Below are 142,715 nucleotides of genomic sequence, written 5' to 3'. Positions count from 1 at the left end.
CAGCTCATCTGGAAAGGGACCACCAGTAAGTATCTTTCCACTCCTGGGATGGCCTCATCTGCTTTCCCCAACCCTTTCCACTATTCTTTTTGCTGATTTGCTAGCAGCTGCATCCTGTACCCTGATGAGAGGCCTCAGGACAATGGGAAGGGGAAGGATTGGGTGGTAGGAAAGAGGCCAAGCTCCAAGCTAAACAATGGTTTCTCTCCTGGTGGGTCCCAGGCAGCCGGAAACAGCAACTGGTTCCCAGCATTATTGTGGGCAGGGGTGAGAGCTGCCCCCGCTGGGATTCTCCTTCTATTCTGGGCACAGCCTCCTTTGAGTTGCTGCCAGTTTTGGTGTCTTGGCTGTGTAATAGCCTCAGTTTCCCCATCTATTAACTGTGTCTTAGACCCCAGAACAGGACCCAGTGCTGAGAGGACCTCAGGGACTATTTGCTGAATTAAATTATTAGAGGAGTAGATGAAATCCTAGAGTTTTCAGTCCTTGTCCTTCTTTTTTGGTTCCTTTATCCATCTAGCCATCCATCCAGCAATTCTGCTCTGAGGGAGCCCCTGCAGCCTGCTGCCTGAAGCTCTGGAGTACATGCCCAGCCCTGCAAGAGTTCCCAGGAAGGAGGAAATGGCCCTGGGGGCAAATGCCACAAAAGAAGTCTATACTGGGGGGGGGGGGGGCAGCAAGTGTGGAGTGACTGGGTTTATTTTTAGGATGAGAACAATAATCCTGAGAGGAAAGAACCTGCATTGTGGTCTCCAGTGCACCTGCCCCCCATCCCTGGGGCTTGAGCTGAACAAGGGGCTGCGAGTAGCCCCAGGAGGCCTGGACTAGCACAGCTGGGGTCCGGTCTCACCCTTTCCACCCACTAGCTGTGTGATCTTAGGCAAGTTGCTTTTCCTCTCTGAGCCTGTTTCCTCATCAATAAATTGGAACTAACAAAACTTACCTCCTGACAGTGCCTGTGGTAAGGATTAAATTTAAATGGTATGCATTAACAGGCTTCAAGGGAATTGCTAAGTGCAATAAGTGAACAGGGAGACCAAGAAACAGACCTCTGAGAAATCCCATTTGAACCATGAAACTTAAATAGCACACAGGCTGGGAGAGAAGGTGATGGGATCATGAAAGGAGGGCGCTTTGTGTGTGTGTGTGTGTGTGTGTGTATGTGTGTGTGTGTTTATGCTTCCTCAATAGAGGCAGGATGTTTATGGATGAAGGAGTAAATGATGGGAGATGCTGAGCCAGCAAAGCCATGTGACAGGACAGTCTAGGAGAGGCTTCCTGCCCCACCCCCCAGGGTTCTTTTGGGGGAATAGCACTAACTCCCAGCGAGAGCGAGTGTCTCCGCCTAAGGCTGAAGGTCCAGGTCCATCTGAGACCAAACCCTGCTTAGAGAAGCAGGCGGGAGACAGTAAAGACATGCGTGGCCCTGCGCTGCCCTCTGCTGGTGTCCTGAAAACTGCACTTTTAAGATGGGAAGAATTTCCATTTACGCAAATGGTAATTCTCTCTCCTGACCAGCCCCGTGTTGGGAGATGGGAACTCATAAATAGACGAAATCACATCCTGCTAGTCAAGAACTCCTGATGTGTGTGTGTGTGTGTGTGTGTGTGTGTGTGTGTGTAAGAGAGAGACAGACACACGCAGTGAGAAAGAGAGGGAGAGAGAAACAGATAGGTAAACAATAAAAGTGTATCAGCACCATGATACAAGATGCAGAAAGGGTAGAAATGTCATTAAGGAAAGTTTTTGAAAAGAGGTGATTTTTCATCTATCCATCCATCCATTATGTATTTGTTGAGTTCTTAATGTCTTATAAAAACTAGTCTTTGTGCTTGAGCTACAACTGGTAACAGAATACACAAAAATCCCTGCCTTCATGGAGCTTACAGTCTAATGAAGGGAAATAATGCAAAAATAAGACAGGTAAATATATATAGTGTTGCAAGGTGGTACTAAAAGGGAAAAATGGAAAAAAAAAGGAAAAATGAAGCAGGAAAAGAGGACAGGGAGCATCGTTGGAGTGATTGCAACTTTTGAAGTAACACCTGCATATGGACCTAAGGGAAATAAATTTTCACTTCTGAATATGATTGAGTAAGTTGTAAAGGACTTTCTCTCCTGCATAAATAACTATAAGACTGGACAAATATATGAAACAATTGTTCAGACATTGGACAATGCTAGCACAGGACCATGATTCCCTGAAAGAAAGAAAGCAAACAAGGAGAGTCTAATGATCACCCTAGCTCTATGACTGAAGGCAATTTCTGGCAGACCCGGGGGAGGAAACTCAAGTAGAGTGTGAGGGTAGAATATCTGAGAGGAAGAAGCCACTCAGAAAAGAGCTCCAGAAAGCTATGTAGGAGTCTTCCTTGACTCTTTGTCTAATTCCTAAGTTGTACACGCACAGGCTGAAACTCCATGAAGATGGGCAGATCATAACTACTGGAGAGGTATAGCTGAGCCAGGCTGGGAAACATTCAAATTCTGGCTGGCTACAGGGGAGAGAACTTGCTGAGCACCTGGGCATTCAGTAGAGACCTCAAAAGGATCATGTAGTAGGCTAACATAGCCTCAAAGTAAGGGCTACTCTAAGGCTACTTTAATAAAGCTTAAAAAAGGATAAAACTGATCCACAAGTAACTTAAGTGCCTGTCCAAACAACAACAACAAAAAACTTCAACATTCTTTTAACATCCTTTAAAGGAAGGAAACAAAATTCAGACCTTCCACAATGGAACATTCACAATATCTAACATTCAATAAAAGTGATTAGAAATGAAAGGACACAGGAAAGTATGACCTATAACCAGGAAAGAAATTAATCTATAGAAATAGACCCAGAAACAACAAAGATGATGGAATTAACAGACATAGACTTTGAAGTAGCTAATGTAAATATATATACATTTATAAAGATATATATATCTCTATCTATCTATCTATCTATCTATCTATCTATCTATCTATCTATCGAGAGATTTAAGTGAAAACATGAATGTATGAGGAAAGAAGTGGAAGTTGCCAAATGGAACTTTAAGAGTTTACAAGTATAATATCTGAACTAAATTATATTGTATAACTTAAAAACTAGATTAGATAAGGAAGAAGAAAACATCAGTGATCTTGAAGACACAGCAATAAAAAAATCCAAACCATAGCAGAGAAAGAAAAAAAAATACTTGACTTTAAAAAGTGAATAGAGCCTCATTACTGGTGGAAAACTGCAAGTGATATAATAAATATGTAACCAGGGCCTCAGGAGTGTAGGGGCAAAAAAATATTTGAAGAAATAGGAGCCAAACTTTTTTAAAATATGAAGGCTATAAACAATAGACCCAAGAAATTCAGTAAACTCTAGCAGGATAACCACGCCAAGGTACACCATAACAAATTTACTAAAAACCTAGTTAAAGAGAAAATGTTTGAGGCAGACAGAAAATAAGACATATATACAGGAGAATAAAGATAAGAATTATCATCGATTTCTCACTAGGAACAATGCAAGCTAAAAGACAAAGAGATAATCTCTTTTACAAACAGAAAGAGCAGGAAAAAAGATGCCAATCTTTTTATACATCAGTGAAAATACTCTACACAAGTGAAGGGAAGTGAAGACATTTTCAGACAAACAAAAAGTGAGAGAATTCATACAGTTTTTCACTATAAAAATGCTAAAAGAAATTGTAAAATAATACCAGCTGAAAATTTGGACCTTTACAAAGGAACAAAGAGCACCAGGAATGTTAAATATAGAAATTTTTTCTTAGTTAAAAAAATTTAAATTGACTGTTTAATGCAAAAATAACAATGTATTATGATGTTTATAACATATGTAGAAGTAAAATGTGTGACAACAAAGGATAGGAAGAAGACAGAAGCATATTATTACGTTTCTTTCAATATGAATTAAGCAGCATAATATTATTTGATTGTGGTAAGTTACTATTAAAAGATGTGTGGCTAACAGGCTAATGGTGGAAATATGATGAAATAATAAAACAAACAAAAACTCTACTGAAAGGAAGGCAGGAAAAGAGAACAAAGGGCACTAAAATTTGAGAGTTGTGGCTAATACTATATAGAAGAAAATTTATAATTTAAATTCTTATGTTAGAAAAGAAAAAAGGTTAGAAGTTAATTATATAAATGTCTACCTTAACATACTAGGAAAAGAAAGGCAAATTAAATTTAAAATAAATAGAAGAAAAGAAATAATAAAGATAGGAATGGAAATCATTTAATAGAAAACAAACAATAGAAAAAAATTAAACCAAAGGCTGGTTCTTTGAAAATATCAATAAAATGAGATCTATCTATAGTTAGACTGGTCAAGAGAAAAGAGAGAACATAGCTACACATCTTTTAGATATGGAGAGGATAATAAGGTAATATTTTGAAAGACTTCATGTCAATAAGTTTGACAATTTAGATAAAATGAACGAATTTCTTGAAAAGTACAAACTACAGGGACACCTGGGTGGCTCAGCAGTTGAGCGTCTGCCTTTGGCTCAGGACATGATCCTGGATTCCCGAGATCAGATCCCTCACTGGTCTCCTCGCGGGGAGCCTGCTTCTCCATCTGCCTATGTCTCTGCCTCTCTCTCTCTTATGAATAAACAAACAAACAAACAAACAAATAAATAAATCTTAAAAAAAGTAAAGTACAAACTACAAGGCTTACTCAAGAAAAAAGGAATGTCCTGAGTAGCCTTCTATCATAAAAGAAATGAAATTTATAATTAAAATCTCTTTCCTCTCTCCCTGCCAAAGAATAATAAAGAAGAAAATCCAGACCTAAATAAACTAGTGTAATTTACCATATTATACAGTAAGTAGAGAAAAGCTGTACAATTATCATAATACATGCAAAAAAAAGTATTCACTGTTCTTAAGAAAAACTCTGAAAGAAAATTAAGAGTAGAAGAGAAGTTTCTTAATGTGATAAAGGGCATCTATGAAAAACCTATGGCTAATATAGTTAATGATGAAAGATGGAATACTTTTACTATCAGATTAGGGAGAAGTCAAGGATACCTGCTCTCATTGCTTCTACTTAATATTGTACTAAGGTCCTAGTCAGTGCTATAAGCAAAGAGGAAAAAAAAAGACAAGGAAGGAACATAGTTAGACATAAAAAAGTAAAACTTTTTTATACACGTGATATGATCATAGCCTATAAATAAGAAATCATAGGGGATCTACAAAAGAACTATTAGAGATAATTATTACTTTAGCAAAGTCACAAGATAAAAGGTCACAGTTGTAGGGTTTTTAAAAAGATTTTATTTATTTATTTATTTATTTATTTATTTATTTATTTATTTATTCATGAAAGACAGAGAGAGAGAGAGAGAGAGGCAGAGACACAGGCAGAGGGAGAAGCAGGCTCCATGCAGGGAGTCCAAAGTGGGACTCGATCCTGGGACTCCAGGATCACGCCCTGAGCCGATGGCAGACGCTCAACTACTGAGTCACCCATGCATCCCACAATTGTAGTTTTAAAAGAGATTTTATTTATTTCAGAGAGAGAGAGAGAGAGCACAAGTAGGGGGAGGAGCAGAGAGAGAGAGATGCAGATTTCCCTCTGAGCAGGGATCCTGGCCTGGGGCTCCATTCCAGGACTCCAAGATCATGACCTGAGTGGAAGGCAGCTGCCTAACTGACTGAGCCACCCAGGTGCCCTGATAATTGTATTTTTATATACTAGGAACAAACAATTAGAAAATATAACTAAAAAATCCAACAATACAATACATGGAATATTTATAAATGAGTCTAACAAGTTATGTGTAAAATCTGTACACTAAAACCACAAATTATTGCTGAAACCAAAATAAGACCTAAATAAATTAAGACATGAACCATGTTCAGTGGTTGAAAGATAATACTGTTACTATGTCAGTTTTCCTCAAATTGAGTATAGATTCAGTGCAGACTTAAGCAAAATGCCAGCAGCCTTTTTTTTTTTTTTTTTTTGGTAGAAATTGATGAGCTGATTCTAAAATATACATGGAAATGCAAAGAACCTGGAATAGCCGAAAACTTTTTGAAGGCAAAGTTGAAAGATTTACACTATTGATTCTAAGACAATAGAATGCAGCAGTAACAGAGACCTGGGGGAGAAGTGAGAATGAGCCATGTGAAAATCTGGGGATAAAGTATTCAAGCAGAGAGATGAGAAAGTGCAAAAGCTGTAAGGTAGGAGCATGTGTGTCACCTTTGAGGAACAGTGAAAGATACTGCTATGGCTACAGCAGAATTATCCATGCAAGAGTAGCAGGAGATGAGATCAGACAGGCAGTAGGAGGCTAGATAACTCAGGGCTGGGTAGGCTGTTGAGAAGACTATAAATTTTACTTTAAGTGAATTAGGGAGCCATTAGAAGATTTTGATAAAAGAAATTGTATGTTCCCACTTAATGTTTTAACTGGATCACTCCAGGTAACATGATCAGAATAGAATGAAAGGGGCAAGGGCAGAAACAGGGAGTCAGTTTAGAGGCTACTACAATAATACAGAGGTCATGGTGATTTGGGTCAAGGTGGAGGTAGGGAGAAATGATTGATTTATGGACACATTTTGCAGGTAGAACTGACTAAATTTGTTGATAGATTAGCTATGGGAAATGAATGGGGGGAAAAAGGGGGGGGGGAATTTAAGGCCCGAGAAACTGGAAGACAAAGTTGCTAATTACTGCAGTGAGGAAGATGGTGGGAGGAGTCATTTTGTGAGAATGGCATGAAGTGTTTTGTTAGAGATGTTTATTGGATGTCCAAGTGGAACTATCAAGTAGTTAGTTGGAGTTATGAATCTGAAGTCCATGGTAGAGGTCTAGGTTAGATATGTTTAAAGCCATGGGATGGGATAAGATTACTAATAGGGTGAGTAGAAATAGAAGGAGAAAATGTCCAAGAACAGAGTCTTAAGGATTTTCCAACATGTAGAGCTTGGAGGATGGGGGGGGGGGGGTCATCAGAGAAGTAGGAGGAAAAGCTTTGTCATGAACAAAGTAGGAGCAGGGGTGACTAATCATGTCAGAAATATAGGCAGGAGAAATCATAAAGGACTTTGAATGCCAGGCTAGGAAGTTTCTAGAGTCATAGTCAGATTCAAGATGTAGAAATATCACTCTGGTAGCACTGAGGGGATGAAATGGAGGTTAGGGTGGTGTGAGCCTACAGGCAGAAAGACCAGGGAGGAGACAAGAGAAATCATGAAGCCATTATATCAGGAAAGATAAGGGATGATGGTTTCTTGATCTTGGATCTTCCAGTCAGTGGACTCCTCCAGCCTGAAGTGTCAGAGTCTTCAGGGATTTGTCTGCCAAAGATTTCAGCTAGGTCTTCCAGGCTTGGCCTGCACTCTGACAAGAAATTTATTGCTGAGGCCTCTGTCCGTGGTGCTGATTTGTTAGTCTCCCTCCAACCTCCTCTTTTTTTGTGTGTGTGGTTAATTTAATTTAATTTTTATTTTTTTTAATTTTTAATTTTTTTTTATTTTATTGAAGCTCAATCTGCCAACATATAGTGTAACACCCAGTGTTCATCCCGTCAAGTGCCCTCCTCAGTGCCTGTCACCCAGTTACCCCATCCCCCCCGCCCGCCTCCTCTTACACTACCCTTTGCTCATTTCCCAGAGTTAGGAGTCTCTCATGTTTTGTCACATGGCTCAGAGGCCTTGGGTTCTGATAAAAGATGATTTGGAATTGTGTGCCTGATTCTACCTCTGCTCAGATCCCTCAGGTCATAGCTGCTTTGATGAAGTCTTGCTGGCCAAACAGATTGAGAAAAACTTATACCTAGGGAATGGAGGACCCTGACCCAGTCATATTCCTAGGTCCTACCTCACCCCTTGTGGTTGAGGCTATTGGAGGTGGGTTAAAACCTTCATAGTTTTTAAGTCTCATTTCTCACAGTAGCCTAGTTCCCACTCATATTTTTATTCCATGCAGATATTTTTAGCAACCAGTAGACCCAAACGTTCTGATTTGTTGACTTTGCATGTTAATTTTTCCTGAAAAGTCCTTTTATACCTCCTTCACCTGGGTAAATCCTAAGTGTTCTTCAGGTGTACTTGATTCTGGAAATCCTTCCCCAATCCCTCCCAGGTTGCTTAGGTTTCTCTTTCTCTTCTTCTTCCTCTTCTTCTTTTTAAAAGATTTATTTATTTATTTATTTGAGAGAGAGAGAGAGAGAATCTCAAGTAGACTTCCCACTGAGCATGGACCTCAACACGGGGCTCAATCTCACAATCCTGAGATTATGACCTGAGCGGAAATGGAGTCGGTTGCTTAACTGACTGAATCACCCAGGTGCCCCCTCTTCTTTTTCTTAATTGACATCAGTCATACATAACTGATTTATCTATAATCTTGGCTCATAACATTGTCATCATTAGTCCTTGCACAGATCCCCACTCCGCTCTCCCTCTTTCCTTCTTTTCTCTTTCTCCTTCTCACCTTTCCCTCTCTTTATATGTATGCACACACACATACACACACCATGTTTTTTTAGTTTTAGTTGTTTTTGAAATTTATAAAAAGAGTATCATGCTGTATGCAGTCTGAGACTTGCTTTTTACTTTCAATGCAAATGTTACTATGATTCATCCAAATTTTAATATGGACCATAGTTCATTCAATTTTGCTGCTATACATATTCCTTTATGTAAATGCTATATCACAATTTATTTATCCATTTTCCTGTCAATGGACATTGGAGTTGTTTCCATTATTTTGCTATTACAAACAATACTGCTAAAAATATTATTATATATACCTCTTGGTGCATGTCTCCTTTTATACACTCACACTTATACATACATATCTTGAGGAGGAATTTCTGGGTTGTAGAGTTTATGGCAATCCAACTTTTTAAGATAATACTAAATTGTTTTTCAAAATGTTTGTGCCAATCGACACTTCCACTCCTAGTATATATTCAATGTATAGTAGAATGGTTGACTCACATTCTCTCTAAGATTTGTTATTGTTAGACTTCTTAATCTTTGTAAATTGAGGGGGAATAATTGGGATTTCATTTAGTCTTTATTTTCATTTATCCAATTATGAATGAAATTGAACATATGTTTATTGAAGGTATGGTTTCCTTTTCTGTAAAGTGCCCAATCATGACTTTTGTTCTTTTTCTATTGTTTTTCCCTCTCTGAATGATTTGAGGCATTTTATAGGTTCTTGATATAAATCCTTTGTTGGTTATCTGTTACAATTATTTTCCCCCAGTTTGTAAATTATTGCTTCTTTTTCTTTCAAATGTCTTTTAATGTTCAGAAGTAATTATTTTAACATAGTTCAGTTTATTATTCTTTTTCTTTCTATCTCTTTTTTTGTAAATTGTTTAAGAAATGATTTCCTACGTCAAAGTTATAAAAATATTAACCTGCATTTTATATTAAATGCTTTGAAGTTTTACATTTTCCATTTTGGTCCTTAGTCCATTTTGAGTGGATTTTTTTTATATGTATGGGGAAATATGGATCCAATTCCACATTTTTCATTTCTGTCATGTTATATGATAGGTATGCTTTGGGATTGTCTATTCTAAACCATATTGGCTAATATAAACATCCTACTGTCTTAATTACTTTTGTTACATAATATGTTCTGATAACTGGTAGGACACATCCTTCCTCCCTATTCTTCTTGGAAATATCTAGGATATTGTTGGCCCTTACAATCAGCTTATTAAGTTTAGTTTTTTTTAAAGATTTTATTTATTTATTCATGAGAGACAGCTGGGCTGCCTAAGTTTAATTTTTAACGAGCCCTGTGATATTTTGATTGGGGTTCCATTGAATCTATAGTAATCATATTAAAGTATTCCTATTTAGAAAGATGGGTAAATACTGTCTCCATTACGTAGATCTTTTTTAAAAAAAAATTTATTTATTCATTCATGAGAGACAGAGAGAGAGAGAGGCAGAGACACAGACAGAGGGAGAAGCAGGCTCCATGGGAGCCCAACGTAGGACTTGATCCCAGGTCCCCAGGATCAGGTCCTGGACTGAAGGCGGCGCTAAACCACTGAGCCACTTGGGCTGCCCCTACCTAGATCCTTTAAAATAGCTCTTATAGGGGCAGCTCAGGTGGCTCAGTGGTTTACTGCTGCCATCTTCAGCCCAGGGCCTGATCCTGGAGACCAGGGATCAAGTCCCATGTCAGGCTCCCTGCATGGAGCCTGCTTCTCCTTCTGCCTCTTTCTCTGTCTCTCATGAATAAGTAAATAAAATCTTACAAAAAAAGTTTGTTTTAAAAACAAATAGCTCTTATAAGGTTTTTTTTTCCAACTTTTTATTCTGGAACAATGTCAGGGTTATATAAAATATCAACAAGAGTAGTAAATTAGCAGCTGTGTAACCTTGCAACATTTACTTTAGCTCTCTATATTTACATAAGTTTTAATATGTTCTTTTATTCTGAACCGCTTGAGAGTAGCTTACATTCAAATTAGGAATTTTTACTCCCAAATATTTCCACATATAACTCTCAAGTATAAGGACATTCTTCTGTATGAGCACAATATAATGATCACATTTAGAAAATTAACACTAGTACATTATTATTCTTGAATATACAGTCCATATTAAAAAATTCTGATTGTTCTCTTTTTTTTATTGGAGTTCAATTTGTCAACATATAGCATATCACCCAGGGGTCATCCTGTCAAGCGCCCCTCTCAGTACCCGACACCCAGTCACCCCAACCCCCTGCCCACCTTCCTCTCCACTACCCCTTGTTCGTTTCCCAGGGTTAGGTGTCTCTCATGTTCTGTCTCCCTCACTGATATTTCCCACTAATCTTCTCTCCTTTCCCCTTTATTCTCTTTCACTATTTTTTATATTCCCCAAATGAATGAGATCATATAATATTTGTCCTTTTCCGATTGACTTATTTCACTCAGCATAATATCCTCCAGTTTCATTCATGTCAAAGCAAATGGTGGGTATTTGTCATTTCTAATGGCTGAGTAATATTCCTTTTTAAAAAATAATAAATTTATTTTTTATTGGTGTTCAATTTGCCAACATACAGAATAACACCCAGGGCTCATCCCGTCAAGTGCCCCCCTCAGTGCCCGCCACCTAGTCACCCCCACTCCCCGCCCTCCTCCCCTTCCACCACCCCTAGTTCATTTCCCAGAGTTAGGAGTCTTCCATGTTCTCTCTCCCTTTCTGATATTTCCCACACATTTCTTCTCCCTTCCCCTCTATTCCCTTTCACTATTATTTGTATTCCCCAAATGAATGAGACCATATAATGTTTGTCCTTCTCCGATTGACTTATTTCACTCAGCATAATACCCTCCAGTTCCATCCACGTCGAAGCAAATGGTGGGTATTTGTCGTTTCTAGTGGCTGAGTAATATTCCATTGTATACATTCACCACATCTTCTTTATCCATTCATCTTTCGATGGACACCAAGGCTCCTTCCACAGTTTGGCTATTGTGGACATTGCTGCTGTAAACATCGGGGTGCAGGTGTCCCAGCGTTTCATTGCATCTGTATCTTTGGGGTAAATCCCCAGCAGTGCAATTGCTGGGTCGTAGGGCAGATCTATTTTTAACTCTTTGAGGAACCTCCACACAGTTTTCCAGAGTGGTTGCACCAGTTCCCATTCCCACCAACAGTGCAGGAGGGTTCCCCTTTCTCCTCTCCAACATTTGTGGTTTCCTGCCTTGTTAATTTTCCCCATTCTCACTGGCGTGAGGTGGGATCTCACTGTGGTTCTGATTTGTATTTCCCTGATGGCAAGTGATGCAGAGCATTTTCTCATGTGCTTGTTGGCCATGTCTATGTCTTCCTCTGTGAGATTTCTGTTCATGTCTTTTGCCCATTTCATGATTGGATTGTTTGTTTCTTTGCTGTTGAGTTTAATAAGTTCTTTATAGATCTTGGAAACTAGCCCTTTATCTGATAGGTCATTTTTCAAATATCTTCACCCATTCTGTAGGTTGTCTTTTAGTTTTGTTGACTGTTTCTTTTGCTGTGCAAAAGCTTCTTATCTTGATGAAGTCCCAATAATTCATTTTTGCTTTTGTTTCTCTTGTCTTCATAGATGTATCTTGCAAGAAGTTGCTGTGGCCCAGTTCAAAAAGGGTGTTACCTGTGTTCTCTTCTAGGATTTGGATAGATTCTTGTTCACATTTAGATCTTTATCCATTTTGAGTATATCTTTGTTTCTGGTGTAAGAGAATGGTCTAGTTTCATTCTTCTGCATGTGGCTGTCCAGTGTTCCCAGCACCATTTATTGAAGAGACTGTCTTTTTTTCCAGTGGATTGTCTTTCTTGCTTTGTCGAATATTAGTTGACCATAGAGTTGAGGATCCATTTCTGGATTCTCTATTCTGTTCCATTGATCTATGTGTCTGTTTTTGTGCCAGTTCCACACTGTCTTGATGACCACAGCTTTGTAGTACAACCTGAAATCTGGCATTGTGATGCCCCCAGCTCTGGTTTTCTCTTTTAATATTCCCCTGGCTATTCAGGGTCTTTTTTGATTCCACACAAATCTTAAGATGATTTGTTCCAACTCTGTGAAGAAAGCCCATGGTATTTTGATAGGGATTGCATTAAACGTGTAAATTGCCCTGGGTAGCATTGACATTTTCACAATATTAAATCTTCCAATTCATGAGCATGGAATATTTTTCCATCTCTTTGTTTCTTCCTCAATTTCTTTCAGAAGTGTTCTGTAGTTTTTAAGGTATAGTTTTGAGGGTATCCTTTACCTCTTTGGTTAGGTTTAATCCTAGGTATCTTATGCTTTTGGGTGCAATTGTAAATGGGATTGACTCCTTAATTTCTCTTTCTTCAGTCTCATTGTTAGTGTATAGAAATAGCACTGACTTCTGGGCATTGATTTTGTATCCTGCCACACTGCCGAATTGCTCTATGAGTTCTAGCAATCTTGGGGTGGAGTCTTTTGGGTTTTCTATGTACAGTATCATGTCATCTGCAAGGGGGAGAGTTTGACTTCTTTGCCAATTTGAATGCCTTTTATTTCTTTATGTTGCCTGATTGCTGAGGCTAGGACTTCCAGTACTATGTTGAATAGCATTGGTGAGAGTGGATATCCCTGTCCTGTTCCTGATCTTAGGGGAAAGGCTCCTAGTGTTTCCCCATTGAGAATGAAATTTGCTGTGGGCTTTTCATAGATAGCTTTTAAGATGCTGAGGAATGTTCCCTCTATCCCTACACTCTGAAGAGTTTTGATCAGGAATGGGTGCTGTATTTTGTCAAATGCTTTCTCTGCATCTGTTGAGAGGATCATATGGTTCTTGTTTTTTCTCTTGTTGATATGATCTACCACATTGATTGCTTTATGAGTGTTTAACCAGCCTTGCATCCCGGGGATAAATCCCACTTGATCATGGTGAATAATTGCTCTCTCAATGTGTTTTGTAGCCAACTTTTTTTTTTAAATGACAGTTTTCAGCCTGTCACTGACCTATGTGAATTTTATCTTTCATGATATTTGAAAATATAGGCTAGTTGTTTTGCAAAAATATCCTTCAATTTAGATTAAAATGATTGTGCTGACGTACACTTTTGCCAGCAATTTTTTGTATGATTGTTTCCTCATGCTTAGACTCAAGTTAACCATTTTTGGCCAGACTACTGTGTCACTAAGTTTCACATCTCAGGATACACAATGCTATTTGTGTATTTGTTGGTAACATTAGATTTAATTACTTGGTGGAGGATGTATCTCTCAATAATGTATTGTGGTTTTTTTGTATATAGATCTTATACAACTTCTAGTTATAATTTTGCCTAAGTCCTTTATGATTTTGTTCCCCTTTCTTAAATATTATTTTCTTTTTTTAAAAAAAACATTGTTTTCTATGGCATTTGTTTGTTGATGGTGTATAGAAATGCAATGATCTCTGTGTATTGACATTATATCCAGTTGCCTTGCCATGCTTACCTAATAATCCTAATAATTTGTGGATTTTTTGTTTTGTTTCTTTTATGAAGACAATTATATTACCTGTACATAGTAACAGCTTTATTTCTCCCTTTTCAATTGTTTGTACCTGAATGTCTCTTTTACTTATCAGGGCTGCAGTTTTGCCTTTGTGCTCTCAGCCCTATGCTTCCCTCACTCTTGGCACTGATAGATTGTATTAGTATTGCCCAATCACTTCTCTGTCTCCTTTATTAGCCTCAGAATTCTTTAAGGACATAGATCGATTTGTCTCTGAATCCATGGTACTCAAACAAGTCTTGTCCTGGAGTGAATATTTGAGAATAATAACCATAGTAGAGCACTGTGCTATGTATTTTACACAAATTTATTTATTTATTTATTTATTTAAAGATTTTATTTATTCATTTGAAAGATTGAGCACTAGCACACGAGCAGGCAGGGGTGGGGAAGGGTAGAGGGAGAAGCAGGCTCCCCACTGAACAAGGAGCCTTACACACATGGAGCTTGACATGGAGCTCAATCCCAAGACCCTGAGATCACGACCTGAGCATAAGATAGATACTTAACTGACTGAGCCATTCAGGTACCCCATAAATAATTTTATTTAATACTCCCAATACACTACAAGATGAGTACAATTATTTTCTACATTTTTATCATTTTTAAAAAACATTTTATTTATTTATTCATGAGAGACACACACAGAGAGGCAGAGAAACAGGCAGAGGGAGAAGCAGGCTCCATGCAGGGAGCCTGATGTGGGACTTGATCCTAGTACCCTGGGATCATGACCTGAGCCAAAGGCAGAGGCTCAACCACTGAGCCACCTAGGTCCTCCTATTTTCTACATTTTTAAATGAGAAAAGTGAGACTCAGAGAGGTTAAGCAACTTACCAAAGGCCGCATAGTCAGAAAAAGGTGAGCTTAGATTTGAACTCAGGTCTAATTCCTGATACTTTCCTCTTAATCACTATTGTTTATAGCTTCCCCAGTGAATTAATGAGCAAATGGGTAGGAAGAAGGATTGGGGTGCCTCCTTCCATGTCCAGGGGTTTTGGAAGGTCTCTTGGGATCTGTGTTTCTTTGGAAAGTTTTGAGCACTGAGGCTTATTGGTTCTAGGTCACCTTTGGAAGCCCTAGTGGTCTCCCCAATAAAATAGTGAAACCCATCTTACATTCTAGAGTCCCTCCAGCTGTCCATGGGAGCAGAAATATGTTAGCGGTTGAGGATCTAGCAGGGATATTATAGGGGCTGCTATCCTGGGACAACTCTTACCAATTCAAGCCATTCAAGAGATGGGCTAAGGCTTTTCTTTTTTTTTTTTTTATTAATTTTTAAGATTCTATTTATTTATTAATGAGACACACACACACATACAGAGAGAGAGAGAGAGAGAGAGAGGCAGAGAAATAGGCAGAGGGAGAACCAGGCTCCATGCAGGGAGCCCGACGTGGGACTCGATCCCGGGTCTCCAGGAGAGATCCTGGGCTGAAGGCGGTGCTAAACCGCTGAGGGCTAAGGCTTTTCCATTGTCCCAAAGGATGGCCAGATAACTCTGATTTCTCATGGATCATGGGGTCATCATGTATCCTGGTTGTCCCCAGCTTTGGCAGCAGATGGCCTGTAAGTGTTCAGCCTAGGAATTTCCTGGGGGCAGTCCCTTAAGGGCCCATTCTTAGCTTTTAGGCTTCCTGCTGGAAAGCTCAGTTGAAGCTGCCTTCTCAGTCTCAGGCTGTGCAGCTTTTGCAGGCCTGGGAGTAGCCAGACCTAAGATTCAGGGACTTATGTTGGTGAACATGGTCTAAACCCCCCCCCCCCTTTTTTTTAAGTATTCAAATAAGTCTCAATTTTAATAAGATCCTCTACATACACATTTGCTACTAAAAATTGAAATAGCACATCAAAAAAATTACAATTTCTGAAAACCAGAAAAATCTACCTTATGCACACCCTCCCCTAATTATACTCTAACCAAACCACCCCAAGTATTCTGTGTATTCCTTCTGCACAAGTTACTTGGCTTCCGATTTTTTGATGTTAGATTTTATATTAATGACTTTAGGCTTCTCAAACACTTAGGCACACTCAAAACCTAGTAGTGCTTCCTTAGGTCAAATTGAAAAGTGGACATAAACTGACACCATTCAAATGCAAACTACAGGAACTGAAGTCATTCAAACGCAAACTGATCAGGGGCGAGAGGAATTATTCTATTATCTTCAGTAGCATCTGTGTTATATTGCTATGGAAAAACATCTATGTCTTATACAGAAGTCCTGAAATATTGTTGGGGGAGATAATTATGTCTCAAATCTAAGCAACATACTTCTTGCAATTACACATGAGTGTTATGGTTAGCACTGAGCTCCCTAGAAGCCAAGGCATAAAGGGAATCACAACAGATATCAGCATTTCATTTCACGAAATCAACTGAGTCTCATAAGATGTTAATAAGTGTACCTTTAGTAAACAGCTCCTTAGTCAAATAAACTGAGAAACATGGCATATACTACAGTGCACATCCTGTTTGAAAATTTTAGTAGCATTAAACATTGAAGGCTCTGAGACCTCTTGAAACAAAATCAAATTCTTTTTGTGCACAGTTTCCCAAATTTAATTTATCATGGAGTCCCTTTCTCATGGAAAATTTATTAATATCTTGTAAAGAATCAGTTTGAGTTGCTCAGTTTGGAAAATGGTCATTTATATAGTTTTCCTCATCAGGCAAAAAAATTTTTTTCTTGATGTTAAATTCTAAAGTATTGCCAAGTTAAAAAAATGTTGGCATATGGGTGGCTCAGTCAGTTAAACATCTGACTCTTGGTTTCAGCTCAGATCATGATCTTGGGGTCATGAGATTGAGCCCCGTATTGGGCTCTGTGCTGGAGTCTGCTTGAGATTCTTTTCCTCCCCTTTTCACTCCCCCTCTGCTCCTTCCCCCACTAATGCTCTCTCTCAAATAAATACATACATAAAATCTTAAAAAAAGAAGGTAGGGCCGAGTATATGTCTGTTTCCCTGCCAATTTGTCCTTGTCTGTCTGTCTGGAACTTTCCCCCTGTGATTCTTTGTCAGTATCCGTACCTCAAAAGTGTCTACAGATTTAGGCATCCAGAATGCATTTCTTGGGTGATCTAACAAGGTCACTGAGGTGAAGTCAAAACAAAACTTTGGATATGAGGGTATCTTCCTTGAGAGTTGGTCCAAGAATTCCAGTGAGAGAGTAGTACAAAGTACAGTAAGGTCTTGAGATCCTTACCCAAGTATGAGCTGGGTTTATACTCAGAGGCAGCCGTGATTTTGCCAGTTGACTCTGGTGACCTCTTTCTACATTTCCTTGTTCACTGCTTTGGGGGAGATGGACTTGAGGAGTAGGAAGAAGGATCATGCCAAGAGATGCAAGAGTTGGAAACCTGTAGGTCATCCTGGATTTGGCTTTAACCTCTGCCCTTTCAGGGCTGAACTAACTAACTGACCTTGACTTGTCTAGACACGCACAGTCTCCAACCTACCGTATTGATACCTGCCTGAAGCATGGCTGTCTCTCCCAGCAGACTGGAGCTCCTCATAGGCAGGGTCAGCTTCTTACATCTTCCTGGGACCCCCAGCACCCAGCATGGTGGGCAAGGGGCATCAGAAGGTGTTGACCATTAATGTTTGTGGGATAGCTTGTGTTTTATAGAACATCTACGGATATAACCTTATTTGTGGTTCACAGAAAATCTGTGAAACCTGGCAGGGAATATTACCTCATTTTGTAGCCAAGGAAACAGGCTCAGAGAGGTTGAAGGGATGTATCCAATTTCACAGTGCTGGGCAGTCTATATATTGCACTGCATCTGTCACCTCTGGAGGTGATACCACACTGAGGCTGGTGTCCTCCCACAGGGGATGCTCCGTGCAAAGGGATTCCTACTCTGGATGGGAGACCGAAAACTCTGTATTAGCATCCTACTATTCTCTCAGTGGAGTCTGCCCCTTTTGGCCGGCAGAGGGAAGCACAGAAATACTGGATTTTCTAAAGCCCGGACCGGTTTGGGTTCGGCCTCACTTTACATGACTAGAACCTCTGCCTGAGTTCTAGGCAAATAGTAATGACTGCTACTTACTGAATACCTGCGATGTGCCATAAAATTATTATGGGATGAGCAGTGGGTATTATTACTATGTTTTGGTAAATCGAACTCCAATAAAAAACATACAAAAATATTATTCTTATCATTTCTAATCCTTAAATCAATTATGCATAGAAGGGATGACCATTTCCATTTTCCAGATAGGGAAACTGGTTCAGAAATTAAGTCCCTTGCCTGAGGCCACGAAGTTCGTAAGTGGGTTGTGAAGCAGGTCTGCTGTCTCCAGAGGATTAGTGCGTCTCTTTTAGCAGGCCCAGGACAAATGCCTGTTGAATGACAGAACATAAAGACTCCTAACTCTGGGAAATGAACTAGGGGTGGTGGAAGGGGGGGGTGGGGGGTGAATGGGTGACGGGCACTGAGGGGGGCACTTGACAGGATGAGCACTGGGTGTTATTCTGTATGTTGGCAAATTGAACACCAATAAGAAATAAATTTATTATTAAAAAAAAAGTATTGTTAAATGAAGTCAAGGAAGGATCCTCCTCCCTCCCAGCCATCCTGCTGTTCCAAGTCAACATCACACAGGGCTGAGCGCATATCCCCAGATCGCTGCCTCCCCTGCCAGATTCTGTTACTGCTCTGCGTATTCCATGGTGCTTTCCTCTCTCTTTCTTTTCTTTCTGAAGCTGGCCCTAATCCTTCTAAAATGGACAAACTGTCAGCTTTTTATCTGTGCAGGAAAAGCTGGGTTCTTCCCTTCTGTGCATTTCCTTCCAGTCAGTCTCCTTCACTGCTCACACAGAGCACCTCACTTCTGGTCACCAAATGTGTAGAGGTTTCTCTTCACATCAAGCTCCCACCCAGTGGGGTGTCCTACAATTTTAGCCAATTCTAACACTATCTGCCTGGAAATAGCCCACAGGTTAAGGGCTCAGTTGTGTAAGTCTCCCTGCCCCCAGACCCCAGTCACAAGTCCAGTTTGTCACCTGTGCTTCTGACCAATTGGCTATATATAGATCGAAAGTTACAATGACCCCCTTCGTGGGTTCAATTGGTTTGCTAACTTGGCTCACAAGCTCAGAAAAGCCGTTGAATTATGTTTATTAATTTATTATAAAAGAATATGATGACATCCAGGTGAAGAGGAACATAGAGCAAGGTCTGAAAGGGTTCTGAGCTTAAGAGTTTTTGTCTTCCTGGTATGGATATATTCACCTACCTGGAAGCTCTCTGAGCCCTGGAAGCTCTCTGAGCCCAATACTATTGGAATTTTATGGAGGCTTTATCTTGTAGACGTGATGGATAATTAACTCCACTTACAGCCCTCCACCCTTCTCAAGAGAATAGGAGGCAAGGCTGAAAATTCTAAGTTCCCAATTATGGCTTTGTTTTTCTGGTAATTAGCCCTCATCCAGGTGCCATCCAGGATCTGCCCAGAGTTGCCTGGTTAGAACAAAAGACACTCCTATCATCCAGTGAATTACAAGGGTTTCAGGAGCCCTGTGTCAGAAACCAGAGTCAAACAACAGATGAGAACAAAAGAGGCTCCCATTGCTCCTATTACTTAGATTTTACTAGAAGTGTTAAGGAGCTCTATGCCAGGAACCAAAGGACATAGTCATACATATATTTCTTATCATAAATCACAATATCACATCATCTTTCCATCTGAAGATGGGCTTGGAAAAAGGTGCTTGGGGCTAGAATCTGGGGCACTGAACAAGGCTGGATCCTGCCCACTGGCCTCATCAATTGTCCTGGCCTTGCTGCTGCTCATCCTGCATTCGGGCTCAATAGCTCCTGCCCTGGTATTAGCCTCCACCATCTCTTGTCAGGCTTCCCCACTGATCTCCCACTCTCCAGGCCTTTCCACCTCCTTGCACGGATCCTCACATCATAGCCAGAGTGCACCCTGCTGGCAATGCCTCATTTCCCTTCAAGTCTTCCAGAGCTCCCCATGGTCTCCAGGGTAAAGTTCCAATTTCTCCGACTTCTGCAAAGCTGGGCATGATTTGGGCCTGGCCTGCCTCTCCAGGCTCTTCCGTCAGTGCCCCATCCTCTAACTAGTGCAATCTCAATCTCAATCTGACAGCTGGTCCCCCACCTTCTGACCAATTGGCTATATATAGATCGAAAGTTACAATGACCCCCTTCGTGGGTTCAATTGATTTGCTAACTTGGCTTTGGTGCCCCACCTCTGTGGCTTTGGTCATCCCTGTTACTTCCTCTGCTAGGGAATGCTTGTTTTTCTTTCCAGACTCAGTTCTAGTGACCTCTGCCTGGGAAGGCTCCTGTGACCTCTCTCTGCCCCGCAGCTAGAACAAATTCTTCCCCTCCCAGGGTTCCACCCTGAAAATACCTGACTGCTTAATTTGTTCTGTGTCTTCCTCTTCCACTCACCCCAGTGGCAATGTCTGAGATAGCTGTGTCCCCAGCCTTCAGCACTGAGTCCAGCACGCAGTAGTACCTTAGTGGGTGTCTGTTGAATGTATGAACTTGACCTCAGATGGCGTCCCCGCTCAGGTCTGTAGCTTTAGGTTTCTCTGCTCCAATCTCTTCTGAGGTTTTGGGAAAACTGTGCCATGTGGTATGAAGAAAGAGCTGGCTTCAGTGTCCCTTCTGGGCAGGCTCCCCCTTCCTCAGGCACAATAAGGGCACATCCCCCACACCCCAACTCCTTCCCACACCTCCCACACCCACCATGGTGACAGGCAGATCCTATCTTTGAGTTCTACCTTGGTGTAAACTTGGAGGCACATTTCCTTCTTCCTTCTCCCCAACCACTCCCCCCCCCGAAATTCCACCCACAGTCTTTCTTTCTTTCTTTCTTTCTTTCTTTCTTTCTTTATTTATTTCTTTCAAGATTTTATTTATTTATTCATGAGAGACACACACAGAGAGAGAGGCAGAGACACAGGCAGAGAGAGAAGCAGGCTCCCTGCAAGGAGCCCGATGTCAGACTCGATCCCAGGACTCCAGGATCATGTCCTGGGCAGGAAGGCAGGCTCTCAACAGCTGAGCCACCCAGGTGTCCCTGCCCACAGTCTTTATGAAGTCTCTGTGCAGCTCCTGGCCTCCACATTACTCATCGCCTGTTGTCGCTTATCAGGAGAGAGGACAAGGGAGAAGGTGAGCCTAAAGATGGGAGAGGGCAAAGTGGAGAGGTGGAGTAGCATGTACATATTGTGTTCTAGGGCTTCCTCTTCTGGGTGAAGTGGCAAGCACTGAGTAAGCAGAAATAATTTCTCCTCATCGGCACTCGGCACTTGTGGCAGGGAAGGAGGTGAACGATTCACTGTCAAGATCCTTTGCATCTCCCCTGGGGAGGGTCCTCAGAGGCAACGGAGGGGGGGGGGCTGGCAAGCCCCAGGCTTTTTCTTCTTCTTCTTTTTTTTTTTTTTTCTTTTGGCAGAACCTGATTCATATTTTCTGCCCTTGTCTTGTCCTCTCCTACTCACAGACATGTTTGCACTGCATATGGTCTGTTTGTTTTATTATTAGACACTAACCATGTTGTGGAGGGATTAATTTTGCAATCCAGCTCTGCTGATTTTAACTGCCTGGTTTAGTTTGGGAGTTTTGATCACTGGAGGAACCATCACCCACCCCTGGGTGTGTCCAGAAGATGTGAGACTGTGGTTAGTCCCAGAGTCAATTCCAGATGCTCATTCTCGTGTCTGAAAGTGTTGTACCCTCTCTTGTAGCAATGCTCCTTTGAACATCATGCATTTTGCATGTTTATCAGATTTGAAGCAAGCATATGCCCCATGGAAGCTGAAACCCTGAGCCATTCCAGTTGTCCTGGGATGCTCATTCACCCACACAGTCCAATGCCCAGGGCAGAGGGCAGGGAATGAATGTACTGTCTGCTGCTGAGGGTGTCATTCAGGCAAACTGGTGTCCCTGCCCTTGGTTCCTTAAAGTCCTCTAGCCTCTTAGGTCATTCTGCCCTTTGCTATCAAATAGAATAATCTAAGACCCATTTCTGACCCCCTCACAACCAATATTTTCAGAGATTCCCAGGGTCTTGTGTTTCTCCTGGTGACCTTTTTTTTTTTTTTAATTTTTATTTATTTATGATAGAGAGAGAGAGAGAGAGAGAGAGAGAGAGGCAGAGACATAGGCAGAGGGAGAAGCAGGCTCCATGCACCGGGAGCCTGACGTGGGATTCGATCCCGGGTCTCCAGGATCGTGCCCTGGGCCAAAGGCAGGCGCTAAACCGCTGCGCCACCCAGGGATCCCCGACCTTTTGGTTTTTGTGGTGGTTTTAAGCATGTCTGCAATTCTGTGATATTCTTCCCATCAAAAAGTTGCATCTAATCTCCTCTCCTAGAGTATGGGATGACCTCAGTGATGTGTTTTTAAAAAACAGAATGAGGCGGAAGTGATGCAGCCGGATTCCTGAGTGTAGACCGTACATGATGATAGAGCTTCTGTCAAACTCTCTCTGCTTGTGGAACTCAGCTGCCATGCTGGGAGGGAGCCCAGGCCACATGTGTGAGGCCGTGTGTGTGTGTGTGTGTGTGTGTGTGTGTGTGTGTGTGTGTTCTAGTCAAAAGCCTCCGCTGACATCCCAGGTGACATAGGAGTGGCATGTGAGTGCATGCGAGTGAGGGAGCCTTCGAGAAGACCCCCGCCCCAGCCACTGGCTGGCTGCACCCACTCTATGTCCTGGCGGTGGGGGGGGGTCCTCTTTCTGCTCAGGTTCCACACACGCCTTTGCCCCTCCTTCATCCTCACAAAGCAACACCAATGTAAGGCTAGTGTCTGCAGCGGGTAAGATTGATGATTTGGGGCCGGGAGGGGAGCTGCAGGAAAGACTAGACAAGTGGGAACCCAAATTTGAGAGTTAGACTCACGCCAGTGGAGGTTCGCAGGCACTTGGTGTCGCAGGGGATTTCTGCTGGCCCCGGGCTGTCATCTGGGCCTCTCTCCCTCCACCCTCAGTCCTCCTATCTCTCCTTAGCCCCAATGAGTCCTGTTTTCCTAGCCAGAGCCACCCAGCAGCTAGATTCTTAGTCCATAAATGGGAGGGCTGCCAGAAATGAAATTTTACTTCTCTACTTTTAAACTCTTGCTCGTCTTCCGATGCCCGCCCTCCAGGCAGCAGAAACATGTTCCAGTGACTTCGGGGTTTCCTCCTTCTTTCTGCCAGGTGCGTGTCGAGGTCTAGGAGTCATGGCAGTGGTGGGGAGTCTGGGGCTTGGGGTGCTTGATCTTGGGGGCATGTCCTGAGCTGTATGTGCTTGAGAGGGTGGCCAGGTCTTCCCTTATTCCCAACCACAAGCCTCTCCAGCTCCATCTCCCTCCCGGTCGCCCCGTGCCGCCCCCCACCCTGGGGTGCACAGAATACACTCATTTGCTCCCATGCTGCGGGGCTAAGAGCCAGGAGCCCAGAAGCACCATGCCACCCCCCTCTTTGCCACCTTTCCAAAGCAACGCTTGGCTTTGCCGCTTTCCTTCTTTTCTCTCCTGAGTTCCCACACTGACAACACAAGGACCTTTGTGTTTCCCAGGGACTCACCAGAGTCTCGTCTCTTCCTCACCCAGCCTTTTCTCTCCCTGCTGCCTTCCTTCAGCTCAGTTCTAGTCTCCCCTGCTGGAAAGTGGCTCCGATCACGTGTTTCTTCAGATCTACTGTTTTTATGTTCTAGAGCTGATGCTCCAATCCTACAGGGCTTAGGCTTTTGAAGTTCAAAACCTGGGTGCTTTTTTTTTTTCCAATTAAAGTTCTCAGCGTTTGAATTCCCAAATCGAGAATTTAACTCTGATCGCAAAAGCCCAGGCCTAGCCCTTTCCTAACTGCAAGGGGAGGGGAGACAGCAGAGCTCCGGGAAGGAAACTTCTCACGAAGCCACTTAAACTTGTCCACTCAGCTCACATCTAATGCCTGGCTGGGGCATCTCATCAAAAGTGCCCTCCTTAGGGCCCTTCTCCAACCAGAACATTTTCCCCCTAAGAACAGCTCTACCTTCTTCTTAAGCCCAATTGGCCCAGATTGCAGATGACTTTTAAGTCCCCTCTCCTGTTATATAATTACAAAACTGTGTAAACAGAGCTGTGGTAGACTCAGCACTAGGGACCTTGTGGCAGAGATCGGGGAAAATCAGGTTGCAGTTGTCACTTCCTGGAGGAAGTGACATTTGAACTAGGAGAGCATTCCAGGCAGAGGCAACCGCATGAGCAGAGCTGTGGAGTTTGTCCTAGGTGTGAGGAGCAGGAGGCGAGGGGGGGATGCCAGGTGACCTGCAGGAATCCACTTGTGCCAGGCCTGAGTGGGAAAGAATTTGGTTTCCATCCTGAGGGCGACTGGTATGATCCCATTGGTAGCTTCTAGACTGAGCAGTGCTGTAATTGAAACAGCTTCTTCTCTGTTCCCTCTTGTGGCATTTGCTCATTCCGTTCTCCCTACCTGGGGGCCCCAGTGCCATTCTTTTCCTTGCTCGAGAAGCATTTCTGGCCTCCCTCAGCCTTGTACACTCTATCCTCTCCACTTACTCGGGAACACTATGTCCTTCGAGGCAACTTCATTGCAGCCGCCCTGAACCTGTGATGTTCTTTCCACTTTTCACCCTTCTGTGTTTGTCTATCTCTTCCATATCCTTAAGGTCTTGACAATGTTGCTACTTTTCTAAATCATGTCTGGGCCCCTTTACTTAGATGTTTCTGAACTGTGACTTCTCTAGTGTCCCCAGGGGAGCCCCAGCCTAAACTTTGGCCTGTGGGCTCAGCTCCCAGCCCAGATTTCCTGAGTAGGGTGGCTGCTTTGCTTCCTGGCATGGCTTCCTTGGGTAGAAGGAGAAGGGAGGTATGGCGGGCAGCCTTCCCAGGTTCTGGAGTCTGTTTCTAACCTAGTATATAAGAGGATTAGTGGGCAAATAATTAGTTAAAAGTGAGATTGTGGCCACAGGAAAAGGAACCAAATCTAATTCTGGGTTCTGTGGGCCTAGCTCTGGCCTCAGAGTCTGCATATCTGTGTCCTAACTTAGCACGAGTAACGATTTGCTGGGCGAGCCTGGTGAGTCCCTCTCCCTCACCTGACCTCAGTTTCCTTATCAGTCTGAAAGGATCATGCTAGACCATCTGTTTCTGGGGTCTTCTCAACAAATATTACTGAGCACCATGCTGGCTCTGCTGCCCCTATTCTTTTCCTCATAGAGCCCACAGATCAGAGCAGGGCAGAGTCATGGCAGAGTCTTTGCAAAGTGGAAAGGATGGGCTTTGTGGCCAGAATGAACAAGTCAGAGTCCTGGCTGAGTTACCTCTGGCAACTGTCCCGATCTCTCTTAGCCTCTGTTCTCCCTTAGGTAAAATGAGGACAGTAATTCCTGCGGATAGGCGGTGTGTTATGAGGTTAAATGAAAATAAAATCAGGGGACACCTGGGTGGCTCAGTGGTTGAGTGTCTGCCTTTGGCTCAGGTCGTGATCGTGGGGTCTTGGGATTGAGTCCTGCATCCAGCTTCCCACAGGGAGCCTGCTTCTCCCTCCGACTGTGTCTCTGCCTCTCTCTCTCTGTGTCTCTCATGAATAAATAAAATCTTAAAAAGAGAAAAAGAAAATCAACACATCTAAAGAACTGAGCACTCCAGGCATTACCGCAGAAGTTGCAATTGTTGGGAGAGGCTTGCGGGACTCTCAGGAGGGAGGGGTTCACTCTGCCTGGGTGCCCGTGGACTGGGGAAGGCTTCCCAGGTTGAGGCTTGAAGGATGGCTCCTGAAGAGGAGCCAGTCAGGGTAGTGTGGGTCGGTCCTCAGAGCCCATCAGTGCTAACCACAGGACTGAGCTTTCTATCTGGGTGGTGGGGTGGGGGCTGTAGCCTCCACAGACTCTGCACCCCTACTCTAGGCAGATTCCATTCTCCTTCAGCTGCCCTCAGTATGCTGGGCCCCAGCTCATGCTCTGCTCTGTGTCCTTCCTTTGTGACTGTTCCCGAACTTCTCTGGGTGGCCACCATTTCCTTTTCATTTTTTCTACTCGGGCTAGCCTCCCCTCTGCCTGAAACATGGCTGCTGCCTTGAGAAGGACCTAGCATCCATTTGGTCACCCCTTCACCCCACCCACTCTTTTGCACCTTCTCCACCTGGCGTGGCCAATTCTGTACTGTAGGACCCGTGTCCTCCTGCCTTCTCGGCCCGTGGGTCCATCTCTTAGCCCCTGCCCTGCATTCTCAAGCTTCTTCTCTTCCAGCATCCTTCCTCCCCCATTAAAAAAAATGCTCAAGTGTCTCCACCTTAAAAGAAAAACACCCTTCGGTGCTCCTTGCCTCTTCCCAGCCATGCTCAGTTGAGCCTTGCCCCTCGCTGTCCACATTCTTCCCTCCCTACTCACTCCTCCATCTGCAGTGTTCTGACTCTGGCCCTAGTGTTTTTCCCCTGACATGGCTCTGGCCCAGGTCACCAGGGCACAACCCTACCCTGTTCCCACTTGACCACAGGATCTTTCTCTGAGCCCAGCCCTTTTTCTAAACCTGTTGGGTTTCTCCTCAGCAGGCCTGAGGGCCAGGCAATGTTTGTTGACCACAGACAAGGGAGCCAGCCATTCCCAGGGCAGGGCTGGAGACCACACAAGGAGACAAAGGTACTCAGCAAGCTTGCAGAGTTTTTGGAAGCCGTCCTAGCCCTAAGCACTGCCTAACTACCTGAGCTGCCACAGGGCAGGCCCCACAGGAGGGTGGGGCTGCATGCAACCTGAACCTGATAACTTGATCACTTGCCCTGAGCTGCACCTGCCACAGTCTGTGTGTTGTCCCTGCCAGAGAATGGGCCACTAACAGGCCTGCTTCGCTAAAGTGGAGCCCTGTTCTCCCGGCTGGAGAGGAAGGAGCTTCTGAGGGCACTGACTCGGCCCTTCTTCCTCTCCCTCACCAACTGTGATCCCAGCTCTGTTGGCTCACTTCCAGCTTTGGGATGCTTACCATCTCAAAGCTCAAAGGTGCCTGGTTGTATAATGGGCCTAGAAAGTTAAGAGTTCAGTAACAGTGAGCTCCTGTTCTCTTTTCCTATCTCCGGGCTGCATTGCATGTCCAAGAGTTTTCCCCCATTGGATCTGATACCAAGCCTCATATATATTTTTTAAGATTTTATTTTTAAGCAGTCTCTACTCAGGGTAGAGTTCGAACTCACAACCCTGAGATCAAGAGTCGCATGCTCCAATGACTGAGCCAGCCAGGTGCCTCCAAGCCTCTTATATTTTTGATGAGCTCCTATGTTTGGCTCAGCACTGTCCTGTAGCTCAGGAGAAACCCAAGGAAAGGCCCACTAAATTGACTGGAGCATCTTCTTTGCATATGCAAATTAAACCTTAGCCTCAATGTGCAGGGAACACTCAGTTGGAATAGGTGTTAAGTGTCTGGGGGAGGAGTAGAGAATACTTAGAGCACTAGTTTTCTGCATTTACATGAACAAGTGCTTTGCTTTTACTTCCATTGTGTTTCTGAAGGACACCTGGATTCCTGGGGGTCAGGGGGCCAAAGGCAGGAAAGTGCTCTCAGTAAGCATCTGCAGACTTCCCTAGGCTCCCTCTCTAAGCCAGGTGCAACACTGCCCCTTCCTCAGCCCTCCCCCACGGGGGTTCTAGCATCTTATTTCCATTTTATTTTGTGCTATTTTCTATTTCTATAAAAAATGGCCTTCCCTGCCTTTTTAGTATTTCTTTATCTCTGCTTTCTTTTGGACTGATTGAACATTTTCTTTCCTTTCATTTTCTACCATGCTTAGAATTTGTCAAAATATATTCCTAAGTGGTAATCTAGAAATTTTAACATATACCCTTAACACATCAGTTTAAAGTTAAAGTAAAATTAATACTTTATCTCCTCCTGAATAATCAAAGGACCTTTTAACACTTTACTCTTACCCTCCCCTCCACTAATGTTATTACTATCAGCTTATTTGGCAATATCTTTTTTTTTAAACATTCTGTGAGACACTATTGTTGTTTTATACAGTCCATATTTATCTACTTTTACCCATGTAAGTGTAAACTTCCTCTACTCACTACTGCAACTCAGACTTTTTTGTCTGGGATCAACTTTCCTTAGTTTTGAAGTATATTTTCTTGTTTATCTGAAAATATCTTTATTTCCGCTTCATTCTTGAAAGATAATTTCTCTAGGTATTCAAATCTAGGTTGATGGTTATTTTCTCCTATATTTTGTGGAACCAATGAAGGAAGGAAATTAGACTAAAGACTTTCTTTTTTTTTAATTTTAAAAGATTTTATTTATGAGAGAGAGAGAGAGAGAGAGAGAGAGGCAGAGACACAGGCAGAGGGAGATACAGGCTCCCCTCAGATAGCCCCATGTGGAACTCGATCCCAGGACCCTGGGATCAGGCTCTGAGTCGAAGGCAGATGCTTAACCACTGAGCCACCTGGCACCCCTAAAGACTTTCTTTTCTTAAAAAAAAATATTTTATTTATTTATTCATGAGACACACACACACACACACACACACAGAGGCAGAGACAGGCAGAGAGAGAAGCAGGTTCCTTGCAGGGAGCCCAATGTGGGACTCGATCCCAGGACCCCGGGATCACACTGTGGGTGGAAGGCAGGTACTCAACCACTGAGCCACCCAGGCGTCCCAAGACTTTCTTTTCAAAAGCAACAATAAAGCACAGAAGATGGAGAATACTATATTCAGACTCACTGTGATGTGTTGAGATGTGGATTTCCTCTTCATTTATCCCACTTAGAATTTATTAAAATTCTTGTTTCTAAGGATTGTCTTTCATTAGTTCTGAAAATTCTCACTTATTACTTACTCAAATGGTTTTTCCTCCATGCTCTTTCTTCTAATTCTAGAATTCTCCCAGCTGCCTCCAGACTCACCCATGACTTGGGGGCTAACTCGCTTTTCTTTTTCAGGTGTCAGGGTCTTTCAGTTGTGATGTTGTAGAGGAAGATGGGACTTTGTCCAACCCTCTCATTGAACACATGGACCGATTGAGTACCTAAGAGGAAACTTACTTGCTCAGGATTACACAATAATTCCATGGCAGAGATTGACCTGGAATTCAGCTTCCTAGCCCAAGAGGCTGCCCAGTGCACTCCAAATCAATGATTCTAGGCACCTGATCCTATATTCTCAACCAAAGGCCCTCAGGCCACTCCAGAGGCAGAATCCTGGCTTCTCTTATGGGTAGTGCCCCAATGGAATGTGGCAGGCTGCCAGGCCTCCTGATCCTGCCCTGCCCACATTCCATAGCTTTTGAGCTGCCTCCCTGGGCTTGTACCTACCTGGGCCTAAACACCAGCCAAGGCAGCTGGGATTACTTGGAAGCACATCTATCTCAGTGGGACAAGCCATTCTGAAGACAAAGCCTAGAGGTTGTCCCACCCATTCTCCTTTCATTGGTTATATCCATCCAAAAACTGTAAGAACATAAAGCTTGGATTTACTGAGCACTCAATGTGGGAGCTGGGTGTATTATACACTTTATCTCATTTAGAAATAATCTAATGAGATAGATACTATTGTAACCTCTGTTCTACAGATTAGCAACCAGAGAGCTAGAGAGGCTAAGGAACTCTCCTAGGGCTGGATATGTGCCTCAGGCCACTCAGAAACCCTAGATGGGGGAACTCCTGGCCAGCTTGTGTGTCTGATGAGGAGGTAGAGGGGCCAGCATGGCTTAGATGGTGAGTGGCCTGAATGCCAGGGTAAGGGTTTGGCCTTTCCCTAGCCAGACCCTTGAGGGCAGAAACTATTGGAAGTTTATGTTTGGGAAATACCAAGTGGGGCAGAGTTGAACAGGGCACGAAGGGAGGGATGTAAGAATCCACATACTGGAGACCATTGCCTATGGGGAAACACACCCTTCCACCTGGGTTCCTCCAGAGGTGAACAGAAATCCTGTTTGCCTGAGCTTACACTGCCAACTGGCCTAGCCATCCCCCAGGGGGAGCCAATCAGAGAAAGTGCTGAGTCATCATCCCTAGTGGGAGAGTGTTAAAAAAAGGGGCAACAGGCTCAAAATGGAGTCATTTGTGCTGAGCCAACATCACCAAACTGAGATTTAATGCCTAACTTAAATCAGTTTCAATCTCTCCCAGGAGTGGAATCTTAGACAAGTCAATTTGGAATCAACTGGCCAGCACTGATGAGGTAATCTGCCTGAGATATCCCTACTGTCCCCTAAGGAAAGTGACCTTGCCATAAACAACCCACTCTTTGTCCCTATCTTCCTTGTCCTGTCCCCTCCTACTTATACAAGTCTTCCATTTTGTACAGATACTTGGGGATTCTTGCCATCTGCTAGATGGTTAGCAGCCCCATTTTAATCAGTTTTTGCTCAAATAAACTCTTAGAATTTTTCATATGTCTCAAAGTTTATCTTTTAGCAAGAGGGAAGAGAAAAAGAGGGAAGAAGTGAAGGGGAGGGGGAGAGACAAGCAAATAGGTCCTTTTAGAATGTCAGTGTTTCCTCTGATATGCCAAGCACACACCTTTCCCCTGTGGGTTCTAAAGCAATTGAGAAATACCCATATCTTTTTCTCTTGGAACTTAGGAAATGGGGTATTTTTTCCCCTTTTTTGCCCCAACCTTTTTTCTATTCCATCCCTATTACACAATCAAAGACATCTTAGGAACTCTACTTCTATTTCTAGTACTGATGTCACTAGTTTTATTTTCACCAGACCTACTAGGAGACCCAGACAATTATACTCCTGCAAATCCCCTCAACACTCCCCCACACATTAAGCCTGAGTGATACTTCCTATTCGCCTATGCCATCCTACGATCCATCCCCAATAAACTAGGAGGAGTTCTCGCCCTAGTATTCTCCATCCTAATTCTAGCAATTATCCCCTTACTTTACACATCCAAACAACGTGGAATAATATTCCGACCCCTCAGTCAATGTTTATTCTGATTGCTAACAGCCGATCTATTCACATTAACATGAATCAGAGGGCAACCAGTAGAGCACCCCTTCATCATTATTGGCCAAATCACCTCCATTCTATACTTTACTATCCTCTTAGTCCTGCTACCAACTATCAATATCATCGAAAATAATCTCCTAAAATGAAGAGTCTTTGTAGTATATTTATTACCTTGGTCTTGTAAGCCAAAAATGGAGACTAATTACCCTCCCTAAGACTCAAGGAAGAAGCACCAGCTCCACCATCAGCACCCAAAGCTGAAATTCTTCTTAAACTATTCCCTGATAACAAACCCTCCTCTATTCATATATTGCAACAACTCTACTGTGCTATGTCAGTATGTCCAAAATTTCCTTTTTACCCCTCCCCTATGTATATCATGCATTACTGTTTTGCCCCATGCATATAAGCAAGTACATATTATTATACCTTTACATAAAGACATGTATTGTCTACCACACCTAGCACATATTTCCTATCAGGATGTGTTCGACTGCACGTCACTTAGTCCAGTAAGGGCTTAATCACCATGCCTTGAGAAACCATCAATCCTTGCACGAAATATCCCTCTTCTTGCTCCGGGCCCATATTCATGTGGGGGTTTCTATACTGAAACTATATCTGGCATCTGGTTCTTACTTCAGGGCCATACTTTCATTCACTCCAATCCTACTAATTCTCTCAAATGGGACATCTCGATGGACTAATGACTAATCAGCCCATGATCACACATAACTGTGGTGTTATGCATTTGGTATCTTTTATTTTTCGGGGTGGGGGGGACTTGCTATCACTCAACTATGACTGCAACGGCACTAACTCTAATATATATCTGCACTCAGGGAACATGCCTGTCACGCCCCGACGCAGTCAGATAACTTGTAGCTGGACTTATTCATTATCATTATCAGCTCTGTGCACAATTCAAGGTGCTATTCAGTCAATGGTTTCAGGAAATACAGATTTTATACAGGTATACACGTACACACGTACACGTACACACGTACACACACACACGCGAGACATTAAATTAATCCAGACCCCCTTACTCCCCATAAACTCATGTCATTTACTATATACTTATCTATGTCCCGCCAAACCCCCAAAACAGGACTAAGTCTATGCAACATCCATAAGCCTCATCTAAATTTTATACATCACAACCCCAGTTAATTCAACAAAACGACTTTATATGCCTATCTCACAGTCTATCTATAGATAGGGTTTCCTTAACTTTACCCCTTCTATTTATTACACAACCCATACCCACACACTCCCTAATATAGCATACAATGCCATAAACATTTGTTAATGTAGCTTAATTAGTAAAGCAAGGCACTGAAAATGCCAAGATGAGTCATAAGACTCCATAAACACAAAGGTTTGGTCCTAGCCTTCCTATTAGTCCTTAGTAAGCTTACACATGCAAGCCTCCACGCCCCAGTGAGAATGCCCTTAAAATCACTAATGATCTAAAGGAGCGGGTATCAAGCACACTCTTAAGTAGCTCATAACACCTTGCTAAGCCACACCCCCACGGGATACAGCAGTGATAAAAATTAAGCCATGGACGAAAGTTCGACTAAGCTACACTAAAGAGGGCTGGTAAATTTCGTGCCAGCCACCGCGGTCATACGATTGACCCAAACTAATAGGCCCACAGCGTAAAGCGTGTTTAAGATAATACAATGCTAAAGTTAAAACTTAACTAAGCCGTAAAAAGCTACAGTTACCATAAAATATGCTACGAAAGTGACTTTAAAATTTTCTGATTACACAATAGCTAAGATCCAAACTGGGATTAAATACCCCACTATGCTTAGCCCTAAACATAAATCATTCTACAACAAAATAATTCGCCAGAGAACTATTAGCAACAGCTTAAAACTCAAAGGACTTGGTGGTGCTTTATATCCCTCTAGAGGAGCCTGTTCTATAATTGATAAACCCTGGTAAACCTCACCATCTCTTGCTAATACCGCCATCTTCAGCAAACCCTTAAAAGGAAGAATAGTAAGCACAATCATTTCGCATAAAAAAGTTAGGTCAAGGTGTAACTTATGAGATGGAAAGAAATGGACTACATTTTCTATTCCAAGAATATCTCACGAAAGTTTTTATGAAACTAAAAACTGAAGGAGGATTTAGTAGTTAATTATGTAGTTAATTAAGAATAGAGAGCTTAATTGAATAGGGCCATGAAGCACGCACACACCGCCCATCACCCTCCTCAAGTAAAAACTAAACCCATAATCATATTAGCCATACTAAAACACAAGAGGAGACAAGTCGTAACAAGGTAAGCATAACGGAAGGTGTGCTTGGATTAACCAAAGTGTAGCTTAATTAAAGCATCTGGCTTACACCCAGAAGATTTCATACTCCATGACCACTTTGAACAAAAGCTAGCCCAACTAACCCTAAACCAAAGTACCATAACTCTACAAAATAAAACATTCAGTTAAACCATAAAAGTATAGGAGATAGAAATTCTAATTGGAGCTATAGAGATAGTACCGTAAGGGAATGATGAAAGACATTTTAAAAGTACAAAACAGCAAAGATTACCCCTTTTACCTTTTGCATAATGAATTAGCCAGAAATAACTTAACAAAGAGAACTTAAGCTAAGTCCCCCGAAACCAGACGAGCTACCTATGAACAATCTAGAAGGATCAACTCATCTATGTAGCAAAATAGTGAGAAGATTTATAGGTAGCGGTGAAAAGCCTAACAAGCCTGGTGATAGCTGGTTACCCATAAACTGAATTTTAGTTCAACTTTAAATTTACCTAAAAAAATTAAAATTCTAATGTAAATTTAAAATATAATCTAAAAAGGTACAGCTTTTTAGAATAAGGATACAACCTTCATTAGAGAGTACATGTTAATATCACCATAGTTGGCCTAAAAGCAGCCATCAATTGAGAACGCGTTCAAGCTCAACAAACAACATGACTTAATTCCAACCATATTTAATCAACTCCTAATATGTCACTGGGTTATTCTATTTAAATATAGAAGCAATAATGCTAGTATGAGTAACAAGAATTATTTCTCCCTGCATAAGTTTATATCAGAAACGGATAAACCACTGATAGTTAACAACCTGATAAAATTAACCCAAAAATAAAATACTTATCAATTCTATTGTTAACCCAACACAGGTATGCACCCAAGGAAAGATTAAAAGAAGTAAAAGGAACTCGGCAAACATAAACCCCGCCTGTTTACCAAAAACATCACCTCCAGCATCCCCAGTATTGGAGGCACTGCCTTCCCAGTGACATTTGTTCAACGGCCGCGGTATCCTGACCGTGCAAAGGTAGAATAATCATTTGTTCTCTAAATAAGGACTTGTATGAATGGCTACACGAGGGGTTGACTGTCTCTTACTTCCATATTATTATTATTATTATTATTATTATTATTATTTTGTCTCTTACTTCCAATCAGTGAAATTGACCTTCCCGTGAAGAGGCGGGAATAACATAATAAGACGAGAAGACCCTATGGAGCTTTTATTAATTAACCCAAATTCATGGGTAATATTTACCTACTAGGCATAACATTTCACCATTATTATGGGTTAACAATTTAGGTTGGGGTGACCTTGGAATATAAAAAAATGTCCGAGTGATTAAAATTTAGACTTACCAGTCAAAATATAATATCATTTATTGATCCAATAGTTTTTGATCAATGGAACAAGTTACCCTAGGTATAACAGCACAATCCTATTCAAGAGTCCATTTCGACAATAGGGTTTACGACCTTGATGTTGGATCAGGACATCCTAATGGTGCAGTAGCTATTAACGGTTCGTTTGTTCAACGATTAAAGTCCTACGTGATCTGAGTTCAGACCAGAGTAATCCAGGTCAGTTTCTATTTATTTAACAATTTCTCCCAGTACGAAAGGACAAGAGAAATAAGGCCCATCTTACAAAAGTGCCTTAAAACTAATAGATGAAATTAAGCTCAATCTAACCAGTTTATCTCCCCATAAGCCCAAGAAAGGAGGGCTTTGTTAGGGTGGCAGAGCCCGGTAATTGCATAAAACTTAAACCTTTATCCCCAGAGTTTCAACTCCTCTCCCTAACATCATGTTCTTTATCAATATTATCTCATTAATTGTTCCAATTCTTCTCGCCGTAGCCTTTCTTACCCTTGTTGAACGAAAAGTCCTAGGCTATATACAACTCCGAAAAGGCCCCAATATTGTAGGCCCATATGGTCTTCTTCAACCCATCGCCGATGCAGTAAAACTTTTCACAAAGGAACCCCTATGACCCCTCACATCCTCTATATCTATATTTATCCTGGCACCCATCCTACCCCTATCACTAGCCCTAACCATATGAATCCCCCTTCCCATACCTTATCCACTTATTAATATAAACCTAGGAGTACTATTTATGCTAGCAATGTCAAGCCTCGCCGTATACTCCATTCTTTGATCAGGATGAGCTTCAAACTCCAAATACGCCCTAATCAGAGCCTTCCAAGCTGTTGCCCAGACAATTTCATATGAAGTCACACTAGCAATTATCCTCCTTTCCGTGTTACTAATCAATGGATCCTTCACACTATCCACACTTATCATTACTCAAGAACACATATGACTAATTTTCCCCGCCTGACCCCTGGCCATAATATGATTTATCTCTACCCTAGCAGAAACAAACCGAGCCCCCTTCAACCTAACCGAAGGGGAATCTGAACTAGTTTCTGGGTTTAATGTAGAATATGCAGCAGGCCCATTTGCCCTATTTTTTCTAGCAGAGTACGCAAACATTATTATAATAAATATTCTTACAACAATCTTATTTTTCAGTGCATTTCACAACCCACTCATACCAGAGCTCTACTCCATCAACTTCATCATTAAAACACTCCTCCTAACCATTTCTTTCCTATGAATCCGAGCATCATACCCTCGATTCTGCTACGACCAACTAATACACCTCTTATGAAAAAGCTTTCTACCATTAACCCTAGCCCTATGTATATGACATGCCGCCCTACCCATTATCACTGCAAGCATTCCACCCCAAACATAAGAAATATGTCTGACAAAATAGTTACTTTGATAGAGTAAATAATAGAGGTTTAAGTCCTCTTATTTCTAGAATAATAGGCTTTGAACCTAATCCTAAGAATTCAAAGATCTTCATGCTACCAAACTTACACCATCTTCTACAGTAAGGTCAGCTAAATTAAGCTATTGGGCCCATACCTCGAAAATGTTAGTTTATATCCTTCCCGTACTAATAAAGCCCCCTATTCTCTCTCTTTTTTTTTTTTTTTTAATTTAGACCCACTTGGATGACTGTTTTATTCATGCTGTTTCCGGGAAAAGCCCCCTATTCTCATTGCCATCTTAACAACCGTTATAACCGGGACTATAATCGTCATATTAAGCTCACATTGATTATTAACCTGAATTGGATTTGAGATAAATATACTAGCTGTTATCCCCATTCTCATAAAAAAATTTAACCCACGAGCCATAGAGGCATCCACAAAATGCTTCCTCACACAAGCCACCGCCTCAATGCTATTAATAATAGGAGTCACCATCAACCTTTACTCTGGCCAATGAATAATCTCAAAAATCTCAAACCGTGCCGCATCTATTATAATAACCATTGCCTTAACAATAAAACTAGGCCTATCCCCATTCCACTGCTGAGTCCCTGAAGTAACGCAAGGAATTTCCCTCACATCAGGCTTAATCCTATTAACATGACAAAAAATTACACCCATATCCGTTCTCTATCAGATTTCACCATCCATTAATATCAATCTCTTAACACTAATAGCCCTTACATCTGTCTTAGTAGGAGGCTGAGGCGGACTAAACCAAACTCAACTGCGAAAAATCATAGCATACTCCTCTATCGTTCACATAGGATGAATAACCACAATTATTGTTTACAACCCTACAATAATAATCCTAAACTTAGCCCTATACATCCTAATAATCCTATCAACATTTATACTATTCATACTAAACTCATCTACCACAACTCTATCCCTTTCCCATACATGAAATAAATTCCCCCTAATCACTTCTATAATCTTAACTTTAATATTATCTTTAGGAGGACTTCCTCCACTATCTGGCTTTATTCCCAAATGAATAATTATTCAAGAACTAACAAAAAACAATATAATTATTCTCCCAACACTAATAGCCATCACCGCCTTACTCAACCTATACTTCTACATATGACTCACATATAGCACAGCACTCACCATGTTTCCATCCACAAACAATATAAAAATAAAATGACAATTTGAATGTACAAAAAAGATAACCCTTTTACCCCCACTAATTATCATCTCTACTATATTACTCCCACTAACACCCATACTATCTGTCTTGGACTAGGAGTTTAGGTTAAATCAGACCAAGAGCCTTCAAAGCTCTAAGCAAGTGTTATCCACTTAACCCCTGACTAACAACACTAAGGACTGCAAGAATCTATCATACATCAATTGAATGCAAATCAAACACTTTAATTAAGCTAAGTCCTTACTAGATTGGTGGGCTTCCACCGCACGAAATTTTAGTTAACAGCTAAATACCCTAGCAACTGGCTTCAATCTACCTTCTAATATAAGGGAAGGGAGAAGAAATGTGTGGGAAATATCAGAAAGGGAGACAGAACATAAAGACTCCTAACTCTCGGAAATGAACTAGGGGTGGTGGAAGGGGAGGAGGGCGGGGGGTGGGGGTGAGTGGGTGGCGGCCACTGAGGGGGACACTTGATGGGATGAGCGCTGGGTGTTATTATGTATGTTGGTAAATTGAACACCAATAAAAAATTAATTTATAAAAAAAAAAAAAAAAAAGGCGGGAGAAGACCCGGCAGCGTCTAGGCTGCTTCTTTGAATTTGCAATTCAATATGAATAGTTCACCACCGGACTTGGCAAAAAGAGGACTTAAACCTCTATCTTTATTTATTTATTTTTTTTAAACCTCTATCTTTAGATTTACAGTCTAATGCTTTTATCAGCCATTTTACCTATGTTCATTAACCGAGGATTATTTTCTACTAACCACAAAGACGTTGGTACTTTATATTTACTGTTTGGAGCATGAGCCGGTATAGTAGGCACTGCCTTAAGCCTCCTAATTCGAGCCGAACTAGGTCAACCTGGTAACCTATTAGAAGAGGACTAGATTTATAATGTAATCGTAACTGCCCATGCTTTTGTAATAATTTTCTTTATGGTTATACCCATTATAATTGGAGGATTCGGAAATTGACTAGTTCCACTAATAATTGGCACCCCAGACATGGCATTCCCCCGAATAAATAACATAAGTTTCTGACTGCTCCCTCCATCTTTTCTCCTATTGCTAGCACCCTCTATGGTAGAAGCAGATGCAGGAACAGGATGAACTGCACACTAGCCGGCAACCTAGCCCACACAGGAGCATCAGTAGATCTAACAATATCTTCGTTACATCTAGCCAGAGTTTCCTCTATTCTAGGGGCAATCAACTTTATTACTACTGTTATTAATATAAAACCCCCAGCTATGTCTCAGTATCAAACCCCTTTATTTGTATGATCTGTGCTAATCACAGCAGTCTTATTGCTGTTGTCATTACCTGTACTAGCTGCTGGAATTACAATACTTCTAATGGACCGAAACCTGAATACAACATTTTTCGATCCTGCTGGAGGGGGAGACCCCATTCTATACCAGCACTTATTTTGATTTTTCAGGCACCCTGAAGTCTATATTTTAATTTTGCCTGGGTTTGGAATAATTTCTCATATTGTTACATATTATTCGGGGGAAAAAGAGCCCTTTGGCTACATAGGAATGGTTTGAGCAATGATATCTATTGGGTTCCTAGGCTTTATTGTATGGGCTCACCATATATTTACTGTAGGGATGGATGTAGACACACGAGCATATTTTATATCTGCTACTATAATTATTGCTATCCCAACAGGAGTTAAAGTATTTAGCTGATTAGCAACACTTCATGGAGGAAATATCAAATGATCTCCCACTACACTATGGGCTCTAGGGTTTATCTTCCTGTTCACAGTAGGTGGGTTAACAGGCATTGTCTTAGCTAACTCATCCCTAGACATTGTTCTTCATGATACATATTATGTTGTAGCCCACTTCCACTATGTACTCTCAGTGGGAGCAGTATTTGCTATTATAGGCGGATTTGCTCACTGATTCCCCTTATTTTCAGGGTATACTCTCAACGACACTTGAGCAAAAATTCACTTTGTAGGAGTCAATATAACCTTTTCCCCCCATGTATTTACAAGGGGGTTTCTAAGCTTTACGATTCCTCAGGACCAGATTGTTAGAGCTGTCCTTGGACTCAGGGTCTACTGTACTAATAAGTACAATAAAATGGGATTAGCACATACATGTAACATCCACATGTAAACCCCACCCTCACTTCTGACCACTGTTGCTCCAGCACCCTCCACCCACACAGAGTTGTATCACCACAAGTCACATAGCCATATGTCTTAGGCTGGGTTTCCCCAAAGTGCAGAGCTTATTGGGAAAGGCTCATTTGCAGGTAGTTGATCCCAGAACATAGGAGGGGCCTGCCTGGGACAAGTGAACAAGGGAGGAGGCAACGCAGCTCCAAGGTGTGCTATTGAACTGGTTACTACTGGAGGCAACCAGCTCAGTCCAGCTAAGGAGACCCTCTGGGGAACTGTGTAGAATGCACCTCACAATCATTTGCCCAGGGCATGGGAGAGGAGAGGATCCACTAGTTCCTGTTCTTCATTGGCCAAAACTTGCCTCAAGGGTGTCAACTCTCAGGCCCTACCAGGTATAGTACCTGTAGCAGCAGAGAAGTCCAAGGACAGAAAACAAGAGACATGAAGTAACGTGACGTGCTACAGGCTACACCTGCATGCAGTTGGCTATTGCAGGAATGGTTGGAATAAAAATGTGGGTAGAGAGGGTGTAAGACAGGACAAAAATGCTGCCAGAGCAGATGTACTGTAGTCTGTATGCTGGAGAGCATAGAGCATTTTGATGTTCTCAGGACCCTTACCACAACCCTGTTGACCCCTAGACATCATCTGATCCACTGATGTGGGACAGACTGAGCCACTGGGAGCTGAGAGCAGCAGGGTTTCATCTGAGGTCACCTAGTGGGCCACAAGACTAGAAACCAAAAAATGCATTTCCTGGGGCTCCCCACCCAATGTCTTAATTTTCCTGGGCTTATATAGCAGTGATCTTCTCAGGGAATGGGTCACCTGGCAGGCAGGGGAATGCCGGTGTTCTGGACCCAAGCTCCTGGGAATGCAGGGAGAAGTCTGTTTTTGGCAGAACAATGTTAGAATGTGAACTCCTTGTCTGTTTTGTTTACCATTTTATTTCAAGTATCCAACCTAACACTGGCTTATGGTAGATACTCAATACATATGTGTTGATAAATGAATGAATGAATTTGAGGACTGATGGGAGAAACATGGTGCCACTCCTGGCTCCTCTCCCCTTTTCTGCAGAATAAGGTAATCTCCACTTTGATGTGTATCTTCATGAGCACTGATGTGTCTTTGTTCACTTACTATCACTCAGGTCTGCTGGGTTTTATCTGTTCTGTTCCCTTATCTCCCTTTCTTCTTCCATCTGCCAAGACTGTACCCATCCTTCCCAGGGACCCATTTCTTACCAACTTCCATCAGAAGTTACACAGCTCACCATTTTACTTGGCACCTAAGTATCACACCATTCTAGGTAGAAGGGTTAGGATCCGGTGTCCCTAGAAGGGCAGGGATTCTGAGACACATTCTCTCCCATCATGCTATGTCCTTGGTTAGCCATCCTTGTGGCAAAACTCCCCTTGTGGTAATCAGAACACCTTGGAAGGAGGCCCCTATCCTCTTTAGAGTCTCAGCTCAGGACAGAGGCTGCAGAGAAACCAACTTCTGCTTGGCCCAGCTGCTTTATATTCCTTCCTGACCCTCCTGCCTTCCCCATTTATACTCTCCATACCCCCCTCCTCTAAATCCCATGTTTTCAGGAACAATGTACTGTTAATAAACAAAATTCAACTGAGCCAATTTGAAGATCTAATTTGTTTTATTAAATGATTCGTGAATCAGTCAGTGTCCCATCCAGCAAGCAGAGGGGAGCTCAACTGAGCTGCAGGAAAGGAAAGGTTTCTAAGGCAGAGAGAAGGCATAAAAAAATTGTGAGCAAGGGATGCGTTGTTTAGGCAAGGTAGCCTTCCTAAGGGGGAAAGGGTCTCTGAGGGGGTTGCCTCTAGGAAATCCCAGTTTGGCTGATTGAAGGTTACATTTCTGAGGGGGTTGAAAATTACAGTTAGGTATTAAATCTTAGTTTACTGACATGGGGCCCTAACTTAAGTGGCTCTATTATAGTCCTGTGGTTTTCTTTTTAACTCAGCCAGTGCTCAGCTCAATACTCAGCCAATGCAGAGTGGAATTGCTCATGGGCAAATATAGCCTAGGTGGAAGGAGCTGGGCAGATCACAAAAGTCAGGGAGTCCCAGATTCCAGGGAAGATAGCCATCTTCCTTGCTTCTCCCCACTAGCTTTGGGCATTGGGTGTAGCAATGAAAACCATCTTGACCTGTGTACTGAACCTACACTGGGCACAGAGGATTGCCATGCTCTCAGGGTCCTCACTCCAACTCTGTGTAGATGGCCATGTAACCAGGAGAGACAGATGTGGACAAGCATAGAGGATGGCAATGTGTCGAGAGCATTGGATTTTTCTAAGGCTCCTCAGGTGATTCCAATGTGCAGTCAAGACGGAGAATGACACAACTCTTTTCCCGAATGTAATTTCATCTCGCCTCTCCCTACCAAGAGTTTCATACTCACCACTCCCTCAACTGGCCTGACATCCCTGGGAAATTGAGGTGGGGGTTAGGTTGAGGATGGTGGTAAGTTTTGGTCTCCCTACCAAACAGTAGCAGCTGGGATCCATCCACAAGTGGTGTCAATAGCATCATCCAGAGGGGCAGCAGTAGGGCATTTCCCACATATTTTGCATTGACCAGGCAACCTTTTCTACCTTCTCCCCACATCCCCTGTGATAGCAGCCAATTACTTCAGCATCCATTCTACAGACAGTATTTATTAAATGTCCTTTGTGTTGGTCCTGGGGAAGCAGAGAGGAGCCTGACACAGAGCCTCCCCTGAATGTTTATGAAGTGGGTGGGAGCAGGGCGGTGAGGTGCGTGCACATTGCCAATGTTCTCTCAACCCAGGGTAGTCTGTTCTTTCATTCACATGCCCTATCATGGGCCCACCTGAGTGTTTGTGTCTTGTCTGTTCTGGCTCAGCCAAGCAAAGTGAGGGGAGAGACCAGCTCAGTCTGCAGGCTTGCAACAGAATGGAAAGATTTTAGAAGTCAAGCACTCAGCTGCTGCTGGGGAGAAAGTGAAGAAATGGAGAAGAGCTGCAGGTTAGGTTGGCAGTTTTAGAAGACTGGCTGTAGCTGGTGTTTCTGAGGTGGAGGGAGGGTATTGAGGTAGGGAGGGCTACTGGGAAGCATGCAGATACAGGCAGAGTCTCATTGTCTCCAGTTCCTCAATATGTATGCTCCTGGATTGGGGGTTCTCACCAAGTTGTTCTTTACAGCTAGAGTTTTCTTCTAGGCCCTTGGGGGAGAACTAAGACCAGTGGGTGGAAGCTCCAAGGAGACACGTTTTGGCTTCCAGGAATCATAATGCCTCCATCATAGTGGTAGCTGGTAGGGCCAGGAGTTGGTACTGCCCAGTCTCTGATTCAGGCCACACGGTGACCTGTTGGCTCTAGAAGTGTGGATACCTGCTAGATTTCAGCCAGGGAGTAGAGAACAGGGTATGTGATAAAAAGACGGAGAGTGGGGGATCCCTGGGTGACTCAGTGGTTTAGCACTGCCTTTGGCCTGGGGCATGATCCTGGAGTCCCGGAATCGGGTCCCGCATTGGGCTCCCGGCACAGAGCCTGCTTCTCCCTCTGCCTGTGTCTCTGCCTCTCTCTCTCTCTCTATCATGAATAAATAAATAAAATCTTAAAAAAAAAAAAAAGGCCAAGAGTGCTGTACCATGTTTATGGCAGGACAAGGTATGTAGGACCTCTCTCCATCCTGCTAGTCTTCCCTCTGACTTCCTGTTCCTGATAGCCAACCCAGACTCTGGACCCTTCTACCCCAGGCCAGCTCAGAGCCACTGCACATGCACAGAGTGGGAGATCTTCCTGGAGCACACCTCTGACCATACTTTTTCCTGCTGAAGCCTCCTTCAATAGCTATCTCCGCTAGGCTCCAGCAATGCTATTTCTTCCCCTTCGTTCAGCCTCAGGAATGTTTTTTTCCAGCCACTGTTGCTAGTCTCTGGCTGTCACTTCATACCTTGTTTAATTCCCTAACTGCCTTCCCCTCTGCATGCAAGCATTTCATCTGAGACATTTAGCACAGGGGGAGAGACAGCAGACTCTCCAGGCAAGTCTGGGGCCTGGGACAAGCTGCTTCTTCTTCTTCTCCTTTTCTTCTTCTTCTTCTTCTTTCTTCTTCAAGATTTTATTTATTCATTCGTGAGAGACAGAGAGAGGCAGAGACATAGGTGGAGGGAGAAGCAGGAGCCTGATGCAGGAGCTGATCCCAGAATCTCGGAATCCCAGGATCATGCCCAGAGCCAAAGACATGCTCAACTGCTGAGCCACCCAGGCGTCCCCAAGCTTGTTCTTCAACAGAACTCAGGCCTGGGGAATTGAGAGCTGCCATTCCTTACCATGAGATCTTGGACAATTCCCTGCCCCTCTCTGGTCCCAAGTGGTTTGCTCCATTCACCTAGGAGTGATTAGATTTGACGCTGTCTCCTCATTGCCCTGAAAGTAACATTCTGTGTTCCTAAGTGTCAAGTTTGTACTAAGATCTGGGGGATGGAGTTGACCTTTTTCTGATCTAAGATCTCTCTTCTGGGGCTAGAACCTTGTCCCTGAAGATGCTTCCCAAATAAAGACTTAAAGCATTATGAGCCTGGCCCAAATGCAAGCCCTCCCAGAGGTCTATACTGAAGAGGACAGGGGAAGCTTTCTTGTAAGAAAGCATAAGCAAGCTGAGGTTCAGTTTCATTATGTGGAAAATGGGTATAAAAAGTGAGTAGCTATGACCTCCCTGTTTGGGTTAAACAAGATAGTGGATAGGAAATTCCTAAGACATATCAAGTGCTTGTGTGGAAAGGCAGATATTATTACGCTAATGATTATACCCAGAATTGCCTTTTGTTTTCTCCATCAAAGAACCAAGGAGGCAGACCCATTGCCTGGTTTCTTTGAAGCGCACTATTGGGTTTCTCTTCAGCCGAGTTCTGGGAGGAGTCAGCTAGGCTGTCTCTCTGTTGTCTTGTGACTTTGGGGCTGCTGTCTCTACACTTTGGAGCTCAGCCCAGCCTGAGTTGCTGCTGGGTACAGGGTGTGGCTGGAGGTGGGGGCTGGCAGGGTTCCAGGGTCTGCAGTATAAGGGAACCCAGGATGGGAGGAAGCAGGCCAGAGCCTTGGTGGCTGCAACTCCAACCATGGTTTCTACCTTGTTCTCCTTGAGTGTCTCCCATCTGGTCCTGTGGGCTACTGGATTGATCTTGGTCTTAGGCTTCCTCAAGCTCATCCGTCTGCTGTTGCAGAGACAGATGCTGGCCAGGGCTATGGACAGTTTCCCAGGGCCCCCCACCCACTGGCTCTTCGGACATGCCCAGGAGGTATGTGGGGAGAAGGGGTTGAAGAAAGAAAACAGCTTCCTTTCCTGCAGAGAATCTAGCCTAATTCCCCAGGGGCCGTGGAGGGGGTCCCTATGCTTAGGTAGGGGGATGGTGGCCTCAGAACCACAGTTTCCATTCAGCTTTCCCAGCAGGTCTACCCCTCACTCCTGCCTTCTGACCTGGCCCTGGGAGTGGGAGCACGTCGAAGTTGGAGCCCAAGTAGACCAACTCGAGACTCCTTCGACTCCTTCTCCTCCTTCTCGGGCTCAGCATTTATACAAAGCTCAGTGATAGTATGGGAGAAAACCCCCAGACAGTCCAGTAGAACATGACTATCTTGTTTAGAGCTTAGGCACCATCCTCTTCATTCTGTGGGTGTAAAGTTTTCCATTTTAAGAAAATAAAAGTCAAAGCAGAGATGAGTGCTGTTACCTGAGAGCCCTCCTGGAGCATCTAAGTGGTTGGTACCCCCAAAGGCGAGGTTCTCTCTGCCATGACTCTGGGCTGGCTCAAAACCATGGCATCTTCCTGGATTCAGATCCTGGCTTATCCTCTCATTATCTCAGGGTGCTGGGATCACCTTAGCACCTGTTGTCAGGAGCACCTCTAGCTCCCTGCCTCTATGAGATCTAGACAAGAGTTTCCTGAGCACAGACCAAGGGGCATCTGCATTGAAATCAACTGGGAGAAGCAGATTCCTTGACCCCCAGTCCCAGGAGACTCTAATTAACATATTGGAACTAGTGATCTGAATGTATTTGTTTTAGTGAAACATTTTTTTCCTCCAGGTTTATCCATGTTATTTTCATTGGCAGAATTTCTTTTATTAAATAAATAAAAAAACTAAACATAGCTACCACTGTCACCATACAAAGTTATTACAATATTACTGAGTATATTCCCTGTGCTGTAACTTTGCGTCCCCATGACGGATTTATTTTGTAACTGGAAGTTTGTACTTCTTAATTCCCCTTGCCTCTTTTGCCCATCTCTCCACTCCATTTCCCCTCTGGAAACCACTAGTTTGTTCTCTATGAGTCAGTTTCTCTTTTGTTGTTGTTGTTGTTGTTGTTTGTTTTATTTTTTAGATTCTATATGATGAAGTCATGGTGAAATCATGGTATTTTTCTCTCCCATTTCATTTAGTATAGTATCCTCTAGGTCCATCCATGTTGTCACAAGGGGCAGTATTTCATTCTTTTTTAAGGCTCAGTAAGATTCCACTGTATATATGCCACATCTTCTTTATCCATTCATCTATTGATGGATGCTTGGGTTACCTCTATATCTTAGTTATTGTAAATAATGCTGCAATAAACATTGGGGTCATATATCTTTTTTTTAAAAAAGATTTTATTTATTTATTCATGAGAGACACACAGAGAGAGGCAGAGACACAGGCAGAGGGAGAAGCAGGCTCCATGCAGGGAACCCGATGTGGGACTAGATCCCGGGTCTCCGGGATCACACTCTGGACTGAAGGCAGCACTAAACCACTGAGCCACCCAGGCTGCCCTCATATATCTTTTTGAACTAGTGTCTTCATTTTCCCTGGATAAATATTCAGAAGTGGTATTACTAAATTGTACGGTACTCATATTTTTCATTTTTTGAGAAAACTCTATACTGTTTTCCATAGTGTCTGTACTAACATACATTCCCACCAACAGTGCATGAGGATTTCCTTTTCTGTATATCCTCACCATGACAAATTATTTCCTCTCTTTTAGTAATAACCATCCTGACAGGTGTGAGATGATTTCTTATTGTGATTTTGATTTGTATTTCCCCGATGATGAGTGATGTTGAGCATCTTTTTATGTGCCTGTTGGCTTTCTGTATGTCTTTGGGAAAATGTCTGTTCAGGTCCTCTGCCCATTTGAAAATTAGATTGTTTTCTGTTTGCTTGGTTTTTGTTACGGTTGTTGTTGAGTTGTAGGGGTTCTTTATATAATTAGGATAGGAATCTGCATTTAAAAACCTCTCCAAAGGAAGCTTGGGTGGCTCAGCAGTTGAGGTTGAGCATCTGCCTTCGGCCCAGGGCGCCGTGATCCTGGGGTCCTGGGATTGAGTCCTGCATCGGGCTCCCTGCATGGAGCCTGCTTCTCTCTCTACCTGTGTCTCTGCCTCTCTCTCTCTGTGTCTCTCATGAATAAATAAATAAAATCTTAAAAAAAACAAAAACCTCTTCAAGCATTTTGCTGTGCATCTAGGTTTGGAAACCCAGGTATAAACGCCAGAGACTAAGGCATTCCCAAATACTTTTCTCCTTTCACTGTCTAGGGGATTATCTCTCCTCCATGACTGATGCTGAGAATGAGCTTGACCTCCAGGAGAGGACTGCTCAGGCTTAATCTTGCTTTTACAAATAATCACCTTCTCAGGATGGCTTAATAACCTAGCTGCATCCTGGAGAAACCCAGGAAAGGAAAATATGAGTTAGGGAGCTGAATCAGACTCAGGTGGTGCTCTCAAGAAGCCTACTGTCTAGAGGAAAAACAGACACCAAGGCCTTTCTTGCTCCAGGTTGAGTGAGATGCCTAACCAAGATTTTACAACAGTCACATGTTCTGTATCTCAGTATTTACCTCGTTGGATTGTCATCTTCTGTTTACTTGTTCATCCTGCCCACTAGACCATGACCTCTGGAAGATGGAGATCCATTCTGTTTCATCCCTGTACCCTCAGGGTTTAGCACCAAGCCTGGCACAGAGTGGGCATCACTGAATGAACAAACAGAGAGCATTGGGGAGTGGGGAGGGGCCTTGACAGAGGAGGCAGTGATGAAGAAGACAAGTGGAGAGATCAGGTGGGGTTCAGGAGAGGTTTGCTAAGCACGGAAAGGGGTGTGGGAAGGTTGAGGTCTGACCCTATGGGGATGTGAGGGGCATTTAGGGAGACCTTTGATTCCTTGCCTCTTACATCCCTCCATTACTACTTGCCTCCACCAAAGCTAGGCTTGCCCTCAGCCCACGAGCTTCCCTAGGACAGGGACCTTGCTCCCCTACCCCATGTCAGAGCTGGCTGCCCTCCTCCCCCAAATACTCCCCCGGCTCCTCACCTTGAGAGTGTATAGAGGGCCTGGAACAGACTGGCTCTGGCTTCTTGGCTCTAACACAAGAATTTGGAGAGACTCATTACCAGGAAGAATAGGCAAAGGTAAGACGGGAGTTTGCTCTTCGGCGACAAAGGTTTCCTGGGGAACCATGGCAGGCCTGACACTTTTGCCTTCCTCCAGGCTTTGTTACTTCTGCTGGGTCAGATCCACATCTGAGACTGAGAAATGCGGAGATAGGAGTAGGGGTTGTTTTTCAGAACAAAGATGAGGTTCAGAAAAGGCAAGATACTCACTTATGTCCATATATAGTAGTTCAGGAATTGAGTCAAGGCTGGGTGTAAGACTTGTGGCTTTTCATGCAGGACATGATCTGTCTGTACAAAGTAACTGCAAGTTTGATTCCTAGCCTAGTGATGGTGAGAGTAGGAAAAGAAGGTGGGTGGGTCAGAGCTGTCCATCAGGATTAACTTCTTTCTTATCTCTGGTTGCAGTTTATAGGCCCTGGAAGCAACATCCTTCTCAATTCTCAGATTGTGTCCCTTTGAGGTGGGGTCATATTCTTCCAGGGTCCCCCTTCTCCTACTCTGGGGCCCAGAGAGGACTTTGCACATAGAGGTGTCCAGCCATGTTGTTGGCGTGAGGTTGGGAGAGGCCCAAGAATCTGGACCGTTGTCAGGAGAGGAGGAGAGAATGCCAGCTCTGAGCTCAGGAAAGGTGATCCCCTGAGACTGCATAGGCCTCTTCCCTGACCCTGCTTATTACTGAGACAGTTCCCTTGATCTTGTGCTGTAGAGTCTGAGGGTCTGGGTCTCTGGCTCATTTCTATTCAGTAGACATTGATGGATCTTCACTATGTTTCTGCTCTGTGCTTCCCTTCCCTTGTCAACAATATGGAGATAAACATTTTTACCTTGTTGGGTTAGAAGAGAATCAAAAAAGATAATGTATAGATAGGTACTTTGCAAATTCCTGGAGAGATATCAAGTGTTAAATCCTTGTAGAGGGATTCTTGCTGCAAAACACTGTGAGGTATTTGCTTCCTTCATCCTCTTCCTTCCTCTAAAACTAACCCAGTCTTTGGGAGCCATTATCGGTTTGTCTTTTCTCAAACAACTAGATGATTAAGAACTCTGGGTCTGGACCTCTGCTGAGGACAGAGGATAAAGTAATAAGACTAAAGCTGGCCCTAGAGTGACCCAGTTTGTATGAGAGATGGATAACACAACATGGTGTTCCAGATCCATGGGTGCAGGCAAGGTATGCTGGGGTGAGCCCGGAAATATCTGAATGTAGCAGTCCATGGAGGGAAGGAAGGATGGAAGGGTGAAGGACACTACCTGTGCAGAGCTACAGAGGCTGGAAAGAGTATCGACTGTATAGGAACTTAATATGTTCAACAAATATTTGTTTCTCAAGGTCTATTATGTGCCTGTGCTCATTTTTCTATACTTCTGGAGTGGTGAGAGGGAGAACATGATGGAGAGGATGAAGCTGGAAGAAGGTGGGGCAGATCACATTGGACCTTGTAGGCCATGTTGAAAGGCTTTATTCTGAGTGCAACAGGGAACCTTGAAAAGATTCAAGCCAGGGGAGTGATGAGCTCAGAACTGTGTGGTAGAAAGATCACCTTGGTTGGGATGGTGGATAGATTGACAGAGGCCAAATAGGAGGCAAGCAGAGGCCAAATAGGAGTAGGACAGGGCCGAGGAGGCCATCCAAGCAGATGTTAGTAGAGTGAATAGTGAAATGGGGAGGAACAGAAGGTAAGGCAGGCTGTCCTGGTATCATGGGTGTGGGAGAGGGTAAGCCCTTTACCATAGCCAGATGTAAGGGTGTCAATGAGGTCCCCCACATGCACTATGAATGGGGAGGGGGGTAGGAGAGCCCTGGGAGCTTTGTTAAACTGTGGTATCAACATAGATGGATCAGAACTGAATGTGGGAAAGTCACCAAAAGTGAGAAAAGGACTTGTTGAGCCACAAGACTGGATGGTAACGAGGAGGAATGAATTTCTAGGTCTAAGTGTAAAAATGTGGGGATCTGAGACCCAAGAAGGCTCAGGGCTGGCAGCACTTGTGTGTCTAGGCACAGGACCGTTGGATTCTGGATTTGAAGGGTTTCCCAGGAACTGCTACATCTGGCTCTCTTAGTTCTGGTTAGTTGATTTTAGAGTTTGATGGACTTGCAGAGGAGAGAGACAGCCTCTGTAGGACATCCCCTCTGGTGCTGCTATAAATAATGAAGAAAGCCCCATTCCATGTTTCTGGCTGGTGTCAGAGTGGATGGCAATTCCATTCTTAGGTATGTGAGGAGGCGTAGAATTGGGAGGAAGACGTACTGTGTTCATGTTTGAAAATGCTGGGTCTGAGGAGCCTGGAGGATGTCATTCAGAGATGTCCAGAGGATGGCTGTGTCCTGTTTCAGGAGCTCAGGAGAAAGATAAACTGGGACGTGCTGTCAATTTTGGAAATAGTCTCAGGTAGATGGCAAAGGAAGCCATGGGAGTAGGTGAGAGCCTCCAGGGAGAAGGTGCAACCTAAGAAGAAGCCCAAGTCTGAAACTGGGGGAGCCTCAGTCTTTGATTTACAAATAATGGGTATAGAGCTGCTGTATCAAGAGAGGTGGGAAGACATCTAGGACAGAGTTCAAGAAAGAGAGGGGGTGGGACACCTGAGTGGCTCAGCGCTTGAGCATCTGCCTTCGGCTCAGGTCATGATCCCTGGGTCCCGGGATCGAGTCCCACGTCGGGCTCCCTGCATGGAGCCTGCTTCTCCCTCTGCCTGTGTCTCTGCCTCTCTCTCTGTGTCTCTCATGAATAAATAAATAAAATTTAAAAATAAATAAATAAATAAAATTATAAAAAAAAAAAGAAAGAGAGGGGACTCGACTGTGTCACAGCAGCTGCAAAGCCTCTGCCCCCCCCCCCCCCACGGCCGAGGGCATTGGTTACAATAGCAAGACCAATTTTGAGAGCTGGGGGCTGAGGAGGGAGGAAGCGAAACAGTGAGACAATTCTTTTGAGAAGTTATGAAAGGAGAAGGAAATGGGGAGGAGGAGACAAAACCAAGGGAGGTTTTTTTGTTGTTGTTGTTTAGTAAGTAAGAGAGACTCGAGCCTGTTTTAAATGCAGATGGGAAGGAGCCAATAATGAGGATGGGTCTGTGATGTGGGAGAGAAAGGGGCTGACTGCTGGGTGAAGTGCCTGAGGGGAGGGGTTGGAATCCAAAGGGACTGGACAGACCCTGGGCACTTCCTCTACTGGAACAGGAAGGAAAGTGGGGAGGCTAGGTGCAGAGCAGGTAGTTCTTCAAGTCTGGCAGTTGACTTTTAGGGACCTCTTATCTGATGGCTTCTGTTTTGTCCGTGAAGTAGAGCAAGGTTAATTTGCTGGGAGCAAGGAGTAGAGGGGTAGAGGGGACAGTTGGGGAAAGAACAGCTTTTGAGAAGCAGACAATGGTCAATGCTACGGGACTTTCTAGAAGGTATTTCTGCTGATCTCTGCTCAAATGTTCCCTAAAAGAGGCCTTCCCCAACCCTCCCAACTCCCTGTCTACAGTAGCAGCCCTGTCCCTTACCTTTCTTTATTTTTCTTCCTAGAGTTATTACTACCTGAAATTGTATTGCTGATGTATTTTGTTATCTGTTTATTTCCTTTCCCCCACCTGGAATGTGAACTTGGGGAGGGCAGGGCTTTGTCTGGCTCATTACTCTTCCCCCAGGAGCCAGCATCATGTCTGGCACTGAGAGTGGGTACTCCATGCCCACTTGCTGAATGCATGAATGAATCCCTGGGGGATCCAACTCAGGGCAGCAAAACCACTCATATGAGGTGAGGACTAATGTCTGCATCCCCATGGACTTGGGCACTTCTTGGGCCCACGCCCTCCTGCCTTCTTAGGTGTCTGGATGCTTCCCTGTGCTCCCCCCACCCCCAATCTAGTCATTCTTGGGGCTGGAGCTCATCCTCGGTGCTGAAGTCAGAAAGGTGTTGGGGGCATAGCATAGGCTTTGGGATGGAAAGACCTGGACTTGAGAGTTGTGTGACTTTGGGCACGGCCCACCATCACTTCTTAGCCAACATGTGGTGTCTAGGAGAGACATGGTGACCCATGTCAGTCTCACTCAAAGTTCCTCTTCTCCTTCTCTTGATCCAGAGGTCTCTTCTGAGTTATGTTCACACCTGTTCACATGTACATTTGTAGTAGTACACTTGTATCTGAAAGGGAGGATGGAGAATGAAGTTGCCTATTTGTCGCCAGTGTTGGGGGGAGATGACTTGTCTACCCATGGGAGCAGTACACATTAGATCCCCTCCCTATAGGCTCCCAATGGCTCTCTACTTGACTCCATAGAGTTTGTGTAAACTGAGTCCATTTTTTCATGGTTATTTCAGACATGCTGCCTCATCTCAATTGTTGTTGGTCCTTCTTGGTAGTTGCTCCTAACTGTTTAGCTTTGAATACATAACTTTACTGTCTTTGACACTGGTTGGGGCTGATGCACATGCTGAGTGCAGCCCCGTCTTGTGGGGATGGGCAGTGTCCTCAAGGTGGGGTGAGGGAGGACTGAGACTAGAGCACCCACAGGCACCTAAGGATGTCCATCGTGGAGGAGAGCAGATCTGGGGAATCCCAGTACTTCCCTGGTCTGTGGGAGCCTGGGTGGTCCCAAAAAGCAGATGGACACTAACAGAGAAGACCACATGCAGTAACCAGGTTTCCAAGGGAATGGAGATGGAGGGGGTAACCCAGCTCAGCTTCCCACGTGACCTGAGACAAGGTTAGGTGAATCCTTTGTCCATGAGTGGAAGAATCTTAGAGCATGTGCAGAGTGAATTCTTTAGCATGGTTTGGGGGCATTCGGGAGTAGGTTGTAGCAGGAGATGCAGGTAGGAGGCAGATGTTGGGGAAAGGTAGACTTGAAGGGGAGGGAAGTACAAGACGAGGGCTTACCTTGTGCAGGATCCAGTGCTAAGCTCTTCCCACAATATATCAGTGAAGGGCTTTAAATGCCCTGTGACCCCAACTAATAACACAGGGCCTGCATGATTTAATTAATGTCAAAATAATCCTATAAAGTAAGTTATCATCCCCATTTTATAGATGAGGAGAGTAAGATGCAGAGAGCCTAAAGATCTTGCCCAAGTTCACTCATCTAAAAAATAGGGGAAATCAATATTCAAATGTAGACCTCTCAAGGTCCAAAGATTGCAGGCTGTGAAGTCAACTTTCCTGGGTTCACATCCCAGCTCCCTGATCAGCCATTACCCCTCCTCCTCACAAATTCCAGAGCTCAGACTTTATTCTGAGGCCCATGGGCAGGGGATGGACGAGTTTTAAGCAGATCTCCGAAAGACTCCCTCTGATTAGGGTACATCCCTATAATGGAACACCATGCAATGAAAAGAGTTAAACATTTTGAAGGACAGTTAAATACACTAGTTTGAAAAGAAGGACAAGACACAGTAAATGAAAAAAGCGGGTTTCTGAAAAGTGCTTATTATATACTCCATTTACAGAAAACACCTCTGGGTGAGTAAATGTGGCTAGAAAACCCCCCAAAGAGCACACACCATCCTCTGGATGGCCTCTCCAGCCTCAGGCCACCGTCCCACCAAGTAGCAGCTCCTGGAAGACACCCCACTTTGTCCTGTGCCAGAGCATTTGTGCTTGCTGTTTGCTCTTCCTGGAAGGCTCTCCTTGCTCTTTGCACTGCCAGCTCCTTGTCATCCTCCAGCTTTCACCTCAAATGTCCTCTCCCACCAGAAGCCAGCCTCCGTCTCCCTAAGCAGCTTCCCCTGAAGTCTCTCTCTTGACGCCATGCTTGCTCCCTGCCTAGCACTTCCCGCTCTGTGTGTTCATGTTCCTTCATTGTTTAGTTGCATCAGTCTGCCCCATAGAATAAAGGGTAGGAGCAGGTCTGTCCCATGCCCTGAGATGTCTAGACAGTGCCCTGCACATAGTAGGTCCTCAAAAAATGAGCCCAATAACATAAGTGTTGGAATTGAGCATATTTCTGCATTTCACGGCAAGCTGGTGTTCTCTCTCTCTCTCATGAAAACAGTTAACAACAGAGAAAGAAATCTCTCTGTGAGAGTAGGATAGATGGAGGGGTTGATGACAGGAACCAGATAGAGGCAGGTTGGTCACTTTGGGGTTGTTGACCTCACCCAGGTACAGGAAGAGGGTGGCTTGGGCTTAGAGTGGTAGCTCCTGGGCTGGAAAAGGGACTGAACCCAGGGAAATTAAGACTGTGACTAGCTGGGAGAGGGGTGCAGGGGGAGGCAAGGATGTTCCCAGTGTCTGTCTGGGCAGCCTCTCCTCCTCCTTCCCCAAAGACTTAGGGCCTGGGTGCTGACAGTGGGTTCCTGAGTATCCCAGCCTTCTGTCACTATTTCAGATCCAGCAAACGGGGAGCCTGGACAAGGTGGTGACCTGGGCCCACCAGTATGATTATGCCCACCCACTCTGGATTGGACCGTTCCTTGGCTTCCTGAACATCTATGAGCCGGACTATGCCAAAGCTGTGTACAGCCGAGGGGGTGAGGACTCCCAGGAGAGGAGGTGGCTTCCTGAGAGCAAAGGGCTCAGGGCTCCAAGTGGGGAGGAGTCCTGGGCTCTGCATCTTAAGTCTGGGCAGCTAAGGTCTCATTGATCAGTAAGCCTCCTCTGGGTACCTGCTAGTTTCTGCATGACCCGTCTTCTCTTTCTCCTGCAGATCCGAAGGCTGCAGATGTGTATGACTTCTTTCTGCAGTGGATTGGTGAGTGGGCGCCTGCCTTCCCCGCCCTTGATGCTGGGTTACCAGGATCCTTCCCAGTCCCATCCCTCTCTGCCCATGCCCACTGAGTCTGTTATCTCACATGGGACCACCTGGCCCCCAAATGCCCCTCCTAAGATTAGCTGCTCAATGGGGAGACAGGGAAAGAGACAAGAGAACTCCCAGCTGGCTGGGGAAAATGGGGCTCAGGTACCTTCTCCTCCTGGGCACGTCCTCTTCCTTGGAAAGGCAGAGCAAGGGCTCTGGAAAACATGTGAGTATGAGGAACAGCTTCCTGGAGGAGGTGGCACTGGAGTACGATCCCAGGAGATTTTGTGGGTGGTGTTGGCCAGACAAAAGCCCGAGGAGAGGAGTGGCTGCAAGGCTGGGTGGCTGGAAGGTGGAGCTGGGCTGGGACATGCGGCTGGGCAAGAAGGACTGGGGTGGCACCCCCGGGCTGCCACGGATGGGGCAGGATTGTGTGGACTGATCAGCTTTCCCTCTGTCATCTCTTCCCCAGGGAAAGGCCTCCTGGTCCTCCAGGGGCCCAAGTGGTATCAGCACCGCAAGCTGCTCACACCTGGCTTCCACTATGATGTGCTGAAATCATACGTGGCTGTGTTCACCAACTCCACGCACGCTATGCTGGTGAGCTCCCAGTGCCAGTCTCCTGGAGGCTGCGGCTGCTGGGCCAGCCTCTCTCCAGCTCCAGTTTTCCCTGGGGGAGGGCGATGAGGAGATTCACCAAGTCCCTGAGACCTCAGTCTGCCGGCAGTAGCAGTGCCAAGCTGTGTTGTTCCTGACACCTACTGCATACTGGGTGTTGACCAGGTGCTGAGGCTCTGAGTGGCTGGGCAGCCGTGGCCCTCATGTCCACTGGGAGAGCCAGGCCCCCTTCTTCAATAGAGGTCAAAGGCCTCTATGAGGCCCAGGTAAGTCCTCTTGTAGCAGACTAGATGGATGCCTATATTTGATAATGCTAGAAAGGTCTTTCACATCTGGAAAGTGCCTCCTCCTCATTCTCTGCCTACCACAATTGCCTAAAATAATATCATTAGCAACTCATCTCTGAAAGGGATGCCCAAGGTCAGGGGTCAGGCTCTGAGCCTCAGGGCTGGATATTCCCCAGAAGTTACCCAGGCTAGTCTTTCCCCGTGCAGAAAACTCCTCCCCAGCATCATGGCAGGCCTGATTGTACACAGGCTGTGCTGGGGAGATCCCCACCTCTCAGCCTTCCTCTTCCCTTATGTGAGCTGCCTGGCTCAGTGTCTGGTTGTGCTGCTCAGGCCTGCCTCGTGGTGCCACCCTAGCCTGAAGCCCTTACCTCTGCATTCCAGTAGGCTGGAGGCCAGGCAAGGGACTTGGTGCATGGGGGAGAGGACAGGAGTGTGTGGGTCCTTGAGGGAAGAGGCTGGGTGCCCAGCTGACCCCCTGACATTACCCTCCATCTCTGGGCTCCAGGACAAGTGGGAGGAAAAGGCTCGTGAGGATAAGAGCTTTGACATCTTCTGTGATGTGGGCTACATGGCACTGGACTCCCTCATGAAGTGCACCTTTGGCAAAGGAGACAGCAGTCTGGGCCACAGGTCAGGGGGTACTCGGGGGCTGACCACAGTCTCTACCCAGGCCAGCTCAGATGGGAGTCAGCAGGACCCCCGGGGCCCTGGTCTGAGAGGACATGGGGTCCTGCCCTAGGGGAGTTCCAGCTTGGGCGGGGGTAGGAGGGCCTTGCCCATGGTGGGGAGACAGATTCTGCCTTTAGCAGGGAAGCTTCACGGCAGAGAGAGGAGGGCAGGGAGCCCTGTGGTTGGGCCCAGATGCTGGAGTGCAACGCCCCAGGTTCCACTGGGGGTCAGGGTCTGAAAGCTCCTCCCTGCTCTTCTCCTGTGTAGGGACAGTAGCTACTACTCGGCTGTCTGCGATCTCACTCTGCTGATGCAGCAGCGCATCGAGTCCTTCCAGTACCATAACGACTTCATCTACTGGCTCACCCCACATGGCCGCCGCTTCCTGCGGGCCTGCCAGGCAGCCCACGACCACACAGGTGGGCCTTTCCCACAGAGCCCACCCCACAGGAAGGGTCCAGTCTAGCTCCTTCAGGCCCCTCTGGGACCCCTGCCATTACAGGATCTCTGTCCCCCTATGGGTAGAGGATGGGTCCCCCTGGCAATGACTCTCTGTGCTTCTGGCCCAGACCAGGTCATCAGGGAACGAAAGGCAGCCCTGCAGGATGAGAAAGAGCAGGAGAAGATCCAGAACCGGAGGCACCTGGACTTCTTGGACATTCTCCTGGGGGCTCGGGTGAGTGAGTGCACAGTTGGCCACCCCCACTGAGAACTTCTCTCAGAGCGGTCTTGAGGCCATTTTTCTGGGACAGGGTTTGCCGGGCAGTGGCTGAGGCTGTTAAGCATTTTCCTCCTTTTCCTCCAGCAAATATGGCCTGCTCCTTGTCTTATGAACACATCAGCAAAGGCTCAGAGATGGCAAGGTGCAGGATGTGGCTGGCTGTGGCATTGGGGAGAGACATAAGTAGCAGGGAGATGGGTCACATGCTAGAGCCCTAAAGACCAATTCTAGACTTCTTTCTTTTTTTTCTTAGAGAGAGAGAAAAGGGTGGAGGGGTAGGGCAGGGAGGGGCAGAGGGAGAGAGAGAATCCTAAGCAGGTTCCAAGCCTAGCATGGAACCAGATGCATGGCTTGATCTCACCACCCTGAGATCATGACCTGAGCCGAAATCAAGAATTGGATGCTCAACTGACTGAACCACCCAAGTGCCCACCAATTCTAGACTTTTAAGACCGAAGAATCTTAGAATCTTGGATGCCATTCATTCATTCATTCATTCATTCATTCATCCCTTTATTCATCCACTCTCCAAACTCATTAACCCCTACTTTGGGTTAGTTCCCATGTAGAAGATGAGAAAGACCTGGCCTTGTCCCCCAGACATTTACAGTCTAGTTCAGGAGATAGGAGGTAGATGTTGACAAAGATCTCTCCTCTGCCAGGTGGCATTCTGAGCAGAATTGACAGTTAGGGCTGGGTAAGGTCACAGATCACTTGGGCAGAGGGATCGGGGAAGGTTTCCTGGAGTAGGAGGCATCCAAGCTCCCGTGCCTGGGAGGATGAGGAATCTGGGAGAAGGTCTCAACCCTCAGTCTGAAAAGGAGCTTTCCTCCCCTCCCTCAGACCTTCACTTGAGAACTGTTATGAGGTCCTGTTGGTACCTATCTCAAATGTCTTGGGCTGTCCCATTATGCCTTCCCTAACCCAGGATGAAAATGGGATCAAGTTGTCAGACGCAGACCTCCGGGCTGAGGTAGACACATTCATGTTTGAAGGCCATGACACCACCACCAGTGGCATTTCCTGGTTTCTCTACTGCATGGCTCTCTACCCCCAGCACCAGCATCGTTGTCGGGAGGAGGTCTGTGAAATCCTTGGGGACCGGGATTCCTTCCAGTGGTGAGTGAGGCTGTGGGTGATCCCAGGCTGTCCTGTGTCTTTGTCTCGGGGATGTGCTGGGCTTATGCTACCTGGGGTCATCTTCAGGTGATGCATGGCCATCCTGGAAACCAGGGGAGGATGGTGGCAGTTTCCTGTTCTCACCAGCTGTGGCTTCTGTGGGGGAGCTCTGAGGATACACTCCTGAGCTCATTCTCTCATAGTGGACCCTTTTAAACAGGACTGCTGACAATTGACAGTTGAGAAGGTCTCCCAGATTCCTATCTGTCCTCCCAGGCACAGCTTGGATGCCTCCTACACCAGGAAACCTTCCCTGATCCCTCTGCCCAAGTGACCGGTGACTTTTTTGTGCACTTACTCCTGTGGGCAGAACCTGACTGCCCTTCTGGATTGCTAGATGGAACAATGGGGCACTGGGAGAAAGAAAGAGAGAGAGAAAGAGAAAGAGAGGGAGAGAGAAACAGAAGAGGGAGTTGGGGATGAATACAGCTGGGATAGCTGGGGAGCTGACCTGCCACCCATCCTCCTCCTGCACACCTGCCTATGGATGGCCATATGCTTGGCCTCCTGTCACATATGTCACCTGTGCTACCTCCAGCATGGAGTTAGGTACACAACACAGCACAGAAAATGCTCTCACCTGTGCTACCTCCAGCGTGGAGTTAGGTACGCAACACAGCACAGAAAATGCTCAGTCCATGGGAGAGACTTTAGATTCACCTGAGGGAGACTGACCTATAGTTTCAGGATCTGAGATTTGGTGTCTCCACCATCCACTTTTATTGGCAGGTGTTGGAAACCTCCAAGGGTGTCCAGCCACGTGCCAGTGCTTCCTGGGGGTGCCAGGTGGGGAGAGGAGGAGAAGGAGCCAAGTTGCTGCCCTTTGGATATTTTTATTATTTTTTTTAAAGATTTACTCATTTATTTATTTATTTATTTATTTATTTATTTATTTATTTATGATAGACAGAGAGAGAAAGGCAGAGACACAGGAGGAGGGAGAAGCAGGCTCCATGCCGGGAGCCTGACGTGGGACCCGATCCCGGGACTCCAGGATCATGCCCTGGCCAAAGGCAGGCGCTAAACCGCTGAGCCACCCGGGGATCCCTGGATTTTTTAAGAAAAACAAACTCAACCAAAAATCTAGACAAAACCACCAAATGGAGTAAGGCTGAGAGGCCTCACGTTGAGAGCAGAAGAATCAGAAGGGGTGGCGCTTGAGTTGGCTTTCCAAGGAGAGGTGAAACTCAGATAAGCAAAGGAAGAGACAAATAGGCCTTCCTGGTTGGTAACAACACGAACGCCACCTAGAGGCAGAGAGTAAAAATACTTATTTTCACTTCATCTAGAACTTGAAGCAACTTCAAGAACACTTATTCAATACTATAAAAAAAGCACAAAGGGAAAATGAGTACTGGTATATAATACTTTGTGAATTCTAGTTGAAAAATCTCTTCTCCTAGTTTGTAAACTGCCATTTCATCTCCCCTAAGGTGTCTTTGGATGAATATAAGTTCCCTGTTTTAATAAAGTCAAGTATATCTTAAAAAAAAAAAAAATTGAGGACTGAGTGGAAAAGCCCTAGGGCTTGGGGCTCTGTAATAAAGTGCTGTGCAATAGTCATGATTGAACCACATTTGGGACTGAGCTTCCTAGTGGCAAAGGGGAAACATAAGTTTTGTTTTTTACCTGAGCTTGTTACTGCATTCAACCAATATATATCAGCCCCTGTTTTTTTCCATCTTGTTCCACATGGGAAACCAGGTGGAACCTAAAGAATTGTCCCTTGTGGGGCTTCTGTGGGGGCCTTAAGAGACTCAGGAGTGGCATTGTCTTGATTGCTGGGTTCACATACAGCTCTAGGGTCCTGTGTCTTCCCTTCCTAGCAGTGAAGATGGAGAGGTGGAGAAAAAAAGGAGCCAGAGAAAAAGAAGAACAGGAGGGAAAAAGGAAAATTGGAGCCAGATCCCTTGGGTCAGAGTGGCTACCCCATATCCAATCTGGTCTGTGCACTTGGAACACCTATGTCCGTCTCACCATTGGATGTGCCATGGTGGTTAAGGGGAAAAGATGGAGTTGGACCCTGTCTTCCTGTGGAATTCCCTTGCTTCCCATGCCCAGAAAGGTCTGGTTGTATTGCTGGCAGGGATGATCTGGTGAAGATGACCTACTTGACCATGTGCATCAAGGAAAGCTTCCGCCTCTACCCACCCGTGCCCCAGGTATACCGCCAGCTCAGCAAGCCTGTCAACTTTGTGGATGGCCGATCCCTACCTGCAGGTGAGTTGGAGTGGATCTGAGGGTGGAACTGGAGTCCTTGTGGATGCTTATTTGACACTCTCTGTGCCTTTGGTGAATCTTTGCACAAGTGGGGAAGAGCTCAGGCTTTGTGGTAGGCCTGGGTCCAAATCCCGGTTCTACAATGTATGGTAGAGTGTAAATCCCTCTGCCTCAAGCCTCTGTTTCCTCTTGTATAAAATGGGAGCAAGAAGAGTATTTACCTGACAGTGTTGTTGTCAGGATGAAAGAGACAATATTCGCCAGGGCTGTCTTATACCACCATGTAGGTTGTGCCCTGAGCAACTTCAGAAGGCACCATTCACATAGACTATGGTGATGTACAGTGCTCAAGCTATACAACTGTATGTGGTAGCTTTGTAAGGAGTGTTAAACTCTATCTGGCGCACAACATGCACCCAATGAATGGCTGATGTTGCTACTGATAGAATGATGTCATGAATAGTAACTTTCCTCCAATTATTTGAAAACAGAAAGTGTAATAGGCCTTGTTGTTCCTACCTCCAGTCCTTCTTTTTCTCTCCCCATTCTATAAATGTCTGTGTTAGGTGCTGTGTCCAGAGCTGGGGCTAGAGGGCGTAGATATGATGATGATCGACAGCACTTTGATGTCTTGATGGTGGTCATGAATCCTCCATAACTGGCAGGGGTCAGGGAGGAGCTGGTGCCCAGTTAGAAGGACACTAGGAGATTCTGACACTGTGAAGACGTGGTGTGGCTATCCCAGGACCACCTAACTACCAGGCCTCTGCTCTGCCCACAGGCAGCCTGATCTCTCTGCACATCTATGCCCTCCATAGGAACAGTGCAGTGTGGCCTGACCCTGAGGTACCACACCCCTGGACCTGGAGGTCAGATGGGGTGGGAGGTTATGGTGGTCACCCTCCCCAGGACCTGGTAGGTATTTAAGCAAGTCTTGTCCCCTCAGGTCTTTGACCCTCTGCGTTTTTCCTCTGAGAATGTGGCCAGACGCCACCCCTTTGCCTTCATGCCCTTCTCTGCTGGGCCCAGGTAAGGAGAGGACCAATATCCCCGGGCCCCCAGGACTGGGACGGAAGAATGGAGGATGTTGTGGGGAAAGCATCATTTTGGGAACTCTGTGATAAGGGAGCCGTCTCTGGGTTTTTGATGATCCTAAGGTAGGGTAAGTTCCAGGGACCCTCTTCTTGCCATTAGCATATTCATGTCCCTGGCAGTTGGTGGGCTGGCTGAGTCATTCCAAGAAAGGTCCTCCAACCAGAATTCCCAATGTGAATCTACTCAGTTGGGGACCCTCACTGTGCTCCCAAGATCTGTTTCTTAAGCCCAAGTCAATCAACCAATCAGCCAATTATTCATCCACAAATAGTTATTGTTTTTTTTTTTTTTTTTTTTTTGCCACTAAGAGCCCTGAATTTGCTCACTCTGGACACCCCATAACCTGATGCCACCTTGTGCTGCTTACAACAGGAACTGCATTGGGCAGCAGTTTGCCATGAATGAGATGAAGGTGGTCACAGCTCTCTGCTTGCTCCGCTTTGAGTTCGCCCTGGACCCCCTGCAGCTTCCTGTCAAGATGCCCCAGCTGATCCTGCGCTCCAAGAATGGCATCCACCTCCGCCTGAAGTCGCTACGCCTGGGCTCTGGGAAGTAGCTCTGCTGAGAGCAGGGTCCCAGGCAGCCCAGACTGTGGCTCTCCCTGGACACTACCCTCCTCAGGCTGGACTGTAGAATAGCTGTGGCTCTCTGTCTTGGGAGGCTTGTAGTTTAGAAGGGAAGCAGGCACCCACATAAACAATCTTCAGGAGGGCAGTGCCATGCCGGCATATGTGTCCAGAAATGCTTAGCATATATGTATTCTAGAGCTCATTCATTCATTCAGCAAACATATGGTGAACACCTACTTGTTTCTGGAATCTTCCTTTATCTCCTATAATTGGCAATATTTCTAGAATGTAGCAGAAACTTATACGCCAGTTGTGGTGACACAATGAATACAATGGAAGCTGTGTCTTGGGCTTCATGATTATGATCAGTCCCTCATGTACTCCCTATGAAGGAGGGATGGCTTTTGGGCTTTCCCCTTCACTGAGATATATGTCTCTGCTTAACTGTGTTTGTGCATGTGTGTAATATAACAGATGTAAGGACAAATTGGGTAAACAAAATGGTACAGGGGCACCTGGGTGGCTCCGTTGGCTAAGCCTTTGGCTCAGGTCCTGATCCCAGGGCCCTGGGATGGAGCCCTGTATCAGGCTCCCTGCTCAGTGGGGAGCCTGCTTCTCCCTCTCCCTCTGCTGCTCCTCCTGCTTGTTCTCTCTCTCTGTCAAATAAATAAAACATTTAAACAAACAAACAAAAATGTACAGGACAATGAATTTCTAAAGTAAATTCCCAGGTAACCACCAGTAAAATCAAGGAATTTGGAATATGTTTTTCCAGGTGAATCTTCTACCCCTCCTGAGACAGGTCTCTGTAGCTCTCCTACTGCCATCAGCATCCATGCCACACTCACTCAGTGATCTGAGCGCTCAGGCTTTTGTTGAGGAAGGTGGCAGAGTGGCATTCAAGGGGGGTTTCCTGGAAGAGATAGTGCTTGAATCAAACCTTGAGGTATAAAGGTGCCGAGAATGACTTTAGGGGAGGGCTTTGGGCTGGGGCCACATGACAGATTAGAGATTCTTCACTGTAGTCCCTGCAGCATGGTTGATGACTGGGGTCACATGTACCTCTAGAGTTCAAGGTCTAAGGCCACTAGTGGGTTCTAATCCAAGAATTAGACAACAGTGGAAGGGAGGACACTGGAGACTAAGGGGAAGGATCAGAGAGAGGAATTCTAGCTCTGGGACTTGGGGATATCTCTGTTGCCCTGGGGATGTACCATCTGGAGACACATCCTTCCTGCTATTCATGCTTTCCCTTTTAGGAGAAGGCCACAGTCTTGGAAGGTTGGCTATGGGCCACCTGCTCACACCTGCAAAGCCCAGTCAGGACCCAGACCTTCTTGCCCACCTGAGGCTGGGATACAGAGACCTCAGCCAGGGTGTCATCCATGCCACCAACTTCCCTCTCTGTCCTGCCCCTGGACACATCTTTCTCCATGCCAGCAGAGGGATGTGGCAGTAGTTATCACCTGCGAGCAGAACCCAGAGGTCATAACCAACTGTGGCCGATGGGTGGTACTCAAGTCTAGGACTTACCTACTTTCGTTACCTCTGGATTATCAGGAGGCTTATGAGGCAGGATTTACCCTACTTCAATGTCAGAGGAAGGAAACTGCCAAGATGCTCATCAGAAAACAGCGTGGGGAAAAAAAAAAAAGAAAACAGCTTGAACTAAAGCCTTCTGACTTTGGCCTCTTTTGACCAAGACTTCACAGGCTTATTAACTGTCTCTCTGAAAGCTCGTGTTGGTGGGAAGTGGAGCTGAGAACACCAAAACCTGACAGAAGAGGGAGGCTCCATGTGGGAGGGGAGGACCAAGGCTACAGACTAGTGGGCACCAAAGATGAATTCCACTTAATCCTTCCAGCCCTCCAAACATACCCCATTGCCTCCTAGGACCCCAGGCATTTTTGTGCACCTGTGTATGGTAGAGTGTAGAGGGTGTGAGGGGGTACACACAAGTGTGGTTATGCAAATATGTGTCTTAGGGGTTGTGCATATGAATGTGAACTCACCCCAGGATTTTTTCCTTTGTCTCGAGCTAGCATGGTCACTTCTTGGTCAGATTCTTTACATTCAACACAATCCTGTGGTTAGAGCACGTGTCCATGGCTGGCCACCCAGAATTCCAAGTTCCTATTGTCTTGAACTCTCTGAGTCTGGCTAGCCTCTGCCCTTCTATACCACCAGATGCCAGGGAATCTGTCCATCTTCATGTCTAGCACTTTCCCAGCTTACTTTTTTGCCCCAATCCCTAGTCAAACAGTAAGCATCCACCCTGCCCTTTCTTAAAGCAGGGCTGAACTAGCCCAGTGACCCAGGAAGCCATGGGACTGAAAGGGAGGTCCTGGATGCAAGCCCCAGAGAAGCCCCTTCAGGGAGGCAGAATGTGGCATTACACCACAGGCAAAAGGCTGCAGGTAGGGAGGAGGTCTGTTTATGATATCCAGGGTCTGGGCTAGGTAGGAATGGCAGCGAGTAGGACAGAAGGAAGATCTGTATTTAGAACCCACAGAATAGTGGCTGGGTTGAGAGGGGATGATGGAGGAGGGCAACAAAGACCTGGGAACAGGGCCCAGGGCCAGGAGGACTAGCACCCAGGCAGTCACATAATGGGGCAGGGTTGAAGAAGCCCCTTCCCACTCAAGGTGGCTGGCCAGAGATTCAAAGGACTGCCAAGGGGCTTTCCTGTGGGAGAGGTGCCACCAGTAGTTTGCTGATTGGAGTCTGACATCCTTTTCCACTGGCCAATCCATTTGCCTGCATGGGCTCCCCCTAGTGTGTCCTGGAAAGCCCACTCCATGGCCTGAGGCAATGGGACATATCTGGCCTTCCTGGGGTCCTGGCATCACAGAGCAGATACTACCTCCTTTCTTTGTCTCTTTTGTCTTTGCTCCCTTTCTCTCTCTTCTCTTCCATTTATCTACATCAAAGGGAAAACACACACTCCATATAACATTAAAACTTTATTTGTGGGAGGAGGAAAGAAGAGGGTATGTGAATATCAAATGGGTACACAGGTAACACACAGGAGAAAGCTAGAAGCAAGGACCAATAGGAGTCACAAAAGGACTAAGCAGGCTGAATCTTGGCTCCCCAAGGAGCCAACCTTCCAGGTCTGTGGACTTCTAATAGGGAAAGCATGAATAGCAGGAGGGATATGTCTCGAAGCTGAAGTATGTCTGTTCTCTCTGAGCGTACCTGTCTAATCACAAAACTCCTTATGGAAGACAAGGGGATCTGAAGACAGAAGCAGAAAGACATTGAAAGATGCTGTTGCATTTGAAAAGAGGATGCTCCAGGAGCTAAAGATTGGAAAGAATGCTGCTTGATGCTGGACAAGGCAGAGAGGGATTCTCCCTTAGGGCCTAGAGGTAGTGGGACCAGGCCAATATCTTGGCTGTGGTCCAACAAAGTCCATTTTAGACTTTGAGCTCCAGAATGTAAGAGAACAAGTTTGTGTTGTTCTAAGTCACTGAGGCTGGAGTAAGTTGGCATAGCAGACAGAGGAAAATAATATAGGGACAACCAAATAGGCGCAAAAGGGGAAAGACATGCAGAGGACAGGCAGGTTAGGGAACAGACAGCATCAAGTGGGCAGAGGGACAGCTGGGTAGGAGATTGTAATAAGCAAACAAGAAGGAATCTTGGAAAAGTGTGAGACAGAAGCACAGACAGTCTGATGTGCAGGAGCAGGAGAGCAGGAGAGCAGGAAGGCTGGCAGGTGGGCAGACAGGAAGCAGGAAGTGAGCAGAAGCCAGCAGACAGGAGAGACTGACAGGAAGACAGAATGGCAGGCAGGAGGCCCTCGGTGCTCATCCTTGTCCCCACAAGGGTTAGAGGAGCTTCCTGAGATGGAGGTGGATCCCATTCTTGGACATCAACACAATTTTTGGAGTAGGGACAGGGATTCTGAAGGGATCTGGTGCCAGCTCAAAGCGGAGCAGGGTCAGGGCCACCGCCACCTTCAACTCGTTCATGGCAAAGTGCTGCCCGATGCAGTTCCTGGGTCAGGGAAGGAAAAGGAAATGAGGAGTGGCCTCGAAGTCCCTGCCAGGAACAGTCCGTTCAGGGCCAGCCTGCATGGGCCCAGCCCTGATCCCCTTCCCTCAGGACAAATGCACATCTCTACCCCAAGCCTTGCTTTGTTAACACTCTCCCCTTGATCTCTGACAAAAGCCTACACTCTTCCAGGATCAGCTCCTCCTCTTACCTCTGCTCTCAGCAGGCCTGAAACCCTGTTACAGGAGGGTCAACACTTTGAGCTTCAGAGCCAAGTCAAGTGATCACTACAATGGTTAATCATTAGGTTCTTTGCTCTCTGCACCAGCCATTTCTGGTTTCACAATGTGGAGGCCAGACCAGGGCACCAGAGGGGGTGGGCTGGGCCACATTTCAGGTTCTAACCATATCCAGGAGGCACACAGGGCTCCAGATCCTCAGAAATGACAAGATGGAGTTGGGTAAGGAAGTCAGGATGTCAACAAGGAAGTTCCCTGCAGGGGCAGAGCCTTAGGGATGCTCAAGCTGCTGTGCCATCTGCCTTCCAGTTTGGGTCCAGACGCCTACCTCTTCCTCAGTCCCTCATTCAATCAGCTGCTGTTGCCTTCCAATTCTACAGCAGAAATGTCCCTGCCTATCATTCCTCAGCTGCCGCCTCACCTGGACTTTTCTGTCTCCTACCTCTGGTCCCTCTCCTGATGCCCCACCCTCCTATACTCAGAGCCTCCCATGTCCTCCATCACAGGTAAACATCTCCATATGGCTCAGCTGGCATCAAAGCCCTCTCTGGGTTGTTGGCACACTCACCTGTCACCTATCTACCTCTGTCTCCCAGCTCAGCTCCTGCTGAGGAGATCCCAGAGAATGCCCTCCCTCCACCTCCGCCTGCCAAATGCCCAAGGCTAAGGGCAATGCCAATCTGCCCTCAGCCTCACACCTACCCCCCATTGGCTGTGCCTCTTCATTCCTGTATCCTGAATCACAAAGTATTTTACTCAAGGACACGTCACTTTCCAGTATAGGACAGTGCCAGAAACATGGAATTTCCTACTGTGGGGTCAATTAGTAAATGAGTGAGGGCAAGAAAGAATGAATGGATGATGTCTCTTTTGAGTAGAGGCATTTATTTCTTGGCTGAGAACTCCTGGAGGCCAGGGCAGTTTCCCATCTCATAGCATAGGCTTGGCACAGAGTCGGGCTTAATAAGCAATCTTATAATGATGTTTATTGAACAACAACAAGTCCAGAAAGGAATAAACAAAAGCCGCCACTAGTTCTGAGCTAGGAATTGAGCTGTCTACCTTTCTCCTGTCTCTACTGGCAGCCACATGACTTGCACCAATGTCTAGCAGGAAGGAGTCAATCCCAGGGAGAATCCAAATCCTGGAGCCAGTATCTGGAAGAAGAGTTTGTCTAAAGCCTATTCTGTAAGAGTGGATTCACTATTTGAAGAACTCACAGATTGATGTATTCAGAAAAAAAGTTGTTTCTAGTAACTACTTACAAGGTTCACTGCAGTTACCATTTATAGGACACTCAGCAGCACGGGAGGATTTCACAGTAACTGCTCTGGTGAATAGTCATTCAGTTGAAACACATCAAGTGTGCTTTATATTTTATACATCAGGAGACTTCTCAAGTTTTTCATATATAAAATAGTGGGTTTTTCTCTCAAAAGCAGTTGATTGTCCTCAATTTTATGCTTCTTGCCAATGTACAGTATGTAGACTCTGGGACTATGATAGGTAAATCCCATTCATGTAAAGAATTTTGCCAACTGGAAAATTTGTCATGGTTATGAGAATACTAATGAGCAGTAAACATTTTGTTGTATCAGATTGCAAAAATAGAGAAGAAAGGCATTGGGGTGGGACTTTGCTCAAACCATTCTTATACACGACTAGAATGCTTACAAGAATCCATAGGAAATCCAAACACAAGCAAACATCACTGATATCATGAATGACAGATCAGTGAATAAGGTACAAAAGGCAGTGAACTGGATTGACAATATGGGAAAAGAGAAAACATCTTTTGGCATTACTGGTATTAAGAAGAGCAAACATCTAAAATACTGAAATTCTGAGAAGTCATCCTCCTAAATTGAGGAAAATACTAGAATACACTGAACTTTGGAGCACCATGACACTGACTTATGGTTGACCATTGTCAACCATAGGGGAGAGCAATGGGTCAAAGTTTCCATGGCAGGTTGTGATTGCCACCTTCCTTTTGAACACAGAGACACACACTTCTTTCTCAGCACATAATCACACAAGGCTAATAACTGCAGACACCACAGATGAACACAGGACATTGCAAACATCAGATATGCATCCAGTGACACCCCACCCACCCACCCAAGGAAAATTGCCTCACCTTGATCCTCCTGAGAAGGGCAGGAAAGCATGGCTCTGTGGAGAGACACCTGGTGCAAACCGGGAAGGGTCAAACACCTGCAGAAAAGCCCCGGGGCCAGGATAGGTGTGGTCTAGCTCCTCCTTCCTCCCAACCTCAGGACACACCCAGAAATGAAACAGGAGGAGGGATTGGTTTGCAGAGATTCCCCCATCCCATCCTCCCAAGGCCATCGTACCTCTGGGTTTGGCCACACATTCGGATTGTGGTGAAGGGCATAAAAGGAGAGCAAGACTAAGAATCCTGTGGGGCAGAAGAGAGAAGAATGGTCATACCTGCCTGAGGGGCCAGGTGTTTGCCCACACAGCTTGGCACCTGCTAAGAGAGTCGCTTCTCATCACTCTGAGGGGAATGATAGTGTAGCAGGAGAGGTGAGGCAGACATGGCACAGCACATGTGCCCAGATTAGTAGATATCCAGACCAGGGTGAGAAGCAGAAAGAACTGGAGGCATATATTAGAGAGCAGCTCAAGGGACAACTCACATTTACCAAGTACCATCCATGAGCCCTAGGGGAATATGCATTGACTAATCCATCTCACAACAACCCTCCAAGGAAGGCCCAATGCCCATTGTTCACCTGAGCACCTAAGCCTCAGAGAGGCTGAGCAACTTGCCTATGACCACCCAGCTGGGATGTGGCAGGGCTGGGATTCAGAGCAGAGGTGAGCTAAAAGGTAGACTAGACCATGGCAGGGACCTCAGATGTGGTCACCAGCTGCTCTCTCCATCAACCTGAGGGATCTCCAGAGACTGCACCATCTGAGCCATGACAGAAAATTCTCTAATCTCTCTCATTAGCCTAGACACTATAAGGAAAGACCACATCTCCCCTTGCCCATTCTGATTGTCTCTAAGCACTCATATCTCAGGGAATTAGAATATTAGAGCAAACTGAAAGCTACATTGAGAGGCCCTCATGTCTTTATTTATTGAGCTTTAGCTGGATTTAAGCTCTGTGCAAAGCGTATTATATACCTCACCCAAACAACAAAGTAAATATTGATTTACTTGAGGGGGAAAAGAGTCTTATTTTTAAAAAAGATTTTATTTATTTATTCATGAGAGACATGAGAGAGAGAGAGAGAGAGAGAGAGAGAGAGAGAGAGATAGGCAGAGAGAGAAGCAAGTTCCATGCAGGTAGCCTAACATGGGACTCGATCCCTGGATTCCAGGATCATGCCCTGGGCTGAAGGCGGCGCTAAACTGCTGAGCCACCCGGGTTGCCCAGAAATGAGTCTTAAAGACATTCAAAAACCGCCCCAGGACATGTGGATTTCAGATCTCCCACGCGTCCCCCAGGAGTGCTTGTGGAGTGAGAGTGGTGAAGGCCATACCTTTGGGCAAAGAGCGTCCATCAGGGAAGGTGATGGGCTTGCTGAGCTCTCTGCCAACACCTGGAACTGGTGGATACAGTCGCAGTGCCTCCTTGATGCACATGGTGGTGTAGGGCATCTGGTCCAGGTGCTCCCTAAAACAAAGCTATCTTGAAAGGCGGGCAAGGCCCTGCCAACCAGGTTATTCTCTAGCTGAGGGGGCAGGACCCTCCCAAAGCCCTCCCATCTCATGAGACTCACCAGGTGATGGAGGCACCATCCCCCAGAAGGCTCTGGATCTCCTCCCGGCACCTCTGCTGATGCTCGCGGTGTGTGGCCAGAGCATAGAGGATCCAGGAGATGCCACTGGCTGTGGTGTCATGCCCCTCAAACATGAATGTGTCCACTTCTGCACGGAGGTCCTTGTCAGACAAGCCCCTCCCATTCTCCACCTAGGAAGGAAGACCCAGAGAGAGGGCAGACTTTGAGTTTGCACCCTTGTTCCCCACCTGTGGGCAAATGCTCAGGCCTCCCCTGCCACACTCACTTTGGCTAAGAGGAGGATGTCCAGGAAGTCCAAGTGCCTCTTGTTCCTGATCTTCTCCAGCTCTCCCTCCTCCTGTAGCTGAGCCTTCCTCCGCTTGATCACTCGGTCTGCCCAAACAGTGTTCCAGGCGGAGTTGAGAGTTCTGGGTGCCCAGACATAGCCAGCCACATATCCCACCTGCCCCCTGTGCCACAGTCAGGGTGCCAAGGGGGTCAAAAGGAGTGTAGCAATGGGTGTGCATGCCAGGGTGAGAGCCCTAGCACCAGGTATTTGCATGTCAGTGCTCCCCTCAACAGCATAGCCCAAGGAGGCTCTGCTTGTATGTGGCTGTCAGGGGAGCTCATTCAACCTTCACCCATGTTGTGGTGCATGTAGCTTCCTGCATTTTACCTGGCACCCTAACAGGTGCACTAGGTGGGGATCCAGAGTGGGTTTGTCCCAGGTTCTGGAGGGGCACTGAGGGGAAAGCCTCTGCCTGAGGCATCAGGGCCCATCCCTTTGGGATGTGCCTGATGAAGGAGGGGAGGAGCCCAGAGGGCAGTGTCCAACCTGTGTGTTGATGGGCAAGCTGGCAGGCCTTGTGGTTCCTGCGGCCTTCAGAGGTCAGCCAGTAGAAAAAGTCTTTCTGGTAGAAAACATTCCTCATCCGGGCAAACACCAGGTTGTTCAGATCTCGAATGGCCTGAATGTAGGACTGGGAGTTCCTGAAAGAGAATGGTGCAGAAGGGACTAGGTGGAGGGAGGCATCTGAACTGGAGTGGAGTGGGGCTGTGGGTGGAGGTTTCCTCAGTCATTGGTGCAGGTGACCCTAGGCATCTGACATTTCTGTCTTATGCCCCAGAGACCCTCAGCCATTTATGAGGGACTTGTGCAGCCAGGCTTCTCCCTGAGGCAAGGATCAGAGTCTGTGCCTAATGCAGGTTTGGCGTGGGCTGAATTTGACTGTGTCAGACTGGGGCTCTCTGCAGAATGTGGCTCTTTGAGTTGGTAAACATCCCAACTACTGGAACTGCCTCCAGATGAGTCCACACCAGTTGGTAGGAAATAGGACGCTGCCACTGTGCATTTCACTAACCTGTCTGCCTGGTGGTTGCCCTGGTAGCTGAAGGCACACTTCATAATGGTGTCCAAGGTCATCAAGGAGACGTGTTCAAAGATCTCTAAATGTGAGTTCTGGGTGAGGAGTTCCTCCCACTTGTCCTGTGTAGAGGGGACACATTAATCCTTCTCTACTCCTCTGGAAGGCCCATGCTGACAAGGTTAGGCTTTCTCTCTGCTGCTCCACATATTCTGATGACATGTCCTCACTTTCTAAAGGAGTTGTGTTTCATCGATTTAGGACCATAGAGCTAAATATTTGTTTTTTTTTAATAATAAATTTATTTTTTATTGGTGTTCAATTTACCAACATATAGAATAACACCCAGTGTTCATCCCATCAAGTACCCCCCTCAGTGCCCATCACCCATTCACCCCCACCCCCAGCCCTCCTCCCCTTCCACCACCCCTAGTTTGTTTTCCAGAGTTAGGAGTCTTTATGTTCTGTCTCCCTCTCTGATATTTCCCACCCATTTCCTTTCCCTTCCCTTCTATTCCCTTTCACTATTATTTACATTCCCCCAATGAATGAGAACATATAATGTTTGTTCATAGAACTGAATATTTGTGATATGTCGAGTATTTTCTCAAACTGTTGTTATTTTATTAAGAATGATCTCTTGAGGCTCACTTAGGGATACGTTATGGCGATAACCACCTTTTAGTAGACTGGAAACATCATTACTCAGGAGATAAAGGGGGAATCTTTTCTGCCCTGGGACTGAGCTACACAGAGCATTAGATGAAGTCCCAATTTAGGGAACAAGTGTCAAGGTAAGAGAAAGGTCAAGGGGCCAGTATAGGGGTCCCTAAGAAAGGAGTATTTGGGATGTCAATTCCTCTTGTTCAGCAAAGGTCAGCTGAGTACAGTGAGTGAGCAATAGGGTCGTGCTCAGAGATGATGTACTGGCAGGACCCAGCCCTGGGGGTTGAGACCTGGTTTATATTTCCCTCCACGGAGTGGCTAAGATCCATGCAGACGCCGTCAATCCCACCCCAGAGCCCACCTGAGTGACATCTGAGATGTCCCTGCTGCCACTGTAGCTGCTATTTCCCAGGCCAGCCAGAGGCAGCTTGTCCTATTTTCCAGGGGTATTGACTTCTCTTCCTATCCAAGCCAAAGACATGCAAGTGGGAGGAGAAGGGACCCTATCTCCACCATGTTTCTCTCTCCTGTGGGTAGAGAGCAAGTAGTGGATGAAAGTGGGTGCCAGGTGCTTTCCCGTCCCATCCACCTTCCAGGGGCTGTGTCTCATTGAAGGGTGTACGTGTGTGATTCCAGGGGCCATGCTAATGGATTTCTGAAGGACACAGCTTTCTGAGAATGGACTTTGTGAACTGTGCTGTGGGTGTGAGTGTGCAGGTGAGGTAGTGTTAGACTTACCAGCATCACTTGGACAGAGTCAGCCATGAGTCTCACGTAGGGCTTCAGGATGTCATAGTGGAAGGCTGGGGTCAGCATCTGCCGGTGCTGGAACCATGTCTCTCCATTCAGCAGGAGCAAACCATACCCTGGACCACAGTGTGTTAGGGGGGTGGGTGGGAAGGGACCTGCCCGAGTTATCCAGGGACGATATGGGAGGAACCCAGGGTGTCAGAAGAAGGGCATCCTTGGCAAAGCAGGAAAGGCCAGTGCATGTCAAGAAGGGGACTTCCTAAAGCCTGAGGCCAGGAAGTGGTTATGACAGCTGTGACATGGAGGTTGAAACAGAGCAGGGGATGGGTTGTACAAGGACTTCTGTCAGAAGTTGGCTGAGTTCGTTGGTGAGGGCTGAGAAGCAATGTGGGAGAAGCTGAGCTACAGGAGGGCTCCACCACCATTCGGAGGGGGTGAGGGTTTTATCAGAAGGAGAGAAGGGGGCTCAATTCAGAGTTGAGTGGAGTCACTGTGGTGCTGGTCTCATCTTGTTATTCTGGGCCAAATGGACTGTTGCTGGCAAACCTAAGCAGATGGTGGACCATAGTCCTAGTTAAACATACTTACCTATCCAGGGAGCCATGAGTCTGTAGGAGCCATCAGATTTTGGGTCTGAAAAGTAAGAAGGACATGACAGCAAACTGGTGGTGACCAAGGAATTCAGCTGGTCCCAAAGGCAGCTGCGGTCTAGATCTTTGGCCCCCATCCCTTGCTGATGCTTGTCAGCCGGCATTTTGTGTCAAGCCACTTCCTACTTGCCTCTGAACCTGTACTCTTTTTCTTTCCTGATAGTGAATGTTGGTTCAAGAAGGCAGACTCAGTGTCCCACAGCAGAGCCCCACTAGACCAGGTAGGTGGATTGGACAGAGACAAAGGCTTTCTTTTAGTGTCAAAGAAAAGACAGAATTTCTGAGTTCTTTTCTGTGAGTTGTTGAGTCTCAGGCATCCCATTACCCAGCACAGGCAATAGTTAGAAGTGCCAAATCCAAGCTCTCTTGTATGAGAAACTGTCTTTCAGTTCTGCAATCATCTCAGTTTGGTTAAGAAAGGAAGGAAAGAAGGCTGGCAGGCAGGAAGGAAGGAAGAAGAAAATTACAGAAAAGAAAGGAGCAAAAAAAAAAAAGAAAGAAAAGAAAAGAAAGGAGCAGAATACAACAGGAAAGATTAGAAAAGAGAAAAGCCAGGGAAAAAAGAAAGGAAAGGAAAGGAAAAGAAAAAAGTAGCCCAACACAGCTCTTTCAGCATTCAGTTAAAGAATTATCTGGCCTTCATCTGGCTTCTGGGACAGGGTGGGGGGGATGGTTAATAGAGGGTCAGGTATTGAGGGCTGAGCCTCTCATGGTTTCTGCAATTTCACAGACCCCTGGGCATGTGTCCAAGAGGGAAGAGCTGCTTCAACAGGTATGAGGGTGTCCTCTCACCAGATCGCCCCAGGATCAGTTTCATGTAGTCAGGATCATAGATCATGATCTCTGCCTCTGTGCCCCATATCCAGCGAGAAAATGCACATGGGAAGTCCTCTATCCATTTCAGTAGCAGCTGCAGCTCGTCTTCTTTTTGCAACTGTCACCAAAAGAAAGATAAATCAATAGAACCTTCCGGTTCCAGGACTAGTGCCAGGGGAAAGGGCAGGTTGGGCATAGGGGGAGAGTTCTTGATCTACCAGAAGAACTAAGTATTCAGATCTGTTTCTTATGACATTGCCTCTGATACAGACTTTCTGGGCTGTCCAAGGTTTGTCCACAGGTCAGATTCTGTCCCATTGTTGAGTAGAATTAGCAGCCTTCACAATCAACTGCCTACAGAAACTTATCAGGGATTGACTCCATGGTGTACAAAACTTCAGGAAGTCATTAGTGCAACATTTGCATAAAAAATTTATGACAACTTTCATCACTTGGTAAGAAGTTTTGCCATATAATTTTACTTATTTGGAGCATAAAATGGATTACATTTTAAAATTTAAATTTATATATTTTATTTTGCTAACTGACAGATTTAAGAGGCCCTGACAGTAGAGGATACTAATGCTCTGATGGAGGGAAGCCCAAGTCTCTGCGGAAGATTTGGGAACCCCAAACTGTACATTAGAAGCCCTTTCTCGTGCTTTGTTCATCCATCAAATCATCATTTACCAAGATGTCCTTGGGTTCCTTGAGTCAGTTGACTACAACTCCCCAGTTGACTCCTACTACTTGTTGAATCCATAAACCACTGGTGAGCCGCTCTATAGGTGGGCTTCTCCTCGGCACTCCTCCCACACAGCTAGCGCGGCACCAAACAGATGTTGGGTAGGTAGTTGCTGCCTTCCCCAGCCCGCCCAGCCCTCCCTCTCCCCAGTCCAGCCGCTTCCTACCTCCCGCTTGTGACCGAAGAGCCAGTGGGAAGGAGGGGACGGGAACTGCTGGACAGCTTTGAGCAGCCACTGCCTGCACTGGTAGAGCTGTGCTGCCTTGAGCAGCAGCAGAGCCAGGCCTAGCAGGAAGGCCAGCTGCAGGAGCCCAGACACAGTGTCCAGGGGTCTGGTGAGGCTCAGTAGAGAGACACTCATGGTTCAGGGGCTGCTGGGTCACTGACTCTCCCTGAGTGTTGCTGAAATCCCCTGAGCACCCGGCCTAGCCAATCAGGGGAGGATGGCCCTGCCCAACTGGAGGGGGATCGAAGCACCAGGGCAGAGCTTAGACTGGGATTCCAGAGTTCATTAACTGAGAGGATCCACCTTAGGAATCGGTAGGAAGGAAACCTTCTGAACAGACAGTGATAATTTAAAACCATGGCACATTCCCCTTTGCCCTTCTCCCTGTTATTCATCAATTATTTCAGGAGCACCTACTTTGTGCCTGTGGGTGAGCTACGCGCCAGGCCACAGTGGCCAGCAAAACAGACATGAACCGTGACTGCAAAAAATGTACAGCCTAGTGTACCAAATGTCCAGGAGGTGTGCTTGGGTTAATGGTTATCCCATTTCTGAGAAAAGAACACTTATGGGGAGCTAACGTGATGTGGCCAGAGGAAAGTCGCCTTTGAGAGGGTCAAATGAGATTAGAATCAGGGGCCCTACTCTGCACTGAGCAAAATGACTAGAAGAAAAACCTCACCTCAAAAAAAAAGAATCAGAAACAGTCCTCTCTCCCACAGAATTACAAAATCTGGATTACAATTCAATGTCAGAAAGCCAATTCAGAAGCACTATTATACAGCTACTGGTGGCTCTAGAAAGAACCATAAAGGACTCAAGAGACTTCATGACTGCAGAATTTAGATCCAATCAGGCAGAAATTAAAAATCAATTAAATGAGATGCAATCGAGGCTAGAAGTCCTAACGACGAGGCTTAACGAGGGGGAAGAACGAGTGAGTGACTTAGAAGACAAGTTGATGGCAAAGAGGGAAACTGAGGAAAAAAGAGACAAACAATTAAAAGACCATGAGGATAGATTAAGGGAGATAAATGACAGCCTGAGGAAGAAAAACCTACGTTTAATTGGGGTTGCCGAGGGCGCCAAAAGGGACAGAGGGCCAGAATATGTATTTGAACAAATCCTAGCTGAAAACTTTCCGAATCTGGGAAGGGAAACAGGCATTCAGATCCAGGAAATAGAGAGATCCCCCCCTAAAATCAACAAAAACCATTCAACACCTCGAAGTTTAATAGTGAAGCTTGCAAATTCCAAAGATAAGGAGAAGATCCTTAAAGCAGCAAGAGAAAAAAAGTCCCTGACTTTTATGGGAAGGAATATTAGGGTAACAGCAGACCTCTCCACAGAGACCTGGCAGGCCAAAAAGGGCTGGCAGGATATATTCAGGGTCCTAAATGAGAAGAACATGCAACCAAGAATACTTAATCAAGCAAGGCTCTCATTCAAAATGGAAGGAGAGATAAAGAGCTCCCAAGACAGGCAGGAACTGAAAGAATATGTGACCTCCAAACCAGCTCTGCAAGAAATTTTAAGGGGGACTCTTAAAATTCCCCTTTAAGAAGAAGTTCAGTGGAACAATCCACAAAAACAAGGAATGAATAGATATGATGACACTAAACTCATATCTGTCAATAGTAACTCTGAACGTGAACGGGCTTAATGACCCCATCAAAAGGCGCAGGGTTTCAGACTGGATAAAAAAGCAGGACCCATCTATTTGCTGTCTACAAGAGACTCATTTTAGACAGAAGGACACCTACAACTTCAAAATAAAAGGTTGGAGAACGATTTACCATTCAAATGGTCCTCAAAAGAAAGCAGGGGTAGCCATCCTTATATCAGATAAATTAAAATTTACCCCGAAGACTATAGTGAGAGATGAAGAGGGACACTATCTCATACTCAAAGGATCTATCCAACAAGAGGACTTAACAATCCTCAATATATATGCCCCGAATGTGGGAGCTGCCAAATACTTAAACCAATTAATAACCAAACTCAAGAAATACTTTGATAATAATACACTTATACTTGGTGACTTCAATCTAGCTCTTTCTACCCTCAATAGGTCTTCTAAGCACAACATCTCCAAAGAAACGAGAGCTTTAAATGATACACTGGACCAGATGGATTTCACAGATCTACAGAACTTTACATCCAAACTCAACTGAATACACATTCTTCTCAAGTGCACATGAAACTTTCTCCAGAATAGACCACATACTGGGTCACAAATCGGGTCTGAACCGATACCAAAAGATCGGGATAGTCCCCTGTATATTCTCAGACCATAATGCCTTGAAATTAGAACTTAATCACAACAAGAAGTTTGGAAGGACCACAAACACGTGGAGGTTAAGGACCATGCTGCTAAAGGATGAAAAGGTCAACCAGGAAATTAAGGAAGAATTAAAAAGATTCATGGAAACTAATGAGAATGAAGATGCAACCGTTCAAAATCTTTGGGATGCAGCAAAAGCAGTCCTGAGGGGGAAATACATCGCAATACAGCATACATTCAAAAACTGGAAAGAACTCAAATTCAAAAGCTCACATTACACATAAAGGAACTAGAGAAAAAGCAACAAATAGACCCCACCCCCAGCAGAAAAAGACAGTTAATTAAAATTCGAGCAGAACTAAATGAAATCGAGACCACAAGAACTGTGGAACAGATCAACAGAACCAGGAGTTGGTTCTTTGAAAGAATTAATAAGATAGATAAACCATTAGCCAACCTTATTAAAAAGAAGAGAGAGAAGACTCAAATTAATAAAATCATGAATGAGAAAGGAGAGATCACTACCAACACCAAGGAAATACAAACGATTTTAAAAACATATTATGAACAGCTGTACGCCAATAAATTAGGCAATCTAGAAGAAATGGACGCATTCCTGGAAAGCCACAAACTACCAAAACTGGAGCAGGAAGAAATAGAAAACCTGAACAGGCCAATAACCAGGGAGGAAATTGAATCAGTCATCAAAAACCTCCCAAGACACAAGAGTCCAGGGCCAGATGGCTTCCCTGGGGAATTCTATCAAACGTTTAAAGAAGAAATCATACTTATTCTACTAAAGCTGTTTGGAAAGATAGAAAGAGATGGAGTACTTCCAAATTCGTTCTATGAGGCCAGCATCACCTTAATTCTGAAACCAGACAAAGACCCCACCAAAAAGGAGAATTACAGACCAATATCCCTGATGAACATGGATGCAAAAATTCTCAACAAGATACTAGCCAATAGGATCCAACAACACATTAAGAAAATTTTTCACCATGACCAAGTAGGATTTATCCCTGGTACACAAGGCTGGTTCAACACTCGTAAAACAATCAATGTGATTCATCATATCAGCAAGAGAAAAACCAAGAACCATATGATCCTCTCATTCGATGCAGAGAAAGCATTTGACAAAATACAGCATCCATTCCTGATCAAAACCCTTCAGAGTGTTGGGATAGAGGGAACATTCCTCGACATCTTAAAAGCCATCTACGAAAAGCCCACAGCAAATATAATTCTCAATGGGGAAGCACTGGGAGCCTTTCCCCTAAGATCAGGAACAAGACAGGGATGTCCACTCTCACCACTGCTATTCAACATAGTACTGGAAGTCCTCGCCTCAGCAATCAGACAACAAAAAGACATTAAAGGCATTCAAATTGGCAAAGAAGAAGTCAAACTCTCCCTCTTCGCTGATGACATGATACTCTACATAGAAAACCCAAAAGCCTCCACCCCAAGATTGCTAGAACTCATACAGCAATTTGGTAGCATTGCAGGATACAAAATCAATGCCCAGAAATCAATGGCATTTCTATACACTAACAATGAGACTGAAGAAAGAGAAATTAAGGAGTCAATCCCATTTACAATTGCACCCAAAAGCATAAGATACCTAGGAATAAACCTAACCAAAGAGGTAAAGGACCTATACCCTAAAAACTATAGAACACTTCTGAAAGAAATTGAAGACACAAAGAGATGGAAAAATATTCCATGCTCATGGATTGGCAAAATGAATATTTTAAAAATGTCAATGTTACCCAGGGCAATTTACACATTTAATGCAATCCCTATCAAAATACCATGGACTTTCTTCAGAGAGTTGGAACAAATTATTTTAAGATTTGTGTGGAATCAGAAAAGACCCCGAATAGCCAGGGGAATTTTAAAAAAGAAAACCATAGCTGGGGGCATCACAATGCCAGATTTCAGGTTGTACTACAAAGCTGTGGTCATCAAGACAGTGTGGTACTGGCACAAAAACAGACACATAGATCAATGGAACAGAATAGAGAACCCAGAAGTGGACCCTGAAATGTATGGTCAACTAATATTCGATAAAGGGAAAGACTATCCATTGGAAGAAAGACAGTCTCTTCAATAAATGGTGCTGGGAACATTGGACATCCACATGCAGAAGAATGAAACTGGACCACTCTCTTTCACCATACACAAAGATAAACTCAAAATGGATGAGAGATCTAAATGTGAGACAAGAGTCCATCAAAATCCTAGAGGAGAACACAGGCAACACACTTTTTGAACTTGGCCACAGTAACTTCTTGCAAGATACATCCACAAAGGCAAAAGAAACAAAAGCAAAAATGAACTATTGGGACTTCATCAAGATAAGAAGCTTTTGCACAGCAAAAGATACAGTCAACAAAACTAAAAGACAACCTACAGAATGGGAGAAGATATTTGCAAATGACGTATCAGATAAAGGGCTAGTTTCCAAAATCTATAAAGAACTTATTAAACTCAAAACCAAGGAAACAAACAATCCAATCATGAAATGGGCAAAAGACATGAAGAGAAATCTCACAGAGGAAGACATGGACATGGCCAACATGCACATGAGAAAATGCTCTGCGTCACTTGCCATCAGGGAAATACAAATCAAAACCACAATGAGATCCCACCTCACACCAGTGAGAAGGTGGGAAAATTAACAAGGCAGGAAACAACAAATGTTGCAGAGGATGCGGAGAAAAGGGAACCCTCTTACACTGTTGGTGGGAATGTGAACTGGTGCAGCCACTCTGGAAAACTGTGTGGAGGTTCCTCAAAAAGTTAAAAATAGACCTGCCCTACGACCCAGCAATTGCACTGTTGGGGATTTACCCCAAAGATACAGATGCAATGAAACGCCGGGACACCTGCACCCTGATGTTTCTAGCAGCAATGTCCACAATAGCCAAACTGTGGAAGGAGCCTCGGTGTCCATCGAAAGATGAATGAATAAAGAAGATGTGGTTTATGTATACAATGGAATATTACTCAGCAATTAGAAATGACAAATACGCACCATTTGCTTCAACGTGGATGGAACTGGAGGGTATTATGCTGAGTGAAGTAAGTCAATCGGAGAAGGACAAACAGTATATGTTCTCATTCATTTGGGGAATATAAAAAATAGTGAAAGGGAATATAAAGGAAGGGAAAAGAAATGTTGGGAAATATCAGGAAGGGAGACAGAACATGAAGACTCCTAACTCTGGGAAAAGAAATAGGGGTGGTGGAAGGGGAGGAGGGCGGGGGGTGGAGGGGAATGGGTGACGGGCACTGAGGCGGACACTTGAAGGGATGAGCACTGGGTGTTTCTCTGTATGTTGGTAAATTGAACACCAATAAAAATTAATTTAAAAAAAATGAAAAAAAAAAGAATCAGGGGGCCTCCATACTGTCTGCCCCAGCTGCTTCTGCACTGTTCCCCACACTTATCCCAGTCCACCATTCACTTGTGTTCTGGGCTGACTGTGCCAGCAGGCAGAGCACTGGCCTCACACTCAGGAGGCCCAGCCTCAGGGCTCGCTCAGGACATACGAAGCCAGGCAATCACACTCTCTGTGCCTCAGATTCTCCTTCTGTAACGGGGTAAACATTCCTTTGCCAAGTTCCTCCCAGGAATGCTCATTCATTCAGTCACTGATGCACTCAGCAAATGCTTCCTGAGCTCACGCTCTGGGAGGTCAAGGCAGAAAACTAAGGCAGTACAGGGAAACTTGCTAAGGCCTGTACTGAAAGAGTGAATAGTGGGCTGGGCCCATCCAGGGAAGGAGAAAACTACAAACAAAAATGGGACCCTGAAGGGTGAGTAAGAGTTCACCAGATAGAGAGTGCCCAGGAGATGGGTGGGGGCTACAGCTCATGGAGATCCTGTGAATATGCATCTGAGGAGGACAATTTTAGAGTCTGAGCTTCAGTGTTAGTAAGTTGTGCTGGCATGGTCAACATTGATTCACCAGTCAATATCTTTCCCATTTATCTGGTAGCCAGACAGACCAACCAAGGAGCCTTTGAAGGTTGTAACAGAGCGATCTGTGTCCTTATGCTTCTAAAGAATGGGTCACAGGGCTGTGCCTGGTGGTGATGCCCAGTGAAGTCTTACTGATTGACGAATAAACAGAGGAAAATAGGATCACATTGGACCCATTGGTCACAGTCTCAAAGAGACTAGATTCAGTTTGAGTTGCCACATTTTATTTTTTTCACACTACAATAGTTAATTTGTTCAAGGCTCATATTGCAAGCATTAAACCAAGCATGGGCTTTGGTTCTGTGAGCGCAGATTGACATATTTAGGAAGATAAAAGCAAACTGTGATCCACGTATATGGATGAAAAACTAAAGGCTCACAGTTAATCACATCATGGTTTTAAATTTCTACAGCCTAGAAGCTCACAGATCTTTTAGGTCTTTCTGGATGTCCCACAAGGTATCTGCACTTTTCTTGAGCTGGACAACCTCATCATCCTTCAGCTTCTGATTGATCACACTGGTTAAGCCCCGAGTGTTCAGGATACACGGAAGACTCAGGAAGACGTCGTTCTCAATACCATACATGCTCTTCACCATTGTTGACACTGGATGAATCCTGGAGAGATTTTTCAAATGGATTCAATGAGATCAGCCACACTTAATCCAATAGCCCAGTTGGTATATCCTTTTAGCTTGATGACTTCATAGAGTTGCCACATTTTAAAGGGAAATGAGTATTTTTATTCCTGGATGCTTCTTGGTTCCATTAACAGGCCACAAGAAGGCAGAGGAGTGGGCACAGTCAGTCCTGAAAGTGGAAGCTTGAAGAGATGACTCCTGCAGGTAGAGAACACCAGGCATACCTGTTTCTGGGACTGATAACATTGCCTTGGACGCTGGTGCAATGCATCACATCTTGTTGACTTTTACACCTCTGTAAGAAGTGCACATCCCAGGCAACAGCTTCTGATTCTTAAATATTTGGTTGCTTTTCCCATCCAAGTGAAGGCACAGAACTACCCTGTTTGTTTTGGATGGACACATTGTGTAGCACAACTCTCTACTTGGAATGAGATATAAGTAATTCTGAGAAAGTGAGGTTCCTGACCGAGTACCCTGCAATGGTATCGCCTCAAAAATGTCTCCTCAAGATTTGCAAGGGAGCACTCATGTCTACGATACAATTTATTAACCTTAATTGCTAGACAAGAAAACTAAGGCCCAGGGAGTTAGCTGAAGTTCCCAAGGTCACAAAGAATGTAAAAATGCCACAGGTAGGACCAGGACCTCAAGTTTCTACTTCAGTTTTCCTCATGCCTGACTATCATTTATTGTGTAGAATGGTTACTTGTGTTGACATGGGAATGCCCATGTTTTCATATATTGTCTACCTACATTTTTGAAGTACCTTACCTTAGAGCACACACCATCCTCTGGATTGCCTCTCCAGCATCTTCTCAGGCCACCATCCCACCAAGTGGCAGCTCCTGGATGTTCCACACTTTTTCTTGCCCCAGGATTTGGCTTGCTGTTTGCTCTACCCATAAGGCTCTCCCTTGCTCTTTGCACTGCCAGCTCCTTGTCAGCCTCCATCTTTCACCTCAAATGTCCTCTCCCACCAGAAGGCATCCTCCATCTCCCTCTCTAATCAGCCTCCCCTGAAGTCTCTCTCCTGACGCCATGCTTCCTTCCTGCCTAGAACTTCCTGCTCTGTGTGTTCACGTCCTTCATTGTTTAGTTGTATTTGTCTGCCCCATAGAATAAAGGGTAGGAGCAGGTCTCATGCCCTGAGATATCTGGACCATGTCCTCCTCATAGTAGGTCCTCAAAACTGAGTCCAACGACATAACAGGGGCCCAACTGAGCAGATTTCTACATTGCACGGCAAGCTGATGTTCTCTCTCTCTCTCTCTCTCTCTCTCTCTCTCTCTCTCTCAGGACAACAGCTTTACAGCATTGAAAGACATCTGTCTGTGAGAGCAGGATAGATGGAGGGTTGATGACAGGAACCTGTAGAAGCAAGTTATCGAGCTCATGTATGCAGGAAGAGGGTGGCTTGGGCTTAGAATGGTAGCTCTGGGACTTGAGAGGGGACTAAGACCATGACTGTCTAAGGGGGGCTGGAAGAGGACAGGAGGACTTTCTGAGGATCTGCCTGGGTAGCCCCTTCTCTTTCGGGACCAGAGACTTAGGGCCTGGCTGGTACAGGGGGCTCTGGAGGGGCCTGGCATTCTCTCACATTTCTGAGGCAGTAGACAGGGAACCTGGACAAAGTTGTGTCCTGGGTCGCCAGTTCCCTTATGCCACCCACTCTGGTTTGGACTGTTCCTCGGCTTCCTGTACATCTGTGAGCCTGACTTCTCTAAATTTTGGTATAGCTGAGGGTGTCAGCATTCCAGGAGAGGGTAGGGCTTCCTGAGAGCAAAGAGCTCAGGCACCATGTGGGAAGGAGTCCTGGGGTCTGCATCTCAAGCTTGGGGAGCTGAGGTCCATGCATGTTCTATTTATCTGCCAGCCTCCTCTGGGAACCTCCCAGTCTATGCATGACCTGATCATCTTTCCTCTACAAATCCCATGACCCCAAGTGTGTTTAATTTCTTCCTCCCGAGGATTGCTGAGTGGGCACCAACCTTCCTTGCCCGACACTTCCCAGACCATTGGTGCTGCCTGAACATGACCATTCCCTGCCCTTTTCTTTCCTGCTGTGTCCTCACTCAGTCAGGCATCCCATCAACTTGGAATGAACACTGCCTCGTCCCCTACTCCCCTTTATTACTTAAGCTGCTCAGTAAGAACACAGAGAGAAGATAAGAAAGCTACTGGGTGGTCAGAAATTGGAGCTCAGATACATTGTACTTCTGGGTCTGTCGGGTTATTCCTTTCTTTTTTTTCCCTGACCCTGGGGAAGCTTCTTTTCTAATGGTTTTCTTTTTCTGGTAGAACTCTGACTAAGGTAAATTTTGGTACCAGGAATGGTTCTACGAGAAACAGAATCCTAATGATTTCTCTGAATTGACTCTGATTTTCTTGAATTTGTGCTTCAAGAGGATTAGTTGGAAAGACACTGATGACTCTAACTGCCAAAGGTAAAGAGGACACTCGTCGCCTAGGGTCTGATGTTGCAATACACAGGACATCACCAGTGATACTGCTAATCACAGACTTGTTAAAGGGAAGGTTCTGGTCAGTATATATTTGATGCCTTGAAACATTGTAGTCAAACTAAGGAGCATAAGGATATTCATGTTGTATTGGAGATAGTGGGGAAAGGAAAGAGTAATGTGGAGGATTAAAATTCTCAGACCGAGGGCCACTTGGTGGCTGAGCATCTGGCTTCGGCCCAGGGCATGATCCCAGAGTCCAAGATCCAGTCCCACAATGGGTTCCCTGCATAGAACCTGGTTCTCCCTTTGCCTATGTCCCTGCCTGTCTTTTTGTGAGTCGCTCATGAATAAATAAAATCTTAAAAAAGCAATTCTCTGAATATAGAAGATAACTGATCCAAGCTTCTATGTCTGCATTGAAGATCATCCTGACATGTAGCCACAGGCTTTAGGTAGGGCTCAGATTTATGAAACAAAACCCGGGGATCAGCCTGCGTGTGTATGAAGTAAAAGGAAACTGAATTCCATAAGTTACAGTCTGTCATCCTTTACAATGAGGACACTGAGAAATGGGAGACTGACCATTGGAATAGGGACGTATGGGAAGATCCCCATGGAGCTGGTGCCATCAAACCCCTCTATGCTACCGAGTCTTTTTAGCCAGTTGGGGATGGTATATCCATTATTGTTCTGCATTCCAGAACCAGATAAATAACCTCAGAGTAGGTTTGGGTATACAACAGCAGCGAGGTGGCAATAACTTACAGGGTTGAAGGAAGGCTCTCCAGGATGCTGTATATGCTTTAAATCAATGTACAATATATGGTGCTGTTTCTTCCATAGCCAGGTTTCACTCATCGAGGATTCAGGGAAGGAAATTGGAACGGCACCACTCATGATTATGCCTAGCGATCGGATTAGCAAAACTTGAGGGAATTTTCACTCCAGCCATATGCTCCATGGCCCTAGTGGTCTTACTTTCAAAGGCAGAAGTGATTCCACCAGGAGACACAAGAATGACTACATGAATACACTTGCTGGCCACACTGGGCTCCTCATGGGTCTGATTTCAGGAGTTACTATGCTAGACTGATCCTGATTACCAATGGGGAAATTGGCAGTTTCCTAGGCAACAAAGGCAAGAAAAACAAAAGAGTTACTTGGTGTGGAGGAAGTACATAGAGCATCTTTTAGAACTATCATGTCCTGTCATTAAAGGGGAAAATGTCACAGGGCAGTTGAGGTTATATTGGGAATGACCCAGAACCTTCAAGAGTGAAGGTTTGGGTCATTGTACAAAGTAAAAAAACAAAAACAAAAACAAAAAAACAAACAAAACCAAAACTGGCTGAGGTGCTTTCAGAGGGCAAATAAACTCTGAAATGGTTAATGGAATAAGGGTGTTTAATGCTAACGATGGCTATGTCACAGGTTATAGAATAAGGAGTGTAGTGGTTTCTAGCATTTTCCCCTTATTTGTTACGAGTATGATTATGCATGTGTAGGTATGTGGGTCAGAGTTTTCTTTCCTTGTCTTATAACCTGCATGTCAAATGTAACACAAATACTAACAGTTAACTTTGCATCATAGCATTTATGTTACAGCATTTTGGGGAGAAGAGAGAAGACTCTCCAAAAACTTGGGCTTTGTTGTTGGGGAAAAGGGACTACACAGTTTCAATCATAGGGAGCTGAGTTGGTAGAAGCATGACTTTATTTTACTTAGTTAGGGACGAAGTATGATGTAAGGGAATGTGTGAATGCCAAGTGGACCAAAAATGGACTGACATGTCTAGCTTTATGGGTGCACTTAGATTGGCTGGCATACCTCTGTTCAATTAAACAAAAGTCTAGTTGTTGCACTAAAAATTTGACAGGTATCGTTAACATCTGACTCAGTTGAATTGAAGAAAAGTGTATTTCCATGATAAATGAGGAGGCCTAGTCCCCTCATTGAATAGCCTAAGAGTAGATTCTGAGAAGATGGAAAATGCAGGAGAAGAGATTATGCCTTAGAGCATCTACATGCCTTCGTTGCGACCCAGTGAGACTCATTTCCGATATCTGATCTCCTAAAACACAAGATTATCAATTTGTGCTCTTTGAAGGAACTAAGTTTGTGCAATATGGTAAAGCAGCAAGAGAAAACATTATAGGGACAGACAAGCAGGCAACAAGAAACAATGACCGGGAGAGGGCACACAGCCTGAGGGGCAGGTAGCTAATGCCAATTTACGTGGACAGTCAGAGTGACAGCTCGGTGGAGTATGATAACAGACTAACAGAAGGAATCTTGGAAAAGGGTGAGATAGAGAAGTGCAGACAATCTCATGTGCAAGAGCAGGAGAGCAGGAAGGCTGGCAGGTGGGCAGACAGGAAGCAGGAAGTGAGCAGAAACCAGCAGAGAGGAAAGACTGACAGGAAGACAGAATGGCAGGCAGGAGGCCCTCAGGGCTCATCCTTGTCCCCACAAGGGTTAGAGGAGCTTCTTGAGATGCAGGTGGATCCCATTCTTGGACATCAACACAATTCTGGGAGTTGGAACAGGGATCCTGAAGGGATCTGGTGCCAGCTCAAAGCGGAGCAGGGTCAGGGCCACCGCCACCTTCAACTCGTTCATGGCAAAGTGCTGCCCGATGCAGTTCCTGGGTCAGGGAGGGAAAAGGAAATGAGGAGTGGCCTCAAAGCCTCTTCCAGGAACAGTCCCTTCAGGACCAGCCTCCATGGGCCCAGCCCTGATCCCCTTCCCTCAGGACACATGCACATCTCTACTCCAAGCCTTGCTTTGTTAACACTCTCCTCTTGATCTCTGACAAAAGCCTACACTCTTCCAGGATCAGCTCCTCCTCTTACCTCTGCTCTCAGCAGGCCTGAAACCCTGTTACAGGAAGGTCAACACTTTGAGCCTCAGAGCCAAGTCAAGTGATCACTACAACAGTTAATCATTAGGTACTTTGCTCTCTGCACCAGCCATATCTGGTTTCACAATGTGGAGGCCAGGCCAGACACCAGAGGGGGTGGGCTGGGCCACACTTCAGGTCCTAACCATACTCCAGGGGCACACAGGGCCCCAGATCCTCATAGAAATGACAAGATGGAGTTGGGTAAGGAAGTTAACAGGGAAGCTTCCTGCAGGGGCAGAGTCTTAGGTATGCTCAAGCTGCTGTGCCATTTGCCTTCCAGTTTGGGTCCAGACTCTTACCTTCCCATGGCCCCTCAGTCAACCACTTCTACTCCAGAAGTGAATCCTTCAGCTCCCGTCTCACCTGGACTTTTCTATCTCCTGCCTCTTATCCCTCTCCTGATGCCCCACCCTCCCATACTCTTAGCCTCCCACGTCTTCTATCACAGGTAGGCATGTTCACAAGGTTCAGCCTGGCATCAAAGCCCTCTCAGGGTTGTTCACACAGTCACCTGTCACTTGTCCAGCTGTCTCCCAGCTCAGCTCCTGCTGAGGAGATCCAGGAGAATGCTCTCCGTCCACTTCTGCCTGCTGCATTCTCAAGTCTAAGATAAGGCCAGTATGTCCTCATGAACCCCCACACACATCCACCCCTGTGTGCTATGCCTCTTCACTCGTGTACCCTGAATCCACGGTATTTTACTCAAAGACATGTCATTTTCCAGACCAGGAGAGTGCCAGAAGAGGAACTTCCTACTGTGCGGTCAATTAGTAATGAGTGAGGGAAAGAAAGAATCAACAGATGATGACTTTTTGAGTAGAGTCATTCATTTTTTGACTGAGCATTCCCTGAGGCAAGGGCAGTATCACATCTCATAGCATAGGCTTGGCACAGAGTCAGGCTTAATGATTAGTCTTAGATATTGAATGATGTTTACTGAATTGAATAGGAAAGCAGAAAGGAATAAACAAAATCCCCATTAGTTCTAAGCTAGGATATGAGGTGTCTACCCTCTCCTGAGACTCTCTACCCATCTTTTGGACTCAAAGTGTAAAATTCAGGTATGTAGAGACCAGATCATATGTAATGATTTCACAACTGAGAAAACTGTCAAGTGTTCATTATCATTTCCATGCAGTCCAAAATTCTGTTGAATAGATGCAAAAATACTGTAGTTACAAGTTGAATACTTCTGAGGCCCTTAAGAGATTGCAGGATATTTTCCTCTGTAGGCTTAAATATTTCAGACATGCAGGCAACTGAGGATGGAAACACATGCACCTAGGCAATGGTGCAGTATGGGGGTTGAGTGGGGAGAAGGTCTGGTTTCAGAATGTGTGCAAAAGAATCTTTGATTCCATCCTGACTTGACATTGACAACACTTGAAAACTGCATGTGAGAATGTCCAATTCAGTAGTGTCATCCTCATAAAGTGAAGAAATCACAAGACTGCCTCGAGCCATTGAATAGCCACTGACTGAATTGTGGCTGGAGACTGAGTGAGAGCAATGGGTCAAAGTTTCCATAGCATGTAGTGATTACCAACTTTCTTTCATACATAGAGACACACACCTCTTTCCCAGCACACCAACATGTCAGAGCATATCTGCAACACCCATGGAAATGTAGGAAGCGACAAACAACAGGAATGTTCCTAGTAAACAGCCCTCTCCTCCAATCCCAGTACAAGTGCCTCACCTTGATCCTCCTGAGAATGGCAGGAAAGCATGGCTGTGTCGAGAGGCATCTGGTGCAAAGCGGGAAGGGTCAAACACCTGTACAGCAACCCCAGTATTAGGATAGGTGGGGCCAGCTCCTCCTTCCTCTCAACCTCAGGACACACCCAGAAATGGAACAGGAGGAAGGATTGGTGTGCAGAGATTCCCCCATCCCATCCTCCCAAGGCCATCATACCTCTGGGTTTGGCCACACATTCGGGTTGTGGTGAAGGGCATAAAAGGAGAGCAAGACTAAGAATCCTGTGGGGCAGAAGAGAGAAGAATGGTCATACCTGCCTGCAGGGCCAGGTGCTTGCTCACACAGCTTGGCAGCTGCTAAGAGAGTCACTTCTCATCACTCTGAGGGGAATGATAGTGTAGCAGGAGAGGTGGGGCAGACATGGCACAGCACATGTGCCCAGATTAGTACACCCAGACCAGGGTGAGAAGCAGAAAGAACTGGAGGCATATGTTAGAGAGCAGCTCAAGGGACAACTCACGTTTACCAAGTGCCATCCATGAGCCCTAGGGGAATATGCATTGACTAATCCATCTCACAACAACCCTCCAAGGAAGGTCCAATGCCCATTGTTCACCTGAGCACCTAAGCCTCAGAGAGGCTGAGCAACTTGCCTATGACCACCCAGCTGGGATGTGGCAGGGCTGGGATTCAGAGCAGAGGTGAGCTAAAAGGTAGACTAGACCATGGCATGGACTTCAGATGTGGTCACCAGCTGCTCTCTCCATCAACCTGAGGGCTCCCTGGGAATGGGCCATCTGAAGAATGAGAGTGGGTTTCCTGATATGTTTAATGCACTCAATTCCTTAAGAGTGGAAGAAGAACTCTCCCTGCCCCAGTGCTTTCCCTCTCTGGCGCTCAAATCATGAGAATTAGAATTGTATGCTATTTCTGAAGCCCCTTCCTGAAGCCAACATCTCCTTGTAGAGAAGGTACAATGTACTGAGTCATCATTATTTTTGTACAAAATGTTTCTGTATTTACATGAAGAGTAGAGAGAGCATGACTAGGGGAGTGTCAGAAGTAAAAGCTGACTCCGCATTCAGCAGGGAGCCCCATCCCAGTATCCCAGGATCATGACCTAAGCCAAGACATACACACAACATCTGAACCACTCTGGGCCCCTGAGTCATTATTTTAACTGCCAGGTATATAGTTTTTTGCAGTTGTCATCAGGGAGTTATCCTATTATTACATCAAATCTGTATGATATCCAAAAGGGGTATCAATGAAGACAGAAATCCTTCAGGAGTTGTATTCCTGGAGTCAGGAATAGGATATATATAGCTTAAACTCACAAAATATCAGTGCCATCGATGGGAGTAATATAGTGTCATAAAATGATGGAACTCTCGGGGCTTGAATGTTTGTGTGAAGAAGGATAGAAAGTTAGGATTCTAACCTTCGACATCTAAGAATCGAGACACATTTTTCATGTTATTTGGAGAATGAAGCGATAGAGAATATTTTCTCTAGGTATGAAGGGGAACTCTCACTTATTTTACTTTTTCAGTTCTTTTTCTTTGAAGTTTGATTTGCCAACATATAGTATGACACCTAGTGCTCCTCCTGTCAAGTGCCCTCCTCAGTACACTTCACCCAGTCACCCCATCCCCCTACCCACCTCCCCTTCCACTACCCCTTGTTTCATTTCCAGAGTTACAAGTCTCTTATGTTTTGTCTCCCTCTCTAATTCTTCACTCTCATTTTCCTTCCATCTTCTAATAATCCCTTTCACTATTTCATATATAACTTTGAATGTGGCCCAACTCTGTGTCAAGTATTCTACAACCTCATCCCAACTATAACCTTGTCCCCACTGTGGAAAATAAAGGGGCCACAGAGCTTCAGAACTGCCCCAGGACATGTGGATTTCAGATATCCCATGAGTCTCCCAGGAGTGATTATGGAGTGAGAGTTATGAGGCCATACCTCTGGGCAAGGAGCGTCCATCAGGGAAGGTGATGGGCTTGCTGAGCTCTCTGCCAACACCTGGAACTGGTGGATAGAGTCGCAGTGCCTCCTTGATGCACATGGTGGTGTAGGGCATCTGGTCCAGGTGCTCCCTAAACCAAGCTATCTTGAAGGGCAGGTAAGGCCCTGGCACCCAGTGTATTCCCTAGTTGAGGGGGCAGGGCCTTTTATCTCATGAGCACTCACCAGGTGATGGAGGCACCATCCCCCAGAAGGCTCTGGATCTCCTCCCGGCACCTCTGCTGATGCTCGGGGTGTGTGGCCAGAGCATAGAGGATCCAGGAGATGCCACTGGCTGTGGTGTCATGCCCCTCAAACATGAATGTGTCCACTTCTGCACGGAGGTCCTTGTCAGACAAGCCCCTCCCATTCTCCATCTGGGAAGACCCAGAGAAAGGGCAGACTTTGAGATGGCACCCTTGTCCTGCACCTTTGGGCAAATGCTCAGACATCCCCTGCCATACTCACTTTGGAAACGAGGAGGATGTCCAGGAAGTCCAAGTGCCTCTTGTTCCTGACCTTCTCCAGCTCTCCCTCATCCTGTAGCTGAGCCTTCCTCAGCTTGATCACTCGGTCTGCCCAAACAGTGTTCCAGGCGGAGTTGAGAGTTCTGGGTGCCCAGACATAGCCAGCCATAAAGCTCACCTGCCCCCGGGGCCCCAATGACAGTGTCACCAGAGTCAGGAGGAGTTTGGCAATGGGTGTGCATGCCAGGGCGAGAGCTCTAGCACCCGGTATTTGCATGTCAGTGCTCCCCTCAGCAGCACAGCCCAAGGAGGCTCTGTTTGAATATGACTGGCAGGAGCGCTCGTTCAACCTTCACCCATGTTGTGATACAATTGCTTCCTGCATTGCACCTGGCACCCTAACAGGTACACTAGGTGGGAATCCAGAATGGGTTTGCCCCAGGTTCTGGAGGGGCAGTGAGGGACAGGCCTCTGCCTGAGGCGTCAGGGCCTATCCCTTTTGGATGCGCTTGATGAAGGAGAGGTGCCCAGAGGGCAGTGTCCAACCTGTGTGTTCATGGGCAAGCTGGCAGGCCTTGTGGTTCCTGCGGCCTTCAGAGGTCAGCCAGTAGAAGATGTCTTTCTGGTAGAAAACATTCCTCACCCGGGCAAACACCAGGTTGTTCAGATCTCGAATGGCCTGAATGTAGGCCTGGGAGTTCCTGGAGGGGGATGAGGCAGAAGAGTCGAGGTGGAGGGAGGCATCTGAACTGGAGTGGAGTGGGGCTGTGGGTGGAGGTTTCCTGTCATTGGTGCAGGTGACCCTAGGCATCTGACATTTCTGTCTTATGCCCCAGAGACCCTCAGCCATTTATGAGGGACTTGGGCAGCCAGGCTTCTCCCTAAAGCAGGGATCAGGGTCTGTGCCTAATGCAGGTTTGGCGTGGGCTGAATTTGACTGTGTCAGACTGGGGCTCTCTGCAGAATGTGGCTCTTTGAGTTGGTAAACACCCCAACTACTGGGACTGCCTCCAGATGAGTCCACACCAGTTGGTAGGAAATAGGACGCTGTCGCTATGCATTTCACTGACCTGTCTGCCTGGTGGTTGCCCTGGTAGCTGAAGGCACACTTCATAATGGTGTCCAAGGTCATCAAGGAGACGTGTTCAAAGATCTCTAAATGTGAGTTCTGGGTGAGGAGTTCCTCCCACTTGTCCTGTGTAGAGGGGACACATTAATCCTTCTCTACTCCTCTGGAAGGCCTATGCTGATGAGGCTAGGCTCTCTGCTGCTCCACATATTCTGATGGCATGTCCTCACTTTCTAAAACAGCTGTGTTTCATCTATTTATAACCATAGAGCTGAATATTTGTGATATGCTGAGTATTTTCTCAGAAACTGTTGTTATTTTATTAAGAATGATCTCTTGAGGCTGACTTCAGTATAAGTTATGGCAATAACCACTTTTTAGCAGACTGTAAACATTGTCTCTCTGGAGATAAAGGGGAAAGTTTTCTGCCCTGGGACTGACCCACACAGAAAAATGGATAAGGTCCAAATTTAGGGAACAAGTGTCAAGGCAAGAGAAAGGTTAAGGGGCCAGTACAGGGGTTCCTAAGAGAGGAGTATCAAGGATGACAATTCCTCTTGTTCAGGAAAAGTCAGCTGAGTACAGTGAATGAGCAATAGGCTCATGCTCAGAGGTGATGTTCTGGCAGGACCCAGCCCTGGGGGTTGAGACCTAGTCTGCATTTCCCTCCAGGGAGTAGCTAAAATCCATGTAAAATCCATCAGTCCAGGGTATGCCTCGGCGGCTCAGCGGTTGAGCATCTGCCTTCAGCTCAGGTTGTGATCCTGGGATCCAGGATCGAATCCTACATCGTGCTTCCTGTGATGAGCCTGCTTCTCCCTCTGCCTGTGCCTCGGCCTCTCTCTCTCTCAGTCTGTGTGTCTCAAGAACAAATAAATAAATCTTAAAAAAAGTAACCTTCAATCTCACCCAGGAGACCACCTGAGTGACATCCTGGGATGTCCCTGCTGCCACTGAAGCTGCTATTTCCCAGGCCAGCCAGGGGCGGCTTGTCCTATTCTCTGGGGGTACTGAATACTCTTCCTATCCAAGCCAAAGACATGCAAGTGGGAGGAGAAGGGACCCTGCCTCCACTGTGTTTCTCTCTCCTGTGGGCAGGGAGCAAAGAGTGGATGAAAGTGGGTGCCAGGGTGCTTTCCTGTCCCATCCGCCCTCCGGGGGCTGTGTCTCACTGCAGGGTGTAAGTGTGTGATTCCAGGGGCCACGCTAATGGATTTCTGAAGGACACATCTGTCTGGGAATGGACTTTGTGAACTGTGCTGTGGGTGTGAGTGTGCAGGTGAGGTAGGGTTCGACTTACCAGCATCACTTGGACAGAGTCAGCCATGAGTCTCACGTAGGGCTTCAGGATGTCATAGTGGAAGGCTGGGGTCAGCATCCGCCGGTGCTGGAACCATGTCTCTCCATTCAGCAGGAGCAAACCATACCCTGGACCACAGTGTGTTAGGGGGGTGGGTGGGAAGGGACCTGCCCGAGTTATCCAGGGACAATTTGGGAGGAACCCAGGGTGTCAGAGAGAGGGCATTTTTGGCAAGGCAGGGAAGGCCAGTGCATGTCAAGAAGGGGACTTCCCAAAGCCTGAAGCCAGAAAGTGGTTATGACAGCTGTGACATGGAGGTTGAAACAGAGCAGGGAGATGGATCATACAAGGTCTTCAGTCAGAGGTCCGGCTGATTTTCTCTCAGCCTGGGAAAAGCTGAGCTACAGAGGGCTCCACCACCATTTGGAGGGGGTGAGGGTTTTATGAGGAGAGAATGGGGCTCAATTCAGAGTTGAGTGGAGTCACTGTGGTGCTGGTCTCCTCTTGTTAGTCTGGGCCAAATGGATAGTGGGTGGCAATTCTATGCACACGGTGGACCATTATCCTGGTTAAACGCACTTACCTATCCAGGGAGCCATGAGTCTGTAGGAGCCATCAGATTTTGGGTCTGAAAATTAAGAAGGACATGACAGCAAACTGGTGGTGACCAAGGAATTCAGGCTGGCCCCAAAGGCAGCTGTGGTCTAGATCTTTGGCCTCCATTCCTTGTTGATGATTGTCAGCTGGCAGCTTGTGTCAAGCCACTTTCCTCTTGCCTCTCAACCTGGACTCTTTTTCTTTCCTGATAGTCATTTTGGGCACACGATGGAAGACTAAGTGTCCCATAGCAAAGCCATGTGGAGCAGAAATTTGAATCTGTGAGAAAGTTATCTTCTGTACTCGGTGCAAATAGAATGGTAGTATTATGGTGATTTTTAAAAAATAATGGTTCAGTTCCTATATCCCAGCTGAGGCAATGTCTCGGGTGTGCGGGTCCACCCCAGGCATCATGGATAAGAATTTGGCTTCAGTGTAGGATCACACCACTGTGGTGAATAAAGATAGAGGCATAGGAGAGAAAACGGTAAGAAGGATTAAGGGGGAAAAGCAAAAGAAAGAACGACAGAAAGAAATGAGAGAGAAAGAGTATGGTAATTCTCGCAGATGTTTGAGCATTCCAATTGACTATTTGGCCCGCTGCTGGCTCTTAGGCTGGAAGGATCACAGGTAGAGGTTCAAATATTGATGGACTGAAGCAGCGGTCCCTCCTGGAAAGTCACAGTGCACCAGGAATGCATCTAAGAGGGAAAGGCCACTCAAACTGAAGAGAAGTTTAGCTCTCACCTGATCGCCCCAGGATCATCCTCATGTAGTCTGGGTCATAGACTACGAGGCTAACTCTGCTTCCCCATAGCCAACGAGGACTGGCACAAGGGTATTTCTCTGTCCTTTTCTTCAGCTCTTGCAGCTCCTGACCCTTTTGGAACTGTACCAAAGGAGAGACAAATCAACAAAACCTTACTTTCTCATTATGTCCACTGCTTGGAGTGATGGTAGAGGGCAGGATGGCCCCATGGAAATAGTTCTGGATATTGGCAGTGATTAGGAGTTTGGAACTGTCTGATGAGCTAGCTCTGAGCAGGATCCAGATTTATGGAACTTATGTTCTAGTGGGAGTGGAGGTGGGGGACATCCTTGGCCCATACACTGAGTAGTGTCCTCCAGTTACTTGAGGAAGCTACTCTGAGCTCCCAGGTCATTTCCATCACTGGGACCACCCTTCTCCTTGGATGCAGTGCAGGGACTCCCTAGTGGGAGCCTATATATAAAGAGTTATTTATTTATTACTGAGCAAACAGAGAGAGAGGCAGAGACACAGGCAGAGAGAGACAGTCCCTACAGGCAGCCTGATGCGGGCCTGAATCCCAGGACCCCAGGGATCACGACCTGAGTCAAAGGTAGACTCTCAACCACTGAGCCAAGCAGGTGCCCCTAGTGGGAGCCTCTTATGTCAAAATTATGTTACCTCATCCTCCAGGATCCCCTCAGGATTGTTTAGCAGAGGCCTCCGGGGGATCCTGTTTCAGCAGAGTTGCCTGCCTTCTTTCTGATTGCTTACTCTTCAAGCTTCCAGAAACTCCTGCTCCTGGGGAGTGTCAATAGTTCCTCTGGGGTCCCAATGGAGCTAAACAGTGCTCTGCTTGGCTCTTCCTCTTTCTGGGTCATTCTGACCCCCACTGTCTGACGGCCCTCAAGAAAACCTCTTGGGACTTCCACCTCTGCCTGAACGGGGCTGGCCAGGGCCCGGTGAGACTCTGGTAGACAATGTGCCCATGGTAGCCCTGTAGGCAAATACCCGGTGTCCACTGGACTTTATTCAGGCTGTGGCCACTCATGCAGGCAATGTTCCATTATAACTGTTCTCACCTTGCTCCTTCTGGATGTGTTGCCACCCTAAAAATGTCCCAATGAGAAACCAGGAGAAACAGTGGACAGAAATAAAGGGGCGGCACAGGCACTCCATCGTCAGGGGCTGTAGGCTGTGCTGTAGGCTCTGCTGTAGGCTGTGCCTGAGGCAGAAGGGATGACCCGGGGTCAGAAAGGACTGTTGGGTCATGGATTTTGCACACTGTGAAGGAAGTGCTCCTCTTTCATAATTCTGACCGATTTTAGCCATAGTTACTGCAGCAAGTTTGCTAACCTACGAACATGTTTGTCCTTCATGAGCATTACTATGACCTTCAAGTTTTATAAATTACAGTGTAACTCTGATCTTTATCTGTGCCAGGCAACATTCAGAGATTAGTAAAACTCCCATGAGGCTATACTCCTCATCATGATCCCCATTTTGCAGATGAGGAAACAGAGGCACAGAGCAAGTTCATTTGAAGTAAGTGGCAGAGCTGGGATAGAATCTAAGTACCTTGGCTCTGAGCCCACATGCTTCCCTGTCCCACTTATCACTTGTCACCTGGCCTGAAAGATTAGCTTTAACCTACTACATGTGGCAATCTACTCCTGGCTTAGCGAGTAACAGAGGCACTGAGTAAAGAAAGTCTCAGATTTGCAAGAGCAAGAAAATTTGGCTGCACTATGTGTTCAGCTGGCCAAAGCGGAGTAACATGAGTTACCTAAGTGAGCTTGTCTGCTTACTGACCCTCCATACCATCCACTGAATGGGAACAGCAGTGGAGGAAATTTTAGTGGTTGTTCAATTGAATCCTAGCTCAGAATTGTGACAAAAGGTCACAATTTCTCAAAATGGACAAAGACTCTGGAAATCATTCAAGCAACAGTTTTTGGGAAGAAAGTGGCCTTTGGTTGTCTCCTTGTGGCTGACATGAAGTTTCTGTCTTTGGCTTCACTTTTTTGCGATTGTTTGGCCTCCTCCTCTGCAACACCTCTGGCTACTTCATTCCAACACACCACTAGACAGCCTCCCTCCTCACGTGCTCTCCCCCTTTGTTGGTGCCCCGTCTGCAGGACCAGTTTTGACAAAGGTAGAGAGTAGGCACTGTCTCCAATGCAGCCACTAGCTGCTTCTTCCTCTTCACAGCACAGCCTGTTCAGGAATCTCTTAGGGATCAGCCCTGTGGTTGTCACTGTGGTACTGGAAGAGGGTGTCATCTGCAGCCCAAGGAGTTCACAGTACCAGGGTTTGGGGTAGGAACTGGGAGGGAAACCATTTCGGTTACTCGTACAACTCACTGTCAGTACTCTTTCCCTGCCCCAACCTGGAAACTTCCTCTCATGTGTTCCAACAACTTGTTGGGGTTTTAGCCTTGAAGTCACTAGTATGGAACATCCCATAATCTCGGGCATACCAAATCAGTTGGTCCCTGCACTTGACTGACATCACCCCCCGTCCAGTAGGTGAGCCTATTTTCCTGTGACCTGGCACCTGATTATTGTCTATGTTCTCCCTTGGCCATGACCGCAGTGCTGTGTATTCCCAGGCCAGCCAGGACCAGGACGAGAGGATGGGATTCAATGGCTAGGGCAGGGAAGCATCAGGAAGTGTGTCTGAGAGAAGAGCTGGGGCTGCTCAGCCTGGAGGGGGAAGACTCAGGAAGGAACAGCTACTCTTCTCAAGGCTCAGGGCTACACCACAGCCTGCACATCTCCCTAAACAAGGAGGATCAGATGGACTTGAATGCTCCAGCACAGGCTACCTTAAATTTGGGGAGCTCCTGGAATTGGGGTGAGGAGCCAAGAACTGGCAGATAAGCTGGATGTTTCCCTGAACCCTGTGCAGGTCTCCCACAAAGACTCTGTGGGATGGATCTACTGACTGGGATGAAGCTCCAAGAGCCCCAGCCCGCCCTGCCCTCCCTCTCCCAGTCCAGCACCTTCCTACCTCTTGCCTGTGCCCGAAGAACCAGTGGGAAGGAGGGGACGGGAACTGCTGAATAGCTTTGAGCAGCCACTGCCTGTGCCAGTAGAACTGTGCTGCCTTGAGCAGCAACAGAGCCAGGCCTAGCAGGGAGGTGACTTGCAGGAACCCAGACACAGTATCCAGGGGTCTGGTGAGGCTCAGTAGAGAGACACTCATGGTTCAGGGGCCGGTGGTTTGCTGACTCTCCCTGAGTGTTGCTGAAATCCCCTGAGCACCTGGCCTAGTCAATCAGGGGAGGATGGCCCTGCCCACCTGGAGGGGGAGCAAAGGGTGAGGGCAGAGCTTAGACTGGGATTCCAGAGTTCATTGAGTCCATCTTAGGATTCATCTTAGGAATCATTAAGAAGAAAGCTTTCTCAGCAGACAGTGATAATGCCCAGGTACTTTCCTACTTGCCCTTCTCCTCGTTATTCATCAATATTTCAGGGGCACTTATTTTGTGCCTGGCGGTGAGCTACGTGCCTTACCACAGTGGCCAGCAAAACAGACATGAACCATGACTGCAAAAAATGTACAGCCTAGTTTACCAAATGTTCAGGGGGTGTGCTTGGGTTAATGATTATCCCATTTCTGAGAAAAGAACACTAACAGGGAGCTAAAGTGATGTGGCCAGAGGAAAATTGGCTTTGAAGGGCCAACTGATATTAGAATCAGAGGGCCTCCATACTGTCTGCCCCAGCCTCCTCTGCACTGTTCCCCACACTTGTCCCAGTCCACCATTCACTTGTGTCCTGGGCTGACTGTGCCGACAGGCAGAGCACTGGCCTCACACTCAGGAGGCCCAGCCTCAGGGCTGGCTCAGGTCATATGAAGCCAGGCAATCACATTCTCTGCCTCAGATTCTCCTTCTATAAGGGGGGTAAAGTTTCATTTGCCAAGGAATTCCTGGGAATTCCTCCCAGGAATGCTCATTCAGTCAGTCACTGATGCACACAACAAATGTTTCCTGAGCTCACAGTTTGGGAGGTAAAGCAGAAAACTAAGGCAGTACAGGAAAACTTGGTAAGGCCTGTACTGAAACAGTGAATAGTGGACTGGGCCCATCCAGGGAAGGAGAAAACTACAAACAAGAATAGGACCCTGAAGGGTGAGTAGGAGTTCACCAGGTGAAGAGTGCTTGGGAGATGGGTGGGGGCTACAGCTCATGGAGATCATGTGGATATGCATCTAAGGAGGACGATTTTTTTTGAGGAGAACAATTTAACTTCTCGCCCTTACTTTGTTCCTGATTTTCTCCCTCCAAACCCACTCCAAGCTCATAATTCAAAATGGAGACCAAGATGTTTTCATGAGGAGTTCTTTGGAAGGCAGCATTTGAGGGGCCTCCCTCTTCTGCTCTGTTTCTCACTATCTACCTTATTATTCCTATGCCCTCCTCCTGTGACTGACCTTGCAACAGGAGATGCATTACACAACCTGTGTTGTCAGATTTCTTTCCTTTTTTCCCCTTAATCCTTGGCTCTTCTCCAAACCCCAGGACACGTAACCACTTTACCCATGCCTCTCAACTTTCTGAGTTCTGTGGATACTTTCCCATCCTCTCTGGCCTCAGACCAGAGACTCTGGATCCTCTTTCCCTTACATGGCCCAGCACCAGCTCTGCATGTAGCACATGGGGTGGCAGTTGTGGAGAGAGGTTGCACGTGGGACCCTCTCGGTTACAATTCTGAGTGTCACTCCATGTTTTCCTCCATAAGTAAATAATGCTGGTCATAACTGGTATTTAGTGAGCAGTTATCATATTCTATACAGTGAGCAAGGAACTCCCTATGTTTTCTCCTACACTAACCCTAAGAACAGATTTTTAAAAAAATCTTAATTCTCAAGGTGGTGAGGCTCCCCTCTTTGGGAAGGGAGTAGGTCCAGGGTGTTCCAGGTCCTTTATGATGTGGAGATTTGAATTATGGCTATGGGTCTGACATAAAATGGACAGCTCTGGCACCAGGTGTGTCCCCAGCCTGAGCACAGATGGAGTGAGGGCAAGGATCTGATATAGACCTGGGACACAGGAGGGGAGATTATTTGCTTCCTGTGAGGGCTTCTTGAACAGCGGTGGGTGCAATATCACCTCCTCCAAACCAGAGAGTGGGGTGACATCACTATTCCCCTCCTCCCCACCTCAACTCCCCACCCCCATCCCACCAACGTGGTCAGACGTCAGAGAGAAATACCGTGCCTCCAATGGAGGCAGAGGCGCTTGCACCCAACACTGCCTCCTGGACCTTGAAGGGTCGTGTTTTTTTTTTTTAATTTTTAAAAATTATTTTATTTTATATTTTTTAATAAATTAATTTTTTATTGGTGTTCAATTTACCAACATACAGAATAACACCCAGTGCGCATCCCGTCAAGTGTCCCCTTCAGTGCCCGCCACCCACTCACCCCCACCCCCCGCCTTCCTCCCCTTCCACCACCCCTAGTTCGTTTCCCAGAGTTAGGAGTCTTTATGTTCTGTCTCCCTTTCTGATATTCCTACCCATTTCTTCTCCCTTCCCTTCTATTCCCTTTCACTATTATTTATATTCCCCAAATGAATGAGAACATACACTGTTTGTCCTTCTCCGATTGACTTATTTCACTGAGCATAATACCCTCCAGTTCCATCTACATTGAAGCAAATGGTGGGTATTTGTCATTTCTAATGGCTGAGTAATATTCCATTGTATACATAAACCACATCTTCTTTTTTTTAATAAAATAATTTTTTATTGGTGTTCAATTTACCAACATACAGAATAACACCCAGTGCTCATCCCGTCAAGTGTCCCCCTCAGTGCCCGTCACCCACTCACCCCCACCCCCGCCCTCCTCCCCTTCCACCACCCCTAGTTTGTTTCCCAGAGTTAGGAGTCTTTATGTTCTGTCTCCCTTTCTCATATTTCCCACACATTTCTTCTCCCTTCCCTTATATTCCCTTTCACTATTTTTTATATTCCCCCAATGAATGAGAACATACACTGTTTGTCCTTCTCCGATTGGCTTACTTCACTCAGCATAATACCCTCCAGTTCCATGCGCGTTGAAGCAAATGGTGGGTATTTGTCGTTTCTAATGGCTGAGTAATATTCTATTGTATAGATAAACCACATCTTCTTTATCCATTCATCTTTCCATGGACACCGAGGCTCCTTCCACAGGGTCGTGTTACCTAGGGCAGCTGACTGTGAGCCTGCACAGTGGGCCTCTCCCTCAGAAGACCAAAATAGGCCCCCTGCATATGACATGTCTACTGACCATAGAGGGCTCCAAAGTATCAACTTCAGTTCTGGTGTAAATAGGATCAGGTTTTCTTTCTTTTCTTTTTCTTTCATCTTTTTTGTTGTTGCTGTTTCCTTTGGAATTGGGATTACATTGTTTTGTTTGTTTTCATTCTTTCTCCTTCTCTTTTTTTGTGGATCAGGCTTTTTGCCGTTTCTTTTTTCCAGGCTTATTTTAAGAAACAAATCAAAGCACATCTAGTTAATGTACAAATACTCCCCACTGCAAAAAAGGTGGCACTCTGCAGAGGACCGACCTGTGGGAAAGAGGAGCCAATATGTAACAGCAGAGTGCACGTAGCATACAGCAGAAACACTTCCTGAAGTGCTGAATAGTGTATGACACCTTCTTAATATAGCATTACTCATAGGAACATAAAACATGCCGAATGACAAGGCAGAGGAATTCTCCCCCAAAGGAAAGGTCAAGAAGAAATCACAACCAGGGATTTTCTCGAAACAGTTATAAGCAATATAACTGAGAAGAATTTAGAGCAACAGTCATGAGAATACTATCTGGGCTTGAAAGAAGCATAGAAGACACCAGGGACACCCTTGCTATAGAGATAGAGGACCTAAATACTAGTTAGGATGAAATCTAAAAATACTATAACTGATATGCAAAACTGACTGGATGTAATCAAAATGAGGGTGAAAAAAGGAGAGGAACAAATGGGCGATATAGAAGATAAATTATGGAAAAGAATGTAGCTGGAGAGAATAGAGCAAATTATTAGATCATGAAGGTAGAATTATGGAACTCAGCGATTTTTTTAAATAATAAATTTATTTTTTATTGGTGTTCAATTTGCCAACATACAGAATAACACCCAGTGCTCATCCCGTCAAGTGCCCCCCTCAGTGCCCGTTACCCATTTACCCCCACCCCCCACCCTCCTCCCCTTCTACCACCCCTAGTTCATTTCCCAGAGTTAGAAGTCTTTATGTTCTGTCTCCCTTTCTAATATTTCCTACCCATTTCTTCTCCCTTCCCTTCTATTCCCTTTTATTATTATTTATATTCCCCAAATGAATGAGAACATATAATGTTTGTCCCTCTCATTTTAGCTTATTTCACTCAGCATAATACCCTCCAGTTCCATCCACGTTGAAGCAAACAGTGAGTATTTGTCATTTCTAATGGCTGAGTAATATTCCATTGTATACATAAACCACATCTTCTTTATCCATTCATCTTTCCATGGACACCGAGGCTCCTTCCACAGTTTGGCTATTGTGGACATTGCTGCTATAAACATCGGGGTGCAGGTGTCCCGGTGTTTCATTGCATCTGAATCTTTGGGGTAAATCCCCAACAGTGCAATTGCTGGGTCATAGGGCAGGTCTATTTTTAACTCTTTGAGGAACCTCCACACAGTTTTCCAGAGTGGCTGCACCAGTTCACATTCCCACCAACAGTGTAAGAGGGTTCCCCTTTCTCTGCATCACCTCCAACATTTGTGGTTTCCTGCCTTGTTAATTTTCCCCATTCTCACTGGTGTGAGGTGGGATCTCATTGTGGTTTTGATTTGTATTTCCCTGATGGCAAGTGATGCAGAGCATTTTCTCATGTGCTTGTTGGCCATGTCTATGTCTTCCTCTGTGAGATTTCTGTTCATGTCTTTTGCCCATTTCATGATTGGATTGTTTGTTTTTTTGTTGTTGAGTTTAATAAATTCTTTATAGATCTTGGATACTAGCCCTTTATCGGAAACGTCATTTGAAAATATCCTCTCCCATTCTGTAGGTTGTCTTTTAGTTTTGTTGACTGTATCCTTTGCTGTGCAAAAGCTTATCTTGATGAAGTCCCAGTAGTTCATTTTTCCTTTTATTTCTTTTGCCTTCCTGGATGTATCTTGCAAGAAGTTACTGTGGCCGAGTTCCAAAAGAAAGGGTGTTGTCTGTGTTCTCCTCTAGGATTTTGATGGAATCTTGTGTCACATTTAGATCTTTCATCCATTTTGAGTTTATCTTTGTGTATGGTGCAAGAGAGTGGTCTAGTTTCATTCTTCTGGATGTGAATGTCCAATTTTCCCAGCACCATTTATTGAAGAGACTGTCTTTTTTTCCAGTGGATAGTCTTTCCTCCTTTATCGAATATTGACCATATTCGAATCGAATATGATCGAATTCGAATATTGACCATATTCGAATCGACCATATCGAATAGTTGACCATAAATTTCAGGGTCCACCTCTGGATTCTCTATTCTGTTCCATTGATCTATGTGTCTGTTTTTGTGCCAGTACCACATCATCTTGATGACCACAGCTTTGTAGTACAACCTGAAATCTGGCATTGTGATGTCCCCAGCTATGGTTTTCTTTTTTAAAATTCCCCTGGCTATTCAGGGTCTTTTTTGATTCCACACAAATCTTAAAATAATTTGTTCTATCTCTCTGAAGAAAGTCCATGGTATTTTGATAGGGATTGCATTAAATGTGTAAACTGCCCTGGGTAACATTGACATTTTCACAATATTAATTCTGCCAATCCATGAGCATGGAATATTTTCCATCTCCTTGTGTCTTCCTCAATTTCTTTCAGAAGTGTTCTATAGTTTTTAGGGTATAGATCCTTTACCTCTTTGGTTAGGTTTATTCCTCGGTATCTTATGCTTTTGGGTGCAATTGTAAATAGGATTGACTCCGTAATTTCTCTTTCTTCAGTCTCATTGTTAGTGTATGGAAATGCCACTGACTTCTGGGCAGTGATTTTGTATCCTGCCATGCTGCCAAATTGCTGTATGAGTTCTAACAATCTTGGGGTGGAGGCTTTTGGGTTTTCTATGTAGAGTATCATGTCATCTGCGAAGAGGGAGAGTTTGACTTCTTCTTTGCCAATTTGAATGCCTTTAATGTCTTTTTGTTGTCTGATTGCTGAGGCGAGGACTTCCAGTACTATGTTGAATAGCAGTGGTGAGAGTGGACATCCCTGTCTTGTTCCTGATCTTAGGGGAAAGGCTCCCAGTGCTTCCCCATTGAGAATTATATTTGCTGTGGGCTTTTCGTAGATGGCTTTTAAGATGTTGAGGAATGTTCCCTCTATCCCTACACTCTGAAGAGTTTCGATCAGGAATGGATGCTGTATTTCGTCAAATGTTTTCTCTGCATCTAATGAGAGGATCATATGGTTCTTGGTTTTTCTCTTGCTGATATGATGAATCACATTGATTGCTTTACGAGTGTTAAACCAGCCTTGTGTCCCGGGAATAAATCCTACTTGGTCATGGTGAATAATTTTCTTAATGTACTATTGGATCCCATTGGCTAGTATCTTGCTGAGAATTTTTGCATCCATGTTCATCAGGGATATTGGTCTATAATTCTACTTTTTTGGTGGGGTCTTTGTCTGGTTTTGGAATTAAGGTGATGCTGGCCTCATAGAACGAATTTGGAAGTACTCCATCTCTTTCTGTCTTTCCAAACAGCCCTAGTAGAATAGGTATGGTTTCTTCTTTAAACATTTGATAGAATTCGCCTGGGAAGCCATCTGGCCCTGGACTTTTGTGTCTTGGGAGGTTTTTGATGACTGCTTCAATTTCCTCCCTGGTTATTGGCCTCTTCAGGTTTTCTATTACTTCCTGTTCCAGTTTTGGTAGTGTGTGGCTTTCCAGAAATATGTCCATTTCTTCTAGATTGCCTAATTTATTGGTGTATAGCTGTTCATAATATTTTTAAAAATCGTTTGTATTTCCTTGGTGTTGGTAGTGATCTCTCCTTTCTCATTCATGATTTTATTAATTTGAGTCTTCTCTCTCTTCTTTTCAATAAAGCTGGCTAATGCTTTATCTCTCTTATTAATTCTTTCAAAGAACCAACTCCTGGTTCTGTTGATCTGTTCCACAGTTCTTGTCATCTCGATTTCATTGAGTTCTGCTCGAATCTTTATTAAGTCTCTTCTTCTGCTGGGTGTAGGATCTATTTGCTGTTTTTTCTCTAGCTCCTTTAGGTGTAAGGTTAGCTTCTGTATTTGAGTTCTTTCCAGTTTTTGAAAGGATGCTTGTATTGCGGTGTCCTTCCCCCTCAAGACTGCTTTTGCTGCATCGCAAAGATTTTGAACGGTTGTCTTCATTCTCATTAGTTCCATGACTTTTTAAATTCTTCTTTAATTTCCTGGTTGACTCTTTCATCTTTTAGCAGGATGGTCCTTAACCTCCACGTGTTTGAAGTCTCTCCAAACTTCTTGTTGTGATTTAGTTCTAATTTCAAGGCATTATGGTCTGAGAATACGCAGGGGACGATCTCAATCTTTTGGTATCGGTTCAGATCTGATTTGTGACCCAATATGTGGTCTATTCTGGAGAAAGTTCCATGTGCACTTGAGAAGAATGTGTATTCAGTTGAGTTTGGATGTAAAGTTCTGTAGATATCTGTGAAATCCATCTGGTCCAGTGTATCATTTAAAGCTCTCGTTTCTTTGGAGAAGTTGTGCTTAGAAGACCTATCGAGTATAGAAAGAGCTACATTGAAGTCACCAAGTATAAGTGTATTATTATCTAAGTATTTCTTCACTTTGGTTATTAATTGATTTAAATATTTGGGAGCTCCCACATTCGGGGCATATATATTGAGGATTGTTAAGTCCTCTTCTTGGGACTTATCATCCTTTAAGTATGATATAGTGTCCCTCTTCATCTGTCACTACAGTCTTCGGGGTAAATTTTAGTTTATCTGATATAAGGATGGCTACCCCTGCTTTCTTTTGAGGACCATTCGAATGGTAAATCGTTCTCCAACCTTTTATTTTCAGGCTGTAGGTGTCCTTCTGTCTAAAATGAGTCTCTTTCAGACAGCAAATAGATGGGTCCTGCTTTTTTATCCAGTCTGAAACCCTGCGCCTTTTGATGGGGTCATTAAGCCCGTTCACGTTTAGAGTTACTATTGATAGATATGAGTTTAGTGTCATCATGATATCTATTCAGTCCTTGTTTTTGTGGATTGTTCCACTGAACTTCTTCTTAAAGGGGAATTTTAAGAGTCCCCCTTAAAATTTCTTGCAGAGCTGGTTTGGAGGTCACATATTCTTTCAGTGCCTGCCTGTCTTGGGAGCTCTTTATCTCTCCTTCCATTTTGAATTAGAGCCTTGCTGGATAAAGTATTCTTGGTTGCATGTTCTTCTCATTTAGGACCCTGAATATATCCTGCCAGCCCTTTCTGGCCTGCCAGGTCTCTGTGGAGAGGTCTGCTGTTACCCTAATACTCCTCCCCATAAAAGTCAGGGATTTCTTGTCTCTTGCTGCCTTAAGGATCTTCTCTTTATCTTTGGAATTTGCAAGCTTCACTATTAAATGTCGAGGTGTTGAACGGGTTTTATTGATTTCAGGGGGGAATCTCTCTATTTCCTGGATCTGAATGCCTGTTTCCCTTCCCAGATTAGGAAAGTTTTCAGCTAGGATTTGTTGAAATACATATTCTGGCCCTCTGTCCCTTTCAGCGCCTTCAGGAACCCCAATTAAACATAGGTTTTTCTTCCTCAGGATGTCATTTCTTTCCCTTAATCTATCCTCATGGTCTTTTATTTATTTATTTTTAAATTTTTTAAAATTTTTATTTATTTATGATAGTCAAAGAGAGAGAGAGAGAGGCAGAGACACAGGCAGAGGGAGAAGCAGGCTCCATGCACCGGGAGCCCTATATGGGACTCGATCCCAGGTCTCCAGGATCGCGCCCTGGGCCAAAGGCAGGCGCCAAACCGCTGCGCCACCCAGGGATCCCCACTCATGGTCTTTTAATTGTTTGTCTCTGTTTTCCCTCAGTTTCCCTCTTTGCCATCAACTTGTTTTCTCTGTCACTCACTCGTTCTTCCACCTCTTTAACGCTCGTTGTTAGGACTTTTAGTTTGGATTGCGTCTCATTCAATTGATTTTTAATTTCTGCCTGATTAGATCTAAATTCTGCAGTCATGAAGTCTCTTGAGTTGTTTATGCTTTTTTCTAGAGCCACCAGTAGCTTTATTTTTTTTTAATTAATTTTTATTGGTGTTCAATTTACCAACATACAGAAAAACACCCAGTGCTCACCCCGTCAAGTGTCCACCTCAGTGCCCATCACCCATTCCCCTCCAACACCCGCCCTCCTCCCCTTCCACCACCCCTAGTTCGTTTCCCCGAGTTAGGAGTCTTTATGTTCTGTCTCCCTTCCTGATATTTCCCAACATTTCTTTTCCCTTCCTTTATATTCCCTTTCACTATTATTCATATTCCCCAAATGAATGAGAACATACACTGTTTTTCCTTCTCCGATTGACTTATTTCACTCAGCATAATACCCTCCAGTTCCATCCATGTTGAAGCAAATGGTGGGTATTTGTCGTTTCTAATTGCTGAGTAATATTCCATTGTATACATAAACCACATCTTCTTTATCCATTCATCTTTCGATGGACACCGAGGCTCCTTCCACAGTTTGGCTATTGTGGCCATTGCTGATAGAAACATCGGGGTGCAGGTGTCCCGACGTTTCATTGCATCTGAATCTTTGGGGTAAATCCACCAGTAGCTTTATAATAATGCTTCTGAATTGGCTTTCTGACATTGAATTGTAATCCAAATTTTGTAACTCTGTGGGAGTTACAGAAATCAAAAATAAAAAACAAAAACAAAAACAAAACACGGGGGAGTATCTTCTGATTCTGTATACTTTAAGTCCCTTGACTTCCCCTGGAACTTCTCCGTCTAGGTGGTCTTCTGGGAGAGGGGCCTGTTGTGCTGATTTTCAGGTGTTAGCACTTGGGGGAGCTGCTCTGCCCCCTGCCTGGTGCAGGGCTCAGTGGGGGTTGTTTACCCTGTGAGGCCCCAGGAGGAGCAACCACAGTGGCAGCGCCCAGCTCTGGAGCCCTGGATTCAGCTCCTGTAGTAACTACGGAGCTCTCATTCTGCAGGGGCCAGGATGCTCGGGGGGCGGGGCCGCTGATATGCTCAGCTTGGGCAGGAGCGTCCTTGCTGTCCTGGCCCCTCCTGGCCTCTGCCTGTCCCAGGGGGAGGCCGGATCCTGGGCTGTGTCCCCGGCGCCCTGTGCTCCAGGGCCTGCGCTGTTGGATTCATGCTCCCGGAGCCGCGCAGCCCCCTAGCTGCAGAGCCGCCGCCCGAGCCCCTCCGATCTGCTCCCAGGTCCAGCCGTGTGCGCGCTGCAGCTCTTAGGAAGCTCGGTGCACTCTCCCTGGGGCGCAGGTGTCTGTTAGTATCCCAGGGAGCCTGAGGGCATCCTCGCCCGCCTGGGGTCCTTCTCTAACTCCCTGTGAGCCCCCTTCTGTCCAGGAAGATTCGTGAAGCTCCTGCTTCTCCGGGTCGGGGCTTTGCTGTTCTTGGACACTCGCCCCGGCCTTAGCCCAGCCCCTCGTGGGGTCCCTCCCCCTTGATGCCTTTTGTTTCTTTATTACTTCCCCCCCGCATCTTCCTACCTTGATAGAAGCATGAACTTTTCTCACTGTAGCACTCCAGCTGTTCTCTCTTTAAATCTCAGACCGAATTTGTAGATTTTCAGGATGATTTGAAGGTTATCTGGGAAATTTGGTGGGGACAGGTGACTTGGGGACCCTACTCTTCCACCATCTTCTCCCTAAAGTCCTCAGCGATTTCATAAAGCACAATAATATTCTTATCATAGGAGTCACAGAAGGGAAGAGCAGGAAAAGGGGGCAGAGGATAATTTGAACAGCTCACAGCTGAGAACTTCCTAATCTGGGGAAGGAAACAGGTATTCAAGTCCAAGAAGCATAGGGAACTACCTTCAAAATCAACAAAAACAGCCCAACACCAACACATATCACAGTGAAACTTAGAAAATACAAAATAAAGAGGCAATTCTGAAATCGGCTAGGGACAAAGGGTACTTAACCTATAGGGGCAGACCACATAAGGTTAGCAGCAGATCTATCCACAAAAATTTGGCAGGCCAGAAGAGAATGGTATGATACATTTAACATGCCAAAGGGGGAGAGTAAGTAGCCAGGAATATTTTATACCGCAAGGCTGTCATTCAGAATAGAAGGAGAGATAAAGAGTTTACAATACAAGCCAAAACAAAAGGAGTTCATGGACTTTAACTAAACCACCCCCACAAGAAACATTAAGGGGGACCATTGGAGGAGCAAAGAGAGACCAAAACCAAAAAAAGCAGAAAGGAAATTGGCGATCTACAGGAACAGCGACTTTACAAGTAATATAATGGCACTAAATTCAAACTTACCAATAATTACTCTGAATGTAAATGGACTAAAGAGAGACCAAAACCAAAAAAAGCAGAAAGGAAATTTCTGCTTGGCGATCTACAGGAACAGCGACTTTACAAGTAATATAATGGCACTAAATTCAAACTTACCAATAATTACTCTGAATGTAAATGGACTAAATGCTCCAGTCAAAAGACAAGGGATATCAGAATAGATTAAAAAAAGAGACAAGATCCATGGATATGCTGCTTACAAGAGACTCACCTTAGATTCAAAGACACCTCCAGATCAAAAGTGAGGGAATGGAAAACCATTTACCATACTAATGGACATCAAAAAGAAGCAGGAGTAGCCATAGTTATATCAGACAAACTAGATTTTAAACCAAAGAGGTTTAATAAGAGATGAAGAAGGGCACTATATCATAATAAAGGGGTCTATCCAACAAAAAATCCGATACTTGTGAATATTTATGTCTCCCACTTGGGAGCAGCCAAATATATAAACCAATTAATCACAAAATAAAGCAACTCAAGGATAATGATACAATAAATGTAGGAGACTTTAACACCCCACTCACAGAAACGGACAGGTCATCTAAACACCGTCGACAAGGAAACAATGGCTTTGAATGACATACTGGGCCAGTTATCATCAGACCTTTTTATCCTAAAGCAACAGAATGCAGTTTATCTTTGAATGAGCATGGAACATTCTCCAGAATAGATTACACACTGGGTCACAAATCAGGCCTCAACCTGTACAAAAGGAGTGAAATCTTGATGGGATGAGCACTGGGTGTTATTCTTTATGTTGGCAAATTGAACACCAATAAAAAATAAATCTATAAACAAAACAAAACAAAACAGAAGGAGTGAGATGTTACCATGCATATTTTCCAGCCACTAGTTTCCAATGCTATGAAACTTGAAGTGAAGCACAAGAAAAATTTGGGACTATAGATTTAAGGGCAAGGAGTTTATTACAATGTATTTCTATTGAGACAGAAGGATGCAGTATACTGTTCACAAAATCAGAAAACATGTAAGAACTGTACATGGTGAGCTTTGGTTATTTTTCCCTTATGCCATAGAAAAAATGTATAAAAATTATCAAAAAGCTAATGTGCAGGGATATTGTCTTGTTCGTCTGTAAAAATGGAGCTCAGTATCATAACTGCTCCTTGGAGCTTTGGAATATTTTACCCTGTATTCTTTTTTAATTACTCCTGTAGTCAAGATACATACATGGAATTGAAGTCTTATGTAACAATTCTATCCTTTTGCCAGCAGGTCAGTTGTAATAAATCTAGGATGTGATGAAAAAGAAGGAAAACATTTGGAGGGACCACAGATACCTGGAGGTTAAAGAACATCCTACATAACAATGAATGGATTAACCACAAAAATAAAGAAGAAAAAATATGCATGGAAGCAAATGAAAATGAAAACAACGACAGTCCAAAACTTTGGGATGCAGCGAAGGTGGTCATAAGAGGGGAAGTATATAGCAATCCAGGCCTTCCTTGAGAAACAAAAAGTATCTCAAATACACAATTAACTTTATACCCAAAGGAGTTGTAGAATAAACAGCAAATAAAGCCCAACACCAGCAGAAGAAAGGAAATGATACAGATTAAAGCAGAAATAAATGATACAGAAATATTTTTTAAAAAAACATAGTAGAACAGATCAGTGAAACTGGGAGCTGGTTCTTTTTTTTTTTTTTAATTTTTATTGGTGTTCAATTTACCAACATACAGAAAAACACCCAGTGCTCATCCTGTCAAGTGTCCACCTCAGTGCCCGTCACCCATTCCCCTCCAACACCCGCCCTCCTCCCCCTCCACCACCCCTAGTTCGTTTTCCCGAGTTAGGAGTCTTTATGTTCTGTCTCCCTTCCTGATATTTCCCAACATTTCTTCTCCCTTCCTTTATATTCCCTTTCACTATTATTCATATTCCCCAAATGAATGGTTCTTTTAAAGAATTAACAAAACTGATGAACTGCTACCCAGACCTAATAAAAAGAAAAGAGAAAGGACCTGGATAAATAAAATCACAAATGAAAGAAGAGGGATCCTAACCAATACTACAGGAATACACTTATCAGGGAAGATTATAAGCAACTCTATGCCAGCAATTTGGGCAATGTGGAAGAAATGGATAAATGCCTAAAAGCATACTAACACATATACATATAAACAACCACAACTGAAACAGGAAGAAACAGATAATTTGAACAGACCAATAACCAGTGAAGAAATTGAACCAGTAATAAAAAATCTTCCAATAAACAAGAGCTTGGGGATGGAGAGAGTTTCCCAGGGCAATTCTACCAACATGTAAAGAAGAGGAAACACCTATTCTTCTGAAATTGTTCCACAAAACAGAAACAGAAGGAAAATTTCCAACCCATTCTCCGAGGCCAACATTACTTTTATTCCAAAGCCAAAGACCCCACTAGAAAGGAGAATTACAAGACCACTATCCCTGATGAACACAACTACAAAAATTCTCAACAAGTTACTAGCAAATCAAATTAACAGTATGTTAAAAGAATTATTGACATGATCAAGTGGGTTTTATTCCTGGACTCCAGAGTGGTTCAATATCCACAGATCAATCAAAGTGATACATCACATTAATAAAAGAAAGGATAAGAACCACATGATCCTCTCAACGGATGCAGAAAAAGCATTTGACAAAAATAGGGATAGAAGGAACATAGCTCAACATCATAAAGGCCATATACGAAAGACCCACAACTAATATCCTCAATGGGGAAAAGCCCTCAGATTTTTCCCTAAGGTCAGGAACATACAGGGATGTTGACTCTCACGACTATTGTTCAATATAATACTGGAATTCCTGGCCTCGGGCATAAGACAACAAAAAGAAATAAAAGGCATCCACATCGATCAGGAAGTATGGAAACTTTTACTCTTTGTAGACGACATGATGCTCTAAGTAGAAAACTGGAAAGACTCCACCAAAACATTACTAGAACTGGTATATGAATTCAGCAAAGTTGTAAGATATAAAATCAACGTACTTCTGTTCGTACCTCTGTTGCATTTCTATACACCAATAATGAAGCTGCAGAAAGAGAAATCAAGGAATTGATCCCATTTACAATTGCACCAAAAGTTGTAAGATCCCTTGGAATAAACCTAACCAAAGAGGTAAAAGGTCCGTGCTGAAAACTATAGAACACTTATGAAAGCAATTGAAGAGGACACAAAGAAATGGAGTGCAATCTCCATCAAAATACCACCAGAATTTTTCACATAGCTAGAACAAACAACACTAAAATTTGTATCGAATCAGAAAAGGCCAAAGTAGTGTTGAAAAAGAGAGCAAAGCTGGGGGCATTGCAATCCCAGACTTCAAGCTGTATTACAAAGCTATCATCATCAACACAATAGGCACTGGCACAAAAACAGACACAGAGTCCAATGGAACAGAATGAAGAACCGAGAAATGAACCCACACGATATGGCCAACTAATCTTCGACAAAGCAGGAAAGAATATCCAGTAGGAAAAAGACAATCTCTTCAACAAATAGTGTTGCTATAACTGGACAGTGACATGCAGAAGAAAGAAACCGGACCACTTTCTTACATCATACACAGAAAGAAATTCAAAATGGTTGAAAGACTTAAATGTAAGACAGGGAACCATCAAAATCCTAGAAGAGAAAACAGGCAGCAACCCTTTGGACCTCAGACACAGCTACTTCCTTTTAGACATGTCTCCAGATGCAAGTATCTATTGGGACCTCATCGAGATCAGAAAGCTTCTGCACAGTACAGGACATGATCAACAAAACTAAAAGGCAACTGATGGAATGGGAGAAGGTATTAGCTAATGTCTTATCAGATAAAGGGCTACTATCCAAAATCTATTTTTACAAAACCAAATTATGTTTTTTTCTGGCAAAATATTAAAAAAATGTATCAAACTCAATACCCCAAAAACAATCCAGTCAAGGAAGAGGCAGAAGGCACGAGCAGACATTTCTCCAAAGAAGACATATAAATGACCAACAGACCATGAAAAAATTCTCAACATCATTCGGCGTCATCCACGTAGAAGCAAATGGTGGGTATTTGTCATGTCTAATGGCTAATATTTCATTGTATATACAGACCACATCCTCTTGATCTATTCATCCTTCGATGGACACCTAGGCTCCTTCCACAGTTTGGCTATAGTGGACACGGCTGCTATAAACATCGGGGTGCAGGTGTTCTGACATTTCACTGCATCTGTATCTTTGGGGTAAATCCCCAGCAGTGCAATTGTGGGTCATAGGGCAAAACTATTTTCAACTTCTTGAGGAACCTCCACACAATTTTCCAGAGTGGCTGTACCAGCTCACATTCCCTCCAACTGGCATGGTCAACATTGATTAACCAGTCAACATCTTTCCCATTCTTCTGGTTCCAGACAGCCCAACCAAAGAGCCGTTGAAGGTTTTAACAGGGCAACCTCTACCCTTATGCTTCTAAAGCATGTGACATGGGGCTGTGCCGATTTGTGGCACCCGGTGCAGTCTTACTGATTGACAAACAAATGGAGGAGAAAAACAGGATCACATTGGACCCATTGATCACCGTCTCAAAGAGACTTGGTTCAGTTTGAGTTGCCTCATTTTAAAGGGTTAGAAATAGGTATTTTTATTCCTGGATGCTTCTTGGTACCATTAATGGGCCACAACACGTTCGAGTTCATGTTTCTTAATTGTTTAGTTTTATTGATCTTCCCCATAGAATAAAGGGTAGGAACAGGTCTGTCTCATGACCTGAGACATCTAGACAATGTCCTGCACATAGTAGGTCCTCAAAACAGTCTAATGACATAACAGGGGCCCAACTGAGCATATTTCTACATTGCATGGCAAGCTGGTGTTCTGTCTGTCTGTCTGTCTCTCTCTCTCTCTCTCTCTCTCTCTCTCAGGAAAACAGCTTTACAGGATAGAAAGACATCTCGCTGTGAGGGCAGGATAGATGGAGGGTTGATGACAGGAACCTGTAGAAGCAGGTTATCGAGTTCACGTAGGAGCAGCAAGAGGGTGGCTTGGGCTTAGAGTGGTAGCTCTGGGACTGGACAGGAGACTAAGACCATGACTGTCTAGGAGGGGCTGGAAGAGGAGAGGAGGACTTTCTGAGGATCTGCCTGGGTAGCCCCTTCTCTCCCGGGCCCAGAGACTTAGGGCCTGGCTGGTACAGTGGACTCCGGAGGGGCCTGGCATTCACTCACATTTCTGAGGCAGTAGACAGGCAGCCTGGACAAAGTTGTGTCCTGGGTCGCCAGTTCCATTATGCTACCCACTCTGGTTTGGACTGTTCCTCGGCTTCCTGAACATCTGTGAGCCTGACTTCTCTAAATTTTGGTACAGCTGAGGGTGTCAACATTCCCAAGAGAGAGTAGGGTTCCTGAGAGCAAAGAGCTCAGGCACCATGTGGGAAGGATTCCTGGAGCCTGCAACTCGAGCTTGGGGAGCTGAGGTCCATGCATGTCCTATCTATCCACCAGCCTCTTCTGGGAACCTCCCAGTCTGTGCATGACCTGATCATCTTTCCTCTACAAATCCCATGACCCCAAGTGTGTTTAATTTCTTCCTCCCGTGGATTGCTGAGCGGGCTCCAACTTACCTTGCCCGATACTTCCCAGACAATTGGTGCTGCCTGACCATGACCTTTCTCTGCCCTTTCCTTCCCTGCTGTGACCTCACTCAGTCAGGCATCCCCTCAACTGCACTGCCTGGTCCCCTTGTCCCCTTTCTTCCTTAAGCTGCTCAGTGAGAACACAGGGAGAACATAAGAAAGCTACTGGGTGGTCAGAATTGGAGCTTAGATACATTGTATTTCTGGGTTTGTCCCGTTGTTCTTTTTTTGTTTGTTTTTGTTTTTTCTGACCCCGGGGAAGCTTCTTTTCTAATTGTTTTCTTTTTCTGGTCGAACTCTAAGATAAATTTTGATACCAATAATGGTTCTAAGAGAGGAAGAATGTTAATGAGTTCCCTGAATTGACTCTGGGTTTCTTGAATTGGTGGTTCAAGAGGATTAGTTGGAAAGACAGTGATGCCTCTAACTGCCAAGTTAAAGAGGACACTGGTAGCCTAGGACACTAAGCCTGATGTTGCAATACAAAGGACATCACCAGTGATACTGGCAATCAGAGGCTTGTTAAAGGGAAAGTTCTGGTTAGTATGTATTTGATGCCTTAAAACATTTTAGTCAAACTAAGGAGCATAAGAAGAGTGACTGGATATCCATGTTGTACTGGGGAGAGCGGGAAAAGGAAAGAGTAATGTGGAGGATTAAAATTCTCAGACTGAGGGTCACATAGGTGGCTCAGTGGGTGAGCGTCTGCCTTCAGCTCACACACATTGGGCTCCTAATGGGTCTGAATCAGGAGGAATGACTGTACTAGACTGATCATGATTACCGATCGGGAAAGTGGCAGTTTCTAGGCAACAAAGGCAACAAAAACAAGAGTTACTTGGAGTGAAGAAAGTACTACAGCATCTCTTAGACCTACCATGCCCTGTCATTAAAGGGGAAAATGCCACAGGCCAGTTGAGGAAAGGTTGGTAATGACCCAGAACCTTCAAGAGTGAAGGTTTGGGTCATTGTACAAGGCAAAAAAAACCCCAAAACTGGCTGAGGTGCTTTTAGAGGGAAAATAAACTCTGAAATGGGTAATGGAATAAGGGTGTTTTAAGTGCTAATGAGGGCTATGTCACAGGTTAGAGAAATAAGGAGTGTAATGGTTTCTAGCATTTTCCCCTTATTTGTTATGAGTATGATTATGCATGTGTACATATGTGCGTCAGATTTTTCCTTCCTTTTCTTATAACTTGCACATGTAAAAAGTGTTACATGTAAAACGTAACACGTAAAACTAGTAGTTACGTTTGTGTCATAGCATTTACGGTACAGCATTTGGGGGAGAAGAGAGAAGACCTTCCAAAAACTTGTCCTTTGTTGTTGGGGAAAGGGGACTACACAGTTTCACTCATAGGGAGCTGAGTTGGTAGAAGCATGACTTTATTTTACTTAGTTAGGGACGAAGTATGGTATAAGGGAATGTGTGAATGCCAAGTGGACCAAACGTGGACTGACATGTCTTGCTTTATGGGTGCACTTGGATTGGCTGGAGTACCCTTGTTTAATTAAACAAGTCTAGATGTTACACTAAAAATTTGATAGTTATGGTTAACATCTGACTCAGTTGAATTGAAGAAAAGTGTATTTCCATGATAAATGAGGACAATTAGTCCCCCCATTGATAGCCCTAAGAGTGGATTCTGAGAAGGTAGAAAATGCAAGAGAAGACATTATCCCTTTGAGCATCTACATGCCTTCATTGCTACCCAGTGAGACTCATTTCAGATTTCTGATCTCCTGAAACACAAGATTATCAATTTGTGCTCTTTGAAGGAACTAAGTTTGTGTAACTTGGTAAAGCAGCAAGAGAAAACATTATAGGAACAGACAAGTAGGCAGCAAGGAACAATGACAGGGAAACAACAGACAGCCTGAAGGACAGGCAAGAAATCACAATTTGCATCGACAGTCAGAGTGACACCTCGGTAGGAGAATGGTAACAGACAAACAAGAAGGAATCTTGGAAAAGGGTGAGACAGAGAAGCACAATCTCACGTGCAAGAGCAGGAGAGCAGGAATGCTGGCAAGTGGGCAGACGGGAATCAGGATGTGAGCAGAAGCCAGCAGAGGAAGAGACTGACAGGAAGAGACTGACAGGAAGACAGAATGGCTGGCAGGAGGCCCTCGGCGCTCATCCTTGTCCCTACAAGGGTTAGAGGAGCTTCCTGAGATGCAGGTGGATCCCATTCTTGGACATCAACACAATTCTTGGAGTTGGAACGGGGATCCTGAAGGGATCTGGTGCCAGCTCAAAGCGGAGCAGGGTCAGGGCCACCGCCACCTTCAACTCGTTCATGGCAAAGTGCTGCCCGATGCAGTTCCTGGGTCAGGGAGGGAAAAGAAAACGAGGAGTGGCCTCAAAGCCCCTGCCAGGAACCGTCCATTCAGGGCCAGCCTGCATGGGCCCAGCCCTGATCCTTTCCCTCAGGACACATGCACATCTCTACCCCAAGCCTTGCTTTGTTAACACTCTCCCCTTGACCTCTGACAAAAGCCTACACTCTTTCAGAATCAGCTCCTCCTCTTTCCTCTGCTCTCAGCAGGCCTGAAACCCTGTTACAGGAGGGTCAACACGTTGAGCCTCAGAGCCAAGTCAAGTGATCACTACAACAGTTAATCATTGGGTTCTTTGCTCTCTGCACCAGCCGTATCTGGTTTCACAATGTGGAGCCAGACCAGGGCACCAGAGGGGGTGGGCTGGGCCACACTTCAGGTCCTAACCATATACCATGAGCACACAGGGATCCAGATCCTCATATAAATGACAAGATGGAGTTGGGTAAGGAAGTCAGGATAGCCAACAGGGAAGCTTCCTGCAGGGGCAGAGCCTTAGGGATGCTCAAGCTGCTGCACCATCTGCCTCCCAGTTTGGGTCCAGACTCCTACCTTCCCCTCGGCCCCTCATTCAACCAGCTGCTGTCATCTCCAATTCTACTGCAGAAGTGTCCCTGCCTATCATCCCTCAGCTGCCACTTCACCTGGACTTCTCTGTCTCCACCCTCTGGTCCCTCTCCTGATGCCCCACCCTCCCATACTCAGAACCTCCCACGTCTTCCATCACAGGTAAGCGTGTCCACATGGCTCATCCTGGCATCAAAACCCTCTCTGGGTTGTTTGCACTGTCACATGTCACCTGTCCAGCTGGTATACCAGTTCACTTACTGCTGAGATTATCCCAGATAATGCCCTCCCTCCACCTCTGTCTGCCAAATGCCCAAGGCTAAGGGCAATGACAGTCTGCCCTCAGCGCCCCCTATGACCCCCCACTGGCTGTGCCTCTTCAGTCCTGGACCCTGAATCACATGGTATTTTACTCAAGGACACGTCACTTTCACTTACAGGAGTTCTGTATGGAAAACACAGAGTTTACTACTGTGTGGTCAATTAGTAAATGAGTGAGAGAAAGAAAGAATGAATGGATGATGTGTCTTTCGAGTAGAGGCATCCATTTCTTGACTGTGAATTCCCTGAGGCAAGGACAGTATCCCACCTCATAGCATAGCCTTGGCACAGAGTCAGGCTTAATAATTAGTCTTAGACATTGCATGAGGTTTATTGAATTGAATAGGAAAGCAGAAAGGAATAAACAAAAGTTCCCATTAGTTCTGAGCTAGGAATTGAGCTGTCTACCCCTCTCCTGTCTCTACTGGCAGCCACATGACTTGCACCAATGTCTAGCAGGAAGGAATCAATCCCAGGGAGTTACCAAATCCTGGAGCCAGTATCTGGAGAATAGTTTGCTTAAATCCCATTTTAGAGAGTGGATTCACTTAGTTCGAAGGATTGAAAATTTTTGTATTTGCTAAAATGCATTTTACGAATAACTACTTAAAAAGTTTACAGAAGTTACTATTTGTAGGACAATTTCAGCAGCCCAGGAGGATTTCACGCAGGAGAATAGTCATGCACCTGAACAGCCATTTCAAGTGTGCTTTCTATTTCATATGCCATTAACTTTCAAATGCCACCTCTCATGTACATATACAAAACCGTGGATTTTCTCTCAAAAGCCATTTAATGTCCTCATTTTACATACTTGCTCTTTGGATGATTGGACTCAAAGTGTAATATTCAGGTATGTAGAGCCCACACCATATGTAATGATTTCACAACTAAGAAAACTTGAAGCATTCATGATCATTTCCATGCAGTCCAAAATTCTTTTGCATAGATGCAAAAATACTAGAGTCACAAGTTGAATACTTCTGAGGCCCTTAAGAGATCGCAGGAAATTTCCTCTGCAAGTTTAAATATTTCAGACGTGCAGGCAGCTGAGGTGGAAACACACGTCCCTGGGCATCAGTGCAGTGTGAGGGTTGAGTGGGGAGAGGGGCTTGTTTAAGAATGTGTGCAAAAGAAATCTTTTCATTCCATCCTGATGTCTAATTGACAACAGTTAAAAACTACACGTGAGAATGTCCAATACTGTAAAGTCATCCTCATAAAGTGAAGAAATCACAAGAATGCCTCGAGCCATTGAATAGCCACTGACACTGAATTGTGGCTGGAGACTGAGTGAGACAAATGGGTCAAAGTTTCCATAGCTTGCAGTGATTACCAAATTTCTTTCATACATAGAGACAAACACCTTTTTCCCAGCACACCAACATGTCAGGGCATATCTGCAACACCCATGGAAATGTAGGAAGTCTCAAACATCAGGAATGTCCCGAGTAAACAGCCCTCTCTTCCCATCCCAGTACAAGTGCCTCACCTTGATCCTCCTGAGAAGGGCAGGAAAGCATGGCTGTGTCGAGAGGCATCTGGTGCAAAGCGGGAAGGGTCAAATACCTGCAGAGGAACCCCAGGGCCCGGATAGATGTGGTCTAGCTTCTCCTTCCTCTCAACCTCAGGACACACCCAGAAATGAAATGGGAGGAGAGGTTGACCTGCAGATATTCCCCCATTCCGTTCTCCCAAGGCCATCATACCTCTGGGTTTGGCCACACATTCGGGTTGTGGTGAAGGGCATAAATGCAGAGCGAGACTATGAATCCTGTGGAGCAAAAGATAGAAGAATGGTCATACCTGCCTGCGGGGCCAGGTGTTTGCCCACACTGCTTGGCAGCTGCTATGAGAGTCACTTCTCATCATTCTGAGGGGAATGATAGCGTAGCAGGAGAGGTGGGGCAGGCATGGCACAGCACATGTGCCCAGATTAGTAGATATCCAGACCAGGGTGAGAAGTAGAAAGAACTAGAGGCATATATTAGAGAGCAGCTCAAGGGATAACTCACGTTTACCAAGTACCATCCATGAGCCCTTGTGGAATATGCATTAACTAATCCATCTCACAACAACCCTCCAAGGAAGGCCCAATCCCCATTGTTCACATGAGCACCTAAGCCTCAGAGAGGCTGAGCAACTTGCCTATGACCACCCAGTTGGGATGTGGCAGGGCTGGGATTCAGAGCAGAGGTGAGCTAAAAGGTAGAGTAGACCATTCAGGGACCTCAGATGTGGTCACCAGCTGCTTTCTCCATCAACCTGAGGGCTCCCCGGTAGTGGGCCATCTGAAGAATGAGAGTGGGTTTCCTGATATGCTTGATGAACTCAACCCCATAAGGGTGGAAGGAGAACTCTCCTTGTCCCAGGGCTCTCCCTCTCTAGTGATCAAATCTTGAGTATTAGAATTGTATGCTATTTCTGAAGCCCCTTCCTGAAGCCAACATCTCCTTGTAGAGAAGTTGCAATGTACTGAGTCATCACTATTTATATAAAAATGTTTCTGCATTTACCTGAGAGAGTGAGAGAGTGCATGACTAGGGGAGTTTCAGAGGGAAAAGCAGACTCCCCACTGAGCAGGGAGCCCCATCCCAGGATCCCAGGATCATGACCTAAGCCAAGACATATACACCAGTGCTGAGCCACTTGGGGCCCCTGAGTCATTATTTTAACTGGCATGTATATAGTTTTTTGCATTTGTCATCAAGTAGTTGTCCTATAATTACATCAAATCTGGATGATATCCTAAAAGGGTATCAATGAAGACAGAAATCCTTCAGGAGTTGTGTTGCTGGAGTCAGGAATAGGATATATATATAGCTTAAACTCACAAAATGTGAGTGCCATCAATGAGAATAATACAGCATCATAAAATGATGGAACCCTTGGAGATTGAATGTTTGTTGTGGAAGAGGATAGAAACTTAGGATTCGATTCCTTCTATGTCTAAGGATTGAGATACACTTTTCATGTTATTTGTAGAAAAAAAAAACAGAAATAGAGCATATTCTCTCTCAGTACAAAGGGGAACTCCAATTTATTTTATTTTTTAGTACTTTTTTCATAGAAGTTCGATTTGCCAACATATGGTATGACACCCAGTGCTCCTCCTGTCAAGTGCCCTCCTCAGTGCCCTTCACCCAGTCACCCTATACCCCTGCCACCACCCCTTCCACTACCCCTTGTTTGTTTCCCAGTTATGAATCTCTCATATTTTCTCTCCCTTTCTAATTCTTTCCTCTCATTTTCCTTCCGTTCCCCTATAATATCTTTCACTATTTATTTTATAACTTTGAATATGGCCGATTCTGTGACAAGGATCCTATAACCTCACCCAACTACAACCTCATTCCCACTTACTGTGGAAAAAAATGGGGCCACAGAACTTCAGAGCTGCCCCAGGACATGTGGATTTCAGACCTCCCATATATACCCACTGAGTGCTTAGAGAGTGAGAGTAGTGAAGGCCATACCTTTGGGCAAGGAGCGTCCATCAGGGAAGGTGATGGGCTTGCTGAGCTCTCTGGCAACAGTTGGAACTGGTGGATAGAGTCGCAATGCCTCCTTGATGCACATGGTGGTGTAGGGCATCTGGTCCAGGTGCTCCCTAAAGAAAGCTGCCTTGAAGTGCGGGATAGGCCCTAGCAACCAGGGTGTCCTCTAGTTAGGGTGTAGGGCCCTACCGTCTCATGACCACTCACCAGGTGATGGAGGAACCATCTCTCAGAAGGCTCTGGATCTCCTCCCGGCATCTCTGCTGATGCTCAGGGTGTGTGGCCAGAGCATAGAGGATCCAGGAGATGCCACTGGCTGTGGTGTCATGCCCCTCAAACATGAACGTGTCCACTTCTGCACGGAGGTCCTTGTCAGACAAGCTCCTCCCATTCTCCATCTGGGAAGACCCAGAGAGAGGGCAGAGTTTGAGTTTGCACCCTTGCTCCCCACCTGTAGGCAAATGCTCAGGCCTCCCCTGCCACACTCACTTTGGCAAAGAGGAGGATGTCCAGGAAGTCCAAGTGCCTCTTGTTCCTGACCTTCTCCAGCTCTCCCTCCTCCTGTAGCTGAGCCTTCCTCCGCTTGATCACTCGGTCTGCCCAAACAGTGTTCCAGGCGGAGTTGAGAGTTCTGGGTGCCCAGACATAGCCAGGGAGCCCTCCTGCCCCCTTTGCCCAATTCATGGTGCGAGGGGTTTCAGGAGGAGTCTGGCAATAGGTGGCATGCCAGAGTGAGAGCTCTAGCACCAGGTATTTGCATGTAAGCCCTCCTCTCAACAGCACAGCCCAAGGAGGGTCTGCTTGTATGTGGCTGGCCCCGGGGGGGGGGCTCATTTAACCTTCACCCATGTTGTGACACATGTAACTTCCTGCAAACACTGTGGGCCCTAACAGGTGCACCGGGGGAAAATCCAAGTGGGTTTGTCCCAGTTTATGGAGGGGCACTGAGGGGCAGGCCTCTGCCTGAGGGGTCAGAGCCCATCCCTTGAGGTAGGGCCTAATGAAGGAGGGGAGGTGCCCAGAGGGCAGAGTCCAACCTGTGTGTTCATGGGCAAGCTGGCAGGCTTTGTGGTTCCTGCGGCCTTCAGAGGTCAGCCAGTAGAAGATGTCTTTCTGGTAGAAAACATTCCTCACCCGGGCAAACACCAGGTTGTTCATATCTTGAATGGCCTGAATGTAGGCCTGGGAGTTCCTGAAGGGGGATGAAGCCCAAGGGACTAGGTGGAGGGAGGCATCTGAACTGGAGTGGAGTGGGGCTGTGGGTGGAGGTTTCCTCAGTCATTGGAGCAGTTGACCTTAGACATCTGACACATCTGTCTTATGCCCTGGAGACCAAGGCATTTATGAGGGACTTGGGCAGCCAGGCTTCTCTCTGAGGCGGGGAACAGGGTCAATGCTTAATGCAGGTTTGGTAGGGCTGAATTTGACTGTGTCAGACTGGGGCTCTCTGCAGAATGTGGCTCTTTGGGTTGCTCTAACTACCTCCAGATGAGCCCACACCAGTTGGCAGGAAATAGGACGCTGCCGCTATGCATTTCACTGACCTGTCTGCCTGGTGGTTGCCCTGGTAGCTGAAGGCACACTTCATAATGGTGTCCAAGGTCATCAAGGAGACATGTTCAAAGATCTCCAGATGTGAGTTCTGGGTGAGGAGTTCCTCCCACTTGTCCTGTGTAGAGGGGACACATTGATCCTTCTCTACTCCTCTGGAAGGCCCATGCTGACGAGGCTAGGCTCTCTCTGCTGCTCCACATATTCTGATAACATGTCCTCACTTTCTAAAGCAGTTGTGTTTCATCGATTTAGGACCATAGAGCCGAATATTTGGAAATATGTCTAGTATTTTCTCAGAAACTGTTGTTTTTTTATTAAGAATGATCTCTTGAGGCTGACTTAGGGATACATTATGGTTATAATCACCTTTTAGCAGACTGGAAACATTGTTTTCAGGAGATAAAGGGGGAATCTTTTCTGCCCTGGGACTGACCTACACAGAGCAATAGATGAAGTCCCAGTTTAGGGAAAAAGTGTCAAGGCAAGATAAAGGTCAAGGGGCCAGTTTAGGGGGTCCCGAGAAAGGAATGTTTGGGACGTCAATTCCTCTTGTTCAGCAAATGTCAGCTGAGTACAGTGAGTGAGCAATAGGGTCATGCTCAGAGATGATGTACTGGCAGGACCCAGCTCTGGGGTTTGAGACCTGGTTTGCATTTCTCTCCATGGAGTGGCTAAGATCCATGCAGACTTCTTCAGTCCCACCCCAGAGCCCACCTGAGTGACATCTGGGATGTCCCCGATGTTCCCACTGCCACTGAAGCTGCTATTTCCCAGGGCAGCCAGAGGCAGCTTGTCCTATTCTCCAAGGGTATTGACTACTCTTCCTATCCAAGCCAAAGACATGCAAGTGGGAGGAGAATGGACCCTATCTCCACCATGTTTCTCTCTTCTGTGGGTAGAGAGCAAAGAGTGGATGAAAGTGGGTGCCAGGTGCTTTCCCGTCCCATCCATCTTCCGGGGGCTGTGTCTCATTGCAGGGCTGTGTCTGATTCCAGGGGCCATGCTAATGGATTTCTGAAGGACACAGCTTTCTGAGAATGGACTTTGTGAACTGTGCTGTGGGTGTGAGTGTGCAGGTGAGGTAGGGTTTAACTTACAAGCATCACTTGGACAGAGTCAGCCATGAGTCTCACGTAAGGCTTCAGGATGTCATAGTGGAAGGCCGGGGTCAGCATCCGCCGGTGCTGGGACCATGTCTCTCCATTCAGCAGGAGCAAACCATACCCTGGACCACAGTGTGTTTGGGAGTTGGGTGGGAAGGGACCTTCCCCGCGTTATCCAGAGACAATATGGGAGGAACGCAGGGTGTCAGAAGAAGGGCATCCTTGGCAAAGCAGGAAAGGCCAGTACATGTTAAGAAGGGGACTTCCCAAAGCCTGAGGGCAGCAAGTGGTTATGACAGTTGTGACATGGAGGTTGAAACAGAGCAGGGGATGGGTTGTACAAGGACTTCTGTCAGAAGTCGGCTGAGTTCGTTGGTGAGGGCTGAGAAGCAATGTGGGAGAAGCTGAGCTACAGGAGGGCTCCACCACCATTCGGAGGGGGTGAGGGTTTTATCAGAAGGAGAGAAGGGGGCTCAATTCAGAGTTGAGTGGAGTCACTGTGGTGCTGGTCTCATCTTGTTAGTCTGGGCCAAATGGACTGTTGCTGGCAAACCTAAGCAGACGGTGGACCATAGTCCTGGTTAAACATACTTACCTATCCAGGGAGCCATGAGTCTGTAGGAGCCATCAGATTTTGGGTCTGAAAAGTAAGAAGGACATGACAGCAAACTGGTGGTGACCAAGGAATTCAGCTGGTCCCAAAGGCAGCTGCGGTCTAGATCTTTGGCCCCCATCCCTTGCTGATGCTTGTCAGCCGGCATTTTGTGTCAAGCCACTTCCTACTTGCCTCTGAACCTGTACTCTTTTTCTTTCCTGATAGTGAATGTTGGTTCAAGAAGGCAGACTCAGTGTCCCACAGCAGAGCCCCACTAGACCAGGTAGGTGGATTGGACAGAGACAAAGGCTTTCTTTTAGTGTCAAAGAAAAGACAGAATTTCTGAGTTCTTTTCTGTGAGTTGTTGAGTCTTAGGCATCCCATTACCCAGCACAGGCAATAGTTAGAAGTGCCAAATCCAAGCTCTCTTGTATGAGAAACTGTCTTTCAGTTCTGCAATCATCTCAGTTTGGTTAAGAAAGGAAGGAAAGAAGGCTGGCAGGCAGGAAGGAAGGAAGAAGAAAATTACAGAAAAGAAAGGAGCAAAAAAAAAGAAAGAAAGAAAAGAAAAGAAAGGAGCAGAATACAACAGGAAAGATTAGAAAAGAGAAAAGCCAGGGAAAAAAGAAAGGAAAGGAAAGGAAAAGAAAAAAGTAGCCCAACACAGCTCTTTCAGCATTCAGTTAAAGAATTATCTGGCCTTCATCTGGCTTCTGGGACAGGGTGGGGGGGATGGTTAATAGAGGGTCAGGTATTGAGGGCTGAGCCTCTCATGGTTTCTGCAATTTCACAGACCCCTGGGCATGTGTCCAAGAGGGAAGAGCTGCTTCAACAGGTATGAGGGTGTCCTCTCACCAGATCGCCCCAGGATCAGTTTCATGTAGTCAGGATCATAGATCATGATCTCTGCCTCTGTGCCCCATATCCAGCGAGAAAATGCACATGGGAAGTCCTCTATCCATTTCAGTAGCAGCTGCAGCTCGTCTTCTTTTTGCAACTGTCACCAAAAGAAAGATAAATCAATAGAACCTTCCGGTTCCAGGACTAGTGCCAGGGGAAAGGGCAGGTTGGGCATAGGGGGAGAGTTCTTGATCTACCAGAAGAACTAAGTATTCAGATCTGTTTCTTATGACATTGCCTCTGATACAGACTTTCTGGGCTGTCCAAGGTTTGTCCACAGGTCAGATTCTGTCCCATTGTTGAGTAGAATTAGCAGCCTTCACAATCAACTGCCTACAGAAACTTATCAGGGATTGACTCCATGGTGTACAAAACTTCAGGAAGTCATTAGTGCAACATTTGCATAAAAAATTTATGACAACTTTTATCACTCGGTAAGAAATTTGCAATATAATTTTACTTATTTGTAGCATAAAATGGATTACAATTTAATTCATATAATTTATTTTTTTATATAAATTTATTTTTTCTTGGTGTCTAATTTGTCAACATACCGAATAACACCCAGTGCTCATCCCATTAAGTGCCCACTTCAGTGCCTGCCACCCAGTCACCCCCAAACCCGCCCTCCTCCCCTTCCACCACCTCTAGTTCGTTTCCCAGGGTTAGGAGTCTTCCATGTTCTGTCTCCCTTTCTGATATTTCCCACTTAGTTTTTCTCCTTTCCCCTTTATCCCCTTTCACTATTATTTATATTCCCCAAATGAATGAGATCATACAATGTTTGTCCTTCTCCGATTGACTTATTTAACTCAGCATAATAACCTCCAGTCCCATCCATGTCGAAGCAAATGGTGGGTATTTCTTGTTTCTAATGCCTGAGTAATATTCCATTGTATACATAAAGCACATCTTCTTTATTCATTCATCTTTCGATGGACATTGAGGCTTCTTCCACAGTTTGGCTATTATGGACATTGCTGTAGAAACATCGGGGTGCAGGTGTCCCGGCGTTTCATTGCATCTGTATCTTTGGGGTAAATCCCCAGCAGTGCAGTTGCTGGGTCTTAGGGCAGATCTATTTCTAACTCTTTGCGGAACCTCCACACAGATTTCCAGAGTGGCTGCACGAGTTCACATTCCCACCAACAGTGCAAGAGGGTTCCCTTTTCTCCACATCTTCTACAACATTTGTAGTTTCTTGCCTTTTTAATTTTCCCCATTCTCACTGGTGTGAGGTGGGATCTCATTGTGGTTTTGATTTGTATTTCCCTGATGGCAAGTGATGCAGAGCATTTCCTCATGTGTATGTTGGCCATGTCTATGTCTTCCTCTGTGAGATTTCTGTTCATGTCTTTTGCCCATTTCATGATTGGATTGTTTGTTTCTTTGGTGTTGAGTTTAATAAGTTCTTTATACATCTTGGAAAACAGCCCTTTATCTGATACGTCATTTGCAAATATCTTCTCCCATTCTGTAGGTTTTAGCTTTGTTGACTGTATACTTTGCTGTGCAAAAGCTTCTTATCTTGATGAAGTCCCAATAGTTCATTTTTGCTTTTGTTTCTTTTGCCTTCGTGGATGTATCTTGCAAGAAGTTACTGTGGCCGAGTTCAAAAAGGGTTTTGCATTGTTCTCCTCTAGGATTTTGATGGAATCTTGTCTCACATTTAGACCTTTCATCCATTTTGAGTTTATCTTTGTGTATGGTGCAAGACAGTGGTCTAGTTTCATTCTTCTGCATGTGGATGTCCAATTTTCCCAGCACCATTTATTGAAGAGACTGTCTTTCTTCCAGTGGATAGTCTTTCCTCCTTTGTCGAATATTAGTTGACCATAAAGTTTAGGGTCCATTTCTGGATTCTCTATTCTGTTCCATTGATCTATGTGTTTGTTTTTGTGCCAGTACCAAATTGTCTTGATGACCACAGCTATGTGGTACAACCTGAAATCTGGCATTGTGATGCCCCCAGCTATAATTTTCTTTTTTAAAATTCCCCTGGCTTTTCGGGGTCTTTACTGATTTCACACAAATCTTAAAATAATTTATTCTAACTCTCTGAAGAAAGTCCATGGTATTTTGATCGGGATTGCATTAAACGTGTAAATTGCCCTGGGTAACATTGACATTTTCACAATATTAATTCTGCCAATCCATGAGCATGGAATATCTTTCCATCTCTTTGTGTCTCCCTCAATTTCTTTCAGAAGTGTTCTATAGTTTTTAGGGTATAGATCCTTTACCTCTTTGGTTAGGTTTATTCCTCGGTATCTTATGCTTTTGGATGCAATTGTAAATGGGATTGACTCCTTAATTTCTCTTTCTTCAGTCTCAGTGTATAGAAATGCCACTAACTTCTGGGCATTAATTTTGTATCCTGAAACACTGCCAAATTGCTGTATGAGTTCTAGCATTCTTGGGGTGATGTCTTTTGGTTTTCTATGTAGAGTATCATGTCATTGGCGAAGAGGGAGAGTTTGACTTCTTCCTTGACAATTTGAATGCCTTTTATGTCTTTTTTGTTGTCTGATTGCTGAGGCTAGGGCTTCCAGTAGTATGTTGAATACAGTGGTGAGAGTGTCCATCTCTGTCTTGTTCCTGATCTTAGGGGAAAGGCTCCCAGTGCTTCCCCATTGAGAATGATATTTGCTGTGGGCTTTTCATAGATGGCTTTTAAGATGTTGAGGAATGTTCCCTCTATCCCTACACTCTGAAGAGTTTTGATCAGGAATGGATGCTGTATTTTGTCAAATGCTTTCTCTGCATCTAATGAGAGGATCATATGTTTCTTGTTTTTTTTCTCTTGCTGATATTATGGATCACATTGATTGTTTTATGAGTGTTGAACCAGCCTTGCATCCCGGGGAGAAATCCCACTTGGTCATTGTGAATAATCTTCTTAATGTACTCCTGGATCCTATTGGCTAGTATCTTGCTGAGAATTTTTGCATCCATGTTCATCAGGGATATTGGTCTATAATTCTCCTTTTTGGTGGGGTCTTTGTCTGGTTTTGGTATTAAGGTGATGCTGGCCTCATAGAAGGAATTTGGAAGTACTCAATCTCTTTCTATCTTTCTAAACAGCTTTAGTAGACTAGGTATGGTTTCTTCATAAACGTTTGCACAATTCCCAGGGAAGCCATCTGGCCCTGGATTTTCGTGTGTTGGGAGGTTTTGGATGACTGCTTCAATTTCCACCCTGGTTATTGACCTCTTCAGGTTTTCGATTTCTTCCTGTTCCAGTTTTTTGAAGTTTGTGGCTTCCCAGAAATGCATCCATTTCTTCTAGATTGCCTAATTTATTGGCGTATAGCTGTTCATAATATGTTTTTAAGATTGTTTGTATTTCCTTGGTGTTGGTAGTCATCTCTCCTTTGTCATTCATGATTTTATTAATTTGAGTCTTCTCTCTCTTCTTTTTAATAAGGTTGGCTAATGGTTTATCTATCTTATTAATTCTTTCAAAGAACCAGCTCCTGGTTTTGTTGATCTGTTCCACAGTTCTTGTGGTCTCGGTTTCGTTGAGTTCTGCTCGAATCTTTATTAAGTCTCTTCTTCTGCCGGGTGTAGGATCTATTTGCTGAATTTTCTCTAGCTCCTTTAGGTGTAAGGTTAGCTGTTGTATTTGAGTTCTTTCCGGTTTTTGGATGGATGCTTGTATTGCGATGTATTTCCCCCTCAGGACTGCTTTTGCTGTATCCCAAAGATTTTGAACGGTTCTATCTTCATTCTTATTAGTTTCCATGAATCTTTTAAATTCTTCCTTAATTTCCTGGTTGACCCTTTCATCTTTTAGCAGGATGGGTCTTAACCTCCACGTTTTTGAGGTCCGTCTATACTTCTTGTTGTGATTTAGTTCTAATTTCAAGGCATTATGGTCTGAGAATACACAGGGGATGATCCCAATCTTTTGGTATCGGTTAAGACCTGATTTGTGACCCAGTATGTGGTCTATTCAGGAGAAAGCTCCATGTGCACTTGAGAAGAATGTGTATTCAGTAGTGTTTGGACGTAAAGGTCTGTAGATATCTGTGAAATCCATCTGGTCCAGTGTACCATTTAAAGCTCTTGTTTCTTTGGGGGATGTTGTGCTTAGAATACCTATTGAGTGTAGAAAGCACTAGATTGAAGTCACCAAGTATAAGTGTATTATTATCTAAGTATGTCTTAACTTTGGTTATTAATTGATTGATATATTTGGCAGCTCCCACATTCGGGGCATATATATTGAGGATTGTTAAGTCCTCTTGTTGGATAGATCCTTTAAGTATGATATAGTGTCCCTCTTCATCTCTCACTACAGTCTTCGGGGTAAATTTTAGTTTATCTGATATAAGGATGGCTAGCCCTGCTTTCTTTTGAGGACCATTTGAATGGTAAATGGTTCTCCAGCCTTTGATTTTCAGGCTGTAGGTGTCCTTCTGTCTAAAATGAGTCTCTTTCAGACAGCAAATAGATGGGTCCTGCTTTTTTATCCAGTCTGACACACTGCGCCTTTTGATGGGGTCATTAAGCCCATTCACGTTCAGAGTTACTATTGACAGATATGAGTTTAGTGTCATTGTGATATCTATTCAGTCCCTGTTTTTGTGGATTGTCCCATTGGACTTCTTCTTAAAGGGGAATTTTAAGAGTCCCCCTTAAAATTTCTTTCAGAGCTGGTTTGGAGGTCACATATTCTTTCAGTTCCTGCCTGTCTTGGAAGCTCTTTATCTCTCCCTCCGTTTTGAATGAGAGCCCTTGCTGGATAAAGTATTCTTGGTTGCATGTTCTTCTCATTTAGGACCCTGAATATATCCTGCCAGCCCTTTCTGGCCTGCCAGGTCTCTGTGGAGGGGTCTGCTGTTAATCTGATATTCCTCCCTATTTAAGTTAGGGATTTCTTGTTTCTTGCTGCTTTAAGGATCTTCTCTTTATCTTTGGAATTTGCAAGCTTCACTATTAAATGCCGAGGTGTTGAATGGTTTTTATTGATTTTAGGGGTGGGGGGAAATCTCTCTATTTCCTGGATCTGAATGCCTGTTTCCCTTCCCAGATTAGGAAAGTTTTCAGCTATGATTTGTTGAAATACATATTCTGGCCCTCTGGCCCTTTAGGTGCCCTCGGGAAGCCCAATTAAATGTAGATTTTTCTTCCTCAGGCTGTTACTTATTTCCCTTAATCTATCCTCATGATCTTTTAATTGTTTGTCTCTTTTTTCCTTAGTTTCCCTCTTTGCCATCAACTTGTCTTCTATGTCACTCACTCGTTCTTCCACCTCGTTAACCCTCATCGTTAGTACCTCTAGTTTGGATTGCATCTCATTCAATTGATTTTTAATTTCTGCCTGATTAGATCTAAATTCTCATTCGTGAAGTCTCTTGAGTTGTTTATGCTTTTTTTCTAGAGCCACCAGTAACTTTATAATAGTGCTTCTGAATTGGCTTTCTGACATTGCATTGTAATCCAAATTTTGTAACTCTGTGGGAGAGAGGACTGTTTCTGATTTTCTTTTGAGGTGAGGTTTTCCTTCTAGTCATTTTGCTCAGTGCAGAGTGGCCAAAAACAAGTTGTATTGGCAAAAGGAGAAAAAGAGAAGAGAAAGAAGGAAAGAAAAATAAAAAAAGAAAAAAGGAAGAAAAGAAAAAAAAAGAAGAAAAAAATGGGGGGGGGTAGCAAACAGAAATACAAAAACAAAACAAAACAAAACAAAAAACAAGGGGGAGCATCCTCTGATTCTGTATAGTGTAAGCCCCTCGACTTCCCCGGGAACTTTCCAGTGCTGCTTGGTCAATAATTTGTTTTTCCCCTGTCCGTCTCGCTGGTCTTCTGGGCGAGGGGCCTCCTGTGCTGCTGTGCCAAGGTGTCAGCACTTGAGGGAGCTGCTCTGCCCCCTGCCTGGTGCAGGGCTCAGTGGGGGTTGTTTACCCCGTGAGGCCCCAGGAGGAACAACTCCAGTGGCGGCGGCAGCTCTGGAGCCCTGGATTCAGCGCCCACAGTACCTCCGGGGCTCTCCGTCTGCAGGGCCTGGAGGCTCCGGGGCGGGGCCGCTGATCTGCTCAGCTCGGGGCAGGAGCGTCCTCGCTGTCCTGGGCCCTCCCGGCCTCTGCCTGTCCCTGGGGGAGGCCGGATCCTGGGCTGTGTCCCGGCGCCCTGTGCCCCGGAGCCTGCGCTGTTGGATTCGCGCTCCCGCCCCGCAGCCCCCTCCGCGGAGCCTCTGCCTCTGCCACCTCAGGCTGCTCCCGAGTACAGCCTGGCGCGCTGCAGCCCTTTAGGGAGCTCCGCCCGGGGTGTCGCGTGCTCTCCCTGGGGCGCAGGTGTCTGTTAGTGTCCCAGGGAGCCCGAGGGCATCCCCGCCCTCCTGGGTCCTGCTCTAACTCCCTGCGGGCGCCTTTCCGCCCAGGAAGGTCGGTGCAGCTCCTGCTCCTCCGGGACGGGGCTCTCCTGTCCTGGGGACACTCGCCCCGGCCTCAGCCCGGCTCCTCGCAGGGCCCCTCCCCTGTGATGCCTTTTGTTTCTTTATTTCTTTTTCCCCGTCTTCCTACCTGATAGAAGTGCGGACTCTTCTTACTGTAGCATTCCAGCTGTTCTCTCTTTAAATCTCAGGCAGAATTCGTAGACTTTCAGGATGATTTGAAGGTTATCTAGGTAATCTGGTGGGGACAGGTGACTTGGGGACCCTACTCTTCCGCCATCTTACCCCTCCCTGGATGACATTTTAAAATTTAAATTATATATATTATTTTGCTAACTGACAGATTTAAGAGGCCCTGACAGTAGAGGATACTAATGCTCTGATGGAAGGAAGCCCAAGTCTCTGCGGAAGATTTGGGAACTCCAGATTGGATATTAAAAGCCCTTCCTCATGCTTTGTTCATCCATCAAATCATCATTTACCAAGATGTCCTTGGGTTCCTTGAGTCAGTTGACTACAACTCCCCAGTTGACTCGGACTACTTGTTGAATCCATAAACCATTGGTGAGCCCCTCTATACGTGGGCTTCTCCTTGCCCTGGGCACCTCTCCCACACAGCTAGTGCTGGCACAAAACAGACGTTGGGTAGGTAGTTGCTGCCTTCACCAGCCCACCCAGCCCTCCCTCTCCCCAGTACAGCCCCTTCCTACCTCCTGCTTGTGCCCGAAGAGCCAGTGGGAAGGAGGGGACGGGAACTGCTGGACAGCTTTGAGCAGCCACTGCCTGCGCTGGTAGAGCTGTGCGGCCTTGAGCAGCAGCAGAGCCAGGCCTAGCAGGAAGGCCACCTGCAGGAGCCCAGACACAGTGTCCAGGGATCTGGTGAGGCTCAGTACAGAGACACTCATGTTCAGGGTCTGCTGGGTCACTGACTCTCCCTGAGGATCACAAATCCTCTGACCACCTGGCCTAGTCAATCAGGGGAGGATGGCCCTGCCCACCTGGAGGGGGAGCGAAACACCAGGGCAGAGCTTAGACTGGGATTCCAGAGTTCATTAACTGAGAGGATCCACCTTAGGAATCGGTAGGAAGGAAACCTTCTGAACAGACAGTGATAATTTAAAACCATGGCACATTCCCCTTTGCCCTTCTCCCTGTTATTCATCAATTATTTCAGGAGCACCTACTTTGTGCCTGTGGGTGAGCTACGTGCCAGGCCACAGTGGCCAGCAAAACAGACACGAACCGTGACTGCAAAAAATGTACAGCCTAGTTTACCAAATGTCCAGGAGGTGTGCTTGGGTTAATGGTTATCCCATTTCTGAGAAAAGAACACTTATGGGGAGCTAACGTGATGTGGCCAGAGGAAAGTCGCCTTTGAGAGGGTCAAATGAGAGTAGAATCAGGGGGCCTCCATACTGTCTGCCCCAGCTGCTTCTGCACTGTTCCCCACACTTATCCCAGTCCACCATTCACTTGTGTTCTGGGCTGACTGTGCCGGCAGGCAGAGCACTGGCCTCACACTCAGGAGGCCCAGCCTCAGGGCTGGCTCAGGACATATGAAGCCAGGCAATCACACTCTCTGTGCCTCAGATTCTCCTTCTGTAACAGGGGTAAACATTCCTTTCCCAAGTTCCTCCCAGGAATGCTCATTCATTCAGTCACTGATGCACTCAGCAAATGCTTCCTGAGCTCACGCTCTGGGAGGTCAAGGCAGAAAACTAAGGCAGTACAGGGAAACTTGGTAAGGCCTGAACTGAAAGAGTGAATAGTGGGCTGGGCCCATCCAGGGAAGGAGAAAACTACAAACAAGAATAGGACCCTGAAGGGTGAGTAGGAGTTCACCAGGTGAAGAGTGCTTGGGAGATGGGTGGGGGCTACAGCTCATGGAGATCATGTGGATATGCATCTAAGGAGGACGATTTTTTTTGAGGAGAACAATTTAACTTCTCGCCCTTACTTTGTTCCTGATTTTCTCCCTCCAAACCCACTCCAAGCTCATAATTCAAAATGGAGACCAAGATGTTTTCATGAGGAGTTCTTTGGAAGGCAGCATTTGAGGGGCCTCCCTCTTCTGCTCTGTTTCTCACTATCTACCTTATTATTCCTATGCCCTCCTCCTGTGACTGACCTTGCAACAGGAGATGCATTACACAACCTGTGTTGTCAGATTTCTTTCCTTTTTTCCCCTTAATCCTTGGCTCTTCTCCAAACCCCAGGACACGTAACCACTTTACCCATGCCTCTCAACTTTCTGAGTTCTGTGGATACTTTCCCATCCTCTCTGGCCTCAGACCAGAGACTCTGGATCCTCTTTCCCTTACATGGCCCAGCACCAGCTCTGCATGTAGCACATGGGGTGGCAGTTGTGGAGAGAGGTTGCACGTGGGACCCTCTCGGTTACAATTCTGAGTGTCACTCCATGTTTTCCTCCATGAGTCATTGGTTTCCCCTATAGAACTGAGTAAATAATGCTGGTCAGAACTGGTATTTAGTGAGCAGTTATCATATTCTATACAGTGAGCAAGGAACTCCCTATGTTTTCTCCTACACTAACCCTAAGAACAGATTTTTAAAAAAATCTTAATTCTCAAGGTGGTGAGGCTCCCCTCTTTGGGAAGGCAGTAGGTCCAGGGTGTTCCAGGTCCTTTATGATGTGGAGATTTGAATTATGGCTATGGGTCTGACATAAAATGGACAGCTCTGGCACCAGGTGTGTCCCCAGCCTGAGCACAGATGGAGTGAGGGCAAGGATCTGATATAGACCTGGGACACAGGAGGGGAGATTATTTGCTTCCTGTGAGGGCTTCTTGAACAGCGGTGGGTGCAATATCACCTCCTCCAAACCAGAGAGTGGGGTGACATCACTATTCCCCTCCTCCCCACCTCAACTCCCCACCCCCATCCCACCAACGTGGTCAGACGTCAGAGAGAAAAACCGTGCCTCCAATGGAGGCAGAGGCACTTGCACCCAACACTGCCTCCTGGACCTTGAGGGGCATGTTACCTAGGGCAGCTGACTGTGAGCCTGCACAGTGGGCCTCTCCCTCAGAAGACCAACATAGGCCCCCTGCAAGTGACATGTCTACTGACCATAGAGGGCTCCAAAGTATCAACTTCAGTTCTGGTGTAAATAGGATCAGGTTTTCTTTCTTTTCTTTTTCTTTCATCTTTTTTGTTGTTGCTGTTTCCTTTGGAATTGGGATTACAGTGTTTTGTTTGTTTTCATTCTTTCTCCTTTCTCTTTTTTTGTGGATCAGGCTTTTTTGCCGTTTCTTTATTCCAGGCTTATTTTAAGAAACAAATCAAAGCACATCTAGTTAATGTACAAATACTCCCCACTGCAAAAAAGGTGGCACTCTGCAGAGGACTGACTGTGGGAAGGAGGAGCCAATATGTAACAGCAGAGTGCACGTAGCATACAGCAGAAACACTTCCTGAAGTGCTGAACAGTGTATGACACCTTCTTAATATAGCATTACTCATAGGAACATAAAACATGCCGAATAACAAGGCAGAGGAATTCTCCCCCAAAGGAAAGGTCAAGAAGAAATCACAACCAGGGATTTTCTCAAAACAGTTATAAGCAATATAACTGAAGAAGAATTTAGAGAAACAGTCATGAGAATACTATCTGGGCTTGAAAGAAGCATAGAAGACACCAGGGAAACCCTTGCTGCAGAGATAGAGGACCTAAATACTAGTCAGGATGAAATCTAAAAATACTATAACTGATATGCAAAACTGACTGGATGTAATAAAAATGAGAGTGAAAGAAGGAGAGGAACAAATGGGCGATATAGAAGATAAATTATGGAAAAGAATGAAGCTGGAGAGAATAGAGCAAATTATTAGATCATCAAGGTAAACTTATGAAACTCAGTGATTTCATAAAGCACAATAATATTTATATCATAGGAGTCACAGAAAGGAAGAGCAGGAAAAGGGGGCAGAGGATAATTTGAACAGCTCACAGCTGAGAACTTCCTAATCTGGGGAAGGAAACAGGTATTCAAGTCCAAGAAGCATAGGGAACTACCTTCAAAATCAACAAAAACAAGTCAACACCAACACATATCACAATGAAACTTAGAAAATACAAAATAAAGAGGCAATTCTGAAACCAGCGAGGGACAAAGGGTACTTAACCTATAGGGGCAGACCACATAAGGTTAGCAGCAGATCTATCCACAAAAATTTGGCAGGCCAGAAGAGAATGGTATGATATATTTAACATGCCAAAGGGGGAGAGTAAATAGCCAGGAATATTTTATTCCGCAAGGCTGTCATTCAGAAGAGAAGGAGAGATAAAGAGTTTACAAGACAAGCAAAAAACAAAAGGAGTTCATGGACTTTAACTAAACCACCCCCACAAGAAACATTAAGGGGGCCATTGGAGGAGCAAAGAGAGACCAAAACCAAAAAAAGCAGAAAGGAAATTGGCGATCTACAGGAATAGCGACTTTACAGGTAATATAATGGCACTAAATTCAAACTTACCAATAATTACTCTGAATGTAATTGGACTAAATGCTCCATCAAAAGACAAAGGAAACCATAATAGATTAAAAAAAAAAAACAAGATCCATGGATATGCTGCTTACAAGAGACTCATTTTAGACTCAAAGACACCTCCAGATCAAAAGTGAGGGAATGGAAAACCATTTACCATGCTAATGGACATCAAAAAGAAGCAGGAGTAGCCATACTTATATCAGACAAACTAGATTTTAAACCAAAGAGGTTTAATAAGAGATGAAGAAGGGCACTATATCATAATAAAGGGATCTATCCAACAAAAAATCAGATACTTGTGAATATTTATGTCCCCCACTTGGGAGCAGCCAAATATATAAATCAATTAATCACAAACTAAAGAAACTCAAGGATAATGATACAATAAAAGTAGGAGACTTTAACACCCCACTCACAGTAACGGACATGTCATTTAAATACCGTCGACAAGGAAACAATGGCTTTGAATGACATACTGGGCCAGTTATCATCAGACCTTTTCATCCTAAAGCAGCAGAATGCAGATTATTTTTGAGTGAGCATGGAACATTCTCCAGAATAGATTACACACTGGGTCACAAATCAGGCCTCAACCTGTAAAAAAGGAGTGAGATCTTATGGGATGAGCACTGGGTGTTATTCTTTATGTTGGCAAATTGAACACCAATAAAAAATAAATCTATAAAGGAAAACCAAAACAAAAGGAGTGAGATGCTACCATGCAAATTTTCCAGCCACTAGTTTCCAATGCTATGAAACTTGAAGTGAAGCACAAGAAAAATTTGGGACTATAGACTTAAGGGCAAGGAGTTTATTACAATGTATATCTATTGAGACAGAAGGATGCAGTATACTGTTCACAAAATCAGAAAACATGTAAGCACTGTACATGGTGAGCTTTGGTTATTTTTCCCTTATGCCATAGAAAAAATGTATAAAAATTATCAAAAAGCTAATGTGCAGGGATATTGCCTTTTTATCTGTAAAAATGGAGTTCAGTATCGTAACTGCTCCTTGGAGCTTGGAATATTTTACCCTGTATTCTTTTTGAATTCCTCCCGTAGTCAAGATACATACATGGAATTGAAGTCTTTGTGTAACAGTTCTATCCTTTTGCCAGCAGGTCAGTTGTAATAAATCTAGGATGTGATGAAAAAGAAGGAAAACATTTGGAGGGACCACAGATACATGGAGGTTAAACAACATCCTACATAACAATGAATGGATTAACCACAAAAATAAAGAAGAAAAAATATGCATGGAAGCAAATGAAAATGAAAACAACGACAGTCCAAAACTTTGGGATGCAGCGAAGGTGGTCATAAGAGGGGAAGTATATAGCAATCCAGGCCTTCCTTGAGAAACAGAAAGTATCTCAAATACACAATTTACTTTATACCCAAAGGAGTTGGGGGAATAAACAGCAGATAAAGCCCAAAACCAGCAGAAGAAGGGAAATGATACAGATTAAAGCAGAAATAAATGATACCGAAATATTTTTTCTTTTTTTTTTTCAGAAATATTTTTTAAAAAAACATAGTAGAACAGATCAATGAAACTAGGAGCTGGTTCTTTTAAAGAATTAACAAAACTGATGAACTGCTACCCAGACCTAATACACAGAGAAGAGAAAGGTCCTGGATAAATAAAATCACAAATGATAGAAAAGGGATCCTAACCAATAACATAAGAATACACTTATCAGGGAAGATTATGAGCAACTCTATGCTAGCAATTTGGGCATTGTGGAAGAAATGGATAAATGCCTAGAAGCATACTAACACTTATACATATAAACAACCACAACTGAAACAGGAAGAAACAGATAATTTGAACAGACCCATAACCAGTGGAGAAATTGAACCAGTAATCACAAATCTTCTAATAAACAAGAGCTCAGGGACGGAGAGAGCTTCCCAGGGCAATTCTACCAACATGTAAAGAAGAGGAAACACCTATTCTTCTGAAACTGTTCCACAAAACAGAAACAGAAGGAAAATATCCAACCCATTCTCTGAGGCCAACATTACTTTTATTCCAAAGCCAAAGACCCCACTAGAAAGGAGAATTACAAGACCACAATCCCTGACGAACACAACTACAAAAATTCTCAACAAGTTACTAGAAAATCAAATTAACAGTACGTTAAAAGAATTATTGACATGATCAAGTGGGTTTTATTCCTGGACTCCAGAGTGGTTCAATATCCACAGATCAATCAAAGTGATACATCACATTAATAAAAGAAAGGATAAGAACCACATGATCCTCTCAACGGATGCAGAAAAAGCATTTGACAAAAATAGGGATAGAAGGAACATAGCTCAACATCATAAAGGCCATATACGAAAGACCCACAACTAATATCCTCAATGGGGAAAAGCCCTCAGATTTTTCCCTAAGGTCAGGAACATACAGGGATGTTGACTCTCACGACTATTGTTCAATATAATACTGGAATTCCTGGCCTCGGGCATAAGACAACAAAAAGAAATAAAAGGCATCCACATCAGCAAGGAAGAAGGGAAACTTTTACTCTTTGTAGATGACATGATGCTCTATGTAGAAAACTGGAAAGACTCCACCAAAAAATTACTGGAACTGGTATATGAATTCAGCAAAGTTGCAAGATATAAAATCAACGTACTTCTGTTCATACCTCTGTTGCATTTCTATACACCAATAATGAAGCTGCAGAAAGAAAAATCAAAGAATTGATCCTATTTACAATTGCACCAAAAATTGTAAGATCCCTTGGAATAAACCTAACCAAAGAGGTAAAAGGTCCGTGCTGAAAACTATAGAACACTTATGAAAGACATTGAAGAAGACAAAAAGAAATGGAGTGCAATCTCTATCAAAATACTGCCAGAATTTTTCACATAGCTAGAAAAAACAACACTAAAATTTATATCGAATCAGAAAAGGCCAAGGTAATGTTGAAAAAGAGAGCAAAGCAGGGGGCATCACAATCCCAGACTTCTAGCTGTATTACAAAGCTATCATCATCCACACGATAGGACACTGGCACAAAAACAGACACAGAGGCCAATGGAACAGAATAAAGAACCCAGAAATGAACCCACACGATATGGCCAACTAATCTTTTAAAAAGCAGGAAAGAATATCAGTGGGAAAGAGACAATCTCTTCAACAAAGATATTATACCAGTTACCCATGGTGTTGGCATAACTGGACAGTGATATGCAGATGAAAGAAACTGGACCACTTTCGTACACCATACAGAGAAAGAAATTCAAAATGGTTGAAAGACTTAAATGGAAGACATGGAACCACAAAATCCTAGAAGAGAAAACAGGCAGCAACCCTTTGGACCTCAGACACAGGTACCTCTTTTTAGACATGTCTCCAGATGCAACTATCTATTGGGACCTCATCAAGATCAGAAAGCTTCTGCACAGTACAGGACATGATCAACAAAACTAAAAGGCATCTGATGGAATGAGAGAAGGTATTAGCTTATGTCTTATCAGATAAAGGGCTAATATCCAAAATCTATTTTTAAAAAACCAAATTATGTTTGTTGGCAAAAATTAAAATAAATAAAAATTTTAAAAAACTTATCAAAATCAATACCCCAAAAACAAAAAATCCAGTCATGGAAGAGGCAGAAGACACGAGCAGACATTTCTCCAAAGAAGACATACAAATGACCAACAGACCATGAAAAAATGCTCAACATCACTCGGCGTCAGGGAAATAGAAGTCAAAACCACCTCGCACCAGTCAGAATGGCTAAAATTAACAACTCAGAAAACAATAAATGCTGGCGAGGATGCAGAAAGAGGCTCACTGTTTCACACTGTTGGTGGGAATGCAAACTGGTGCAGCTGCTGTGGAAACAGTATATAAGTTCCTCAGAAAGTGACAATGGAGCTACCTACAATCCAGCAATTGCACTACTAGGTTTTAACACAAAGGAAACTAGCACAGTGATTTGAAGGGGCACATGCATTCATTCCAATGTTTATAGCAACAATGTTCACAATCACCAAAATATACAAAGAGTCCAGATGTCCATTGACAGATACATAAAGAAGTGGTATATAAATTCACACAATGGAATATTACTCATCCATCCAAAAGAATGAAGTCTTGTCCTTTGTAACGAAATGGATGGAACTAGTGGGCATTATGCTAAGTGAAATGTGTCAGTCAGAGAAAGATTAAAAAAAAACATGTGATTTCACTCATATATATGTTTTTTGTTAAGAAACAAAACAGATGAGCATAGGGAAGGGAAGGAAAATAAAAGAAGATGAAAACAAAGAGGGAGGCAAACCTTAAGAGCCTAACTATAGGAAACAAAGAGAGGGTACCTGGAGGGGAGGTGTGTGAGGATATTGGGTGATGGGCATGAAGAAGGTGCACTTGATGTAATGAGGACTGGGTGTTAATGTAATTGATAAATCACTAAATTGTACTCTGGAAAACATATACACTAGATGTTAATTAACAACAATTTAAAGTAAAAAATGTCAAATAAAAAACAAAGAAACCTGTAGTCTAAGTGGCAAAACCAAGGCACAAAGTGCTTAGCTGCCTGCTCAGGGCCACTCTACTGGCAAGAGGTGGAGACAGCATTCAGACTTAGGCGGTTTGGCCCCAGAGGCATTACTGTGAACCATTTGCTCAAAACCAGGCTCCAGTGCACACATGCTATCTCCCATAGTTGCAGGGCATTTTATGTTTCCTCTGTTTGATCCACTGATTCCGTGGTGCAGAAGCATGCTTTGGGGATGAATCCCACATATCAGCATAAATGCAAGCTTCACTATGCAGGGCATTTTTTGTGAGCAAGGTGGAGCATAGCATGTAGCTAGATTTCACAGTCATTGAAATTTTGTATGATCTGAGTAGAGCTTACAATGAAGTGATGAAAGCAGAATGCAGAACTGTCTGTAGAGTCTGAGTTTAAGTCTCACTAAGTTGTGCTGGCATGCTCAACATTTTTTTTTCTGAGATATACATTTTTTTTCCTGAGGCCAGGAGGCTATTTCTTACTTCCTTTTTTTTCTTTCTTCTTCTTCTTTTTTTTTCTTTTGGAGTTCAATTTGCCAACATATAGCATAACACCCAGTGCTCATCCTGCCAAGTGCCCCCCTAGTGCCCATCACCCAGTCACCCCAACCCCCCGCCCACCCACTTTCCACTACCCCTTGTTCATTTCCCAGAGTTAGGTGTCTCTCATATTTTGCCAACCTCACTGATATATTCACTCTTTCCTCTCCTTTTCCTTTATACTCTTTCATTAATTTTTATATTCCCCAAATGAATGAGACCATATAATGTTTGTTGTTCTCTGACTGACTTATTTCAGCCAACATAATACCCTCCAGTCTCCTCCACGTCAAAGCAAATGGTACGTATATGTCATTTCTAATGGCTAATATTCCATTGTATACATAGACCACATCTTCTTGATCTATTCATCCTTCGATGGACACTGAGGCTCCTTCCACAGTTTGGCTATAGTGGACACGGCTGCTATA

General features: G+C 44.9%; 4 protein-coding genes across 10 annotated transcripts; 1 reads left to right on the top strand and 3 right to left on the bottom strand.

Moving 5' to 3' along the window:
• The first annotated feature begins 44,311 nt into the window (after positions 1-44,311).
• CYP4B1 (cytochrome P450 family 4 subfamily B member 1) lies at positions 44,312-62,574 on the top strand. Of its 3 annotated transcripts, none has more exons than XM_025991889.2 (12): positions 44,312-44,653; positions 54,111-54,252; positions 54,429-54,473; positions 54,991-55,118; positions 55,932-56,056; positions 56,363-56,514; positions 56,665-56,771; positions 57,745-57,935; positions 60,082-60,215; positions 60,997-61,061; positions 61,162-61,244; positions 61,683-62,574. In XM_025991889.2, the coding sequence occupies exons 1-12, from the start codon at positions 44,474-44,476 to the stop codon at positions 61,864-61,866; spliced, it is 1,536 nt and encodes a 511-aa protein (XP_025847674.1). In that variant the 5' UTR covers positions 44,312-44,473; the 3' UTR covers positions 61,867-62,574. The 3 variants fall into 3 exon arrangements, 2 of the variants coding, with proteins under 2 accessions (XP_025847674.1, XP_072580185.1); XR_011994816.1 differs by having other exon boundaries at positions 44,418-44,653; positions 59,822-60,215; XM_072724084.1 differs by lacking the exons at positions 61,162-61,244; positions 61,683-62,574 and adding an exon at positions 61,245-61,493 and having other exon boundaries at positions 44,418-44,653; positions 60,997-61,130.
• Positions 62,575-64,829: 2,255 nt separating this feature from the next.
• LOC112914960 (cytochrome P450 4A11-like) lies at positions 64,830-75,436 on the bottom strand. Of its 4 annotated transcripts, none has more exons than XM_072724081.1 (12): positions 75,031-75,436; positions 74,096-74,237; positions 73,242-73,286; positions 72,642-72,769; positions 71,235-71,359; positions 70,709-70,863; positions 70,160-70,266; positions 69,874-70,064; positions 69,634-69,767; positions 68,475-68,539; positions 68,258-68,334; positions 64,830-65,881 (listed from the first exon to the last, which is right to left on the bottom strand). In XM_072724081.1, the coding sequence occupies exons 1-12, from the start codon at positions 75,223-75,225 to the stop codon at positions 65,713-65,715; spliced, it is 1,533 nt and encodes a 510-aa protein (XP_072580182.1). In that variant the 5' UTR covers positions 75,226-75,436; the 3' UTR covers positions 64,830-65,712. The 4 variants fall into 4 exon arrangements, with proteins under 4 accessions (XP_072580182.1, XP_072580181.1, XP_072580183.1 ...); XM_072724080.1 differs by having other exon boundaries at positions 72,642-72,808; positions 75,031-75,372; XM_072724082.1 differs by having other exon boundaries at positions 68,258-68,306; positions 72,642-72,808; positions 75,031-75,372.
• Positions 75,437-86,167: 10,731 nt separating this feature from the next.
• Positions 86,168-98,567, bottom strand: LOC112914750 (cytochrome P450 4A11-like). Its single transcript, XM_072724079.1, is given in 13 exon segments — positions 86,168-86,952; positions 86,954-87,116; positions 89,074-89,150; positions 89,290-89,354; positions 91,045-91,178; positions 91,273-91,463; positions 91,555-91,661; positions 92,100-92,254; positions 92,624-92,748; positions 93,923-94,050; positions 94,506-94,550; positions 95,267-95,408; positions 98,280-98,567. Coding segments are annotated over 13 exon segments (1,560 nt in total). The 5' UTR covers positions 98,475-98,567; the 3' UTR covers positions 86,168-86,919.
• A 15,912-nt stretch (positions 98,568-114,479) lies between these two features.
• Positions 114,480-133,781, bottom strand: LOC112912763 (cytochrome P450 4A6-like). 2 transcript variants are annotated; one of them, XR_011994815.1, is made up of 12 exons: positions 133,401-133,691; positions 126,252-126,393; positions 125,397-125,441; positions 124,796-124,923; positions 123,689-123,813; positions 123,182-123,336; positions 122,634-122,740; positions 122,352-122,542; positions 122,124-122,271; positions 120,357-120,421; positions 120,140-120,216; positions 114,480-117,746 (listed from the first exon to the last, which is right to left on the bottom strand). XR_011994815.1 is itself a non-coding variant. In XM_072724078.1 (12 exons), exons 1-12 carry the CDS (start codon positions 133,593-133,595, stop codon positions 117,578-117,580), a joined length of 1,533 nt encoding a protein of 510 aa, XP_072580179.1. In that variant the 5' UTR covers positions 133,596-133,781; the 3' UTR covers positions 114,480-117,577. The 2 variants fall into 2 exon arrangements, 1 of the variants encoding a protein (XP_072580179.1); XM_072724078.1 differs by having other exon boundaries at positions 122,124-122,257; positions 133,401-133,781.
• Positions 133,782-142,715: the final 8,934 nt, after the last annotated feature.

Source organism: Vulpes vulpes, chromosome 10, assembly GCF_048418805.1.
Source record: "Vulpes vulpes isolate BD-2025 chromosome 10, VulVul3, whole genome shotgun sequence".
Classification (NCBI taxonomy): Eukaryota; Metazoa; Chordata; class Mammalia; order Carnivora; family Canidae; genus Vulpes; species Vulpes vulpes.
This window is presented reverse-complemented; position numbering and strand designations above follow the sequence as displayed.

Excerpts from the sequence above, each read along its gene's own strand:
- LOC112914960 (XM_072724080.1), bottom strand. The coding sequence starts at position 75,225 with ATGAGTGTCTCTCTACTGAGCCTCACCAGACCCCTGGACACTGTGTCT. Across the intron at positions 73,287-74,095 it reads ACTGATCCTGGGGCGATCTG|ACCCAAAATCTGATGGCTCC; the intron begins GTGAGAGGACAC and ends CTTACTTTTCAG. Across the intron at positions 71,360-72,641 it reads ACTCTGTCCAAGTGATGCTG|GACAAGTGGGAGGAACTCCT; the intron begins GTAAGTCTAACA and ends CCCTCTACACAG.
- LOC112912763 (XM_072724078.1), bottom strand. The coding sequence starts at position 133,595 with ATGAGTGTCTCTGTACTGAGCCTCACCAGATCCCTGGACACTGTGTCT. Across the intron at positions 126,394-133,400 it reads TCTTCGGGCACAAGCAGGAG|TTGCAAAAAGAAGACGAGCT; the intron begins GTAGGAAGGGGC and ends TTTTGGTGACAG. Across the intron at positions 123,337-123,688 it reads GGCAACCACCAGGCAGACAG|GAACTCCCAGGCCTACATTC; the intron begins GTCAGTGAAATG and ends ATCCCCCTTCAG.
- CYP4B1 (XM_025991889.2), top strand. The coding sequence starts at position 44,474 with ATGGTTTCTACCTTGTTCTCCTTGAGTGTCTCCCATCTGGTCCTGTGG. Across the intron at positions 54,253-54,428 it reads AGCTGTGTACAGCCGAGGGG|ATCCGAAGGCTGCAGATGTG; the intron begins GTGAGGACTCCC and ends TTTCTCCTGCAG. Across the intron at positions 55,119-55,931 it reads ACTCCACGCACGCTATGCTG|GACAAGTGGGAGGAAAAGGC; the intron begins GTGAGCTCCCAG and ends TCTGGGCTCCAG.